We start from the raw sequence: 131,090 nt of genomic DNA, 5'->3' as shown, positions 1-131,090 counted from the left end.
ATGGCATCACCGACTTGATGGACATGAGTTTGAGTGAACTCCGGGAGTTGGTGATGGACAGGGAGGCCTGGCGTGCTGTGATTCATGGGGTTGCAAAGAGTCGGACACAACTGAGCGACTGAACTGAACTGAACTGAAGATATTATGAAAGTGACCCCATGACATTCACAGAACCAGGCAAGCGCAGGAGCAACCCAGAACGCCTGCTCCTCAGTCCAGAACTCACTATGTAGAAGAGTTGGTGCTCTGAGTAAATGAGAGTTGGACTGTGAAGAAAGCTGATCGCTGAAGAATTGATGCTTTTGAACTGTGGTGTTGGAGAAGACTCTTGAGAGTCCCTTGGACTGCAAGGAGATCCAACCAGACTATTCTAAAGGAGATCAATCCTGGGTGTTCATTGGAAGGACTGATGCTAAAGCTGAAACTGCAATACTTTGGCCACCTCATGTGACGAGTTGACTCACTGGAAAAGACTCTGATGCTGGGAGGGATTGGGGGTGGGAGGAGACGGGGACTAGAGAGAATGAGATGGCTGGATGGCATCACCGACTCAATGGACATGAGTTTGAGTGAACTCCGGGAGTTGGTGATGGACAGGGAGGCCTGGTGTGCTGTGATTCATGGGGTCGCAAAGAGTCGGACACGACTGAGCGACTGAACTGACTGACTGAAACACACATGCACAAATAATAACATCAAAACAGCTGACATTCAGGGAAACACGAATGAACGTTAATTACAAGCTTGAAAATTCCACCTTTCTAGCAATTGAAGAGATGCAAATTAAGGCAAATTTGGATACTTTTTTAGACTTATTAAGTCATCAGGGTTTTTTTTTTCCTCCTTTATAAAAACAACTTTGGTAAAGTCCAACCCCAAAGTTGTGGTGAAACCAGAATACACATTCATATTCTGCTAGTAAATGTTACAACTTCTTTCAGAAAGCAATATGGCAATGCTTTAACAAAAGCCACCGTCCCCAAAAAAAGTTTACAACTTTTGGCTCAGTAATTTAATTCTAGTAAAGAAAGACTAAGATAATAGTTGTACTATAAAAATAAAAAAGAAAACTATAAACACAGTCACTTTTCTTAAACCATTATTTGTAAATCTTGGAAATACCCTAATAATCACAACAACAGGGAATGGTTAAGGAAACTGTGGTCTACACATTTAATGGAATACTGCACACCCATCAAAAAAACCTGTAAGCCTGAGCAAAAAGACAAGTCCATCAAAAATGATAATTATAGTGATGCTGTGGAAACCTGTCTCTTCCTCCTGTCCTTCCCCTCCTTGGAGAGAAAGGGACCCTTAACCAAGTCTCCTCCTCAGAGTGGGAGGGGTACTTCTCAAATTGCATCATTTACTTATTGTAATAACAAGAGCTGTCTTTGAGCACTACTTTTTGCTAAGAGTTTTCAGACTGTTCCTTGGATCCTCAGGGAAACTTCATGAAGATTCAATGTTTGTGCCCATTCTGCAGGTGGGAAACTGAGACAAGAGCAGTGAATTCATGAAGCCAGGGATCCCCGGAGCCAGTGGTTCTCACGGCCCTGCCCCAACTGACTTGGTCCTAAGGCTTGGGACGCACCTCCATCCGACTCATGTCTGTCTTCAGAACCTGCTCCAGTGCCACCACCCTGTCTTTGAAGCTTTCCTGGCACTGATCCCTCCCCTCCCCCAGCCATCTTCCCAGTCACAAAGGCGGTTTCTGTCGTTTTTTTGGTATCTCAATTCTAGAACTGATCTCACTGTGTCATGATTGTAATGACTGATTCGAGTATCCATCTGACCCAGGAAACTGGGGGCTCCCAGAGCACCAGGATGTCCTGGGAAACCTAATACAGAACCAAGCCCAGGGCTGCCAGCCTATGACCAGACAGCCCAGGGAAGGGCACAATCTGTGGCCAGGTAATAGTCTGGGTCCCAGGAGGGGGTGGAGCAGGGGATTCAAGGGAGAAATTGCAGCCCCCTAGGAAAATGGCAGCTTGGGGGACTCTGGTGAGCAGGCATCGGCCAGACCTGAGTCCCTGTCCTCTGTAGGTTTCAGATGGTTCGTGAACCCATGAACGCGTGTGAAAGTGCTTTGAAGAGCAGGAGGGGAAGTCCCGAGGGCCCAGGCAAGGCATAGCAGCGGGTCCTGTTGTGGGATCGTGGAGGGGGTGGGGCGGCCCCACCAGATCGAGCTGTGGAAGCCAGGCCCCTAAGCCTGCAGGAGGCAGGAAGGTTCACAGCGCTGCCAGGACCATCTCATCTCAGAGGAAGGGGGTGGGAGGCAGGTGCAGCAGGAAGCTCTCTGCAAGGGACCGGGAACCTGTGTCACCAAAGGGATGCTGAGCAAGACACAAGGTTCCGACTCGGTTCAGGAAACGCAGGGACTTCCCCAACAGCTGGGAACCCCAGCCCCAAATGGCCCCAAAATACCCTCAGCAGATGAAGGGATTCTTTCTGTCGCAGGCAGCAGCAGGCAGGTAGCAGGCTGAAAGTTGGGGCGGAGGGAGGGGTAGAAAGCCTGGGCCTTTCTTCTCTGACTGGCACATGTACTTCTCTGAGTCCCTTTCTTGAGAGCAGTGGTGAAGGCGGGGCTTCACTCGGGGGCTTCTCTAGCAGGACCTTCGTGTCAAGCTGCCTTGCTTTAACTCAAGCCCCCAGAGCTCTGCCCTCCTAAAGACCCAGAACTAGCTAGACCCTGGTGGCTCAGCTCCGGCCCCTTAGAGGGTGGTAAGAAGTGGTGGAGTTCAGGCCTTGGCATTGGGAGAAAATAGTAGGGGCTCCCAGCTGGCTAGGGGAACCCCAGCAACACATACCCACAGGCAGGATACCCAGGCCCTTGGCCAGACATTTAAGCCTGGCAGCAAGATTTTATTCAAGTCAATATTGCTATCTCCACTTCACAGATGAACAAACACAGAGTCGTTCAGTAACTTGCCTGAGGTCACACAGCTTGAGATTGTCAGGGCTGAAAGTGGGCTCCAGTCCTCTAACTTTCAAGGCTTCTCTGCCCTCTCTTCTCTCTCTCTAGGCCCCTATTTCTCCAGGAGAAAAAGCACTGGTAATGGGAGTCCTGATCTGCCCGTGTGACTGTGGGCACCTTGTTTCTTTTCTCTACAGTTATCCATCTCTGTGTACCACAGACCTTAGGAGCTGAAAATAACAAGCATTGCATCCCACTCTTTCTGGGGCTCAGCAATTTGGGAAAAGACTGGACAGGCTGATCTTCTAACATCTAATGTCAGCTGGGACTGTAGTCATCTGAAAAGCTTGACAGAGGCTTCCAAGATGAGCCACTCACATGGCTGTGGCCAGGAGCCTCAGCTGCACAGGGCTGCTTGGGTGTCCTCCCAACATGGCGGCCAGCCTCCTCCAGAGCAAGTGGTTCCAAGGGAGCAAGATGGAAGCCACATTGTCTTTTATGATGGAGCCTCAGATATCACACTTCATCATCCCCATGGTGTTTTGTTGACTGCAAGCCTGGCTCTCCTCAAGGTGTGCAGGGTCTGCACAGGGGTGGGAGGACCTGTAGGCAGGTGGGGATTATCTAAGCAAGTTTCCTTCTCTGCCAAATGTGGATTTGAGTGCTACCAGGCAACCTTCTGAGGGTTGCAAGGAGCCATGAAAAAAACTGGACATTGAAAGCGCTTTGAATTAGAGGGGAGAAATGTAAGGCTTCACTGTCCTTTCGCTATACCCACCAGGTACCTAGGGCCTTGCTGAGGCCCCAGACCTCTCCATTCTGGATCACAGCTGAAAGGCCCATGGCCTGGTATTCCCCTTGCCGGGTGAGTTAACTCTGGCATTCACCATTCCAGCTAAGAGGTGACTCATGCAGAGGCCCACAGCAAGGACCTTAGGGGTCAGAGGTCTTTCCCACCTCTCAGGTGATGCCAGGTGGCTGCCTCAGAACAGGCCAGCCAGCTAGTCACACAGGCACCATGGGGATACTTCCCTAGGTCCCTGGCACCTGGGGATGGCCTCAGTCGTGGCTCCAGTTTGATAGGTATCAGCTCTGCTGAGGGAAGACTACACAGAGAGAGTCAAGAGCCCAAGTCTGACTCCAGCCTCAAGACTTCTCCTCCCTGGGTTTCTGCACTGTGATCTGTGAAGTGAGGGGCTGGGATGTGATGACCTGTTTTAAAGGCCCCTTGTTCTAAGGCTTCAGGGAGAGTGAGAGAAATAGGAGGTCTGGATCCCCGTCTGGCCTGAGGGCTCCTGGAGGATATTTCTAGGTCTGTTCTTCTAGGCTGGCCTCAAGCCTTGGAACCAGACAGCCCGGCCAAATTCCGCCTCTGCCACTTCAGTTCAGTTGTTCAGTCATGTCCGACTCTCTGTGACCCCATGAATCACAGCACACCAGGCCTTCCTGTCCATCACCAACTCCCAGAGTTCACTCAAACTCATGTCCATCGAGTCAGTGGTGTCATCCAGCCATCTCATTCTCTGTCGTCCCCTTCTCCTCTTGCCCCCAATCGCTCCCAGCATCAGAGTCTTTTCCAGTGAGTCAACTCGTCGCATGAGGTGGCCAAAGTATTGGAGTTTCAGCTTCAGCATCAGTCCTTCCAATGAACACCCAGGACTGATCTCCTTTAGAATGGTCTGGTTGGATCTCCTTGCAGTCCGAGGGACTTTCAAGAGTCTTCTCCAAGACCACAGTTCAAAAGCATCAATTCTTCAGCGATCAGCTTTCTTCACAGTCCAACTCTCACATCCATACATGACCACTGGAAACTGTATATTTGGCCAAATTTTTCATCCTCTCTGAACCTCAAATTCTTCATCAGTAATATGAGAATGACAATGTCTACTGTAAAGTGCTGTTTCAGCTGTTTAGTCACTACGTTTTGTCTGACTCTTTTGTGACTCCATGCACTGTAGCCCACCAGTCTCCTCTGTCCATGGAATTTTCCAGGCAAGAATACTGGAGTGGGTTGCCATTTCCTCCTCCAGGGGATCTTCATGATGGTGGGATCGAACCCATATCTCCTGCATTGGTAGCTGGATTCTCTACCACTGAGCCACCAGGGAAGCCCAGAAGTGCTGAAGTGAGGATTAAACAGGTTAAGGCGAATGGCACCAAGGGAATCTCTGCTCTTCCAGCCCAGGAGGGGCATCTGTCCTCAGTGACAGTCAGCCTCCAGGCTCAGGCACCTCTCATTCATCCGCAGGCTCGTGGCCATTACTTCTCATGAACTCCTGGGACTGGTAGATGGGGAGGACTTCCTGTTCTGTACCATCATTTCCTTCTAACTTCCAAAGAGATGGAGAAGGAAGCTAAGACCAGAGAGGGAAAGAGATTTGGCCAAGACCCACAGCATGTCCACACAGGATGACCTCATGGGTGGAGACTGTCCATCACAGAGTCCCCGTCTTCCCCAGACCTTCCTGCTCAGTGAGGCCGTTGTGAATGGGGGTGAGTCATTTAGCCTCTCAGGAAACCAAACCCAGTCCAATATTAATCACGGAATCAGAGACATCGGGTACAAGAAGGAAACAGAAGCAACGGATAGTAGCAGTGACTCAGGTGGAGGTGCAGGTGAAGAGTGTGTACTCATGAACACATACACGCATGGAGGTCCCCAGACCCGTACGCCCTGACCAGAGGCCCCAGGAGGAGAGGACCACTCCTCACAGGGCCATTCTTATCCCTTCAGAAGCACCGTCCCCACCCTACAGAAGGAAACATTGAGGCCAGGGTCTTTTGGCTTCTTGGGAGGAAAAGAATCTCCTGGGGCAGGGACTTTTGTCATCAAATTCAGTGCCTGTCATCAGCACACAAGGCAGACCAAATGAATCAAAGGTGATTACCAGATACTCAGCACAGCAGCCCTGCAAAATGACAATTTAAAAAAATTCCATGGGAAAAAAGATGCTCAGAGAAGTTGTTTACCCAAGTCAGCCAGTTAGTAAGTTCTAGAGCCATGATTCAAACCCCAGTCAGTGACTGCCCTCTCTGGGGTGGTGGTTTTCCTTATTGTAGCTTGTACCCCTACATCTTGTTGTCCTGGAGGCCGACGGTCAGCCTGCTCCCTGTCACCACCCTGGAACCTGCTCTTGGCTCCCAGGGGTGTTTACTGTAAAGGAATTTACTCTACAGGAACTGGCCTTCGGTTTCCTGTCACCCCACTCCTTCCCCACAGGGGCCAGGTCTCTGGCAGTCAGGCTGAGGAAGACTCTCCAGGGCCTGGACTTGAGGGGGCCAAGGGCTTCCCATCCTCAAATCGAGATTTACAACACAGAAGCTTCCAGAAGCCAGCTTCACTCTCCTGAAGGCTGAGAACATAGAGACTCAAGGAGGGAAGGCTCTATCCACTGCTGCCCCTCAGCCTGAAATTTTACCATTACTCACTCCTTTGGGCCAAGGTATCGAAGTCCCCAGTAAAAATGTAAATCATTCTTGGGGAAGCCATTTGGTAAGTCATTAACAGTGTCACCGCCCCACACGGGCTGGTTTCTCAGAAGAGCCTGGGAGGAGAACAGGGCCAGAGGGTCTGATGGACGAGTGTAATGTGTTGCTCACTCACCAGTCTGAGGAAGCTCCGATTCAGACTCCAGCTTAGCATGCTTAGCACAGCCAAAAAGGGCCCCCAAAAGGGCTCCTGCTCCCCTGACCTTATCCTCTGTCACGTTCCCTACTGGCCTTTCTGTTCCTGGGGCCACCAGGCTTATTCCTGCCACAGGACCTTTATACTTGCCAGTTCCTCTGCCTGAATCCCTCTTCCCCTAGCTCTTTGACCAGTCCAGGAAACTTTCAGGGTGATGGATATGTTCATATCTTGGTTGTAGTGATGGATGAATGAATACAGATGTCAAAATTTATCAAGGCTCCCCCAGTGGCTCACTGGTAAAGAATCCACTTGCAATTCAGGAGATGCGGGTTCAGTCCCTGGATCAGGAAGATCCTCTGCAGAAGGAAATGGGAATCCACTCCAGTATTCTTGCCTGGGAAATGCCATGGACAGAGGAGCCTGGCAGGACTACAGTTCATGGGGTCACAAAGCACTGGACGTGACTGGGCGACTAAACACCACCACCACCTTAAAGAGGTAAAGTTTATCATGTGTCAGTTACACTTTAATGAAGCTGTCAATAATTTTTTTATGCTGCCCCTTCTCACCCTTCAGGTCTTGGCTGAGATGAAGACACTACAAAAAAGACTTCCCTGATCACACAAGCTGATACTGCCGCTCTGAATCTCTTCACTCTGTTTATTCCCTTCCAGGGACGGATCACACCACCATCTGAAACGGCGTATTTGCCAGTGGCCTGACTTTCCGTCTAGGATGAGCGCTCATAGGCTCAGAGACTATCTGATGTGAAAGAAGGACTTGGTTTAATGAGTATTTTCCAGAGGACTCAGTGGCCAAGGCCAGGGGCTCTGGGAAGATGGCGGGCATCCACTCTGCCTCCCCAGGCTCCTGTGGCATGGAGGCTAAGGACAGACTCTGCTCTGAAAGTGAAACCCGGAACAGAGCCTCTGCCCTTGAGTCTGTATCATCATCCATGCGGTCACTGCAGGCGGGCGGTGGGCCACACTCCCTGAAAGGAGGGACCCTGTTCCCAGCAGGAGTGGCCCATGGGTATGCAGAGTTCATTCAGAAAACCCCTCTGGGGTTTTCCTCATGGTCCCTCCACACCACTGGGGGAGGGCTGGCCCCCCAGGCCCTTCTCTCTCTCCAAATAGGAGCCATGAGGCCTTAAGGCCTGGTGGGGCCTGGGGCTCACCAGCTCCGGAATCCCAGAGATCTGGGGAAACTAAGGCCTGGCCCTGACTCAGGCCTGTTAGGTCTAGAACTCATGGGGTTCCTGCTGGAGACTGGGGCATAGTCTGTGTTAGGGAAAACCAACAGTTGTCATCCACAACCCCCAGCTGCTCATCATTAACTAGTTTCTAGTTTGCATAAGAAGGTGGGCCAAGGTGTGAGAAACTGGAGCTCTGGAGAGTAAGAGCCCCTCCCCTAACTGATTTACACTGACCTTGAGGCAAAATCATGCAGCAAGTCAGTGCGGGGACAGCCCCTAGACCCAGCCGTCTAATCTCCCACCTTCACCATCACCTGCTTTGTCGTGTTTCTTTGCTGCTTTGCGTCATCTGCCTTCTCCAGGCCTGCCATCTGAGAGTAATGTCTTGACCCCAGAGTTTCAGCCCCCAGCAAAGGAGGCAGGCAGGGAGTCTGATGCCTGCAGAAACTGCTGGAGTGTCAGGGGTTGGGGAACTGTCAGCCTGTTAGAACGCTGCAGCCACAAATGCACACCCGACACACTGGTGCTGGATCACCCACCATCCCAGACACCCTGGAGGCTGAGCCATCTGCCATCCGGAAGTGTTCCTGGTGTCTGTCCAAAGAGGTGCTGGGGAAATAAGCCCGGTGCCGAGGATAAGAAACGGGAATGTTGCCTGCCCCATGCCCACTGCCCGGGGGCCTGTGTGTTGGTGAGCTGACCCTGCATTTCAAATGCCCACTGCTTGGCTGCGGTAGCCCCAAAGAGGCAGCCTGTCCTGTGTTCTTTGAGGCCTAAAGTCCAGCCACTTGCCAGCACCCACGCTCGTGCTTAGGAGCAGTGAGAGCAGCTACTGCCCTCGCCGGGAAGGACCCTGCTTGATGGTCTCAAGGCTTTCCTGAGCCACGGCCTTCCAGCTCTGTGGGAGCCACTGAACTGAGCCATGTGAAGAAACTGTCAGCACCTACAGGTACCAGTGGCCATCACTGTGTTCCCAGTCCCCTGAGGCTCCTTCCATGCTGTGCCCTAGGGGTCAGAGCTTGGCCATCCAGGCCTGTGGGGCATGTCAAGGAGAGCTGGGTGCCCACCAAGACCTGGAACTGCCCCAGGCCTACCTCCCATGGGACCGACCAGTGCCGCAGACCTAACACGCCTGCAGGAACAGGAATGTTTGGATGAAAGCAACACATTTCTGCTTGTTGGAGGGGGTGAGTGATGGGAACTGTCATTCATTCATTCAACAAACGCTCTAGGTGCGTGGGTAGTACGCCTCTAGGCTAGGTGCTGGGGATACAGCAGCGAACACAGTCAAAACGTCCTGCCTTTGAAGAGTTTCCATTCTAGTGAGGGGAAGGCAGACAACACATAAAATAAATCAGTAAAGCACATGGGATTTTTGAAGGGGAGACGTGCTCTAGAGAAAAGTAAGGGGAAAGGACAAAAAGCGGGTATGCTGGGGTGGAGAAGTACACATTCAAATCAAGCGATCAAGAAAGGCCTCATGGAGAAATTGACTTTTCAGCAAAGGCATGAATAAAGATTGAGAGGGAGGGAGCCAGGCAGATGGGGTGGGGGTAGGGGGTGGTTGGCACAGAGCAACCAGTGCAAAGGCCCTGAGGTATGGGTAAGAAAGCCCCAGCGGCTGGTGGGGTGTGGTCAGAGGCACAATACAGGGTTTTCAGGGCCTGTGGTCACCGTAAGGACTTTGGTTTGCACCCTTACTCAGACGGGGGCTACTCAGGAACTTTGAGCAGAGGAGAAGTATGACATTGACTTGGGTTCTTCTGGGGTCTCTCTCTGGCTGCCATTGTTGGAAATAGGGTCAGGGGGTGGGTGGAGGAACGGAAGCAGGAATACCAGGGAAGAGGCCAACCACAGCCTTCAGGGGAGAGGTGGTAGAGGCTTAGACCAGGAGGGAGCAGTGGGGGAGCTGGAAGCGGGCCAGTCTCAGAAGGGAGAATGGACAGGATTTGCTGATGGAGGCAATGAAGACAACGCAAGGGAACCTGGGAAACCAGAAGGATGGAATTGCCTTTCGCTGAGATGGGAGAATGGGAAAATTAATTAGTCACCCACTGGTGAGTCTTAGGAGGGAAGGTGAGTGCTGCAGGAGCATATGGCAAGGGCCACGTAACCAGACTGTGACGTGGTGGGCATGGTGGTCAGAGAGGGCTTCCTGGGGGAAGTGACATTTAAGCTATTACTTGAAGGAAGAACGAATAGGCTGGGGTGGACCGGCAGAGACTGGTGCTGCTGGGAAGGCTTCGATGAGGGCAGTTAGGGGGAACTTTCAGCAGCCCCAAGGGGCCTAAGTGTTGCCAAGGGTGAGGAGAGCAAGCTCCAGACGAGGCCAGAGGTGGGCAGGACTGGCCAGGCTGCTTACTCAGCACCCAAAAGAAAGGAGGCTTGGCCTTCGAGCAGCCCAATCAGACTGAGAAATGGAAATGGGTAATAAATAGCCGCAGATGAGTCATCTCAAGCCCCAGTTCTGAACTCGCTTTGCAGCTCTCCCCAGCCTGCATCCTTCCAGGGAGGGGCCCCTGATTTCAGAATGACCAGGTCAGGCAGAGCTGAGCCCCTAGGGCCCCCTTTGCCAGGAGCTCACCCTTGCAAAACCCCAGGCGGTGAGGCAGCTCTTCTTGCAAGAACTGGGTCCCCATCACCATCCTTGGGACTCAGATCAAAATGGACAGCACACAGAAAACCCTTCTTAGACCACCAGTGCTTCATATTAAAAAAAAAAAAAGATAGAAAGAAAATCCTTGTGCAAATAAAATGCAATCGAAAGTACTCAGATATTTGTCTGTTTGTTTTGCTTTTAAGTATTTCGAAAAGTCGGACAAGGCCAAGTTCCCATCCCACCTCTGTCACAGCCACAGCTGAGCGGCCTGGAACAAGTTGGTTAACCTCCTGAGGCCTCTGTTTCACCCACTTCATAGGGTTGTGCAAAGATTAAAGGAGATGATAAATCGTAGCACAGAGCTGGGCACACAGGAAGCTCTTGAATACTCATCGCCCAACTACTACAAAGACAGGGATCTCTTCTAAATATGTGGCCACCTAGTCAGGCCCCAACCACATGAACTGATGGGGCCATTGTTCTCCTCAAAGGCCCCCCAGTCCCCTGGGCCTCAACACTGGAGCACTGGTCCTGGCATCTCAGGACCTCGGCTGGAAGACACCATCTCTGTGCAAATGTCCTTAAGAAGATTGTCCGGGTCAGAAGATGACATGAAACATGCAGAAACACCAGGGAGAACTATTAATGTCTCCCAACAATAATACCGACTACCATCTACTGAGCAATCACTATGTGTATGTCAGAGCTCACCAGACTGGCCCTTGGATTCACTCCCTATTGCTGCTGCAACAAAATAGCACAGACTGGGTGACTTAAACAACAGGAATTTATTCCTCACAGTTCTGGAAGACTCAGATCAAAGTGTCGGCAACTTTGGCTGCTCCTGAGGCCTCTCTCCTTGGCTTGCAGTCAGCCACCTTCTCACCATGTCCTCATATGAACTTTTCTGTATGTGTGCACATCCCTGGAGTACATTCCTCTTTTTTTTGCCATGCTATAAGGCTGAGTGGCATTACAGACTCAATGGACATGAGTTTGAGCAAACTCTGGGAGATGGTGAAGGACAGGGAAACCTGGCATGCTGCAGTTCATGGTGTCACAAAGAGTCAAGCACAACTGAGCAACTGAACAACAAAGGCTTGCAGGATCTTAGTTCCCCAACCAGGGACTGAGCCTGAGTCTCGGCAGTAAGAGCCTGAATCCTAGCCAGTAGGCCACCAGGGAACTGCCTGTTTCCTCTTTTCAGGACACCAGTCCTACTGAATATGAGCCCCACCCGATGACCTCATTTAACCTTAATTTACCTCTTTAAAAGGCCTGTCTCCAAACAGAGAAACACTGGGGGTTAGGACTTCAATTTATGGATTTGAGGGGAACACAGCTCATGCATGTTTACCTGCATGAGCTCATTTATTCTCTCTTGTATCCACAAGATAGGTATTATAATAGTAAATTTATAGATAGGAAATTGATTTGAGGACTTCGCTCATGGTACAGTGGATAGGAATTCTACCTGCCAATGTAGGGGACACAGGTTTGAGCCCAAGTCCAGGAAGATTCCCGGACTAGGAATGGATGCCATATGGATGCCACAGAGCAACTGTAGCCCATGCGCCGTGACTACTGAAGCCCACATGCCTAGAGTCTGTGCTCTGCCACAGAAGAAGCCACCACAATGAGAAGTGCACACATCTCAACAAAGAACAACCCCCACTCACCACAACTAGAGAAAACCCAAGCACAGCAGTGAAGGCCCGTCACGGCCAAAAATAAATGATTTTAAAAAATAGAACAGAAATTTATTTTTAAAAAAGAGAAAGAAATTGAGAAGTGAGTGTCCAGCAACACATCAGGAAAACACAATTTCCTGTTGGTGGAGTGAATAACATTTCTCCATGCTCCTCCCTCCCCGCAAATTCAAATAACTCTGAAGAAAGCGTCAGGGAATTTGGGGTTTGAAAATCTCAAAGCAGGAAGAGGCCAACTTCTCCCAGGGACTGTTCTAGACTTCCTGTACTTGCCGGGTCCGAGGCAGTGGGGGCATGAGTGCCTGGCCCACAGTTTCTCTGCCAGCATTGGCAAAGGAGACTGGAATGCAGGAAGTGTGGGAGGCCAGCTCAGGGACCCCCAAGTGCGATGGCTGGGAGATGGGCAGCACACCTATGGCAGCAGGTGTCAGCACCCCCAGGAGAGCTCTGCGATCAGCTGGTGACCCCAGCCATATCAGCGACAACCTCGGAACTCTCTTTCCCCGAGAACTTCTCACAGAAACTCACAGCTGAGGAGGTGGGATGACGGGCCTGAGCTCTTGGGGTCCATCTGCACCCCAGGAATCCCATGACATCACCTCCTTCTTCCCCAGCCGACCCCTCCACTACCACCCCCCACTCCCTCCAATGGCTGGGCAGTGGTGGGGTAGTGACAGGGCAGTCCAGGGCCTGATCCCAGAGTGGACAAGTCGGAGAGGCCCAATGCCTCTGAGGAGGGGCCTGTCAAAACCATAAGAGAGGTTGAAAAAAACTCCTTCCCAGTCAGAGTGAAAAGTGAGACCGAGAGAAACTGAGTGAGAAGATCTCTGCAAATGAAAAGCCAAGCGTCGGCTTCCATGAAAGGAACTCAGCGCGGTGGGTTGTTAAATGACTAAGTACTGGGGCCACAGTGACATGCACAGGGCCTCCTGCAGCACGTGTGTGTGTGTGAGGGTGTGTGCGTGAGGCTGTGCGCCCACAAGATTATGTGTGTGCATAGGCACAGAGAACAAATTCGTGATTACCAGTGGGGGGAGGGATGCTATATGGGGGAGTTTAAGACAGACTTTTGGTGTTCAGTCCCTCAGTCGTGTCCGACTCTTTGCGACCCCATGAACTGCAGCACGCCAGGCTTCCCTGTCCATCACCAACTCCCGGAAATTGCTCAAACTCATGTCCATCGAGTCGCTGATGCCATCCAACCATCTCATCCTTTGTCTCCCTCTTCTCCTCCTGCCTTCAATCTTTGCCAGCATGAGGGTCTTTTTCAATGAGTTGGCTCTTCCCATCAGGCGGCCAGAATATTGGAGCTTCCGCTTCAGCATCACAGGGATATGTTATTGTACAACACAAGGAATAGAGCCAATAGTGCAAAGTAACTACAGATGGAAAGTAAAATTGTATAAGAATGAAAATTTTTAATTAAGAAAAAAAGGCAAGAGGTGACAAGTGTGGGGAGGATGTGGAGTGGAGTAAAGGAAACACATGTGCATTATTGGTGGGAGTGTGAATTGCTGCAGCCACTACAGAAACCAGTATAAAGGCTCCTCAAAAAAAAAAATAATAATATCATACAATCAAAAAATAAGATTATGTGTATGTACATGGATGTGTGGGGTGGGTGGACACAGAGTGTGGGGCAGGGCATGAGAGTGTGTGCTCGAGGCTAGGTGAGCAAATGTGTGTGAGGGACGTGCAGTCAGCAGAGCATTAAGGACCCTCTCCAGCTGCACAGCAGCCCCGGCAGAGATGTCCCCATCACCCAGGGAGGAAAGTGAAGCTCAGGGCAAGGAGGTCACTTGCCCATGTTCCCCGGCCTGGGGACCACACTAAGAAGCCAAGCTTAGACACTGCTCCCTACTGAGCTGCCTCTCAAGGAAAACTAGAGTCCATCCCAAAGCCAGCCCCCTGGAGGCAAGACACTCAGGATGATTTTCCCTGTGGGAGGCATGATACAGGTTAGATGCATGGACTCTGGAGTTCATGATTGTCTGAGTTCAAATCTTGACTTGGTCTTGTGTGACCTTAGGAATGTCACTTATCCTCTCTGTACCTCAATGTCTCCACCCATAAATGGGAACAATAACCTTACCTCATAAGGTGGTAAGAACTGAAAGGGTTAAGAGATGCAGAGCTCTTCAAATAGCACCTGGCACATAACAAATGCTACAGAAATCTTCCTTTTAATATCATAGCAATCAATTCAGTTCAGCTGCTCAGTCATGTCCGACTCTTTGCTACCCCATGGACTGCAACATGCCAGGCCCCCTTGTCCATCACTAACTCCCAGAGCTTACTCAAACTCATGTCCATCAAGTCAATGATGCCATCCAACTATCTCATCCTCTGTCTCCTTCTTCTCCTTCTGCCCTCGATCTTTACCAGCATCAGGGTCTTTTCCAATGAGTCAGTTCTTCACATCAAGTGGCTAAAGTATTGGAGCTTCAGCTTCAGCATCAGTCCTTTCAATGAATATTCAGGACTGATTCCCTTTAAGATTGACTGGTTTGATCTCCTTGCAGTCCAAGGGACTCTCAAGAGTCTTCTCCAACACCACAATTCAAAAGCATCAGTTCTTCAGTGCTCAGCTTTCTTTATGGTCCAACTCTCACATCCATACATGACTACTGGAAAAACCATAGCTTTGACTAGACAGACCTTTGTTGGCAAAGTAACGTCTCTGCTTTTTAATATGCTGTCTAGGTTAGTCATAGCTTTTCTTCCAAGAAGCAAGCGGCTTTTAATTTCACGGCTGCAGTCACCACATACAGTGATTTTGGAGCCTAAGAAAATAAAGTCTGCCACTGTGTCCATTGTTTCCCCATCTATTTCCCATGAAGTGATGGGACCGGATGCCATGATATTAGTTTTCTGAATGTTGAGCTTTAAGCCAACTTTTTCACTCTACTCTTTCACCTTCATCAAGAGGCTCTTTAGTTCTTCATTTTCTGCCATAAGGGTGGTGTCATCTGCGTATCTGAGGTTACTGATATTTCTCCCGACAATCTTGATTCCAGCTTGTATCATATCAATGAGCTCCTGCATTTAATAAGCTCCGCAGACAGGTGACTCTCAGGATTATAAAATCTGCAGATGTATCAGGGACTGGAATGACTGGAAACTAAGAGTGGCCAGGCTGGGTCTCAGTGTGGTGGTGACTGAGGCAGAGGTAGGTGGGGAGCCTTGGCTCCAGGGCTCTCTGCTTACTCACTCCCCAAGTCCCCATCTTTCCTCCTCTCCTCCACACATCACCCGAGAGAGGCCCTTTTGTCTGGGAAGGTGACCCGAATTTCCAGGCAAAAAAATGAGGTCAGGGTTGCAAAGAGTGGGACATGACTGAGAGACTGAACAGCAGACTTCCCTGGTGGTATAGTGGATAAGAATCCATCTGCCAATGTAGAGGATACGGGCTTGATCCCTGGTTCAAGAAGATTCCATATGTCTTGGGCCAACTAAGCCCGTGTGGCATGATTACTGAGCCTAAGTTCTAGAGCCCAGGAGCCACAACTACTGAAGCCCTCTTGCCCTAGAGCCTGTGCTCATCAACAAGAGCAGCCACCGCAATAAGCCAGCACATCGCAACAAAGAGTAGCCCCCACTCTCTGCAGCTACAGAAAACCCATGCAGCCATGAAGACCCAGCATAGACAAAAATAAATAAAATTTATTAAAAAAAAATGAAGCCCAAGCAAGAACAGCTCTGGGATGCAGAGCTCACAGGTGGGGGCTAGACAGTTTCCCCCAGCTCCTTTCCACCTCCCCAAGCCTGGCAAGGAGTTTCCTGGCACAAAGGGTATCTTGGTCTCCTTGGACCGTCATGACAAAGGCGTACAAACTAAGCAGCCTAAACAACAGAAACATATTGTCTCACAGTTCATGGGGCTGGAAGTCTGAGGTGTGTCAGCCAGGTTGGCTCCTTATCAGGCCTTTCTCCTGGGCTTGCAGATGGAGGATCCCTGCCCTTCATCAGGCCACCAGCCCAGCAAGGTGAGAAGATCCAATGAGCCCAGCAGGGCCTCATTGAGGGGCACAAGGTGCAGGCCGAAGCTGGCTCCCTGAAAGCTGGTTTCCAGGGGGTGATGAGGGTCAGAGAGAGCCCATGGCCATGCAGGGAGGCCAAGGACAAGTCAAGTTTGGGCCATAATCCCTGAAGGAGGAGGCAGATGGAGGCTTGTGTAAATCCCATGCCCACAGCCACTATCTTCCAGGCTGTGTCCTATGCCAGCCCACGCCCCCAGACTTTGAACCCCAGGATTCCTGGAAGCCTTAATGGTTTCTAGGCCTCTGAGTCTTCTGTAGAAGCATTCTAACCCACCACCCACCCAACTCTCCCAGACCTGCAGGCCTAGAGGAGCCCACACCAGCAGGGACACTCGGGCAGAGATCATCAGTCATTCACTGGAGGAAGTCCCTAGAATTTCCCCTCTCACCCTCTCTCAATTCTGTGTTTCAGGCCAGGTGAAACAGATTGTCCCCAAAACAGGACTCCTATTTTGCAACAAACAATGAGCCCTTGTTTTCATATAATACTTCAGTTCAGTCACTCAGTCGTGTCCGACTCTTTGCGACCCCATGAATCACGCACGCCAGGCCTCTCTGTCCATCACCAACTCCCGGAGTTCACTCAAACTCATGTCCATCGAGTCAGTGATGCCATCCAGCCATCTCATTCTCTGTTGTCCCCGTCTCCTCCCACCCCCAATCCTTCCTAGCATCAGACTCTTTTCCAGTGAGTCAACTCGTCGCATGAGGTGGCCAAAGTATTGGAGTTTCAGCTTGAGCATCAGTCCTTCCAATGAACACCCAGGACTGATCTCCTTTAGAATGGACTGGTTGGATCTCCTTGCAGTCCAAGGGACTCTCAAGAGTCTTCTCCAGCACCACAGTTCAAAAGCATCAATTCTTCAGCGATCAGCTTTCTTCACAGTCCAACTATCACATCCATACATGACCACGGGAAAAACCATAGCCTTGACTAGAAGGACCTTTGTTGGCAAAGTAATGTCTCTGCTTTTTAATACGCTAGCTAGGTTGGTCATAACTTCCCTTCCAAGGAGTAAGCGTCTTTTAATTTCATGGCTGCAATCAGCATCTGCAGTGATTTTGGAGCCCCCAAAAATAAAGTCTGACACTGTTTCCACTGTTTCCCATCTATTTCCCATGAAGTGATGGGACCAGATGCCATGATCTCCGTTTTCTGAATGTTGAGCTTCAAACCAACCTTTTCACTCTCTTCTTTCACTTTCATCAAGAGGCTTTTGAGTTCCTCTTCACTTTCTGCCATAAGGGTGGTGTCATCTGCCTATCTGAGGTTATTGATATTTCTCCCAGAAATCTTGATTCCAGCTTGTGCTTCTTCCAGCCCAGCATTCCTCACGATGTACTCTGCATATAAGTTAAATAAGCAGGGTGACAATATACAGCCTTGACGTACTCCCTTTCCTATTTGGAACCAGTCTGTTGTTCCATGTCCAGTTCTAACTGTTGCTTCCTGACCTGCATACAGGTTTCTCAAGAGGCAGGTCAGGTGGTCTGGTATTCCCATCTCTTTTAGAATGTTCCACAGTTTCTTGTGATCCACACAGTCAAAGGCTTTGGCATAGTCAATGAAGCAGAAATAGATGTTTTTCTGGAACTCTCTTGCTTTCTCCATGATCCAGCGGATGTTGGCAACTTGATCTATGGTTCCTCTTCCTTTTCTAAAACCTGCTTGAACATCTGGGAGTTCACGGTTCACATACTGTCTCATATTTATGAAGCACTTACTAAGTGCCAGTTACTGTGCTGAGCATTTCCTTACCCCACTATCTCATTTGCTCCTCTCCACTCCCCTGTAATGTAGGTAACGTCACAGCCATATATGTATTTTTTAAATTTCATTTATTTATTTTTGGCTGTGCTGGGTCTTCGTTGCTGCGAGGGCATCTCTCCATTTGCAGCAAGTAAGGGCTGCTCTTTGCTGCCGTGCATGGGCTTCCCATTGCCGTGGCATCTCTTGTTGCAGAACACATGCTCTATGGCACCCAGGCCTCAGTCGTTGCGGCATGTGGGCTCAGTAGTTGCTGCTTGTGGGCTCCAGAGCACAGGTTCAGTGGTTGCTGTGCACGGGCTTAGTTGCTCTGAGGTATGTGGGATCTTCCTGGGCCAGGAATCAAATCTGTGTCTCCTGCATCAGCCAGCAGATTCTTTACCACTGAGCCACCAGGGAAACCCAACAACTTCCATTGTACAGACGAGGCTCAGAGAGGCTCACTGGCTTGCCCTGAACTCCAGGCCTCAGCTTCAGGTCCAGAGATCTGTCCATGCAGCCAGCACTGACTCCACACAGACCCAGGAGGGTGCTCCTCCGCGCTGCAGGTAGACTTTGGTGAGAGGAGCCAGGGAAGTTTATCCGAGTTTGTTGGGAGTGGGAAGGATGGGCAGCTGGGTCTCCCTCTGGGCTGGGGACTTCCGATCCTTCTGGCGCAGGAAGGATCCCCCCAGCGCTGCACCAGATCTGGGACCTGGAAAATTCTCAAAGCTCCCTGCTTCCCTTTCCCTCCCACTGAGATGTCACGGCTCCAAGAACAGTCTTGTCACCTTGAGAGCTGGGTCCTTCCAGTGTCTTACCACACAGTGGGGCCTGGGGATCTCTTGAGTTTCAGGAGCTGTGTGAGGGGGTGCTTCTAGGGAGGGAGGGAGAAGCCTTGTGGCCTCTGGCCACAGACAATGAGGACCTGAGGGAGAATACCTTGTGGTAAAGGCTCAGCCTGGTGCCAGGACAGGGGGATGTCCCCAAAGACCACCTAAGCCACTGGCAGGCACGTATATTCATCACTGGGACCAACCTCATGCCACCCCCACCAGCCACAACATGGTCCCTTGGGGCCCAGTCTTCCCCTCCTGACTTCCTGCACAGTCACAGCCCACCACCGGCACACCCTGGGGTGTCAGCCATGGGCAGGGCGCTGGCCGCCACAGCCCCACGGCTGACTGAAGCCCTCCGCATCCCTGTGGGCAAAAGCCTCAACCTGGAGAGTGCCTGAGACCACTGGCACATTCGCTGCATGTGCTCTGAGCCCAGAAGGAAGAAGCAGAGGGAAGAGCCAGTCTGTCAACCAACTTGATACTTTATTCCTGGTTCCTTCTAACCTCCCAGGGGAAGGGGTGAGCCCGACAGAGTGAGTTCAGAGAGGGCAGGCCCCTGTGCCCGTTAGAGTGACGTTGGTCTCATGACAGGGTGGCGTGGGGGACAGGAAGAACTGATGACAATCATGAGTCTTATCACCCTCTTCCTGGGCCAGCCCATGGGCAGTCCTCTGCCTGTCTAGTCTCCTGTACCTCTCTCTCCCCGGGACTGTCACCCTGTACACATGCTGAAATGAACCAGAGATGAGGCGAAGCGCCTGGGCACATGCTTGCTGTTCAGTCACTCAGTCACGTCTGACTCTTGGTGACCCCATGGACTGCAGCACGCCAGGCTTCCCTGTCCATCACCAACTCCCAGAGCTTGCTCAAACTCATGTCCATTGAGTTGGTGATGCCATCCAATCATCTCATCCTCTGTCGTCCCCTTATCCTCCTGCCCCCAATCCCTCCCAGCATCAGGGTCTTTTCCAATGAGTCAGTTCTTCGCATCAGGTCGCCAAAGTATTGGAGCTTCAGCTTCAGCATCAGTCCTTCCAATGAATATTCAGGACTGATTTCCTTTAGGATTTACTGGTTTGATCTCCATGCAGTCCAAGGGACTCTCAAGAGCCTTCTCCAACACCACAGTTCAAAAGCATTAATTCTTTGGCATTCAGCTTTCTTTATGGTCCAACTCTCACATCTGCACATGACTACTGGAAACACCATAGCATTGACTAGATGGATCTTTGTTGCCAAAGTGACGTCTCTACTTTGTAATATGCTGTCTAGGTTTTTCACACAGTTGGGAAGCAGGATTTTCTATCCTGCAGCTTTACTGAATTTGTTCATAGTTCAAACAGCCTTTTTGTGGAGGCTTAAGGGTTTTCACCTCATGCAACGAGTTGACTCACTGGAAAAGACTCTGATGCTGGGAGCGATTGGGGGCGGCGGGAGGAGACGGGGACGACAGAGAATGAGATGGATGGATGGCATCACCAACTCGATGGACATGAGTTTGAGTGAACTCCGGGAGTTGGTGATGGACAGGGAGGCCTGGCGTGCTGTGATTCATGGGGTCTCAAAGAGTTGGACACGACTGAGAGACTGAACTGAACTGAACTGAAGGGTTTTCTATATATATTCTATAAATCTGCAAACAGAGACGGTTTTACTTTTTCCTTTCCAACTCAGATGCCCCAAATGGGAGTTGGAGGGGCTGTCTGAACCCGTCTCTTTGAAGTCATGCTCTGTGCCCCTCTCCAGGTCAGTCTTTCAATGCAGCTCCCCAGTTGGACCAGGTCTGACCCACAAGACTGGGGCAAGCCAAGTAGGAACTTTGGTTGCAATAAAATGTACATCCTCAGAACGTCAGGATGCTATGCTCAAAAGGCACCTGGAGTAATGATCCTGGAAAATCCTGGGCTCTGTGTTTCTTGGGCCATGAATGGTCCACCTCTATGAGGCTGGAGAAGCAGAAGTGGTCTCTCACCCCATCAAGGAAAACCACCTCCTACAAGGCAACCAGGGGATGTTTCTGTTCTTTGGGAAATTGGAAGGGTCCCTTGGGGAGTCAACTGGGGCTCGTTTGTCTCCACACAATCCCTAATCTTCTCACCAAGGGCCTGGGACCCACGGCTGCTGGTGGTTGAGGAATATGTCACAGTTGTTCCCAGTCTCTCCCTACCTCCCATTCAGGAGGCCAGATTCCCTACGGGGGTAGGGGGCGGTTGCTAAGCAAGACCTATGACAGTCTGCCTGGGACGTAGGACAACATGGTGTACAGAAAACCAGGAGCAGTTACAGAAGCTACGGAGCACCTCTGGTGCCACATTCCTGGGATGCTCTCCACGTCCCTGTGCTGCATGGCCTCCATCTTCCTAAGACCTGGGGACTCATTTACTCACTCATCAAATACCTATTTACTGCATGCCCTTCATATGCCACATACCAAGCCAGGAGAGAGCTGAAAACAAGGCAGGCCCTATTCCTGCCCTCGAGGAACTTTATAGTTGAGTGTAATGGGATAGGATGGGGACACAGAGGTGGGACCTGACTCAGGTGCCTCGGCCAATCCCGTTGGCTCAGGGAAGGGCTCTGAGGAGTGGACCTGGAAGTTGAGGCCTGAGTAGGAGTTTGGGGGATAGAGAGAACTTTGAGCAGAGGGAACAGAACAGGGTGGATGAAGGCGCAGGAGAAGCCAACAGGTTTAAGAGCCAGAAAAAAAGCTTCAGCAGGGCTGGAGCCTCACCTGGGAGGGATGTGAGCCAGAGAAGAGGGAAGCAGAGGTCAGGCCTTGCTCCAGCATTCTTCCTGGCACTTCTTCCATGTGCAGGCTCACTGCAGTCCCAGCACAGGGAGGGGGGCTCCGTGGGACGTGACCCTGTTGTCTGGTTCACCACTGTGTCCTCAGAGCCTGGCATAGCGCCTAGGACAGGAGCCCGATATATGTGTGGTGAATGAATTAATAAGAGAATGAATGAACCAATGGCCAGTGAGGGTCTGTGTCTCTGCTGTGACACAGCCAGACTCCCCTGTTCCTATTTCAAAATGAGTGACATCAATTTTGGAAGATGCAAGTGATCTTCAGACTTCCCAACCTGGAGATCCAGCGAAGGGACTGGGACTCAACAGGAATGTGACTTTGAAATCCAATGTGGGGCCTAGAACCTTCACAACAGCATCACCTACTCAATGGACGTTAGTCTGAGCAAAGTCCAAGAGACGGTGAAGGACAGGGAAGCCTGGCATGCTGTAGTCCATGGGGTCGCAAAGAGTTGGACATGACTGAGCAACTAAACAACAAAGAAGATGATCTTGCTTTTTTCTTTTGGGATTTATGCCAACAATGACACTATTATTAAGCATGCAAGGTGTCCAACCACAAGAGTCCTTTGGTTTGGAGAAATGAAAGCATCCTTCCCATTGACTTTAGGGACTTTCCATGTGGCTCAGTGGTAAAGAATCTGCCCGTCAATCCAGGACACCTGGGTTGGATCCCTAGGTTGGGAAGATCCCTTGGAGAAGGAAATGGCAACCCACTCCAGTATTCCTGCCTGGGAAATCTCATGGACAGAGGATCCTGGTGACTACAGTCCATAGGGTCACAAAGAATCAGACACAACTGAGTACACAACTCCTCTCCTCTCCCATCACCTTCATGATGCAAGTGGGAGATCAGGCTAGAGGGAAAAGCCAAATACTGAAATACAGTTTAGTCACTATTTTTGAGAAAACAGAAGGAAAAAAAAAGTTTCAACTTATAGAAAAATACCACCTCTGCTTAAATTATAGCAGGGGAGAGGGAGACACTAGAGCAATGAACCTCATGGGTAGTAATTTAATAACATATAAAGGGGACTTCCTTGGCAGTCCAGGGGTTAGGACTCCATGCTTCCATGGCAGGGGGCATGAGTTCGATCCCTAGTCAGGGAACTAAAATCCTGCATGCTATACAGCACGGCATGGCCAAAAAAACTTTAAAGGAAAACACACTCCGGCTGGGATGGAATACAGGGAAGTGCAGTGTGTGATGGGGTGGATGCGTCTGAGGTGTCCAGGGGTTAAGGGAAGGCCCTTGTGAAAGAAGGGACTCTCCAGCTGAGATGCACACTTGGAAGGGGTGGAGGAAGGGGACAAGATGAGACTGGACATCCCCTAGGGAGGGAGGGGCAGCCTGGGAGAGTCAGGAACGGCTTGCCTGTTCCTGGGAGGGCAGAAGTGACCGTGGCAGGGTGCAGGTGAGTGAGGCAGAGCTGGAGACGTGATGCTCTGTGCAGGGCCTCCCTCCCTGCCATATTCATCCTTGGGGTCCCTCAGGTTTGGAAAAGTCTGTTCCCCAGACTTCCCATTCAGAGTGGATCTGGAGTGGCTGCGTGGGCAAGACAGAAGCCAGAAACCTTCTAAATGTTCAAAGGAACTGTCCTTCCAGAGAAACCACTGGCCCTGATGACTTAACGGCCTAGCACTGCAGTCTGGACTTTTATGGGAGAGAAATATTTCTGTCTCATTCAAGCTGTTGCTCTTCTGGGTTGGCTAAACTTAGGAGGTGATCTCAGCTGTCTATGTTGTCATTTTGTTTGACAGAAGGTTTCCAGATTCTCTTCTCCATCCGGCCAAAGATTTTCTAACAAAGCCGCTGATTACCACAGGTTCTCTAGTCTTTTAAAATATGATTTTTTTTGATTACTGAATTTTCTTGCCCTTTAACTTTTGCACCAGATGAGTACCTTACTTACCTCACTCTAATGTCTAACTCTGGGTTTCACCAGGTGGCATAATGTCCAAGCTCGTGCTTAATTATGATGTGCGTGTGTATTTGGCTGTGTTGGGTCTTAGCTGTGGCAACAGGATCTTTATTGCATCATGCAGAATCTTTTCATTGCACCCTTCGGGCTCAGTAGTTGCAGCTGTTGGGCTTGGTTAGCCCTTGGCATGTGGGATCTTAGTTCCCTGACCGAAGCGGATTCTCTACCACCACGGAAGTCCCACAGGCTTTCGTGAATTAAAATCACATGTGGGAAAACAAGAACAACAACAAAAAAACCAATCCAACTCAAAACTGGGCAAAGGACTTGAATAGACATTTCTCCAAATAAGATAGACAAATGGCCTCTAAGCCCACCATTACTAACCATCCCCAGGGAAATGCAATCAAAACTACAATAAACAAAATACATCACACCCATTGGGATGGCTATTATTAAAAAAAAGGCAGAAAATAACTGTTAGTGAGGATGTGGAGAAATTGGAACACTTATGCACCACCAGTGGGAATGGAAAACAGTGTAGCGGCTCCTCTGAAAACAGTATTGAAGGTCCTCAAAAGATTAAACACAGAATAACCCTATGATCCGGCAATTCCTCTTATAGGCTTATACCCTAAGTACTGAAAGCAGGGATTCAAAGAGACATTTGTACACTCATGTTTACAACAGCATTATATACAATAACAAAAGGTGGAAGTGACTCAAAGGTACATCAGCAGATGGATGGATAAACAAGACGTGGTCCATCCATACAACGGAATACTTTGCAGTCTTAAAAAAGGCAGGAAATTCTGACACTTTACAACAGAAACCTCAAGGACATTATGCTAAATGAAAGAAGCCAAAAAAGGAACAGAAAGACAAATACTGCACGATTCCACTTGGATAAGGTAACCTAGTCAAATTCATAGAGATGCAAAAGAATGATGGTTGCCAGAAGCTGGGAGGTGGGGATGGAGAGTGAGTGTTTAATTGGAGCTCTGCTCAGATGGTAGAGAATCTGCCTGCAGTGCTGGAGACCTGGGTTCGATCTCTGGGTCAGGAAAATCCCCTGGAGAATGGCACCCCACTCCAGTATTCTTGCCTGGAGAATTCCATGTACAGAGGAGCCTGGTGGGCTACAGTCCATGGGGTCACAGAGTCAGACACAACTGAACGACTAACACTTTTACTTTCCGTTTCCAGTTTCTCAGGAAAAAAAAAATTCTGGGGATGGCTGGTGGTGAAAATTGCAAAAAGTGTAAATGGACTTTAGGGCCACTGAATTGCACCTATAAAAGTGGTAAACTTTGTGATTTTGGTTTTTTTGGCTGCAGTAGAGTTTTGTTGCTGCACGCAGGCTTTCCCTAGTTGTGGCCAGCGGGGCCTACTTCTTGTTGCAGTGCTCAGGCCCCTCCTTGCAATGGCTTCTCTTGTTGCAGGACATGGGCTCTATGGTGCGCCAGCTCCAGTAGTTGCAGCTCCCAGGCTCTAGAGTATAGGCACAGTAGTTGTGGTGCAAGGATTTAGTTGCTCCAAAGCATGTGGAATCTTCCAGGAGCAGGGATCGAACAATGACCCCTGTATTGGCAGGCAGATTCTTATCCACTAGACCACCAGAGGGGCTTCCCAGGTGGCGCTCGTGGAAAAGAACCTGTCTGCCAATGCAAGAGACGTAAGAGATGTGGGTTTGACCCCCAGGTCGGGAAGATCCCCTGGAGGAGGGCATGGCAACCCACTCCAGTATTCTTGCCTGGAGAATCCCATGGACAGAGGAGTCTGGCAGGCTACAGTCTGTGGGGTCACAAAGTCAGACATAACTGAAGTGACTTAGCACACACACACGTGGACCACCAGGGAAGTTCCTGTTATGTTACGTTTTATACAACTGAAAATAAATTTTTAAAAAGTTAATTAAAAAAAATTACGTGTGGAAGAGACTTCGTTTCTTCAGGTACTGGAATCAAGTGGCAAACCATGACCTGCTATTCAAAGTGCCCACAGACACGTATGCGTGATCACAGAGGCATTTGGACTTGAAAGTCTCTGGAAGGGATATGTGCTGGCCAGGTAGCCCTGTGCCCACCACTCCCAGTCACCTTACCTGCCTGTCTATGGAAGCATTGGAGGTTGGAACTCCAGAGAGAGTGAGGGAAGACTTAGGCGAGAGTTTGTATTGCCTGTTATTGTTGCCAATGGCCTGGGAGGTCTGTGTGTCCATCTTGCAGGGATAGAGCTGGTGAAGTCATGACGTGGAGGACAGTAACACTCAGCCAGTATACCATGCGCCCCTTCATGTCCCGACTCCACGTGACTAGTTCTGTCCAATGTACCACAAGCAGAAGTGACCTGTGTCATTTCTGGGCTGAAGCCACTGGTGAAGCTGCCATTGGTCTGGGTCCCCGAAAGACAATGTTGAAATAGAGGCCCCGCTGCGACCCATGGTAAACAGGCAGTGTGAGCAAGTCAGCGAGAATAAGTCTCTCTGTCAGACCGCCACAGTCTGGGGGCTAATCTGTCGTGGCAACCTCACTCATCCTAACACATGTGCTGTGACTGACGGGGAAAGGTTTTCTCAGCTTTACAAGCTCCAGGTGGGAGCCACAGACCACAGCCCTAGTTCCACCCCTCTAAGCTAGAAACCTCAGAAAAAGCACAAGCCTTCCCTGGGCTTAGGTTCCCCAGCTATTCCATTTTATCCTACAAATTAGAAAGTTCATATTATTCAACATATACGGGGAAAGACAGGTGCTGCTTACTAATTCAGGAGGGCAGAAGTGTGCATCTGACTTGAACCTTCCTGGCCTTTTGTTTCCCCAGGTGTCCCTGTTGGGGCTCTGAATCATCCATGGTTTCTAGGGTTGCGCTTGAGATGGAAATAAAGGAGCCACTGGACCCAGGAACGTTAAGGGCATTCCTTTGTCACTGGACCCCGGTGTCAGGGGTCAAGAGGGGAAGGGCTCATTCACTCCCCACTGTCACAGTTTCAGCCTCATCTACAGGGGCCGGCCTGAGACCCCAAGCCCCTTGCTGAGGGGGCCTTTGAATGCTGATCTTGACCCCAGCCTGCTTTGGGGACCCTCACCCTCAAAAGAGCCACACTCAGTGCTGGATCCACCCCACCCGGCGCACACTGTCAGCGCATCCTTCCCCAGATGAGGAGGGCCAGGCTGAGGCCAGAGTACCTCTGAGGCTCTGAGGGCATCGGCAGGACAGACCCAGCACATGTGGGAATCTGGGGCTGCAGGGAGCACTGAGCTTTACTTACAAACGTGTCACAGACTCCCCTCACCCCAACCCCAGGGTCCCCTTCTGTGTCCCCAGGAAGAAGACAGGCCGGGGCCCATCCACTGGCCCAGCCTAGGAAGGAAGGTGGGGCCTGAGTCCACCTCCAGCCAAGGCTGGGCAAGGCTCCCCTCTTGTGGGCACCCCTGCCAGAGGGGAGAAGCTGAAACGATGGCAGGAGCACCATTCACCTCCACGTGGCCAGTCCTCAGGGCTTCGGCCGGGGGGAGCGGGGCCGGGGCGTGGAGGAGGGTTCTGACCAGACTGGGGTGGGGGGTGGGACCCGCGCTGGCACAGCCTAGGGAATGAAGAGAAAGGTGTCAGAGGGGGCCTCTTTGGGATGGGTCTCCCTCATATCCAGCCTCATCCCCTTCTGGATCTCAGAGTTGGGGTCAGCTTCCAGGACATGGTGGGGTAGCCAGCGGGGAGCAGTGGAGACTGGAGAGGTGCCAGGGGTCAGGGCCAGGGAGATGGGAGCCCACAAAGAGAGGCTTCCGGGTTCTGCCCCCCCCCACCCCCAATCCCTCCCCCAGAGACTCTGCAGTCCCCAGGCTGCTCCAAGGTGTCTGCCCCTCCCAGGGCACCCTGGACGTACCAGGTGAGGCGAGCCGGTGGCTGACAGCTTCTGATGATGGGCCTCAGAGGAGACACTGGACCAGAGGTCCAGGCTCTTGGGGGCTGAGCTTTCCTCAGACTTCGGAGGGATAATGTCCCAGCCCAGAAGGCAGTGCTGTGGAGGGCAAGAGGTTAAGGCGCCTGGCTGGGGGCAGGGCTCCCCACTGACCAGGCAAACCCAGGGAGGGGCTGCACCTCTCCTCTGGGGGACTGACAGCCTCCTCTAGGACAGGGCTGTGTCCCCCATGAGGGCGGAGGGACCCCCCTCCAAACTATCACAGTGTTCCCCACAACTGAGGCTCCCCCAGGGCAGAGGTCTGTGTCCACCACTGTTCCCCCAGGCCTCCCTCTCCTAATCCTGCGGGTGCATACCACGGATGGGCGGAGGGAAGGCCGTGGATGCTGATGGAGCAGACCCCGTGTGACAGGCTCTGCTCCAGGCCCCTGACAAGTACTGACTCACTGACCTGGCCCCTGCCCACCCCATAAGCCTGAGGACAGTATACTGGACCCATTTTACAGACGAGCAAACTGACTTTCCTCAGTACTCCTTCTCCTCGCTTCCACCCCAGCATCCCCGGCCTCACTGGGAGTGAGTGGTGTCCCCACTGACCCCTGTCCTACCCAGGAGACACAAAGGGTGGCTCTATGGGGGAGGCATCATGGAAGTATAAGACCCCAAGTTCCACCTGGCTGACCATGGACAAGGCACCTCCCCTCTGCCTCAGTCTCCTCATCTGTAAATTGGAACAACAGCAGGACCTGTACTCTCTGGAGAAGGAAACGGCAACCCACTCCAGTATTCTTGCCTGGAGAATCCCATGGACAGAGGAGCCTGGCAGGCTATAGTCCAAGGGGTCGCAAGTGTCGGACACGACTTAGCGACTACATCACCACCACTGCACTCTCTCTTGCTTGACCCCAGAAGATAAACCCCCTGACGACTGTGGACACAGCACACAAAAGCATGAGAAATCAGACCCTTCTGCATTATGCCAGCTCATGGGCAGACAGGGGGTGGGTGGGGAGCAGCCTGGCCTCCCTCAGGGAACAGGTACAGCACAGGTGACGTGAGTGGCCCAGTCTGAACTCCAGAAACTGGTGTCCTTGAGCCCAGCCTTTCTGTGTGGCTCTGGGACAGTCCCTGGCCCTCTCTGGGCCTCAGGACACATCTGAGGGCCTGGGCCAGACAGGGGCAGCCCCATCCCCATCCTCACCCGGGGCAGCGCCAGCGTGTCAGAGGCGTCGAAGCTCTTCCGCCGGTGGATGCGGTGCCGGTGCGGGGGATCCAGGACGGACAGTGGGATGCTCACCCTGGGGGGTGGTGACAGTTGGGGCACTCCTGCAGGTTTCTCCAGGCTGCAATGACCCAACCTGCCCCCACTCAAGACCATGGGCCCCAGGCTCTACTCCCCTCTGCCGCTGCCCCTGCGACTCCCCTGGGTGTCCTGCCCACTTGGGCCACTCACCTGACCTGCGCTGGCTCCGCCAGGGTCCCCGCACCCCGCTGGTCCCGTGGCTTCCTGCACAGGCGGCAGGGGATGCCAGGATCCGTAGGCACCAGAAACAGGCGCCGGTTGACACGGTAACAGTACAGGCCTGTGAGACCAGAGAGGAGCAGAAGTCCCTCCTCAGCCGGGGAACCTAGGACCCCTGGACCCCAACCACACAGACCCGCCAGGCCCTGCACAGCCCCAGTGGCCACGTTCACAGGCCCGCCCAAGTGTACAAGGAGAGTGCACACATACACGTGCTCACACACAGCCACACCGAGCGCCACTTTCTACTCAAGCATGACACACTCGTGCACACGTGCTGGCATCTCCACACATTCAAATGTCATCTGTGCAAACACAGAGCCCTGCTTCATACAGTCACATTTGTGGACATATACAGTATGTTTATACTTGTGATCACACACACCCACTGTGCACACACATATATGTCCACGTGAACACGCCTCACACACACACATATACACATCTGGATACAAACACTGTACGCTGCATGTACAAACCCACAACACAGACTCATGCTCACGTGACTGAGCCGGAACACCCCCCACCTCAGATGGCCCACATGCAGAGAGGAGAGGAAGGGGGTGGGGGGCACGTGGGAAGCAAGGCAGCTGGGGAGGCTGGCAGTGAGCGCACAGGGCTGGCCCTACTCCCCATGAGGGCAGGCCTCAGTTCACCCCCACCCCCTACCCAGGGCTCACCATCCCCTGTTGGGACACCTCGCTCCCTCCCTGAGTCCTCAACACTCAGCTGTCTCCCCAGGCCCCCAGGCCTTGGCTGGGCTCTGGGGTAACCAAGTGTTTACACTCACATTCGTGGTCCCCCTCCACAGCATCACTCTCCTGTAGGCCTAGGAACCGGGGTCTGTGAGGGCGAGAGGGTGAGCAGGACAGGGCAAGAGGGCAAGCAGCCCTGAGCCTCCCTGCCCGCCCTGTGCCCGCCCCTGCTCACTCAGGGTCACTGCAAATACATTCCTCCTTGTGGGCTTCCCGGAACTTCTGCAGCTTCGAGAAGAAGGCCTCAGGCTTGCTGGTGACAGGATAGGTGTTGTCCAGGGACCCTGGGGGGACAACGCACAAAGGAGCTGCTGTGTGGCCAAGACTCAAGGTGCTCAGCACTGGCACTCCAGGCCACTGAGTCGCATACAGACCTGGAGGGGTCCCTCAACTCACATGACACATGCATACCCAATCATCTGTGCAAAAAGTATTTATAGAGCACCTGCTACAAGCCAGACACTGTTTCACATGCTGGGGAAAGAACAGCAACCTAGACACAGTCCCTGCCCTTTTGAGGCTCACACTCTAATGTGGCCACAAAGCAGTCACTAAAGAAACCTGAGACATAAAGCGGAAAGGTGACACCTATCAGGAAGTAAGAGAGAAAGAGAGTCAGGAAACTGAGCTTGGAGGGCAGAGGGGCCAGAGGGAGCTTCCCTGCGGACGTGACATGAGTAGAGACCTGATGAGGGAGGGAGGGAGCCATGGGGACATCCCAGGCAGACAGAAGAGCAAATGCAAAGGCCCTGGGCCAGGTGTGTGCCGGCATACTGGAGTTACTCTCAGGAGGTGAAATGGGCAGAGCAGTGAGAGTGGAGGAGATGTGACTGGGAAACCACTGGTGGGTTTGGGGACAAGGAGTGATATGATCACATCAGCCAGGTGCTTTTAGAGTACTCCTCTTCTGGTTGTAGCTCAGAGGTTAAAGCATCTGCCTGCAACGCAGGAGAGCTGGGTTCGATCCCTGGGTTGGGAAGATCCCCCGGAGAAGGAAATCGCAACCCACTCCAGTAGTCTTGTCTGGAAAATCCCATGGACAGAGGAGCCTGGTGGGCTATACTCCACAGGTAGCAAAGAGTCAGACACGACTGAGCAACTTCACTTTTTTTTTCACTTCTGGCTGCAGCAAGGTGAGAGGAAGCAGGCACACCAGTTAGGGGACTACTGCAGGCATCCATGGGGTCGCTAAGGGTCGGACACGACTGAGCGACTTCACTTTCACTTTTCACTTTCCACTTTCACACACTGGAGAAGGAAATGGCAACCCACTCCAGTGTTCTTGCCTGGAGAATCCCAGGGAAGGGGGAGTCTGGTGGGCTTCTGTCTATGGGGTCACACAGAGTCGGACACGACTGAAGTGACTTAGCAGCAGCAGGAGCAGCAGGCATCCTGGTGGAGACAAGACGGTGAATTCTAGAAATATGCTGAAGGCAGGGCTACCAGGATGTATGTATGAAAAGGAGAGGAAAAATCAAGGCTGATCTCCAGATTATGGCCATTAGCACCATGAACAGAGCTGCCGCCAACAGAGATAGGAAAGACTGCGGGAGGGTGGACCAAGAGCCATGGAAGTTAGGACCTTGATTTTGGACCTGAGATTAGTCTAGGACACCTAGTGAGCCAGGCAGAGAAGAAAGTCAGATACACAAGTCTGGAATTCAGAGAAGCAGCATGGGTTAATTGGGCGAGAAGAGGGCGAGGAGAGTCTTAACACTGATGGGGCCTAGGGAGTTTGGAGGTTGGAACAAGGAAGCAGATCCGGCAGAGGAAACTGGATGGAGCTACCAAGGAAGTGGGGTAGAGCCAGGGGGGTGCCCAGGTTTGGAAGCCAAGGGAAGAAAGAGTTTCGGGGAGGGAAGAGGAAGTGGCCGCGGTGTCCATGCTACTCAGGGGCCAAAAAGTGTGTGGACTGAGAACTCAGCTGGGAGCCGGCAACGCAGTGGTCACAGGTAACCTGGGGTGGTGTCAGGGACTAAAGCCTGATTTTAAGAAAAAGTCAGGGAGAGAAACTGGAGGTGGCGAATCAAGATGGCCTTTAGAGTTTCATGATAAAGAAAAGCAGAGAACAGGGGTATTAACTAGAAACAGGAGGGGAAGTCACAAACTTAATCAGTTCTCATTAATACTCCCAGCTTTACCCCAACCGGATGGGAGATTTTGCTAAGCTTTTCAGTCTCTTGGCCCTCAGCCTTCTCATCTGTCAAAGGGGACAGTAATAGTATCCACCTGATCAGATGATTGTGAAAAGTCAAGAAGTTAACGGTAGGAAAGCTCCTGGGACAGGGCCCAGCACAGGACAAGCGCTTGTGAAATCAGTTCTCATTAATACTTCCCAGTGTTCATATGCTGACGGAGCAGAATGATGGTGGAGGGAGGACAGGGGAGAATTACAGGAAGCAAGAGCTTTGGGAATCAAGAAGGAATGGGGCCAAGCACACAAATGCACAGACAGGCTGGAGACAGGAGCTCAGAAAGGAGGAGAGAGGTGCACACGGACACAAGGTAGGAACAGGGCAGATGCCTCCGCTTTCCCAGAGACAGGAAGCAAGGCGGTGAGCTGCCAGACTGGGACTGTGTCCCCTCCGCAGGGACCCAGCAGCCCCACAGAGCCCCCGCCTTGTGGCAGGAACTCAACTTCTCCGTGCATCAGTTTCCTCCATCATGAAAGTGAGGATCCAACAGCCCAAGCTCTGAAGGCTGTCTACTCACTCCAGAAACCAGTGTTGGCTGAGGACCTGTGATGTGCCGGCCCTGTTCGAGGCTCAAGGAACAAAGCAACAAAAAGACAGCCAGGCCCCTGCTCCAATGGAGTTCATGAGCCAGACAAGAAACAAGCAAACAAGATGATTTCTGAGAATGAATGAATGAAGAACACAAAAGTAGCTGATGCAACAGGCAAGGATACAGGGGCGATGGTCCTCTGACTTTGTGCTTGTGCAAGGAGCCTACCATTTGAGCTGAGTGCTCAGTGATGAAAAGGAACCAGCAGGTGTAAATCTGGGGAAGTGCATTCAAAGCAAAGGGAAGAGGGACTTGCATAGCAGTCCAGTGATTAAGGCTCCATGCTTCCAATGCATGGGTTCAATCCCTGGTCGGAAACTAAGATCCCACGTGCTGCACAACACCGCCAAAGCAAAGCAAACAGCAAGTGCAAAGGCAGGTGGCCATGAGCACACAGCTGGTTCAAGGACCAGCAAGGAGGCCAATGAGGCTGGAGCGAAGAGTCAGAAGATAGACAGTTAGAGGTTATGTCACCAGGCCAGCAGAGGCCAGATCATACCTCAGAAGTCTAGATAAGGATCTTGGATTTTACTCTAAGTGCAAGCTTCCTAGGTGGTGCTAGTGGTAAAGAATCCACCTGCCCAATGCAGGAGACGTAAAAGACCTGGATTTGATCACTGGGTTGGGATGATCCCCTGGAAGAGGGCATGGCGACCCATTCCAGTATTCTTGCCTGGCGAATCCCATGCACAGAGGAGCCTGGCGGGCTACATGGGGTCGCAAAGAGAGAGGCACAACGAAGGGACTTAGTGCACACACTAAGTGCTAAGTATTCTGAATGACGTGACCTGATTCCCGGGTTTCAAAATTCATTCTGGCTGTTGAGTCAAAAATGGATGATAATGGGGTTGGAAAGAGGCCAGAAGGCATTCAGCCAGGAGGCAACTGAGGTTGCTGCGGGAGTGGGGGGAAATGTAAAGAGATGATACACCTACAGTTTCCCAGGGCCTGGCACACAATAAGTGCCAAAAAAATATTCATTCAACAAACACTCGGCGAATACCGTCTCTGTGCTTTTCACTGTGCCAAGGGCTGAGGCAGGAGACGCGGTACTGAAGATGCTCCCGCCTGGTGGGGGCTCAGACAGGTGCATAAGCAAGCTAGGGCCCCCACCCCCAATCTCCAGGCCCCGGGGAGGGCCACACCTGCAATCCAGTCATAGCCCAGGTAGGGTCTCAGGCGCCAGCTCTTCTCAGGCACTGGAGACTCCTTGTTGGTCACTCTTGGCTGAGAAGGGAGGCAAAGAGGGGCAAGGTTGTGCCAGCAGGCCCGGCCCAAAGGAGGCCCCACCTTGAGGGGAGGAAAGGGACTATGTCTTAACTTACACCCTGATGTAGGCCCGAGGGCTCAGCTGAGGGCTTGGGGGCTAGAGGACAAGAGTTTGACCCCCACTGCCCCCACCATGTGTGACTGTGAACAAGTCTGTCCTCTGAACCTCGGTCTTCCCATCTGCACAATGGAGCTGGTCACCTTCTTCCCAAAGTGCTCTCTGAAAAACTACTGGCCACAACTTATCAAGCACTCAGGCTGAGCAGGACACGACTCACAGCACCTCCCAGGAGCCTCTCACCCTGGAAGGGAGACTGCCTGTAAGTGCATCTGTCAGAGGGGAAATTGAGGTTCAAGGAAGCCCCATCAATGGCTGCCCCACTCTCCCACATTACCTGGGACAACTTGCCCTGTCGAGCCAAGATGGACTTCACGGCCTGGGCCTCCTGGGTTCCTGGACTGTCCAGCTCTGCTGAAAGCTCTGGGTCACTTGAGTCTGAGATGGCCAGTAAGGGAGCTGAGCGGGGCCTCGATGGACCCAGGGACTCCTGCTGTAGGCATTTGGCAGGTGGGAGAGAGTTCAACCCAGAGCTGGCCTCGCCAGGCCAGTACCTATCACAGGGGTCACCAGGGTGGGCATCTTGTGGGCAGGAGGCTCTCGAGGCAACTGAGGACACCTCTTGGGACAATGGCATCTCCGAGTTGTAGCTGCTGCTCGAGTCTAGGCTTGCCTGGAACAGAGAGGCTTGGTCACCAGCCATCCACCCAGCTGGCCTGCATTAGGCATGAAGGCCAGCTCCTCATCCTTGCTCAGCCTCTGCAGTGTCCCAGGCCATATCTTCCCACGCTGGGCCTCATTCAGTTTTCTCATCATCAGTAAAATGGGCACACTGCATAAGAGGACCTGGAAGGCCTGGATTCTGGCCTGAGGGTTAGCCAGCCCCTCTCTCACCACTGGAACTTGGCCAAGGTGCTTACCTCTGAGGCTGCCTTGGCCACGGACCGCCGCACGGCATCCTGCCTCTCCCACAGTTGCCTCAGGAGCTCCAGGTTAAGCTGCCGCAGCTGCACTAAGTCCCTGGTCTCCACCATCCTGGGCTTTCCACGACAGATGTCACCGACTCCCGGACCACAGACTGCCCTCGGGGCTGGGTTCTCCTACCTGAAGCCAAAACAGAGAGCATGACAGCACTGAGGAGGCTGCCCTACGGAGCCAGAGAGTCAAATCCCCACTCTGATATTCCCTAACTGGGAAACCTTGGGCAAGTTAATTAACCTCTCTGTGCCTCAGTTTCCTCATCTGCCAAACAGATGATAACTGCATCAACCTTATAAAACTGTTGGAAGGACTAAAGGAGATAAAGAATATTATATCTGGTGGTCCAGTGGTTAAGATTCCACACTTCCAATGCATGGGGCACGGACAGGTTCGATCCCTGGTCAGAAAACTAAGATGCCACACTCAGACCCGCCAAAATATTTTTTAATTAAAAAAAAATCTTAGTACAATACCCGGCACACACAATCGCTCAATAAATGCTTATTATTGTTAAACTAGCCAGAACATGTTTCCTGACATGTCAAAAGAGATTAATCTCTCCCCTTTAACAACCTTAACTATGAAATTATGACTAGTTTAATTTGTAGAAATCAACCCTGAATATTCATTGGAAGGACTGATGCTGAAGCTCCAATATTTTGGCCACCTGATGCGAAGAGCCGACTCACTGGAAAAGACCCTGATGCTTGGAAAGATTGAAGGCAGGAGAAGGATGAGATGGTTGGATGGCATTACCAACTCAATGGACATGAGTTTGAGCAAACTCTGGGAGATGGTGAAGGACAAGAAAACCTGGCGTGCTGTAGTCCATGGGGTCACAAAGAGTCAGACAGGAATGAGCGACCAAAGAACACCACCTTAATTTGTAGTGGACAATTAGGGCAAGTCTACAAATGTAAAACATTATAACTTTCAAATTCAACACAAATCAAGATTTCTGAAGGGACTTGTCCTTCTCGCCTGCCCTCCCTTCTTCTTCTCTGTTTTTTTTTAACAAATGAAGAAGTTCAGAGAAATTAAAATACTAGCCCCAGTCACAGTGCTTGTAGTGGTATAGTCAGGATTTAAACCCAAATCTGGCTCCAGGGTCCATGTTTATGACAACTTTTCCCCAGTGTGGAGGGGGGCCTAGGAAGCCACCTCCTCATTCTGCAGCCTTTGGCCTCCCAGGGATCTGGGCTCAAGGACACACTGATGCCTCTGGAAGAGATTTCAGCCGATTAGGGGAAGAGGTTTCATCTTCTCTCTTGAGCTCCAAGCCCAGATTCGTCCAACTAGAAATTCAGTCTCCCCCAGTACACACGATCCCTTTCTAATACTGAGTCCAGTCAGACACCCTGCTCTCAGAAACCCTGCCCTGACCCCAGCCCTTCCACCCACACTCCTCACCTGTGGACCACCCGTATCGGGGCCCCCTCCTCCAGGCCAGGCTGCAAGGGCTAAAGGAGAGAGACCCACTCCCCACAAGACCCACGCAGGGAAGGGAGTACAGTGGAGATGCGAGTACAGTGGTGGGTGCAGACAAGTGGGGAAGACAGCCTGATCCCGGTCCCCGCCCTCATCTGACTGAACGACTTTGGGCCTCCATTTTCGCACGGCGTTAAAGAGAGAAAACCTCTGGCTCTGGAGGCTCTCTGTAAAGCTACAGCTGCACCAAGGCGACGGGAAGGCAACATTCAAGAGAGACACACTGGAGCAGCGGCAGTGCAGCGGCACGCAGGGGCGGGAGGTCCCCTCCCGGGAATGGGAGACTCGGCCTCCCTCTTCTTTCCCATCACGGGACCAGGACGCTCCGTGGAAGTGCACGTGAAGCAATCCGTCGAATCACTCCTCTCCAACCTCGGGGCCTGCCACTTCCGCACTCACCGCTGGGAAACCGGGGAATCAAGCTGCCAGCCGCAGCCGCGCAGCCGAGAGTTCCGCCTGGCCCACTCAACGCTTTGCCAGCTGGGGGCGGAGCCTGATCCAAGCGCCCTGATTGGCCAGACGTGGGGCGGAACCGAGACGCTCCTGGGAGCCGTTATTTCGCATCAGAAGAGGCAGTTTCAACATTGGGGCGGGGCTCAACGCTGATTGGCCAATTCCGAGACCTGCTACTACTGGGGCGGGCCCCCAGAAGGCGGGCTCCGATTGGTCCGGACGAGGTCTCCGTCTATTTCTCGTTTGGTTGCGGCAGTTTTAGCTTCTCGACCCGAGAGGGTAAGCGGCGGCCAGCGACTCATGCTTTTGTACTTTCTTTCATGTACTTATCTTGCCTGTTTTGTGCCAGTAGGCACTGTATTAATAAGCACTTCAGTTGAGTCACTCAGTCGTGCCCGACTCTTTGCGACCCAATGGACTGCAGCACGCCAGCTTCCCTGTGGATCACCAACTACCGGAGCTTGCTCAAACTCATGTCCATTGAGTTGGTGATGCCATCCAACCACCTCATCCTCTGTCGTCCCCTTCTCCTCCTGCCTTCAATCTTTCCCAGCATCAGGGTCTTTCCAGTGAGTCAGTTACTCGCATCAGGTGGCCAAAGTATTGGAGCTTCAGCATCAGTCCTTCCAATGAATTTCAGAAATAACTCCAGAAAGAATGAAGGGATGGAGCCAAAGCAAAAACAATAACCAGTTGTGGACGTGACTGGTGACAGAAGCAAGATCCGATGCTGTAAAGAGCAATATTGCATAGGAACCTGGAATGTTAGGTCCATGAATCAAGGCAAATTGGAAGTGGTCAAACAGGAGATGGCAAGCATGAACGTTGACATTCTAGGAATCAGTGAACTAAAATGGACTGGAATGGGTGAATTTAACTCAGATGACCGTTATATCTACTACTGTGGGCAGGAATCCCTTAGAAAAAATGGAGTAGCCATCATGGTCAACAAAAGAGTCCGAAATGCAGTTCAGTTCAGTTCAGTCGCTCAGTTGTGTCCGACTGTGCGCGACCCCATGAATCACAGCACGCCAGGCCTCCCTGTCCATCACCAACTCCCGGAGTTCACTCAAACTCATGTCCACAGAGTCGGTGATGCCATCCAGCCATCTCATTCTCAGTCGTCCCCTTCTCCTCCCGCCCCCAACCTTTCCCAGCATCAGAGTCTTTTCCAGTGAGTCAACTCGTCGCATGAGGTGGCCAAAGTATTGCAGTTTCAGCTTTAGCACAGTCCTTCCAATGAACACCCAGGATCGATTTCCCTTAGAATGGACTGGTTGGTGAAAAATAGATTTAAGGGACTAGATCTGATAGAGTGCCTGATGAACTATGGACGGAGGTTCGTGACATTGTACAGGAGACAGGGATCAAGACCATCCCCATGGAAAAGAAATGCAAAAAAGCAAAATGGCTGTTTGGGGAGGCCTTACAAATAGCCGTGAAAAGAAGAGATGCGAAAAGCAAAGTAGAAAAGGAAAGATATAAGTATCTGAATGCAGAGTTCCAAAGAATAGCAGGAGAGATAAGAAAGCCTTCCTCAGCGATCAATGCAAAGAAATAGAGGAAAACAACAGAATGGGAAAGACTAGAGATCTCGTCAAGAAAATTAGAGATACCAAGGGAACATTTCATGCAAAGGTGGGCTCGATAAAGGACAGAAATGGTATGGACCAAACAGAAACAGAAGATATTAAGAAGAGGTGGCAAGAATACACAGAAGAACTGTACAAGAAAGATCTTCACGACCCAGATAATCACGATGGTGTGATCACTGACCTAGAGCCAGACATCCTGGGATGTGAAGTCAAGTGGGCCTTAGAAAGCATCACTACAAACAAAGCTAGTGGAGGTGATGGAATTTCAGTTGAGCTATTTCAAATCCTGAAGGATGATGCTGTGAAAGTGCTGCACTCAATATGCCAGCAAATTTGGAAAACTCAGCAGTGGCCACAGGACTGGAAAAGGTCAGTTTTCATTCCAATCCCAAAGAAAAGCACTGCGATAGAATGCTCAAACTACCACACAATTGCACTCATCTCACACGCTAGTAAAGTCATGCTCAAAATTCTCCAAGCCAGGCTTCAGCAATACGTGAACTGTGAAATTCCAGATATTCAAGCTGGTTTTAGAAAAGGCAGAGGAACCAGAGATCAAATTGCCAACATCCGCTGGATCATGGAGAAATCAAGAGAGTTCCAGGAAAACATCTATTTCTGTTTTATTGACTATGCCAAAGCCTTTGACTGTGTGGATCACAACAAACTGTGGAAAATACTGAAAGAGATGGGAATACCAGACCACCTGACCTGCCTCTTGAGAAACCTATATGCAGGTCAGGAAGCAAAAATTAGAACTGGACATGGAACAACCGACTGGTTCCAAATAGGAAAAGGAGTACGTCAAGGCTGTATATTGTCACCCTGCTTATTTAACTTATATGCAGAGTACATCATGAGGAATGCTGGGCTGGAAGAAGCACAAGCTGGAATCAAGATTGCCGGGAGAAATATCAATAACCTCAGATATGCAGATGACACCACCCTTATGGCAGAAAGTGAAGAGGAACTCAAAAGCCTCTTGATGAAAGTGAAAGAGGAGAGTGAAAAGGTTGGCTTGAAGCTCAACATTCAGAAAACGAAGATCATGGCATCCGGTCCCATCACTTCATGAGAAATAGATGGGGAAACAGTGGAAACAGTGTCAGATTTTATTTTTGGGGGCTCCAAAATCACTGCAGATGGTGATTGCAGCCATCAAATTAAAAGACGCTTACTCCTTGGAAGGAAAGTTATGACCAACCTAGACAGCGTATTAAAAAGCAGAGACGTTACTTTGCCAACAAAGGACCATCTAGTCAAGGCTATGGTTTTTCCAGTGGTCATGTGTGGATGTGAGAGTTGGACTGTGAAGAAAGCTGAGTGCCGAAGAATTGATGCTTTTGAACTGTGGTGCTGGAGAAGACTCCTGAGAGCCCCTTAGACTGCAAGGAGATCCAAGCAGTCCATTCTAAAGGAGATCAGTCCTGGGTGTTCATTGGAAGGACTGATGCTAAAGCTGAAACTCCAATACTTTGGCCACCTCATGCGAAGACTTGACTCATTGGAAAAGACTCTGATGCTGGGAGGTATTGGGGGCAGGAGGAGAAGGGGGCGACAGAGGATGAGATGGCTGGGTAGCATCACTGACTCGATGGACATGGATTTGAGTGAGCTCCGGGAGTTGGTGTTGGACAGGGAGGCCTGGCATGCTATGATTCATACACGACTGAGTGACTGAACTGAACTGAACTGAACTTCCTTTAGGATTGACTGGTTTGATCTCCTTGCAGTCCAAGGGACTCCCTCCAACACTACAGTTCAAAAGCATTAATTCTTCAGTGCTCAGTCTTATTTATGGTCCAACTCTCACATCCATACGTGACTACTGGAAAAACCATAGTTTGACTAGATGAACTTTGTCGATATAGTAATATGCTACTTTTTAATATGCTGTCTAGGTTGGTCATCGGAGAAGGCAATGGCAAGCCACTCCAGTACTCTTGCCTAGAAAATCCCATGGATGGAGGAGCCTGGTAGGCTGCAGTCCGTGGGGTCGCTAAGGGTCGGACACAACTGAGCGACTTCACTTTCACTTTTCACTTTCACACATTGGAGAAGGAAATGGCAACCCACTCCAGTGTTCTTGCCTGGAGAATCCCAGGGACGGGGGAGCCTGGTGGGCTTCCGTCTATGGGGTCACACAGAGTTGGACATGACTGAAGTGACTTAGCAGCAGCAGCAGCAGCAGGTTGGTCATAGCTTTTCTCCCAAGGAGCAAGCATCTTTTAATTTAATGGCTGCGGTCACCATCTGAAGTGATTTTGGAGCCCAAGAAAATAAAGTCTGTCACTGTTTCCATTGTTTCCCCATCTATGTGCCATAAAGTGATGGGACTGGATGCCATGGTCTTAGCTTTCTGAATGTTGAGTTTTAAGCCAGCTTTTTCACTCTCCTCTTTCACTTTCATCAAGAGGCTCTTTAGTTCCTCTTCGCTTTCTGCCATAAGGGTGGTGTCATCTGCATATCTGAAGTTATTGATATTTCTCCCTGCAATCTGATTCTAGTTTGTGCTTCATTCAGTCCAGCATTTTGCGTGATGTACTCTGCATATAAGTTAAATAAGCAGGGTGACAACATACAGCCTCTTACTCCTTTTGCAATTTGGAACCGGTCTGTTGTTCCATGTCCAGTTCTAACTGTTGCTTCTTGACCTGCATACAGATTTCTCGGGAGGCAGGTCAGGTGGTCTGGTATTCCCATCTCTTGAAGAATTTTCCAGTTTATTGTGATCCACACAGTCAAAGGTGTTAAGAATAATCAATGCAGCAGAAGTAGATGTTCTTCTGGAATTCTGTTGCTTTTTCTGTGATACAACAGATGTTGGCAGTTTGATCTCTGGTTCCTCTGCCTTTTCTAAATCCAGCTTGAACATCTGGAAGTTCTCACGTCACATACTGTTGAAGCCTCACTTGGGGAATTTTGAGCATTACTTTGCTAGCATGTGAATTGAGTGCAATTGTGCAGTAGTTTGAACATTCTTTGGCATTGCCTTTCTTTGGAATTGGAATGAAAACTGACCTTCTCCAGTCCTGTGATCATTGATGAGTTATCCAGATTTGCTGGCATATTGAGTGCGGCACTTTCACAGCGTCATCTTTTAGGATTTGAAATCGCTCATCTGGAAGTAGGAAAGAATTATGAGATGTCTTTGCCTGGAGGAGGGTGAGATAGCCCGTGGGTAAGATATGAACACAGATAGCTATGATCTAGTCTGTAAAATATGGGCAAGTTTATATGGCGTGCCTACTTTATGACAGGTATTTTCCATATACCAATGTGTGCCAACCAACCTCATAAATGTGCTTTAAGATGAGTATTATTGTCCCATTTTACAGGCAAAAAGAAAAAAAAAAAAAAACAAGGCCGTGAAAGATGAAGTGACTTGCCCAGAACTTTTAAAAGCAATCAGTGTGCTATATTCGAAACGGATAACCAATAAAGACCTACTATATAGCAGAGGACCCTGACGGGCTACGGTCCATGGGGTTGCAAAGAGTCAGACACAACTGAGCGACTGCCACTTTCACCTCACTTCATATAGCACAGGAACTCTGCTCAATGTTATGTGGCAGCCTGGATGAGAGAAGAGTTTGGGGTAGAATGGATACATGTATATGTATGGCTGAGTCCCTTTGCTGTTCGCTTAAAACTATCAAAACATTGTTAATCGGCTATATCCTAATACAAAATAAAAAGTTTTTTAAAAAAAAGCAATCAGTGTGATTCCCCAATTAACAGAGGAAAGGAAAGAAAGAAGAGCCATCTCATTAGATTCAGAAAAGTCCACCAAGTGCTGTCCCTTTTTCTTAGTAGTTGGAAGTGGAGTGCCACAATATTTTAACTTAAAGCTGTGTTTCAGCATTTGACAAAAGCTAACATTCATGTCTGATTAAAAAAAAAAAATCTTCCAAATCAATTTAAAACTGGGCAGAGGATCTGAATAGACATTTTCCCAAAGACATACAGATGGCCAACAGGTACATGGGAGGATGCTCAATATCAATAATCATCAGGAAAATGAAAATCAAAAGCACAGTGAGTTATTGCCTCACATGTGTTAGATTGGCTGTTATCAGCAAGACAAGAAATAATAAGTGTTTGCAAGGATGTGGAGAAAAGGGAACCCTTATGCACTGTTGGTGGAAAATCGATGCAACCACTGTGGAAAATAGTATGGAGGCTCCTCAAAAAATTAAAAATAGGAACTTCCCTGGCATTCCAGTGGTTAGAACTCCACCCTTCAAATGGAGGGGCCACAGGTTCGATCCCACTAGTATCCCACATGCTGCATGGCATGTGGCCAAAAAAATTATTTTAATTAAAAAAATAAAATTACCAATTTTTCAGCAATTCCACTTCTGGGTATTCATCTGAGGAAAACAAGAACACTGATTTATGCACCTCCATATTCATTGACGCATTTTTTACAGTAGCCAAGATATGGAAACAATTAAGTGTCCAGTAGTGGGTGAATGGATACAGAAAGTGTGTTGTATATGTTACTAAATGCAAATCATGTGTCTGACATACAAGCAGGCCAAACATTACCAAAGCACTGGAGTTTAGAGTCATCACCACTTCAATTCAATATTACACTAGAGTTCTAGCCAGTCCAATAAGAAAAATAAAAGACATCTAGAATGGGAAGGAAGAAGAAAACCTGTCTTTATTCACAGACAGCATAATAGAAAATCTCATCTACTAGAAATCTCATCTCAAAACCTACTAGAATTCTTAGCTTTGCAAAGTGTCAAAATACAAGATGAATATACACAAATCAGTTCTATTTCTACAAGAAATCAGAAATTTGAAAAATTTTAAATATCATTTAAAATACCATCTATAAAAATAAAATATTTAAGAATAAATATGACCCAAAAAGTACACATATACTTTAAAAATTATAGAACAGTGTTGAGAAAAACTAAAGACTAAACAGTTAGAGAAACTGTGTTCATGGCTTGAAAGATTCTTGCAATCCCAATCAATATCCCGATAAATTTGTTTGTTGAAATCGATAATTTCTAAAGTTCATGCAGAAATGCGAAGGACCAACATATCCAGACAAGAAAGTCAGATGACTTAAACTACCTGCTTCAAGACTTATGATAAAAGCTACAGAAAACAATAAAGAGCAGTATTGGCCATCAGAGTAGACAAATAGATCAATGGAACAGAATAGAAAGTCAAGAAGTTGTCCCACACATAAATGATGAGTTAATTTTTGATAATGATGCAAAGGCAATTCAGTGGAGAAATGACAGGTGTTACAGCAAATGGTACAAGAACAACTGGATACTCAGATGCCAAAGACACACACACCACAAAACAAAACTAATTTCTGAAAACCCTCTTTGTACCACATTTGTACCATATGTAAAAATTAACAACTCAAATGAATCATAGATCTGTTTGTAAAACCTGTAAAACTTCTAGAAGAAACCCTCAAAGAAAATCTTTGTGATACTGGATTAAGCAGAAATTTCTTTAGATATGACACCAAAAGTATAACCCCTAAAAGAAAGAATGGATAAATTGGATTTTGTCAAAATTAATAACTTCTGTACTTTGAAAGACATTGTTAAGACGATGGAAATGCAAGCCATAAGACTGGAGAAAATATTTGCAGATCACATTTCTAATAAAGATTTGTATCCAGATTATATAAAGAATTCTCAGGATTTCCCTGGTGGTCCAGTGGTTAAGAATCCACCTTGGAATGCAGGGGAATTGTTGGGGAGGAGAGTTAGATCCCTGGTTGGTCAAAGAAGATCCCACATGCCATGGGGCAATTTAGCCCACACAGCACAGTTGCTGAACCTATACGCCACAACATGAGTGTCTGTGTGCCACCACAAAAGATCCGGTATGTTGCAACTAAGACCTGATATAGCCAAATAAATAAATATTAGTTAAAACTCTTACAACTCATAAGAAAAAACCCAGTACTTTGAAGTATATTTTATTTACCATACTGTGTTACTTTTGTACAGTGATTCAGTTATATATGTATATATATTTTTTCAGATTCTTTTCCATTATAAATATAAGATATTGAATGCAGTCCCCTGTGCTATACAGTAAATCCTTGTTGTTTATCTACTTTATATATAGTCATGTGTATCTACTTTATATATAGTCATGTGTATCTATTAATCCCATACTCCTAACTTATCCCTCCCCCATCCCAACATTTCCCTTTGGTAACCGTAAGTTTTTCTATGAGTCTGTTCCTGTCTTATAAATAAATTCATTTGTATTAGTTTTCATTTAAAAATATTTATTAACTTGTTTGTTTATTTGGCTGCACTGGGTCTTAGTGTGGCATGTGGGATCTAGTTCCCTGACCAGGGATCAAACCCAGGCCCCCTGTGTTGGTAGCATGGAGTCTTAGCCACTGGACCACCAGGGAAGTCCATTTGTATTGCTTTTTAGATTGCACATATAAATGATATCACTTCACTTAGTATGATATTCTTTAGGTCCATCCATATTGCTGCAAATGGCAATTCTTTTTATGGCTGAGTAATATAGCTCTATATATAGGAGCCTGGTGGTTGCAAAGAGTCAGACACAACTGAGCGACTCACTTTTTCATATATATATGAAATGGACATTTTTGTGCATTCATCTGTTGATGGATTCTTAGTTTGCTTCCATTTCAGGGCCAAAAAAAAAAACCCAATTTTTAAAACGAGTATAAGAACTGAATAGACATTTCACTAAAGAAGAAATGCATACAGATGGTAACTAAGCACATAAAATATGCTCCACATCACAGAACTCTGCTATTGAGGCTAGTCAGAGACTCCACACAGCATCCTTACCCACCATGAATACCTGTAGCACCAGCTTTCATCACAGGTCTGGCTTTCTAGAGTCTTCTATTGTTCTAGGCTCCACAGATGTATTGCTGCTGCTGCTAAGTCGCTTCAGTCATGTCTGACTCTGTGCGACCCCATAGACGGCAGCCCATCAGGCTCCCCCATCCCTGGGATTCTCCAGGCAAGAACACTAGAGTGGGTTGCCATTTCCTTCTCCAATGCATAAAAGTGAAAAGTGAAAGTGAAGTCGCTCAGTCGTGTCTGACTCTTAGCGACCCCATGGACTTCAGCCTACCAGGCTCCTCCATCCATGGGATTTTCCAAGCAAGAGTACTGGAGTGGGGTGCCATTGCCTTCTCTGCCACAGATGTATTGGGTTGGCCCAAAAGTTCATTCAAGTTTTTCTGTTATATCTTATGGAAAAACTCAAACTTTTTGACCAAACCAATAAAATAAAACCACAATGAGACATTACTGCATAACTCTTTCTGTGTCTAAAATGATGGCATGTGAAATCGAAGACTCTTTATGCCAGTGTTGGCAAAGATGGGGAATAGACCCTACAGGCTCTGCTAGTGGGAATGTAAAATGGTACAACCACTTTAGAAAACAGTTTGGCAGTATCTTAAACAGTTAGATATAAATTGACTGTAAGACCCAGCAATTCCAGTGCTAAGTATCTATCCAAGAGAAATGAAAACATATGTTCACGCAAAGCCTTGTGTAAGAATGTTCCTGGCAGCATTATTCATCATAGTCACAAAAAAAGGGGAAATAATCCAAATGTCCATCAGCTCACAAATGGACAAACTAAATGTGGTATCCATACAATGGAAGTGCTTCTCCAGTGGCTCAGCAGTAAAGAACCCACCTGCTAATGCAGGAGACACAGGAGACACTGATTCAATGCCTGGGTCGGGATGATCCCCTGGAGGAGGGCATGGCAACCCACTCAGGTAATCTTGCCTGGAGAATCCCATGGACAGAGGAGCCTGGCAGGCTACAGTCAGTGGGGTCGCAAAGAGTCAGACACAACTGAGCCTGCACACGTGCTATGCAGCAACGAAATTCGACGATCTCGCACACTGCAACTAAGATCTGGCACAGCTGAATAAATAAATTTAAAAAAAATTTTAATGGAAGATGTGTCAATGATGGCCAGTATGTGGGGGCACAAAGGATTAAATCTTTGTGTCTCACATTTCAGGTCCATCAGAGAATGTCCACTGCTGACGAGATGGTCCACAACCAACTGGCAGGGACAAGGTGGCTGGTAAATGTCAGCCAGCCTCTCTGCTCAGCCTCCCCAATAAGGATACGAAAGCCCAGGGACAGAGCAGGCAACATGAAGGTGTGAAGTCACCTGGGCTCCTTTTCCTAAAGGTTGGGTCCTGCTGCTCCTGGATACCTGGTCTGCAGGACCAAACCTGAGCCTTCAATACTGCATCTCCAAGAGACCAGCCAGCCACTGATCTGGTGGCAGATCAAGTACATCAGAATCCTTTGACTCTGAAGGAAGTACTTACTGAAATCGATGCTGTTCCAGATATGGGCTTGCTTGACCTGCCTTTGGGGCCATCACCAGCACCACCATCTGAGTGTTTCAGGCTGCCTGATAGAGTGACATGGTCCCCCACACCACATTGTCTCACCAAGGGACCCATTTCTTGGCAAAACAGGTGGGACAATGGGCATCTGACAAAAGGATCCACTGGTCTTACCAGGTACCCCTACACCCAAGTGGCATGAGATATCATTCAAGGTCCATACCCTGCAGCTCTGTTCTCCAGGAAGTTGACATATGCTGCTGTATCTCCTGAAGCTAGATCACATGGGGACAGGAATCAAATTTACTACTACTCATAGTGACTCCCTGGTAAAATTTGTGTTTCCTATCCCTGCAAACATTGACTCTGACAGGTTGAAGGTCCCAGTGCCCAGGGCTGGGAAACTTCCACCAGGGGATACAGTTGAGTACCCGGGTATCCAATGAACTTGAAGACATGACCATCATCTGGTCTTCAGGCCTCCCTGCTGGTGGACCAGGAGGCAAAGAGAGTTTCTATACTGCCAGGGGTGATAGATTTCGATCACCATGAGGAGTCAAAGGTTTCCCAGGTTGCACTAGTGGTAAAGACCCCACCTACCTATGCAGGAGACATAAAAGATGTAGGTTCTATCCCTGGGTCGGGATTCCTGGGAGGAGGGCATGGCAACCCACTCCAGTATTCTTGCCTGGAGAATCCTGTGGACAGAGGAACCTAGTGGGCTACAGTCACAAAGAGATATGACTGAAGCCACGCAGCATGGCACGGGATGGGGAGTCAGGAGTGCGTGTACCAAATGAGGCAGAGGGTTTGTTCAGAATCTCCTTGCGTGTCTCTTGGTGTCTCCACACTTACTTATGACAGTAAGTTGCAATTGTGGCATTCACAGCCCTCTCAGGGCAAGACAGTCAAAGGTTCAGACCCCTTGGGGATGAAGGTCTGGATGACCCCACCAGGAAATAACCAGACCAGCTGCAGCTTTGGCCAAGGTAAAGGATAATGGAATGGGGGCGGATGAGGGACTGGCTGTATCACCTTGAAGCGGCTCTGTCCGGTGGGACTTAAACCACCCTCTCAGGGAAGGGTAGGATGGCAAGAGCAGATCTGAGTGGTTGGAGGGGTAACCTATTCAGACCTCTTTGGCCTTGCTTATCTTTTATTCTGACTCTGCCTGGGCTGAGTGATCTGAAGCAAACACAACTTGCCAGACCATACTCCCTGCCTGAGCCCTGCCCCTCTCACCTTCACCACTCCCGTGGGCCCAGCTTGGTGCCCAGGATTTCATATGCAACCCAGAAATGCACAAAGTCAGTCTCCCATGGGGCAAATCTTCAACCAACTGGAAGAGGGAGATGGCAGATAAATTCTGCCCCTTCCTCCCCACCAAGAAATGGTGCTGAGACTCATTACATGGTTCCTCAGGGTCACATTTGGTGGTGGCCAAGGGCTTCCCTGGTGGCTCGGATTGTAAAGAATCTGCCTGCAGTGCAGGAGTCCAGGTTTTGATCCCTGGGAAGATATCCTGAAGAAGGGAATGGTTACCCACTCCAGTGTTCTTGCCTGAAGAATTCCATGAACAGAGAAGCCTGGTGGGCTACAGTCCATGGGATCGCAAAGAGTTGGACACAACTGAGTGCTTAACACACACACACACACAACCCCACCATGCACACTTCTGCTGGCTCTCCCTCCTTCCAACTCCCCCCCAACCCGCATCTCTCTGGGGTCATTCTGTACATTAGGATGAAGGTACACAGATCCTCTGCATTAGGCTCTGCATCCTGGGGACCCCAGCCAAGGGACCATCACACGCTGACTCCCCAGTGTGCATCTCCAGGCCAGACTTGCCTTGAACTCTGAGTTCACATATGCAACTATGGAAGAGGGACCCAAGTTCAACAAAATGAAATTCCTGATCTTCTCCCCCAAGCCTGCTCCACTGAAGCTTCCCCATCCTACCACATATCTAGGACAAAACTTGAGTCAGCCATGACTCATCCAGCACATCTCATCGTTTCTGTCTTCAAAAGGTCTCCAGAACTTCCCTTGGGCTGCCGTGATTAAGAATCTGCCTGCCAGCACAGGGAACACAGATCTGATCCCTGGTCAGGGAAGATTCCACATGCAGTGGAGCAACTAAGCCCATGCGCCACAATTGCTGAGCCTGTGTTCTAGAGCCCGGTAGCCACAACTGAAGCCCTCGCACCTAGAGCTTGTGTTCTGCAGCAAGAGAAGACACCGCAACGAGAAAGCCTCGCACTGCAATTGAGAATGGCCCCTGCTTGTCACAAGGAGAGAAAGCCCTAAGCAGCAGTGAAGACCCAATACCGCCAAAAAGAAAGAAAGAAAAAAAAAATTTTTTTTTAAGATTTTTAAAAAGGTCTCCAAAAACGACCACTTTTCACAGCCTCCATCACAACGGTCAGGTCCAAGACAGTGTCCTCTCTTCCCTGGAACACTGCAGTTTCCTCCTGACCGGTCCCCCTGCTTCCATCCTCACTCTCTGCCGTCTGCTCTCCCCATAGCTGCCCAGAACCTTGGCTCAGGACACTCCATGGCATCTTCCTTACTCGCAGGTAAGCCAAGGTCCTCACAATGGCTGGCAAGACCCCACGCTCCCCTGGGTGCTTTTCCCAATTTGACTCCCACTACGCGCCACCTTCGTCACTCTGCTCCAGTCACACTAGTCTCTTCTTGTTCCTTGAAGATACTGGGCATATTTGCGCCCCAGGGCCTTTACACATGTGGCTCCATCTGCCTTGAATCCCGTCCCAGGTATCCCCAGGGCTTCACTCCCCAAATTCATTCAGGTCTTTCTTCAAATATCATCTCAGAGAGGCCTACCCCAGCCACACTCTTGTTACACCCTCCCTGATCTTCCCTGCCCCATTTCCCCTGTAACTCTTATCTTCTGATACACTATGTCTTTTACACAATAGTTTTGCCTGCTGTCTGCCTTCCCCTACTGGCATATGAACTCCACCAAGGCAGGGCTTTTTTATCCACCTTATTCACTTGGAGAAGGAAATGGCAATCCACTCCAGTATTCTTGCCTGGGAAATCGATGGACAGAGGAGCCTGGCAGTCTACAGTCCATGGGGCCACAAAAGTCGGACCGATTTAGCAACTAAACAACAACAAAATTCACTACTGTATCTCCAGTGCCCAGAACCACGCTCAGCACAGAGCGGGCACTCAAATATTTTGCTGAATAAACTTCATTTGTACAAAGGGGAAAACCGATCACTAGGTTTTTGAGAGGATTGGATGCTATGCATAAACATGTCTGACATGCCAGGCCCTCCATAAAAGTCGGCTGTTCCTATCTCAACCTTGAGTCTGACTCAGAGACAGGAAACCGTGTCCTGGAGGTCAGAGTGAACTTGGCTGACATCTGTGAGCAGGGCTCAGTGCTTGGAACAGAGAGGTACATTCTGTGATTAAACGGGAACATTGTTACTGAAGCGCCAAAAATCTCAGGCTTTTGATTCCCCAGAACCCTCAGTGGGCAGATGAGGTAGTCTGAGAAAAAACACAGGAATGAGTCTGGCCTTTGGGAATAAAGAACTGGGAGATGCTGACTGAGGCGAAGTGGGCGAACACCTTTTTTTCAAACTACCGGTCTTGACCCAAGAGTGGCTGATAAGCAATTTAGTGGGTTAGCACTTCTCCGTGAGAAAATACCTGTGTATTGCAAAAAAAAAAAAAAAGGGGGGGAGCGTAACGACCGACTTTAAGTTTTTTGGTTTCGCTTGCACATGTGTGTACTCAGTTGCAATGAATTTCTAATAGCGTGCATCAGGGTAAAAATGTTTAAAAGCCATCAGGCTCTGAGGAATCAGGACTTGGGCTCCAACCATCTCTATCACCCTCTAGCTGCTGAGGCCTGAGCTAGTCCCTGCCTCTCTGAGACTCAGTTCCCACACTGGAGCTGAAAATGCTCATCGCTAAATACACAACACACATGAAAGCCCCTAGCGCTAGTGCTTACCTATAGGAAGTTTTCAGTGGCGTTAGTTCTGTCCACCAGTGCTGAAGGTTGATAAATGTGTGAGACTGTGTTATCAGGACAGGATTTGCTAGAATTCAGCAAGTATTTACTGAGTTCTGATTCTGTGCCACGTACTGGTCTCGATGCTGGGCACTTATCAATAAACACAACAGATAAAAATCTCGTCATTTGCTTATGTTTTTAGGGCTTCTCCTCTAGCAGGTGCAGACACAAACAGTATTACTCAGATAATGACTGGGGAGAGGGGTACTCAGAAGTGCCAGAGAAGAGCCCGGGGGACAGGGATCTTAACGGGGGGCGGGGGTCTGGATGAAGGTCGGCCCCAGTGAAGGCCTTATGGAGGAATATGCACGGCAGTTTCAAGGAAGAGCAAGCACCAGTGTGGCCGAAGCAGAGGGAGCAGAGGAGGGAGGGGCAGTCGGAGCATGGGTCCCGAAAGGCCACCGCAAGGACTTGGGCCTCGATTCTGGGTGGCACAGGGAGCCAGAGTTGTATTTTGAGCAAAGAAGAAACACGAGCTAAGTTCTATTTCCAGCCTCCATCAAGGTCAACTGGCCTGCTGCTTTGAAGCAAGTGTGAGAAAGCAAGGGGAGTGAGAGGCAGTAACGTGGCTCAGAGCCGTGATGGAGCAGACGTCAGGGGCAAGGTTCAGGACAGAGAGTGACAGGTTGGAGGCAGCATGTGTGACCAGCGATCCAGGGTCATGCCCCAAGTTGGTGAGCCAGGAATCTGGAAGGACGAGGATGCCATCCACTGCCATGTGGAGGTCTTTGACATGGATGAGCTGTGCAGGCAGCGGGTGGAACAAAGCCCAGGGGACAGGTGTGCAGGGTCAGCAAAACTGACTAATCATGCCTGAGAGCCCTTCCAAAAAAAAAAGAATAAAAAAAAAAAAAAGAAAAGGTCACAACCAAATTCTCAGAAGGCAAACTAGGGTGGACCAGTCTGAGTCATTACTTTTTAAGTGAAAAATGAATGGTTTAGAGTTATGGTGAAATCTGTAGAGAAATCACTCTAGATTTCCTGGTTCTTAAAGATCAGTTACGCCTTTTGTTCTTCTGAGAGCATCAGATTCCTTCCAAGAGTCAGGAGGAACCCACAGGCAGGTTATGGTGGGAACTTCCCCTAAGTTAAGGTCATTTCAAAATACAGCCTGAAGACTTTCTCATGTCAGAGAGAGTTTGAATAAGAATAAACTGAGGAGACACACAAACACAAAGGGTTTCCAACTAGGTTTTATTTTAGGGTCCAATATTATCAGCACTGATACAGGAGTAATTCAGGCAAATTTATCACCTTAAATATATCAGAGAAAAAACTCACTGTGTCAAGCATGTCTCGCACTCCAGCAGATGAACATAAAGACAGAGAACAAAGTTAGCAGCATTAAATTAAAGTGCTTTTTGCCACAATTCTTTCAGAGTCTCGTCCTCAGTGGTATAAACTCAATTTTATTAGTTGTGTAAGAAGCTCAAAATCCCAGGGGATACATTCAAAAAAAAATTCATGTTTAGTTATTTTAAATAATTGTCCCCCCCAAAGCACAGAATTCATTGGAATTGAGCAACACTGATTTCTCCGGACATACTGTGAGGTGACCACCGCCCGGGTCCAGCAAAAAGCTTGGCCATCCTCTGCTGCACAACAAGCTTGGCTAAGTCCATCACTTTGTTCCACGCGCCAGAGTAGACTGAGAGTTTGAAGGACCAGTGGGCACCTGGAGAGCATGCCAACTGCATGATACCCGCCAGTGAGCAGAGGCCACTGAGCCGTTTCCCCAAAGTTAGCGGGCGGGTGGACTCAGAAGGGCAGGACAGGCCCCACCTCTCTGCCTGAGCTCGCCTCTTTCTGGAACAGCGGTGCTGCTGGCTTCTAGGAAACTCTCTGACCTGCCTGGCAAAGGCTGTCACCTGAAGGCTGCCTGCCCCAGACGGTTAACACCCTGGAGACAGGAACCTGTCCCCACTGTGACCAGTAACAATCCCCACACTCAATACAGGAAACGCTTCTCGAGATCAACGCGAGGCCCCGTGTGTCATCTGGAGGCTCTGGGATCAGGAAGGGTGGGAGGCTGGGTGCTGGGTTCCCGGCACTGTCTCCTGGCCCGGTGCAGCGTGGCTGCCACAAGAGGCTTCATCCAGAGGTCTGCTGGCCAAGGGCGGCTCGAGCCAAGGAGGGGTGAGGGGTGGGATCATGTTCTTGTGGAACCTCAAGCTGGTAGGGTGGGCTCTCAGACCCCATGAGCCCCTCCCAGAGTGAGGTCAAACAGAAGGCCCTGTTTTGTGCCAACTACTGATCCCTCAGCCGTCCTGGGTGGGGTCCACTCCCCTCAGCCTGCCACCGAGGTCCCCATCTTCCGCCATCTTTCCTTCTACGACATCCGTTAACGATCTGGACCAAACCATCTTTCACCAATAAGAAGCCAGACTACGAGGCAAAGGACCGAAAGCAGAACAAGGGACACAACGAGAAGGGAGGCAAGTCTCTCCCCATCATGGCACTGGCCACCCAAGACAGCACAGGCAGAAGGGCACAGCTTCCACACACCACCTCCCTCCCAGCCACGCGCTCCAGCTGCCTCTGCCATCTTCCTGCCCCTCAATGCAGAAAGCCTGCCTCCGCCTAAAACCCAAGCCACACTCAGCCCACTGCCAACGCGGAAAGGCTGGTCTGGAAGGCTCTGCAAACAGACTTAAGCATGAAAACCAAAGAACCACACTGACACAAAAGCCACAAGCCTCCTGGGACTCTTGGAATCATTCCCACTGCAAACTGGGAAGAAAATGCAGCCTCCCCACAAAGGCGGCCTTTCTCTGCAGGGGTGCTGGGATGCGTGGTGGGCAGGTGTGCGGGAGCCGGTGTGCAGGAGCCGGGGTGCGTGGCGGGCAAGTGTGCGGGGGTCGGTGTTAAACGCTGGCCAGAGGAGGGGTGGGTATCTGCCTGATACCCTTAAAGGGCCAACCAGGCCTTCTGCAACACTGGCTGATCCCAAGAGCTCATCAAGCAATCAATCAGCAGCTTCTCAATCAACAGAGCATGACAAAGCAAAGACAAGACTGAACTCCCCAGTACCGTGCTGTCCAGACTCATTAAAAAAAAAAAAGACTCCTTTAGGGGCACAAGTTGGAAGGTCTTCCTGCAATAGCAGGCAAAAGAGGGGAAAATAACTAGTGCTTCGGGGTTCAAGATGGTGGGAGACAGCAGGTGCTTTCGTTCTCATGGTGGCGGCAGTGGACAGGAGCTGCACGCAGGCCTGCTGCTGGGAGGCCCCACGTGCTGGCAGCACTGTCCTCCCCACGGGGGCTCCAGCTCTGGGTGCCCACTATCTGCTGGGCTGCAGGTACTGGTGGGTAAACATGTTGAGTTCGCTGTCCAACCAGCCAGCTTTATTCCTGCAGAGAAAAGGTTACCTTGTAGCGGCAAGAGCTGATAACTAGCCATGGTGTCACCTGCCAAGCGTTGTTCTACCAGACACCTGACTTGTACAGCCTCTTTTATTCCTCTAGTAACCTCTGCTTCACAGATGAGGAAAATGAGACCCAGAGAGGTTAAATAACTTCCCACAGTCACACGACTCATTGGTGGTGGAAATAAACTTGGGCTTTTCTGACCCTTAAGCCTTGTGTTGGCTTCAGGCTGGGCCCACCGGCAAGTCCCCGAACTGTTGGGAACACCGTGTTCTGTCAGCAAGGGCCTGGGCTGCTGTTATGCAGTCCTTGTTGGGTTTGCCCTGTCCCTGCAGGTGACGCACAGCAGAGACGCCCACCCCCAAGACCCACACCTGGTGAGATTTCCCCTGGGGATGAGCGGTGTATCTCTAGAAAATAGGTGTCCCTGGGCAGAGGGCGGGAGCACACGTCTGCACCGCAGGGAGGGGAAGGCCCACGGACGCCCTTGGATGCAGCCCCCCTCTGTGCTGACGTCAGGGCAGGGCAGGAAGCCCCGAGTCCCCATGTGCTGATGTTATCTGGGCTTGAGCGGCCAAGGACTCTACAGAGCACTTGTGCACGCAGCTCTGTGGTTGTGTCATGAAATCTCACTCCATTTTACAGATAAAAGCAATGAGACTTGGGGAAGCTCAGAGATTTGCCTGAATGTGAGGGCCGGAACCAGAAGCCAGCACTCCTGACTCCAGGGACCCATCTTCTCTCCAGCAACCCGCTGCCTGAAGCTCTGACTTTCGATGGAGACTCTATGCAGACCTGGGTTCTGAGCCAGGCTCAGCCAACCACCGGCTACCTGGCTGGCTTCCCTGTGGGCACGGGTTTCGATAGGCCACCATTCCTGGGCTCACAGAGAAATGGTGGAAATGAGGGGAGGGTCTAGCCCAGTGTTCCTGCTGACAACAGAGGACAAGCAATGTGAGGAGGTTCAGAGTGTGCTGGTGCCCAGCAGGCCGGATCCTTCTACTCCCAGCTTAACCACCTACTGTGGGATCCCAGGTAAGTTACTCAACACCTCTCCAGGCCTCAGTTTTTCTTTTTATAAAGTGAAAGTGATGACAGGCCCCTGCAGGGATGCTGAAGATTGGGACAGCACACATCAGGTGGCCGAGACACCACGGTTAAGGGCCTCCGGTGAGCTGTAACCTCATAGGACAGGTTTCCTCTGCTGCCACCTCACCTGAGCAGTTTGGCTTTGCTCTGAAGTGAATCAAGAACCTCGATTTTCTTGTTCATGGCGGCGATTTCCTGCTCCAGGTTCTCCCGGGTGACGTCAACTTGCTGGCACAGATGAGCAAATGTCCCGGACAGCTCCCTGGATGGGGAGAGAGTCAGGATCGACCAGGCTGTGCTGAGGGTAACCAGACTCAGGGCAGGACAGCCACTAGCCTGCTGGTCACCTGCGCTGGCCACCACCTGTCCTGGTTTGGCAGCATCTGCCCCACCTCCTGCTGAGACCGTGGACATCACAACCACCACAAATACCAGCATTACCATAATGTGAGAACCAGGAACAAGGGCGGGACACCCCGACCTGGACACAAGAGACCAGGATTCAGATCCCAGTTCTGCTGCTGATGAGTCGAGTCCAAGAGACAGGTCTGTGTGTGTCCAGCTGCTCAGTTGTCTCCGACTCTGCAACCCCACAGACTGTAGCCTGCCAGGCTCCTCTATCCACGGGATTTCCCAGGCAAGAATACTGGAGTGGGTTGCCATGCCCTCCTCCAGGGTATCTTCCCGACCTAGGGATCGAACCCACGTCTCTTGCATCTCCTGTATTGGCAGATGGGTTCTTTATCACTAGTGCCATCTGGGAAGCCCGTAGGAGACACATGACTCCTCTTAAATCTCTATTTCCTCATTTGGAAAAAGAAAGTGTCAATAAGAACAACTACTTCAAAGTGTTGGGGGGAAAATGACGTATTAGGTGCAAAATGCCTAGCAGAGGGCCTGCCACATAGCAATAAAAGGTAGGCAACCAGCATCTTCGTCACCAACACCTAGGTCAAGCAACCACTCCCACCTGCCCGAAGATACGCCATGAAGACTGGGCTGTGGCTTAGAATAAAAGCTACACCCACAACGCAAGTCCTTCGAGGTAACCTGCCAAAGATGCTACAAGTAACGCCCTTCGTATTGCTGTCTTCCTTCCTGGGGGACCAGAGGCCTACTTGGTCCCAGCCCTGGACATATGGTGTCCCCAGAGACTCCTTTCCCACTCTCAACCTCCATGTTGTCACTGCACAGCTGACGGCCAGAGTCGGACAGCGCTCGGGGCCCAGTGGTCTCCAGGTCAGGGTAGGAGAGCACCACAGGAGCCAGTGCTGGCCCCTTGGGCTCACAGGGACACTCACTGCTGGACCTGGTGGCTGCAGTTGGAGCCGGTGTAGCTGATGATGAGTTGCAGCTTCTCGCTGGCATACTCCACGAACTGGCGCTTGAAGGCCCTCTCTTTGGCCTTGGTGGTCCAGGTCAGACGCTCGTAGACGTAGAGGAGGCCATAGAGGCCAAGGGAGAGGGCAATGAGTCGCCAGCCCACGGCCTTCCACACCTGCAGAGGCACAGCAGTCAGCAGGTGCAGCCTTCTGCCATCCCACCACCCAGCTTCTTAGCCTGTTGCTGCCAGGACTTTCCCAGGAGCATCAAAAGGCCTTTGTGCCTCTACTCAGAACACTCCTCTCAATATCTTCTTGGGCCCCACTGAGACCAGAAGGGCAGGGATTGTCTCTAGCTGGAAAATGAGGGAAATGGAGTGTGGCCCACACAACATGACTAGTGCAAAGATGGTGGGGCCACCACTATGGTTGTGAGCACAAGAGGCACAGATCCAGGCACACAGACATCTTAAACATAAATGCTAGAGTCTTCAGAAGGGACATTCCATTCTGGTGACACTGATGACAAGTGGAATTCTGAGTACCGGTCCTCAGCAGATAGCTTCTTTTGAGCTGCTTTGTAACATTTCGGCGCAAGGCAGCGCAGTTAGAGTCAAAGAGCAGTGGACTTGGAGCCAGAAACAGAGGCTCCAGTGCTGCCTGCCATCCTGGCAGGCATCCTTGTGTGACCCACGGCAAGTCTATTTACACCCGTTTCCTCTCAAAATAGGAATGATGGCTTCCACCCAATTCCCAGGGTGGTTTGGGTAAAATGAGACACTGATTGTAAAAGGGTTACAAAGCTGTCAAGTGTCAGCTTCTAAGCTAATGACCCTCTGCCAGGTTACCATCTACCAAAACAAGAACCAGAGTAGGTACTATCTACAGGCCGGGAGGGCGGGGCCTCAACTCCAGCCTGCCCTGGCCTTCCAGGCTGAGAAGCCAACTCCTGGCAGCTTTATCAGTTACATTCTGCCACTACTCTACAACTCAAATGACCACTGCAGAGAGCACGTGCCCACATCATCAAGAAAATTCAAGGCACAAGTCACTCTGCCTGCAGCGTGTCTTGGGTCAAGACATGGAGAGTACCCCAGTTATCAAGAAGGAAGCATGTGACCTCAGGCCTCGGGGCAGAAGAGAAGGGCCATAAAACCACAGCTGGTAAGATGTGGGTTCACAGCCCAGCCTGGCCTCTTTCTGGCTCAAGTCCTTGTGAGTTCTGCTGTTTCCTCACTTACAAATGAGAAACTCCTGGTCATGCCCACCTCTCTAGAACCCAGGTTTGTCAATTTCTCAGGTCACTTCCCTACCCACAGGACTGGCCCTACAGGGGAAAGAACATGGTGTTGGAGTCAGATGGGGCCAGAGCTCAAATCCAAGCTGTGTATCCTTGGCAAGCCAACTGCAGATTTTTTTCTGTAAAATGGGAACCTCAATGTCACCTTATGTTGAATGAGACTTCCATCCAGAAATGTACGTTTCAGGGCTAAGGTTGCATGGCTCCTGAGATCACATCAAGAAGTCATCATGGATGTAAAGTGCCGGGCTGACGCAGGGACCACCACCAGATTGCCCCTCGGTCCCACCCACCTGCCCCCACCCTTCCCGTGCTGTGCTTGTCACTGACCACTCCTCCAACAACGAGAATGCCCATGGAGGTCCTGGACGTCAGAGAGGCCAGGCCAGTGACCATGGAAACCATGAGCTCCTCTTGGGTGAGGGAGCCCTGGGGCAGTGGGGGCATGCTGGGGTTGGCCGGGGTCAGGGGCATGGGCCGCTGCACCTGTGGAAAGAAACGGGGGTGCTAAGAAGAAGAAGGCAGCAAATCTCTCATTCCGTGAAACCCTTGGGAACCCTCAGGGCCAAGAGTCCAGAACAGGGACATGGGCCATGACTTCAACTTCCAAAATAGAAAACGAGCTCCACGTGTAGTAGACAAGGATTTTGGCTTCCTAACAGACCTGCCAGCCCAAAGGTAAACACCATGAATACCACAGATCATGAGCTGTGGCCACCCTGGAAGGCCTCAGCTTAGGTCCCCAAGCCTAGGACGTGGCCCAGGAGCAGCCCAGGTGATACCTCCAGAGGTACAGAGATGGGGGTTAACATCTCAATGTGAAAACGGTGGTATCTGGACAGATAGGTCATCTAGATTTAATAATTACATACTTATAAGCTTAATAAAAAAAATACAGCTTGCTTTTGTAATTTCACAAATATTAGCGCCTACGATAAAACTAGGTTGATTTGTGGCAGAAACCTGACTGTGGTGGTGGCCCACATGCCACAGCCATGACCTCCAGGAGCCCCATTCAGAACGGCTTGGGTGCCCAGGGCGCAGACTCGCCTCCCTCAATGCCCAAGGGCGAGGGACTCTGCTTGCCTGGTCGCTGTAGCCCATCAAGGCGCGGCGGCTGTTCTTGGGGCCCAGGAACCGGTTCACCAGCATGGTCCACCCGAGGGAAAAGTGAAATTCAATGTCCTCCTGAAAGTCGGCACACAGCTTGTCACAGTTGAGGTCGTAGCTGAGGGAGAAACACTGCCGAGGGACCAGCATGTCCATCTGACTCCGCACAGACACAGGAAGGAGGGGTTTCAAGCCGTCTGTCAGGAACAGAAGTGGGGAGAAAGCAGAGCGGCTCAGCCCCGTGCCTCGCCAGTGCTGAGCCTCACCACACCTGCCGCTGGCAAGGATGCTGGCAGTGCGACCCAGAAACCAGGCCTGGACGAGCCGGCCTGTGAGTGGGGTACGCAGACTAGGCTCCATACCCAATAATATGTAGATTTGAGGAGTAGCCCACGTTCTCAGCCTCTGCTAGTCCCATGTGGTAACACAAGACACCCCCTCTCCTGCTCACCCCTAGTCTATGCGTGGAATGAACTCACAACACATGCCCAGAACCTCAAGGTATGGAGCTGACTCATCGCAAAAGAGGACAGATAGGGAAAGGTCGTTAGTTCTGCAGGCTGGCCTGAAACAGATCTTGGGCAGCCCAGAGCCCCGTCCTGAGCCCCCGCTGCACTGACCCATCATCTCCTGCTGCATGGTTTGCAGGGAGCTGGTGATGGCTGTGGAGCAGCGGTCCGACATGTTTCGGCCCAGTCCTTCCTCTATGTGGCGGTGCAGTTCCTACAGCCAGAAGAGAGGGAAAAGGAAGTGGCACCTTCCGCCAGTGGCTCCCTCCAGGGAGCCCAGGGCGAGGCAGACAGAGGCTGGTCAGCCCAGGCCCACGCAGGTGGAGTGAAGCCTGGGGCTCAAGTTCCTAGCTGAGGGGCCCTGATCCAGACCAGCAGGGGCTGAATCCCTATCTCTTGGTGACTCCATCCACAGCCACCAGGAAAAAGGGAAGCCCCTGCCCAGAGCACCTGCCACTTAACGACTCACATTCTTGTAAACCTTGAGGACCACGGGGGAAGGGTGGAAGTCCATCTGGTACTCGTCCACCAACACGGAGAGGCGCCGGATCTCCTCGGCCATCGCAGTTGACACCTGCAGCAAAGGAGGCGTGCTGGTGAGTGACCCGAGGGAACACGGTTCAACTCCATAGCACCAGGAGGGTATAATAGGCTCCAGGAGACTGGCTCTGCCTCCCTGCAAACCTGCAGTGGCCACAGACGGTCTACTTTTGAATTCAGGGGTATTAGAGACCGAAACTCATCTAAGCTGTGGAGGAGGCGGTCCAGAGGAGGAGGACTTGCCCAGGGTCACAAGATGGAACAGCAAACCCCAGGAGGCACCACGTTCTTGAATCAGGGCTGTGGCTTCCTCCTGGAAGGCTGAGAAGCCCCCAAGGAATAGGATGTCTATGTTTTCACTTTTCAAGTGCTTGGCCTCTACGCGGAGTCCAAATCTCCCCAGTGTCCTTCCTCCTCTTCTCACCTGCCTCTCGACTTCCTCTGTAATCTGCTTAATCCTCAATTTGTAGTCTTGCGCCAAGAGCTCCAGCTGCTTGTCAATAAACCTCAGCCGCTCCTGCCGCTCTTCACGCGTTTCCAGGCAGTAGACTCTGAGAAAAAGAGCCCTGGTTACCCAACTAAGCCGAGGAACAAGAGGGGGCGCCGGGGAGTCTGTGTGGGCCCTGGCCGTGATCCTGGCATTCCGTGCACACCCCTGAAGGCCTGCTCTTCCCCTTCCCAGGCAGGAGCGAGAGACGGTGCCAACAACTCGCTCTTAAGTTTTCTGAATTTGGAGGATGTGGTGGTGACAGACAGGGGAGGGTGCTTTTTCAGGAACTTTAGAACAAGTTCTGCCATTCATATAGAAAAAATTCCACTAGTAAACAGAGAAAAGAGAAAAAGAGGTACACCACCGCCCAGAAGCCTGGCCCAAATCACCAAGTCTGAAGTATGGATCAGGGTCGGGGAACGGGAGCTCCAGCATATACTGCTAGCAGGAACACACATGGGGCCAGATGCTTCAGAAAGCCACAGGTAAAACTGGATAAAGCTGAAATGCATACACCCCAAGACGGAACACTTCACCTCCAGGAATTAATGCTAGTCTCTAGCAGATGCACACCAGGGGACACAAAAACTGGTGTCCACAACAGCAGGGTCTACAACAGTAAAATAATGAAATCTAAAGATCAATCTACGGGAAACTGAGAACTGCTCTATCTCAACGAAAACACCTAACCTCCAACTATAGGCATCAAAAAGGACAGAGGATAAAAACACTGCTGAATGAAAAGCGAAGCCAGGTGTTGCATGCTCCCGTACCTGTACGTCTGAAACACATGCAGAGCAACACGGTGTATTCTTCAGGATTTACATAAAAAGTACTTTTTAATGAATGACAGGACTACACACCAAATTCATGATGGCAGTTACTTCTGAGGAACAGGTAAAGGGACACTAGGGCAGCGACTGAAGAATCAAAGGGTATTCAACAGTCTTTTTCTGTGTTTTATTTGTTATATTCTGACAATAAAACAAATATTGTCAATTGTGGGCAATGGGAACAAGGTATATTATTCTCTGTACTTTCTCATATATTTTAATCTCTCAAAAAGAGTATCTTTTAATTCTCTTTTTAAGGTTTTTTTTGGCCATGCTGCACAGAACGTGGGATCTGAATTCCCTGCCCAAGGATCGAACCTGCGTCTCCTGCAGTGGAAGCTCAGCATCCTAACCAGTGGACCACCAGGGCAGTCCCCAGAGAAGGTATTCTGAAGAAGTGCTTTCTGTTTCTAGCCCTGAGAATGGCTGCAGTGCTCGGCGTAGCACTGGACCAAGGCTGTCAGCTCAGACTTTCGGGGAAGCTCACTGCACAGACCCGGTAGGACAGACAGACGCCCCACAACCTCCTCACTGGCTGCTCCTCGTGGCTCAAACCTGGTCTGGTGGAAACCGTGAAACCTTGCTCTGCCGGCTGAGCTCTGGCCCTGGGCCTGGCCTCAGACAAGGGTGAGGCAGTCATGACTGTGCTCCCTGGCTCTTACCGCTGCTCCTGCGCTGCGATGTGCAGAGAGTCCATGATGAGGCGGACGGCCTCCGCGATCTGCTTGGCCCGGACCGTGTGCTGCTCAAACTTGGTCTTCACGGCCGACTGGGAGATGCACTCCTGGAACAGACAAGAGGTGCCAAGGGAGGCAGAGGCCACCAGCCAAGAGCCAGGCTCCGGCATTCAACTGCCAGGGACGTGGCCGGGCAGAATCCCCAGACAACAGGATCAAAGGCTCATGCTCACCTCAAATCTCCTCTCAAAATTCTGAAACTCAAACATCCTCACTTGAGAGCCTTCTGCAAGAGCGCCCCCTAGGAGAAATGCACCACATTAGTCCAGAGGTAACTCAGGCAGCCAAGAGCTTCTCACCCAGGGTTCCGCTCAAACAACTCATTCCTACAACTATTTCTACCGGCTGACTTAGCACAAGACCCAGTGTCTCAAGCGTCAGGGAAAAGCAAGAAGCTGGTTCCATCGTCACCTCCTTCGGGCATGCCCTGGGCCTTCTGGATCCTGGCGTTGAGCACCTCCTTGGCGGACACGAAGAAGATGCGGTCTCCGGCCTGGCCCCGATCCACCACGCCCAGCTCATCCACCAGGAAGCTGGTGCAGCGCTCCATGTGCTGCCGCCGCACCTGGAGCCCAAGCAAACAGGTATTATATGACCAGGTAGGGTGCGAGGGGGCCCTCCTGAGGGAGCCCATGGTCCCCGGTGGCCTCTTTTCTAAGAGTATAGGTAATCTAGTCACACGGCTCAGGATTCAGAAGGTATCAACACACATGCACTGATTATTTCCCACCATCTGTCCTCCAGCCACTGGGCTCCCCAGATCCCAAGTCACAGGGTTCCTTGGGGTGCAGCCTGTCCAAGACACCTGAGGCATCAACAAGCAGAAATGTTTACACATGCCCCAAACTGCCTTGTTAAGAGCCTACAAAAGTCTCCCTTTGGTGCCCCAGAAGGAAAGGAAGCTGGGGGTCAAGAAACCCACACCTGTGGGGGGGCAGGGAGGAAGGTTCAAGAGGGAGTTGATATATGTATGCTTATGGCTGACTTTGTTGTTGTACAGCAGAAACCAACACAACATTTTAAAACAATTTCCCCCTAATTAGAAATATATTAAAAACAAAAAACACAGAAACCCACACCTGGACTCTGTACTGACAAGCTGAGTCCTCCCTGGTCTTGTTTATTGAATGAAAGGGCGCCACCCAAAAATCCCTCCTCGCTCTGAAGCCCTAGGGCTCCAGTGCTGGAACTTCAAATGACAACGGCCTCTGGTGGACACCTTCCACATGCCTTTTCTCAAGGTGAACAGATCTCATCTTCTGCACAACTCCATCTATTACACCCAGCTCACAGGTTAGGATTTACCTGGGTTAGTTAGGGTAGGTTAGGGAGTTTATCAGTCACACTGCCCAGCATCTGCTGACTACATACTCGATCATCACCCCATAGAACCGGTGACTCCTTTTTCTTTCATGTTACCCATAAAAAGTAAAGCATTCTGAGCTGTCAGTAAGAACCAATTATTCTTTGTTCTTCTTTTAAGCTTCTTTCCTGGATATCTTTCAAAGCTACACCTCTGACTCATTCTTCAAGAACTAAGAAGAGCCCTGGTCCCAAGCAAGGGCTCAGCTAATGTTGTGTGGAGGCCTCTCAGCACGGAGAAAAGCCTTCTGAAGATTAGAGGGGAAGGGGATACACATATACGTACAGCTGAGCCACTCTGTTATACAGCAGAAACTAACACAACATTGTAAAGCAGTTACACTCCAAAAAAAAAAGAGGCGAGGGGGCCGGGGAAGTGAATGAGAGAAGTGAAGCGGTCCCACAATGACCCCAAACACCTCATGGGACAACTTTGGTGATGAAATTCATTCAGGGATGCAGCCAGGGAGAGCACGCAGTGAGTCTCAGTAGACGCACGGGGTGGCATTCCCCAAGTTGTCAAGTAAAAGAGGCGCCCACCTCCTCCATGTACTCAGGCTCCGAGGCAGACGCGTCCCAGCGGTTGTTCAGGATGAAGATGTTTGGGCGGGACAGGCGCTCGCTCACCTTGTGGAAGAACTGCTTTTCCTGGAGGAGGGGAAAGACCTCAGTGAAGGAGGGGCTGTGCCAGCCAAGGTGGGCCTGCCCGCTCGGCTGGATCTTGGGAGTGTAGGGAAAGGCGGAGGATGGGTTACCGTCTGCATCAGGGTGGACTCTGAGTTAGCCACCAGCACGAACACGTCCGCGTCCAGGCAAAACTTGTCAATCCAGCTGTCCAGCTCTGTGGTGACATCGATGCCAGGGCTGGAGGTGACAGGGGTAAACCATCATCAGACCCGGGGCCCTATTCTTCCTGCTCTGAACAGACCTGAGGCAGCAGGCAAAGGAAGAGAAAGCTACAGAGGAGAGGGAAATCGCTCTTATTGGAGGGATTCTTACTTTTCATCTCATTTCCTTCCAGACTGTCTGAAAATGTGTTTTTTGTCATATGCATCTATCACTCATATAAAAACCTAAAGATTTGAATTTTACTTTGTGCATGCACGTGTGCATGCACGTGTGCATGCGAAGTCGCTTCAGTTGTGTCCAACTCTTTGTGACCCCATGGACTAACTGTAGCCTGCCAGGCTCCTCTGTCCACAAGATTCCATAGGCAAGAATACCAGAGTAGGTTTCCAGGCCCTCCTCCAGGCGATCTTCCCAACCCAGGGATCAAACCTGCATCTCCTACACTGGCAGGCAAGTTCTTTACCCATGGGAAGCCCCTGCATTTTACTTTGCGGGTATATAATTAAGGTGAAGTGCGACATTTATCTGAGTCCAGCAAGCACCCTCATACCAAATTTCTTGGTATAGTTACAGCCTGTCCACAAAGCAGGAGCAAAGTGTTGCCTTGAGAAAAATAAAACACAACAGGGACCTCCAAGAACAAGCTCCACCCCCTCCTCCAATAAACATACTAACATTGGGTTGAGGCCGAGAACCTTCCCCACTTTCGAGCATCCTTCCTATCCCTCTTTACAGACCATCACTGGGAGATCTTCGGGGCCCTGATGCCTGCCAAGATGACACAATAACCAGACCCTGAAGGAAATCCACGAGGCTGGAAGATGTGGTTAAGCCACATCTAGTTTTAAAAAGTAATATACTTCAGCAGAGAAACAACATGACCTTGGGGACACTGGCCTGGAGGACCCAGAAATGGAAACCTGGGGCTCTCCCCATCTGCACCTCCCGGGGAGGCACCTGCCCTCTTACCTGTCCATCAGCACCAGGTCATCCTTGAGAAGCGGGCACTTGGAGTTGGGCCACATCACACTCACCAGGCTGCCGGCATGCAGCTGTTCGTCCTGGTGAAGGGCGTGTGCCAGCTGGTTCACCGTCTGAGGGGGGTGGAGGCAGAAGATAATCAGGGTCAAGGAAGAGCCTCCAGGCTGGAGACCAGTGCAGCCTAGCCCCAGGGCAGTGGCCTGGACCATAGGCCAATCTGCTACCCCTCTTTCATTTCATGCATACAAAGTCAAGAGTTGGGAGCTGCTAGCAAGAACCAACTATCCTTAACTCCTCAGTTAAGTTTCTTTCTTGGACGTTGATCAGGATTAATTAATTCTCTGTGAACCAAAACGAGCCTCTGGTCCTAACCCAAAGTGCAGCTGGCTCTCAGAAAAATGAAAGCATGCGAGCCCTGAGCTGAAACATTGGAATCACAGAGCAAATGCAGGGATCACTCTCTGGCAACACCCCCAAGAACAAGGCATACACACTCTGCATCGCAAAGAGAAAAGGCTTGCCCAGCAATTCACAAGGACTGTGAATTCCAGGCTCCAGAACCTCTCTGAAGCTCTCACACGCCCTAAACAGCCAGGCTAGGACAGGGCTTCCCAAACTCCACTACAGGACACTTCCCCCTCCTTAGAGGCACTGTGGGTCCTGGCACAACAGACCCACTGGTTGGTTTCAGCCCAGACTCGACCCACCAGTATGACTAGGGCCAAAAGCCACGCCTGACCTTGACGCTCCTCTTCTCCTCTGAGCCCTCCGTGAGGAGGAAGGCCTCATGGCCATCTGTGCCCTCCACCCGCAGGAAGCAGTTGGTGGTGTGGCCAATCCCGGAAGGCAGCACTTTGTCCCAGAGCATGGCATTGATCACGGTGCTCTTCCCGTTGCTCGTCCTGCAGGGAAACCCAGTGAAGCTACCGTCATCTCAGGTTGAGCATCTCAGGTTGTCACTAAGAAGGGACAGCCTGGAAGTCCAAAGCCTTGTCCTCTATAGTGACATCAGTGCCCACACAGGCAGAGTGGGTGCCCTGTGCTTATGAAAATGGATGGATAACCCTGGTGGCCTGTGCATGTGACGTGCCCCAGTTCATCATGTCAAACCAACTACAAGGGGCTCCCGCAGTGTGATGCCAGCATTCAGACACTACCTGCCCTGGAGTGAGCCCCCTCCAACATGAGGCTCTCAGCATCATGCAGGAGACCACCTGTCTGACTCGGAAGACTAACCCACTTCTCTTCTACCAGAAGCCACTGACTTACCCCAGGGTGTCTTCCTCCGTCTAAGTGACCTCAGCTGAATGACCCTGAAGTTTTTCTACAGAAGGCCAATTTTGCTGCTTTTCTTGCACCAGGTTCCTCTCAAACATGAAGCCCCACCTGTCACTCCCAGCTGAAAAGGGCCTGCTCCAGGGTAGATTATGGTAGCATTCTGTCTGGCATCCCCTTTTCTACCTTCTTTTTCTTTAAAACAGCTCCACTCTGCAAATTCATCAGCTCCAGCTCACCAAAGCCAGGGCCACAGTTCTGAGGCGAGGATGCAAAATGATAGCCCAGAAGGTTGAAGGACACCCCAAGGTGATGAGGGGCAGAGGGGCAGAGTGCCTATTCCTCAGGCTACCACTATGTGCAGCTGTTCATCCAACCTATCTGAGGCCTTTTCTTCCCCCTGTGCTGTGCTTAGTTGCTCCATCATGTCCAACTCTTTGCAACCTATATTGGGCTTTAAATTTTTAAAGGTGCTGTGGTTCAAGAAGAAATATATTTGGTCTTTGTCTCCAGTTCCTGGCAATTCCTTGATATTTCCTGAGTGACAGGAGCATCCCTAGTTACTCATAAGGAGCCCCTACTGAGCATACCTGTTTACACTCAAGAGGTGACTAAAGTGGGGCCCCCACACAGCCTCAGGATGGGCTGATCACCATAAAGACCAAGTGATAAAAGGGTTGGGACTTTCAGTCCCACCCACTAAACTTCCAGGAAAAGGAAGGAGGGGGCCTGCAGATTAAGCCCCATCAATCTCTTGAACAGTGAGATCTGATGAGCTTCACAGGGACAGAGCTCCCCTGCTCAGGACCCTCCCAGACCTCGCCCTGTGCACCTCTTCATCTGTATCCCTCACAATATCCTTCATAACAAGCCAGTAAACCTAAGTGAATGCTGCTCAGACAGATTAAACTCGAGGAGGAGGTTGTGGGAACCTCTGATTTATAGCCAGCCGATCAGAAGCACAGGTATCTGAACATCTGAAGTGGGCTATCTATACACCGAGTTCTTAACCTGTAGGCTCTGCCACCTCCTGGTAGAATGTCAGAACCAAGTTCACTGTGCAGGACACCAGTCAGTGCCCAGTGAGAACTGGAGAAGAATTCCCTGGCACTGTAGGAAACATTCCAGAGGTGCCTACTTGACCTCAGAGCATAACAAAGAGATGAGGGCTAAAAGTATAAAACGTTTAGAAGAAAACACGGGGGGAAAGCCTAATGACACTGGAATTGGCAGTTTCTTAGATATGATGTCAAAAGTATAAACAAAGAAAAGTATAAATAAATTGGACTATATCAAAATAAAAAACTGTGCATCATAGGACACAGTCAACAGAGTGGAAAGGTAACCGACAAAATAGGAGAAAACATTTGCAAATCATATATCTGATAAGGAAATTCAGGATTCCTACAACCCGAAAAATACACAAAAAAAATCACAAAACAACTCCCAAACGACCCGATTTAAAAGTAGACAAAGGACCTGAACAGACATTTCTCCAAGAAAGATATACAAGTGGCCAACAAACACATGAAAAGATGCTCAATATCACTAAGCATTAGGGAATGCAAATCAAAACTGTAAAAGCTACTAACTCACACCCATTAGGATGGCTGCTGTCAAAAAAAAAACAGTAAATAAGTACTGGAAGGATGCAGAAAAACTGGAACCCTTGTGCACTGCTGGTGGGAATTAAAATGGTACAGTCGCTGTGGAAAACCATATGGTGGGCAGCTTCTCAAAAACGGAATGATCATATGGTCCAGCAATTCCACTTCTGGGTATGTATCCAAAAGAAGTGAAAGCAGATATTTGTTCATAGCAGCATTGCTCACAGTAATCAGAAAGGGAAAGCAACAAGTGTCCATCGGGGATAAATGGATAAACAAGATATGGAATATACATGCAATGAAATATTGTTCGGCCTTAAAAAGGAAGGGAATTCTGACAAATGCAATGACATGGATGATTCTGGAGGATATTACACTGACTGAAATAAGCCAGTCACAAAAAGACGTGATTTCACTCATATGAGGTTCCCAGAGTCAGCAAATTCATAGAGATAAAGCAGAGGGGTGGTTAACAGCCGATGGGGGAGAAGGGAACAGGAGATGTTACTTAACGGGTAAGTTTCTGTTTTCCAGGGGAAGAAGTTTTGGAGACTGGTGGTGGTGACAGCTGCGTAACAATATGAATGTATTTAACAAAACGGAACTGTATACTTAAGAAAGGTTACAATGGGAAATTTTGTTATGTTTATTTTACCACTGCTATCATTGGAAGGACTGATGCTAAAGCTGAAACTCCAATACTTTGGCCACCTCATGTGGAGAGTTGACTCACTGGAAAAGACTCTGATGCTGGGAAGGATTGGGGGCAGGAGGAGAAGGGGATGAAGAGAATGAGATGGCTGGATGGCATCACCGACTCGATGGACATGAGTTTCAGTGAACTCCGGGAGCTGGTGATAGACAGGGAGGCCTGGCGTGCTGTGATTCATGGGGTCACAAAGAGTCGGATACGACTGAGCGAATGAACTGAACTGAAATATAAAAAAATAAAAGGGAGAGCGCCGAATTCTGTGGTGTGCTGCCTGCTTCCCTGCCTTGGGTGGTCGGATCCAGCAAAAAGAGCATGCCTCCCTCCCTCCCAGCTGGGAAGAAAGAAGGCATGAGGACTTTGAGACTCACCGGCCGAAAAAAGCCACCTTCATGTGCCGCCGGGCAAGCACCTCGCTGATGCCCCTCACTTTGGACAGGTAACCTTTGACATCCAGAACCTGTTCTTCTGTCGTAACCGGGTCCAGTTCTGCATTCCTGTAGGTTTCTGCAGGTGCAGATTGAAAACAGTTCAGCCCACCATCAGAGTTCCAGAGTTCCAGAGTCCCAGTCTGGATGGTGGAACCCACCCCCACGGCACCCTGTTCCCCAGCTGGAGGTCCAGACTCCTGTGAGCCTCAGTGCAATAAAGAACTCGGCTTAGGAGCAAGACTGCTGAGTTCCAGTGCAAGTGTTGGTTCTTACCTCTTCCTGGGTTTGTGACCTCAGGCAAATCAACCTTCCTGGGTCTTAATTTCCTTAGCCTTAAAACAGAGATAACAACAGCACCTACTTCATGTGGCTGGAGAAAGGACTGACTGAATTAAAATACAGAAATGCCAAGAATGGGGCAGGTATCTGATGAAGATGCAAATGTTGACTGCCGTTATTTACTTATATATTTGTACTTAATGTACACTTACCAAGTTCTCAGTATATGCCAGGCATTGTTCTGGTCAAACACAGCCTCATTTAATCTGCCTCATGTACCCATCAGAGCTAGTAGATGGTGGGGCCAGGGCTAAGTCCAGGTCACCGTGCACCTTCCTGAGGCCCTGCCTGACCTGGCCCCACTCACCGCTCCAGCTGGGTCTTGAGCACCTCTGCCTTGCATGCTGCCTTGCCACATTCCCACACTCACCCCCGCTCCAGGCTTTGCTTAGTGCTTCCTCACTCCACCCCTCAGAAGAACTAACTCACCACCTCGGGGTGCTCTGGCTCATTCTCACTTAGCCTGCCCTGATTCCACCAACCCGAGTCAGGTCCTCCTGGCTTGTGTCCCCGCGGCACCCTGGACTTCTAGCATCTTAGCCCTTGTCTCAGCATAGGGTAACTGCCTCACTCACCTGTGTGCATCACCTACCACGTGAGGGCCCACCTGTTTGAGCCCCGCACCCCGCGTTCAACAGGTGCACAGTGTTTGCTAAGTGAATGGATCCTGGGATCGCTGCACTGCTTTTCCCCAGGGCCCTCACCACACGGCTGGATAACATGTTATGACAGATGGGAGCAACTGAGAAAGACCCTGTACCGTTCCCATCCAGCACTTGTGCCAGGAAGGTCCTGAGCTGGCTGGACTGCAGACGGGTGTCCGCCCCTCAGCACACCCTGGCTGCAATGGACTGAATGTTTATGTGCACCCGTGTGATGACAGTGTGATGGTACAGCTGACCCTTGAACAACCCAGGGGTTGGGGGTGCCAATCCTCCGAACAAAAATCAGCACGTAATTTAGTCAGCTTCTGTATGCAATGCCCTTCTGTATCCACAGTCTATATCCACAGATTCAACCATGGATTATGCACTACTGCAGTACTTACTATGGGAAGAAAACCATGTATACATGGATCTGTGCAATTGAAACTCACATTATTTGAGGGTCAACTGTACATAGAGATGAAGCCTCATGCCTGGGATCAGTGTCCTTATAAAGAAAAACATGAGAAGTAGCCAGCCCCTTCTGCTATGTGATTACATGAGCTGCTACAGAGAAAAGATAGCAGTCTAGGAAGCCAGCCCTCACCAGACACCAAATCTGCTGCTGCCTTGGTCTTGGGCTTTCTAGCCTCCCAAAACTGTTAGAAATAAATATGTGTTGTTTACAAGCCACCCAGTCTATGGTATTTCTGTTATAGCTGCCCAAACAGACTAAGTGGTTCACAGACCCACTTGTGAACCACTGGGCTGACAGGTCCCAGCCCTGAGAACAGTCCCATAGCACCCAGAGCATGACAGGTGAATTTCAGAGCTGCCCAGTGAGTTTCCCCTACAGCTGGTGCCAATGAGGCCTCCCCACGTCCACTGGTCACCCGTTCTCAGACCATCGACGTTCTTCCCTTAAGTGGGCACATGGGTGTGGCCTTCGGAAGGTGCCCCGGAGGAAGCCGGCTCTCAAGCCTGTGACTACATTTAAATAAAAAAGCCATCAGGCTGACAAACTCTTGCTATTGCCCTTTAGAGAACAGTCCCAGGCAGTAGCCTTCCCCTCCCCTGGCCAGGACAATCCCAAATACATCTCAGGGTCACCCCAATGCTATTCCCTCCCTGGAGGCCCATCAGTACGAGAGGCCTCCTGTTTTCACAAAAAGAGAAATCAAAATACCCACTCCTGATGCCATCGCAGAAACATCTTCATTATGAACCACGTGTTCCTCCACAGAACCATGGGAGTGAGTCAGAGCATCACAGAGGGTTAGTCTGCACTCTGGAGGGGAGAGCGGCCTGGTCTGCCCCATCTCTGCACGCCAGAACTACTGCTAAACAGATACTAGACTGGAATCATTTCAACTACCAATCCTACACCCTTGAAATTCAGATCTTTAAACTGGAGAAATTCTCTGGGAATACCTTTCTTGCATTAAGCACCATGCTGAGGGAAGGGCAAGAAGAGTCCATGCTCAGTTTGTTCATGTTGCTCTTACAAAACACCACGGCTGGGAGGCTTAGACACAGCAGAAGCATGCTGCTAGCAGTGCTGGTGGCTGGAAGTCTTGGATCAGGGTGCCAGCCTGGTGAGGCCCTCTTCCAGGTGGGAGACTTCTAGTCATATCCTCATGTGGCAGAAGAGGCGAGGGAGCTTTATGGGGTCTTGCTGATAAGAGCACTAATCTCACTCACGAGGGCTCCACCCTCATGATGTAACCCCTCTCCAAGGCCCCGCCTCCTAACACCGTCACACTGGGCCTGAGGATTCCAACACGTGAACACGGAGGGACGAACGCTCAGACCCCAGTACTGGGACTACTTCCTTTCTTTAGACGGAGCCTAAAGGAGCAGCCTGACATGTCACCCAACCAAAAGCCAAGCTGCTCCAGGGGAAGGCACCAAGTAGAGAGCAGCGTGTCCCTGAGGCATTCCCACTAAACTTCTAGGGTTCTATAGACTAGAATTAGGAAACCCCTGGTCTCCCCCAAGCTCCTCTTTCACAAATGAGGAAACCAAGGCCAAGTAAGATTCAGCTACTGGCTGTTCACTGATAACCCCAGGGCCTGGAGCCAAGGTGTGCCCTCGAGACAGGGAGTCTGAGAAGACAGTAGCTGGAGTTGGTGCTCAGACTGAGTGGGGCCTTGGGAACCAGTCCTTCTCTGCTGACAGGGTGAGGATTAAGGTTGGGCTCAAATTAGTAACTAGAGGAAAAGGTGCTGGTGATGCAAGTTTCTTATTCAAAATCCTGGTATCTAAAAATATCAGACAGAGAACACCCTGGTCAGGAACAACCGACACCCAGACACAGGGTGGGGGACTGGCGGCAGCCAGGCTGGACCAAGGAAAACACTTGGACTTTGGAGTTAAGAGCCGCCAGGGTACAGTCCACTGTGTCACTTACATGGTATCAACGACTCTCAGAACCTCAGTCTGCTTGTCCCTCAGGTGAGGATACGATTCACCCATGCCTTATGATTAAGGGGAACAGAATCTGTAGAATTCTCAAGGTCCTGTGTTTCCCTGGCCCAGTCTCCCTGGAGCCCAGTTTCAGATTCCAGGAGCAGAGTACCACTGAAAGTGACAACCCACCTGGGCGTGAGCTTGTCAAGGGCAGGGCTGTACCTCCCTGTCCCCAGTTCTGCCCCCTAAATACTGAGGCTGACAGGAGCAGGCTTGGCTGAGCAGAGTGCCTATCTCACCTTCCAGGAAGGTGGCGCTCTCCTGAATGTAGGCCCCCAGCTGCTCGAAAATGCCATTGATCTTCTTCTTGGCAGTGACAAAGTGCTTGAGTGGGGAAGCATTCACTTCAGCCATGTGTCTCTTATCCTTCTTGACTGTGACGATTGAGTTGCATCGAGAGAAGAGCAGGGACATCGCGCTGCGAGAAAGAAGACATGTGAGCAAACCCAGGGACCTTTTGCTGGGGGGCAGAAGAGTGCGAGCGGCAGGGGCACTAGGCCCGGCTCACAGACCCATCCAGAACATGGGCCCTCCAGGACCAGATTGCAGATGTGAGACCAGAGCCAGCATCTCAAAACTAGGAAGGGACCGCCTGGGTCCATCTTCCTGTCACACAGTGTGGGCCCCTAGGGCCCTGACCTCGGGTCCAGTTCTGGTTGTTCCCTGTGGGGTGGACAAGGACAGGCCTGCCTCACCCACCTCAGAGAAAGATGGGGGAACCACAAGGTAACACACAGAGATGTCCTCCTCTGAGTATTAGCCAGAAAAGAATGACAGAAATCGCACTTATTTCCTATACATCACCCCCTAAGAAAAGGCACTGAACACTCAGAGCAGTGAAGGCAAAGTGATGCTCAAGGTCAGGCACTTCCACTACCCTCCTTGGCCACTCTGCTGCCCAGCGCTGACGGCCCTAAATCCTATCAGGTTTTGTTTCTTTGTTTTTATTTTTATCTTTGGTTGCCAGTGGGGAGGATGGCAAGGAGAACTGATCCTCAAATGAACGCGGTCTACTTCTACAATTTATACTTATAAACGTTTACCGTTGTCTTTTCACTATAAATGTGTCTACTGTAGAAAATGTGGGAACTAAAGGGAGAAAAGTCCACAATCTCGCAGTTCTGCAACAGGCACTATTAACAGCTGCTTATCACCCCAGTCTGTTTTTGCTCTTACTCAACCTAAATCACATGCACATCGTTGTGGCCTGTCTTCTTTTGTTTTTTTCACATGGCAATTACAAGTTAGGGGCCGTGAGGCTTAACTCCAGAGTCCTAGAGATCTTTACTCAAAGTCAAAAGAGGCAGACAGACTAGAAAAGCTGGTCCCCAGATGCAGCTGGCAGTCCCTGAACCAAAGTTCCTCAGAGTCCCCACCACACACAGCACCATTTCTTCAGCAGAGCCCTCAAAACCCCAGCAAGTCCCAGGAAAAAGGCCTTTCCAAGGATAAAGGTCGGTGTGCACAGCTGTGTACGCCTCGATATGCCCTCCTCAACACTCAGCACTTGCCTGTCAGTCCCTCCCTCCCCTGCTACCCTAATCACAGCACCACCCACTTTCCACCCGACCTGGCACGCGCTTTATCTGGGAGATGACAGGGTACTGCCCAGGAGTGAACCTACAGAGAGACTGCCAAGGCGTGCTGAACCAGCTCCTGAGAAGCAGAAAAAAAAAAAAAAAAAAAACATCCTAATAACTGGAAACTGGCTCTTAGGAACTAACCATCCCAAAGAGTGAGAAGAAAGAGAGACCCACCCACAAGGAAATGGGAACCCACAAGTTTTATCTAAACCTACAAGTTATTTTTCAATGTTCAAGATTTCTGGAGAGATGAGAGAGAGAAGTGACTGTGTGTCCATTTCTGCCTTCCTCCTTAGGAATATACCACAGCTGTGAGATTTTCTTAGCATGGCGCCTACTATCAACGGCATGAGTAAAAAAGACAGGGACTTCCCTGGTGGTCCAGTGGTTAAGAATCTGTCTTGTAATGCAGGGGACACAGGTTCAATTCTGGTTGGGGAACTTCGATCCCACGTGCCACAGAGCAACTCAGCCCACGGGCCGCAACTAGAGAGTCCCAGCACTGCAACAAAGAATCCTACATGACACACCCAAGATCCCACTGCTGCTACCAAGACCTGACACAGCCAAATAAGCAAATAATTAAGAAAAAAAAAAAAAGGAAGAAAGACAGCAGATGGAGCTTCCTTGGTGGCTCAGCAGTAAAGAATCCACCGGCCAATGCAGGAGACAGGGTTCTATCCCTGGTTCTGGAAGATCCAACATGCTGAGAAACAACTAAGCCGGTGCTCCACAACTACTGAGCCAGAGCCCAGGAACTGCAACAGCTGAAGCCCTTGAGCCCTAGAGCCTGTGCTCTGCGACAAGAGAAGCCACGGTAATGAGAAGCCCAAGCACCACAACTAGAGAGTAGTCCCTGCTCGCTGCAACTAGAGAAAAGCCGTTACACAGCAAAGAAGGTCCAGCACAACCAAAAATAAATAAATAAATAAACAGAATTAAGAAATAAAAGAAAGACAGCATCACTCAGAGAAGGGGAAGAAAATACCACTGGCTCCTCCAAAACAGAAAAGGAGTACACTGATATCAGGCTTCCTGTGGTCCAGCAGGAAAGACTCTTAGAGACATAGGAATACACGTAAGCAGAAGAGGAAAGTCACTGGAAGTAGAACAGGGTTTCACAAGGTAGCTGGTGCTGCAAATGAGATTCTGGAATCAGACAGCTGGGTTCAAATCGTGATTGTGCTGTTTCTGGGCTGTTTAAACCTCAGAGCCTTGGTGTTGTCATGTGTACAAATGAGATATCAGGCAGAATCCATGAAAAGATTAAAGATGACATGGCACAAGCTCAAAGGTAGTTTTACATACTATCAAACAACAACAGTAATAAACTCTACCAGCAAGATCACAGGACTCCCCCTGGAACAGGCAGCCTTCGGGGGTGAGCAGACGCAATTCCACCACCAGCACACCCACAGCCACCCCATGGCTGCCACAGGGATTGAGGCACAAGTCTGTTCAGGGGTGAGGCTCAGCAGTGTCCCGCCCCAGAAGTGACTTGCTTGCAGGCAGCAAGTTCCCAGATACCAGCGGGGCTTTCAGGAGCAGGCGCTTTCAAGTTCTGCTTGTTCTTTGCAAGCCCAAAGGATATGACACCAGAGGTGTTAGTGTTCAGTAAGTGCAAGATTCAATAGCATGCACGTGAGTTAAAGCCGAGTGCTCCAAGGTCACCTGGTCTGCTCAGACGGCAGCCTGTCCAGGGACTGCCCTGCTTTCACGTTCCCCAGCCTGTAGCTGCACGCCTGAACCTCCCAGGTGCACCCTACCATCAACCCCTCCAAACTAATTTCTCTGCCCTTATTCATGCCTGAGTTGAGAGTCTATGTTTGTGTTACACATGCTGCTTTCAGCCGGGAATCCTCTGCTCTTATTCACCCATTTGGCCTACAACTCCTGTCCTTCTAGACCCAACTCTAGAGTCACCTCCTCCATGAAGCCTTCCTTGACATCTGCATGGAGCCCACGCAACCTTACCAGACTTTCAGGATTTTTTTAATCACACTTTCTCACCATCTAATTTGTGAGCTTCTAGAAAGCCAGCCTCTGATACAGAGCAGTGACCTATTTCCATTTCTACTTTCCTCCTCCACAACTGTGAGAGACATGGTTTGAGTTAGTGAGTGCCCCTAAAGGGAACTACCTTCCTACCCTTCTAAACCTGGGATACATGCATTTACTTTTCTCTTAAAAAGCAGCCTCTGGCCAAGCATCTGTTTCTTAGTATTTGGAGTTCAATGAGTCAAGAGAGTTGATCAAGTCTGTCAGATTCCAGGATGCAATCCTTCCGAAGAGTGAGCTGGGCATACATATGTGCAGAAATAGACCACAGCTGCAAATACACATACACTCCCAGACTGGGGCCCGCTATCTTGGGGCTCCACCAGCTGGCTTCCTAGGCTTTCAGAGTCGGGGGAAGCAGCTGGCTCCTGATACTCCTCTGGAAAGCCCCGACAGCCCCTACTTCACCACAGGGCTCACAGCAGACATGTGGAGCCGGTCCCCCAGGCGTAGCTGGGCCAGAGTCAAGCTCCAGTGTCAGGTCTCCACCAAGTGGCACGCATCAAGCTGTTGCAACCGCCTCAAAGCACTTCCTGAGGTCACGGTTTCAGAGAGTTAACACTAGCATTTTCCAAAGTGCGGTCCACAGAACTCTAATGCAGCCAGTGTTCCACACACACAGGGCTCTGTAGTAGAATCAATTTGTAAAACACTACGTTCTACAGTCTCCCCCTGCACTGCAGCACACGAGCACAACACAGACTTTGGGAAAGAAGGCCTGCTGCAACGACTCTCATTTAACTGTATTTAATGCTGTATTTCACAAACTTATCTGAAGGAAACCTTCTTCTACATAACAGGAGAAGGATCATACTTTGGGAAAAGCCTCATTCATCCTAATAGTCTCCTTCTCCCATGACAAAAATAGTAGTAACAGATACTAAACTAAAACCAATTCTAAAATGCTGCTAGCACTCGCAGGTACTGAAAAGCTCAGCCTCAACCTAGGCTATTAGTGGAGGAGGATTAGGTGCCGTGGGTGCAGGGACAGCAGCCACAAAATTCACTCCAAGGTGTGTTGGGACCCCAAGCACAGTCCCTGAGTCCACACCACCTCCTTACCCAGTTTCATGCACAGCGACTCCTAGCAGGGAAAATAAAATGGATCCACAGATCGTCTGCTGGTACAACTGAAACAGAGGAAAAGCTGAGAAATTGAAACAAAAGCGTATACACAGTAAAAAGGCAGAGGAGACTCTGAGAAGAACTGTGATAAGGAGCCAGTGACCCAGCTTCCGACGGGCAGAGAAGGGGACAGAGAAGCCAGCACAGCGGAGAACAAATGAGGGAGACAGAGCCTCGTTCTTCAGGCAGCCCAGAGATCCCAGCCATTTTCTTAACTGTCAACCTTTAAACGGGCTTTCTCAGCAGCCAGTATAATCATGTCAAAGGAGACAGTTTTTTCCAACACAGGTTGGAAAAATCTAGCTCTGTTCAAGAGATCCCTGTCCAAGAGACTTGGCGTTAGATGGCCAGCAGGATACACCCTTTTCCACTCCACACAATTCCAGGGTGCCAGATGTCTCGGCCACCACTTACTTTTCCGATGGTGAGAGACTTTCACAGGGTAGGCATCATGAACACGGGCTGGGTCAAAAAGAGGAAAAGAATTTGAGTTCTCTTCCCTCCTGTTTCAGGTTGAAGATGGCTACTGAATGACTCCGCCAATTCTGAGTTACTAGAAAAGCAAAGGGACAGGTCAGCAGGTGGGGGGGAACGGTGCCAAACAAGTCTAATTACGTTTAAAAAGCCAAACAAACGCATCCCCGAGGGAAGTTTACTCACTGAGGTACTGGGGTGGTAGGTGAGGAAGTGCCCTGGGGAAAAACAATCCACGGGTGCGGGGCCAAGCCTGGGTGTGCACAAACATGTGTTCAGCCATGTGCTGGTGACAAGCAGGGACTCTGGTAAAAGCACATCCAGAGAGATCACAGGAGAGGGCAGAACCAGTTCAAGGACTAGGCTTGAGGGCTGTGGCACTGAGGACTAGAGATGGGAAGGTGGAGTTGAGACAGAGAAGTGGAACTTAATGAAGGCCTCCATCTGTCAGATTCTGTAAAATGTCTTACTTAACTCTCAGTTCCACAGAGCAAAGACAGGCTTGGAATATTTAAAGATTTATGAATTGAGAGTTAAGAGGCCAAGCTTGGAACTGAGATATGGCCTCCCTCCCACTGACTGCAAGCCTCACTTGTTTTCAGTTATGTGCAGGGGCCTCTCCTGACTCTTGGGGATGGCAAAGGTGACAGAGCCCTTTCTGGGAGGAGAGAAAGAGAACAGATAGAGAAATTAAAGAAATAGGGCAATCAAGGCTCACAACAGATGGAAATGGGAATGGGCAGTTTTGGCTTCAAGTGTCCAAGCAGCTAATTATGTACATTTTCTGTCTGCCTTGTGTGATGTGTGCACGTGTGTGCACGCGTGTGTGTGCACATACGTGTGTGTGCGTGCTAGGCGCTAGAGTTAGCGATGGATATAAAAAACAGCCCCTGCCCTCAACGGAGCTTACCGTCCATCCATAAGCCAAACAAGTAAAGCGACAACTGTGCCAGGGCAGTAAGTGCCCAAATTGGGGCGCCTACGATGATGAATATGGGTACCTATCATGTGCTGAATAAGTGCTGTCAAATAGAACTGGACAAGAAATAGAGAAAGGGCAAGAATAGAATCTGGCGGGGAAGGGTGAGAAAGCGGGAAGGCGGGGGAATGACAAGAAGCCTCAGGAGACCCCACCCCCAAACCCCGAACCCCCGAGTCCCGCCCCCTCCTCCAAGGGCCGCGGAGGGCCCGGCGGCGAGGCGGGAGCGTGGGGACGCCCGCCGGCCCGGATCCTGAGCCTTCGGGAATCCGGCGTCCCACCGGCCCACACTGAGGTACCCAGGACTCGCCTAGTTGGGCCGGGTCGGGACCCACCACCCGACACACTCGCCCTCTCACCTTCACCTTCCTAGCCTCCCAGCGGCCATCATACCCCGACGTCACCAACGAGCGCCACTCCCGGCAGAGGCGAAAGGAGGAGGGAGGACAAGCGCGTCACCAGCCGTCGCAGGTTCGCCGTTCTGGTCCCAGTGAGTCGGTGGACTCCGAGCTCAGTGGGTTCCACCCTACTAACCCTTATGGGTCAGGGGTCAGCTGGCTCAGCTCCAGGAGAGGCGCCTCGGCGCCCTTATTCACCGCCAGGGCGTCCCAAACCAATGACGTACTTTCGGGACTCCCGCTGCATCATGGGGGCTGTAGTTCCGCCAGGCGCCAGTCAGGGCTGGGGTGGGCGGGGCCACGAGCTGTCAAGGGAAAAAGAAACCTAGGGCTTAGGTTAGAGGTTCCCGCTCTTCTCTTTCGTTTGTTGCCCTAGAGAGACCGACAGCAAGAGCCAGAGCCTGTCTGCTTTGCAATCCACGTTTTGCGTTTGGTAACTGTAGAGAAGAACTCTCAAGAGAAATTCAGGAAGCGCACCTGAGCCTGCCGCCCTTCAGTTGACTTTGAGAAAGTTAAGAATAGCAATAGTCACTGAGCAGGGTACCCAGGGTATATCGTTCTAACCTTCACAGCAGCCCAAACTGGCTCAGGGGGGAGATTACCCCAGCTCACATATGGCAGCTCATTAGGCCTCATTATGTGCCAGGCATTGGGACACAGCAGTAAACAGGCTCCTGGTGGCCTCAGCGACGGCAGAGAAGGCCCCAAGGCTGTGCTCTCCAGTATGGTAGCGCCTAGCCATGTGCCGGAGAAGGCAATGGCAAGCCACTCCAGTACTCTTGCCTAGAAAATCCCATGGATGGAGGAGCCTGGTAGGCTGTAGTCCGTGGGGTCGCTAAGGGTCGGACACGACTGAGCGACTTCACTTTCACTTTTCACTTTCACACATTGGAGAAGGAAATAGCAACCCACTCCAGTGTTCTTGCCTGGAGAATCCCAGGGACGGGGGAGCCTGGTGGGCTTCCGCCTATGGGGTAACACAGAGTCAGACACGACTGAAGTGACTTAGCAGCAGCAGCAGCAACCATGTGCCACAAGCAAGCTCCTGAAATGTGGCCAGTGCAAACTGAGATGTGTAAGACTCGGTCGGAAAAGGAATGTCAACAACCTCATATTTTTATGTTGATTGTGTGTAATGATATAGTATTTTTGGATAAATTGGGTTAAATGAAATATACTACTAAAATGAAGTTCACCTGCTCCCTTCTACTGTTTAAAATGGGGCTACTGAAAAATCTAAAATTACACAACTGGCTCGCTGTGATATTGTGGTTTATAATAGTAACTATTTATTTGGTCTTCATTCACTGTTCCTGCCACAGAGCTCCTAAATACCTGGTAATTACCTATATAAGAGCCACAGGTGCATCATTTGTTATATTTAGTTTTGTCCTCTGTTTCTGAAATACCTTCAGAGCTATTCAGATAAAGGTGAAATGACTGTCTTTTATGAATCATACCTTTCAGCCACAACTGAATTTATGTTAATGAGACAACTTTTGGAATGCTCCTAAGGATGGGGGCTGGTTGCCAAGGAAACCCAATCACTTGATTAGAGAGTTGGAACTTTCAGCCCTACCATCCTGCTCCACCTCCTGAGAGAGGAGTTGGAGATTGACTTGATCACTAATGGTCAATGATTTAATCAACTGTGTCTATATTCCTAGTAAAAGAAAAATTGTCTTTTCACAGGAAGAATTCAGACACAGGGAATTTAAGAAAGAAAAGCAAGAATTTATTTAAGCAAAAGTACGCTTTCAAGAAGGCAATGGCAACCCGCTCCAGTATTCTTGCCTGGAGAATCCCATGGACAGAGGAACCTGGTGGGCTACAGTCCATGGGGTCACAAAGAGTCGGACATGAGTGAGCGACTATCGCTCATCAATCACGCTCTCAAAGGGAGAGCAGACACAGGCAAGTAGCTGCCCTGAGTTTTCTTAGCAAGCCGGTTATGTGGTACATACAAATGAAAGGGTGGATCTGCAGGCTTGGGGGTTGTATTCCCTGATTTTCATCCCAGCTTCACCTTCCGGAGAGTAGGAGGGACTTTTGTCCTTATTTAGCCTTGATTGAAAGTGTTGTGGCATCAGTGTGTAATGGCTACTTCTTGTCTGCAAGGCTGATTTTATTGTAATGAGAACATAATGAGCAAAAGGTTAGGTTTAGACACCAGAGATTCCCGCCTTTCTCACCTTTCTTTATCTGCCTCCAGTACACTTATCACCCCAAAATGTGTGGTTTCCTGTTGGTCTGGAGGTTCCTGCTTTTCTTTGTCTGCCCATTACAGAAGTGTGGTTTTCTGCCACCTGACCCCTGCTTTCTCTGCTGATATCTAGCTACCTACATGCTTTAATACCTACATAATGAGGTCTTCATAAAAAGCCCTGAACTACAGCCCAGAGAGCTTCCAGGTTAGTGAACACATGGAGGTGCTGGGAGGCGGGTGCACCCAGCAAAAGCATGGAAACTCATCACTCCTTCCCACATACCTTGTCCTATGTATATTTCATCTAGCTATCCTTTTTATTAAAATTTTTTATTCATTGATTTAATTTTGGCTGTGCTGGGTCTTCGTTGCTGCACAGGCTTTTTCTCTAGTTGCAGCAAGTGGGAGCTACTCTCTAGTTGCAGCGTGCAGACTTCTCATTGTGGTGGCTTCTCTTGTGGCAGAGCACAGGCTCTAGGCACGAGGACTTAAGTTCTTGCAGCTCTTGGCCTCAGTAGTTGTGGCACACAGGCTTAGTTGCTCCTCTGCATGTGGAATCTTCCTGGACTAGGGATCGAACCTGTGTCCCATGAACTGGCAGGCAGATTCTCATCCACTGTGACACCAGGAAAGTCCTGTGCTATGCTGTGCTCAGTCACTTTAGTCATATCCAACTCTTTGCAACCCCATAGACCCTGGGCTCCTCTGTCCATGGGATTCTCCAGGCAAAATACTAGAGTGGATTGCCATGTCCTCACCCAGGGGATCTTCCCGACCCAGGGATCAAACCCACATCTCTTGTGTCTCCTGCATTGCAGGCAGATTTTTTACCCACTGAGCCACTTGGGAAACCCATGGACAGTCCAAGCTCTTCTTAAGTGATATATTTTTATAATAAACCAGTAATCTAGTAGGTAAACTATTTTCCTGAATTCTGTGAGCCAATGTAGTAAATTTAGTCAAACTTGATAGGGGAGGGATCATGGGAATCTCTAGTTTATAAATGGTTAGTCAGAAGCACAGGTGACAACCTGGACTTGCTATTGGCATTTGAAGTGGGGACAGTCTGGTGGGACTGAGCCCTTAATCTATGGGATCTGATGCTTTGTTGTTCAGCTATTCAGTCATGTCTGACTCTTTGCGACCCCATGGACTGTAGCACACCAGGCTTCCCTGTCCTTCACCATCTCCTGGAGCTTGCTCAAACTTATATCCATTGAGTTGGTGATGCCATCCAACCATCTTGTTCTCTGTTGTCCCCTTCTCCTCCTGCCTTCAATCTTTCCACAGCATCAGGGTCTTTTCTAATGAATCGGCTCTTTGCATCAGGTGGCCGAAGATTGGAGCTTCAGCCTCAGCATCATTCCTTCCAGTGAATATTCAGGGTTGATTTCCTTTAGGATTGACTAGTTTGATCTCTTTATAGCCCAAGGGATTCTCAAGAGTCTTCTCAAAGACTACAGTCCAAAAGCATCAATTCTTCAGCACTCAGCCTTCTTTATAGTGTCAAAATTGAGTTAAAATTGTAGGACATCCTTTCTGTGGATACTCAGAATTGGAGGATTGCTTGGTGTGGGAAAAACCCAGACACATTTGATGACCGGAAGTGTCATAAGTGGAGTACTGTGTGGAGTTGAAGGAAAAACACTCAGATTTATGGTTCATATTATACAGTTATTCCTCGGTATCAGCAGGGGATTGGTTCCAGGATCTCCCTCAGGTAACACAATCCTCAGATGCTCAAGTCCCTTGTATAAAATGGCATAGAACAGCTCCCTCCATGTGCAAATAGGTATTTGGGTATGGAAAGCCAACACTGTCTCTACTGAACTGCACTGCTCTAGGGTATAATCTTGCCACAGATACCTCAATAGACAAATTGTTTGCCTCTGGACCAACATTTTTCATACTTTTCACGGGATTGAAATTAAAAGACACTTGCTCCTTGGAAGAAAAGCCATGACAAACCTAGACAGCACATTAAAAAGCAGAGACATCGCCTTGCCGACAAAGGTCCATATAGTCAAAGCTGTGGCTTTTCTAGTAATCATGTATGGATGTGAGAATTGGACCATTAAGAAGGCCAAGCAACAAAGAAATGATACATTCAAACTGTGGTGCTGGAGAAGACTCTTGAGAGTCCCTTGGACAGCAAGGAGATCCAACCAGTCAATCCTAAAGGCAGTCCACCCTGAATATTCATTGGGAGGACTGATGCTGAAGCTGAAGCTCCAATACTTTGGCCACATGATGTGAACAGCCAGCTCATTAGAAAAGACCCTGATGCTGGGAAAGATTGAGGGCAGGAGGAGAAGGGAGTGACAGAGGATGAGATGGTGGGCATCATCAACTCAATGGATACGAATTTGAGCAAACTCCAGGAGATAGTGAAGGACAGGAAAGCCTGGTGTGCTGCAGTCCATAGGGTTGCAAAGAGTCGGACATGACTTAGCAATTGAATAACAACTGGACCAGCTCATCAGCTCCCAGTGAGGTCAGAAGGAGCTGTTCCGCCCTTTCTGTCCTAACTGAACTAGTAGTAGACTCCCCTCCTGAGTGTCAGACTTTGGACTGTGAGGCCACACCCAGACCCTGCCTCCAAACCTGTACTCCTGCCTCATAGACCAGCTGTCTGATTGCTTCCTCCTCCAAATCCCCTGCCTAAGGGAAGTGTCCGTTCTCCAAGGGCATGAAATAAATTCCACTTCCCTTCTCTGAGGAGGCCTGAAGGTTCTCCCTCCTAAGCATCTGTCCTGTCCATTCCTTCCTGTGAGCTCTGGCCGAGGTGCTGGTCCCTTGCTTGAGCAAGGCTTCTAGCATGAGCCTCCAACCAGCACCCCACTTTTTCTCTGAAGCATTGCATCAAGCTCTGAGGCCTCCAATGACCAGACCCCCTCAACTTGGCTGATGGTGTGATTTTGGGGGCGCAGGGCAGGGGTGGGGTACAATTGCAGGACATCTCTTCCACATTACCTATTTCTATTTTGACGGACATTTCCACGGTGGACATGAATTGCATTTGGCATCAGAAAAAGATTAACACTTAAAACCAACCCTAAGACACACACTCGTATAGAACAGACCAGTTCAGAAAGGACACCCAAAAAACTGAATAGACATGTCACTTCTGGGGAGAACTAGAAAGCTGGGGGTCAGAGGTGGGAAAGAGATTAAGATTTGCACTGTTTGAATTCACAGTGCATGAACTGCATGCATGCTCCGTTGCTTCAGTCATGTCTGACTCTTTGCAACCCTATAAACTGTAGCCTGCCAGACTCCTCTGTCCATGGGATTCTCCAGGCAAGAATACTGGAGTGGGCTGCCATTCCCTTCTCCAGTGTGATCTTCCCAACCCAGGGATTGTACTCCCGTCTCTTAGGTCTCCTGCATTGACAGGCGGGTTCTTTACCACTAGCACCACCTGGGTAGCCCCTTCACCATGGGTTATTTTAAAAACAAAAACTTATTTTTGGAGAGAAGGGATAAATTAGGGATTTGGGATTAACAGATAACACAACTATTGCTGTATACAAGGACTGACTGTAAAGCACAGGGAACTATATTCAATATCTTGTAATAATCTGTTGTTGTTCAGTCACTAAGTCATGTCTGACTCTTTTGTGACCCTACGCTCATTTGTCCGTGGGATTTCCCAGGCAGGAATACTGGAGTGGTTGCCATTCCTTCTCCAGAGGATCTTCCCAACCCAGGGATCAAACCTATATCTCCTGCTTGGTAGGCAGATTCTTTACCACTGAGCCACCAGGGAAGCCCAATAGCCTATAGTGGAAAAGTATATATAATGGAATCACTTTGCTGTATACCTGAAACATGTAAATGAATTATACTTCAACTTTTTTAATTAAAAAAAAAAAAACTATCTCCTCAGGACACATATGAAAAACCCCTGAATGACTGCAACTAAATAAAGTCCAACTCTCCTTAGCCACAGAAAATGGGTTTTGCGATCTGATCCCCTCTACATCACCCATACCAGCCAACCTGCTTCTCGGTCCCGCGTATGCCTTGACAGCTCCATCTCCTGACCTGGAGAATGTCTCTACCTGTTGGAAACCTCCTCCCCCTCCAAGGCCCAACTTAAATGGCATCTGCTAGCAGCAGGCTTCTCAGCTTTCCCATGGCTCAGTTGGGAAGGAATCTGCCTGCAATGCAAGGTTCGATCCGTGGGTTGGGAAGATACCTTGGAGAAGGAAATGGCAACCCATTCCTGTATTCTTGCCTGGAGAATCCCATGGACAGAGGAGCCTGGCAGGCTACAGTCCATGGGGTCTCAAGAGTCGGACACGACTTAATGACTAAAGCACCACCAGCAGGCTTCTGTCTCAGCACCACTGGTATTGGGTCAAGTCTTTGTTGGCAGCCAGGATGTCTTGTAGGATGTCTAGGATCATTCCTGGCCCCAACTGGAATACTGCCAGCAGCATTCCAACCCCCTTCCCAGGTTGTGACCACCTCAAATCCCTTTAGACATTGCCAAATGGCCCTTGGGGGGCAAAAATCACCTAGAAAAACTAAGCTCCCCACAGATCTTACAGCCATTGTGACATTTATCGCCCTAGGTTCACAGTGAACTGCATTTGGTTTTTTTTCTGTCCCCATCCATGACTACAGGATACCTAGGAGGTGGGGGTGGGGGGCAGGGACCAGATTTTCTACTGAAATCATATTCAAATCCCCATCCTTACTACTTATTTCTGTGACTTTAGGTCAATTACTTGGCCTCTCCAAGCCTACATTTCCTCACCTATAAAAAGGTAATGCTAGTACCCACCCCAGAAGACTGCAAGCTGAGTGCCTGACATGCATGATGGCCAGCCCACAGCAGGGGTGGACAGAGGCTGGCACTTATTATTAATAAATGGGCTTCCCTGGTGGCTCAGGCAGTAAAGAATCTGCCTGCAATGCGGGAGACCCAGATTCAACCCCTGGGTCAAGAAGATCCCCTGGAGAAGGGAATGGCTACCCACTCCAGCGTTTGTGCCTGGGGAATCCCATGGACAGAGGCTCCAGTCCGTGGGGTCACAGAGTCAGACACAACCAAGCAACTCACACTTCATAACATTTGTAAATGCCTTGATGTGTTACGGATGCTACAAACCTGCCCAGGGTGTGGCAGGAACACCAGAAGTTCTCTCTTCCCTGATGTTCATGTGCGCAGGAAGGGTGGTCAACAAAGGCTTCGGAGGAGAGTGAAGCCTGGTTTGGATCTTGGGAGATGACACCATGCACCCCAGGTAGCAGAGCCTGGCTCACATGGTTTATGAAATATACAAATGAGACAGAGACCACAAGTGACTCGGTGTGAGACACAAGTCACCCAATCTGCTGACACAGCCAGCCTTCCTCGCTATTAAAACCTCTCCCTGAAGACACCCGCCCTGACATGCGCACACCCGCCTGCCCCAGCGTCTCCCACTCAGTGGTTTGAATGACCTTTAATAGGAACGCGGTTTCTGTCTGTCCCTCTCTCCGGAGGCATCCAGGACAGGATGACACAGTGCAGATACACCACTTCCTGCTCTGCCCCACCCCCAGCAAAGGTCAAGCAGAGGATGGAGCTGTGATATCCATGCACTTCCTGTCTCCAGGAGGTTTTCTGAGTCACCATCTCCAAGGGACAGCATTCTGCTCCCATGATAGGAGCCAGGGAGGATGGGGCTGCTGCAGTCCCAAGGTCGTGTGGGGACTTGAGTCTGACCCAGGTCTCACTGTCAGCCCTGAAGCAGAAGGCCCCGAGGCTGCAGCTCTGCTGGGGAGAAGCTCCGGGGTATGACTTCTCACCCCTAGAGTCTCTCTGGGCAGCTGGGTCAGCCCCTGTTGTGCTCAAGCACTGCCCGCTGGAAGAAGCAGAGGAAGTGGGACTGGGTTTTTCAGGAAGATGGGTGAGAAAAGACCAGTTGCTACAAAGCAGTGAAAGTGAACAGTTTTTCCCGGGAAGACATCCAGCGCACCAGGAAGGTCCCAGCCAAGGAGCTGTGCTCTGCCTCTGGCCTGCGGCCCCGTCCCTCCGAAGGTGGCTCAAAGGCAGTAAGAGGTCAAGAGTCTGGAAGCTGGATCCCGTTTCCTGGGCCCCGAGGTGCCGGAGGCTGCTGGGCAGTGGTTGTTGACCAAGAGGAAAAGGTCTGTGGTGGCTGGTCCCGGCCAGTTAGGGATCGACGAAGGAGACTGCGATGTAGCGGGTGCCTTTGGTGGTGGGGAGCCCCTCGTGGTAGTGCGTGAGTCGCCCGGGGTGCATCAAGGTCCAGCCCTTCCGTGGGGCTCGGATGGAGCAGTTGTAGCGCAGGAACCGACAGCCCCCGCCCTGCGAGACAGGAAGTGTCGATTCCCCAACAGGAAGTGCCAGTTCCCCAAAGGGACACCAGGCCCTCCCCCCACCCCCACCCCCATTCTCCCATCTGAGCCATCACAGCCAAGAGGCCCCTCAGTACAGCCTGCCTGGGGATGCCCTGTGGAGCGACAGCCATGAGCTGCCTAAGGAAGACACTCAGCAAAGAACAGGGAATCAGAAGCACTGGCCTTGGAGGCAGGCAGCACTGGGCAGTGACTCTGTGACCAAACTGAACCTCAGTTTCCCCTTCTGGAAAATGGGCATTAAACTGTACAGGGTTGTGAGAAATGAGATGATACAAGTAAGAGCTAGCTTAGGGCTGGGTTTCTCAACCTTAGCACTATGGACATTCTGGGTCAGATAATTATTTTTTAATTGTGGCAAATACACATAACATAAACTTTACCATCATAATCATTTTCAAGTATACAATGATAATAAGTACATTTACACTGCTGTACAGTTATCACCACATGGGCCAGATAATTCTTTCTTACGGGAGAGCTGTCCTGGGTACCCCTGGCCTCTACCCAAGAGATGCCAATAGTACCCTCATAGTTGTGACAACTGAAAATGTCTCCAGTTATTGCCAATGTCTGCTGAGAGGGCAACACTGTCCCCTGTGAAAACCCCTGATATATTGTAAACTCTCAAAAAAATGATAGGTGTTTTATGGGTGTCCTTCACAATGCCTGCCCAGGGCTGAGTCCCCAGAAGCTTTTATAAATAGTAGCTTGGGACTTCCCCTGCGGTCTATCAGTTAAGACTTTGGTATCCAACACAGAGGATGTGAGTTAGATTCCTGGTTAGGAAACTAAGATTCCACATACCTCATGACCAAAAAAACCAAAAACATAAGCAAAAACAATATTGTGACAAATTCCACAAAGACTTTTAAAAGGAAATAACAGCTTAAGGAGTAAATGGTGAATAAACGGCTGTCTCCCTAGCTGATCACACCTAGAGGCCCTTTCTTGGGGCCCTGAGGCCCCCAACTACTCCCTCCGCGCTCTCACGTCTTCCTGGTTTCCCCATCCTCCCCTCTGGTCACAAGCCTGTGCCCCACACCTGCTTTAATCTCATCCTGCCATTCCCAAAGCTGCCCTTGTATTTCAAGAGTGATGAAAACCCTAGACTTTTTATTACTAATAGCTATTATTTTCCTTGATTACTTATTATGGATTCACGTAAGCAATTACCTGGATGAGCTCATTTAATTCTCACAATTCTACAGGGCTATCCTCTAGGTTTTCCCATCTAAGATATGAGGGAAATGCTAAGAAACGTGCCTGGTTACACGTTACACAGAGCTGGTGAGCGGGAGGCAGGATCCAAGCCCAGTCAGTCTGGCCCCCAGACATCCCGAATCCTTGCTCTGTTGTATCTAAAGCCTTCTCCTCCCAACCAAATTGTGCTCTGAGCCCACTTCTTCCAAGAAGCCATCTCCACGCACCAGGCACCCTCTCTAGGGTTCTCTAGCACTGGCATACCCTGACTGGCCACCCTGTGAGCTGCTTACTCCCCAGTCAGCCCTGCCCCTAGACCACCCCTGGCCCAAGGTGCCCTCTGCTCACCTCATAATCCACTCCAACCCGGTTCAGGGCGATGTTGATGGTGAAGGTGGAGGCGTCGTGGTGTGGCACCAGCGAGGGCTGCTCATCAGGCTTGTAGCGGACGACAAAGGCCAGGTCGAACTGGGCCTGGCCAAGGAAGCGAGACAAGAGAACTGGAGTTAGAGAGAGGCCCCCAGATGCTGGGAAAGGCAGGGGTGCACGGAAGGGACCCCTCATCCAATCGCTGGAAAGTCAACCAAGACGGCAGATCTGCTTATACGGTGTTCTCCAGTGTCTGGCACAGACAAGGTTCTCAATTAAAACATGGGATGGAAGGGAAGGAAGAGAAGGAAAAGTAAAGAAAGGGAGGACGCGGAGGGAGGAAGGGAAGAGCAGGAGGAGATGATGGAGAGCAGGGGCGGGAGGAGGAGAGAGGAGATGAACGTAACCCTCACGACTCTTTCTGGCTGGTGACTCCTTGGGGGCAAGGCCCTGGCACACTCAGAGCAGATGTCTGGAGAAAACCAGGAAAACAAGGAGGAGGTGATGTATGAAGGAAGGCAAAAGTCAAAAGAGGCAGCCAGACACACAAGGGAGGGAGCTGAAGGAATGCGCATGCCAGCCAGCTAACAGGGCCTTGTTCGGTGGACTAGCTAGCATAGGAGCCTCTGGAGCAGGATTTAAGTACACAGAGAAGGATGCAAAGAAGTGAGTAAAGGCTGGAGGCAGAGTGGCCTCCCCCTGCCAACTAGATGACTGCCGAGGCCCCGCCCACAGAATCCGCCTCCCGGGACCCTGCCTCCTGAGGCCCCGCCTTCCAGGGGCCTAGCCTCACCCCTGACGGGAGGAGACACCACTCCTGGAGACTAAATATTCAGTAAACTCTACCCCCAAGCCTGGAACACTTTCCTCCCCCGCAAGCCCCAACCACTCTACCCCACGCCCTCATCTCGGCTGCACCCCAGGTGTGCCCACCCTGGTGTAGTAGCCCGGGTAGAGTTTCTCCGTCATGGGGGCGATGTACTCCACCAGGAACTTGTGCCACTCCCGCTCAAACTTGATCTGGTTCATGTGGATGTCGATGGTTGGCACGTTTTCGTAGCCACCCTGGATGCGGTTGTCCTGGACGTGACCAAGGAGAATTCGGTAAGCAGAATTCTAAGATCCAACCCCCCAACACACACCATGAAATTCCAGCTCCCTGGTGTAGTGCGTGTTCAGTCGTGTCGGACTCTGTGCGACCCCATGGACTGTAGCCTGCCAGGCTCCTCTGTCCATGGGATTTTCCAGGCAAGAATACTGAAGTGGGTTGCATGCCCTCCTCCAAGGGATCTTCCTGACCCAGGAATAGAACCCTTGACATCTCCTGTGTCTTCAGCATGGCAGGTGGATTCTTGACCCCTGAGCCACCCAGGAAGCACCCCCTGGTGTACATGATCTGTCTAAATCCCCTCCCTTTGACCTGTGGACCTGATGGGATAAGGTTAGGTTACAGGACAAAAGTGAAGGGATTCAGAAGATGTAATTAATGTAACGTCTGCTGCCTTTGGGTTCATCCAAAGGGAGATCATCTCAGGTGGGCCTTCAAGGAGGGTCTGGAAGACAGAGATTTTGTGTCCTGCTGGCCCAGATAAAGTTGCCAGAAATGATGCAGCTGCAAGGATGTGAGTTCTGTCACATGAGCTTGGAAAAGAACCCCAAGCTTCAGATGGGATCCCAGTCCCGGCTGACACCAGGACTGCAGCCTTGTGAGACGCTGAGCCGGACTCCCACCCACAGAGACTGGGAGATAATAAATGGGTATTGTTTTAAGCTAATAAGCTTTGTGGTAATTTGTTACACAGCACAGAAAACCAGTGCAGAGGCCACAGGTTAGTTGGGGTACTAGAGCCCCAGTGCTGGCAGGGTCGCTGGAGCACGAGGGTTCACCAGACCCCACATGTGGGTTATTTGAGTTACTGGGTTCTGGAGATGAGCTCTGGCACCAAGTATGTCAACTGGGCAGAACTATGAACCATGCTTAGTCCAGCTGCTAGCCCAGATGTTAGCTGGTCCCAGTGGCACATAGGCCCAGAGGTTCCTGTGCCTTTAAAAGTGGTTCCTGAACTTTCTAAGAGGCTTGCAGGTATGAATTCCTCCTGCAGGGAATGCACAGCTTGTCACATGCACCATGCCCCTTGCTTCTTAACACTGGTGTCTGGTGATCTTAACGCTGCTGTCGCTTCCAAATCCTTCTGCATCCCACATTATCTCATTCCTCCCCCATCTCCATGCCCAATCTGGGGAAGGAAGTGAAATCATTCTAACGACAAACTAGGATCTGGAAACCTAGCAATTCAAGACGAAGGCAGCTCTAAGTCACCCAGCAGCAATGGCAACTTGAAGACCAACACTCCATCCCATTTCTCACTCCCTCTACTCCTAAGTGTCTTCAGGCACCCCTGCCAATGCCCCCATCTCCAGGAATCCCAGAAAGGTTGGCTAGCTTGTCAAGAAAAGAGCCCCGAGGGCAGGCATGGGGGAGGGGCAGCACCCCGCCATCGCAGTCCAGGCATCTGGACCCCCACCTTGTTATCTCCCAGGGACCACTGGCCATAGTGCTCCATCTCCTCCACCAGCTCATCACAGGCCGTCTCCGTGAAGATGGGGAACCAGTAGACATCTGGGCAAGGCTGAGGAGGGCGGGGATTCGGTCACAGGGTCCAGAGATACATCACTTCGTCCTCCCACTGCCCCCATGGCCCTCTGCAGACCCCGCTGCAGGCAAGGCCCTTCATGTGGCCTATGTCCAGTCCCACACCCCAGTCTGTGAGCCCTCCGTGTCCTCACAAGTATCCCCAGGGAGCAGGAGCTCAGCAGGCTGCTGAAGGGAGGAGGAACCAGAGCTCAGAGCTGGCCTTTCTCAGCCAAGGTCACAGAGCTGCTGAAGCCTGGAAAGGCATATGCAAATCCAGGGAGCAGAGGCCCACAGGCTTCAGGAGAAGCAGAGAAGGAAGCATCTGTTGCTCACTCTAGGCCCACAGTCCACAGCTGAGACCACAGCTAGGGACATTTTCTTCTTTCCTGCTCTGGCCAGGGAAGAAGCCTCAGGCCCCTCCACCCCCGAAGACTCCAGCTTCAAAGTGCCAGCAAGATGCAGGGGCACCCCACTGCCCGTTCCCGTGCCCCAGGCAGCACCAGAGCACAGGAAGGTGGCTCCTGCTCCTCCCCCAGGTCAGCTGGCCTTGTTGCTCTGCTGCCTGTCCCCCGCAGCCGCTGCAGGGTGTAAATCCAGCAGCTTTGTTCGCAGAGGGCGCTGGGGCCTTACCATCTCCACCATCTTCCCCGCCAAGGCCTTGGTGTAGTTCTCGTGGATGTACTTCTCCTTCCAGTCCTGTGGGGAGGAGGGGAGCTGGGGTCCTCGGGCCCAGCCTGGGCCAGCTGGGACTCACCTGCACGGGTTGCTCCAAGAGGGAGTTCTGCCCCCCAGGCCCGGTGGGGTGTGGGGACGGTGGGGGTGGGAGTGGGGGAGCTTGTATGCGCCTATGCCCACTGGGTCATGTGAGCTGTTTGGGAGCACAAGTATGTCCATGGGAGTCCATGTTTGCATGTGTGTGTACATGTGTGTGCTGTGTGTATAGGTCTGCCTGCAGGTATGTGCCTGTGCCCACATCAGCCACAGACTTGTAACATCGAGTGATGCTGTCAGAACTTCCTTCTCCTCTGATCAGCACAGCACCCTCAGAGGTGAGGCAGGCTGGGATAGCACACCCATTTTAGAGCTGAGATAACCGAGGCCCCACAGATTCTGGACAAAAGATAACGGAAGGACCAAACAACCTCCACTGCCACTTCTCAAAGAGCCGAGAGCAAAATCAGGGTGCTGGGAGCAAAAGCAGGGTACTGAGCATGCCCCCGGCACTCAACACCACCAGAAGGCAAAACACCTAAGCTACTGCTCTGGCTGGACCCCTGGACACAACCCAACTCTCATCCCATATAAGGAACAAGCTGACCCCACCTCAGGGAGAGAGTGAGCAATGGAACCTCTTGTTAGTTCTCACTCCCCACTGCTGCAGCAGGGGCCCCAATAAAGCCTAGCCTTGAAAAAAAAGATAACCGAGGCCCCAAAGGTGGACAGGCTTAACTGGGTCTCAGCTGATGGACCACAAACCTCCACCTCTAACTCCTGGTCTCTCCTCCACTAGATGGCGCTGCCTCTAGAGATACTCTCCTCTCCACACTGGAATCCTGCCTGACAAGCCCTCTGGAATGGAGGGAGCCAGGGGGGCCCACGGGGTCCCAGCCCAGCCAAGGTCAGGCTCTGGGAGGGAGGTGCCTCAGATCACTGAGGTCCCTTTTGTTCCCATGCCTGCCCACCCACCCGGGGCCTCACCTCGGGGTTGCTGAACACCTCCCAGAGGTCGTTGTGGAGGTGGGTGGTCTGGTAGCTGTCCAGGGAGAGCAGGTGGCCGAAGGAGTGCCGGTTGGTCAGGAACATGAACACATCCTGGGAAGAAGAGGCTGGATGGAAGAGAACCTCCCTTCTCCTGCACACCTCACCCCTGAGGTGGGCAAAACTGAAGCCTCCTCTACCCACCAAATTTAAATTCACAACCCAGTGTGGGTCACGCCATTTCCCAAGTGCCCAAGGCCTGAGGCAATCAAGGAAGACTTCCTGGAGGACTGAACAGGAGTGAAAGAATGAACGTGCAAAAGAAAAGGACGGAGTTCTGATCCTGGAGTGAGTTGTGGGCACAAGGAAAACATCATCCGGCTGTCACATTAAAAAAAACACCACAAAATAGTATCGGGTGGGGCACAGGGAAAAGGTAAGGGCGTCTCTTGGGCACATTACTTGGAGTAAAGGTGGAAAGTTCAGTTTTCTTTAGGCTCTGTTGAAATGTATATAAAAGAGATCGTGTGGGGCTTCCCTGGTGGCTCAGTGGTAAAGAATCCACCTGCCCATGCAGGAGATGTGGGTTCAATACCTGGTCTGGGAAAATCCCACAGGCCATGGAGCAATGAAGCCTGTGCACCACGATAAAGCCTGTGCTCTAGAGCCTGGGAGCCAAAACAAGAGAAGCCATTGCAATGAGAAGACCAGGCACTGTGACTTGAGAGTGGCCCCTGTTCTCTGCATCTAGAGGAAAGCCTGCACAGCAATGAAGACCCAGCACAGCCATAAATAAATAAACAGAAATTTTAAAAAAGACAAAGTGTAATAACTGGGTCTACTAAAATGATCCTACAGACCCCGAGGGGCAGCCGTCATGCCTGGGGCCCCAAGTGCCCCCACCAGGGCCTGGCAGCCTATAAGCAGTGATCTCAGAAGCTGGGATCTCAGAAGCCACAGGCCCCATGGGAACAAGGTAACTCGTCTTCCCCATCAACAGGGCCTCTTCTGACTGCCCAGCCCAGCTAACCTGCTGCCGGATGTTGGCACAGAAGGCCATGTCGGGGTCCAGCTTGCTGTGATGGAACAGGTCTGTCTCCTGCAGCTCAGCCCGCAGGGTGCTTCCCTTGATAAGGTAGATGTTTGAGATGTAGGGTACATTCCAGACACCCCTAAGGCAGAGAGGGGAAGATGGAGGGGGTCACAGGCCATGATGTGGAGTCATAGGCTGGGAGTCAGGGGTCAGACAAGGGGGAAGTCACAGGCTGGGAGGGCAGGATGGTGCTGATTTGATTCCCCTACTCTGGGCACATGGCCCCAGGATAATTGTCAGGAAGTCCTTCTGTGTGTCTGACTGCAGTCTTCCTTGCTTCAGTTCAGCAGGAATTTGAGCACAACAAGGACAGGAATACTAGGGGAGGTGAGGCCAGGAGGAAGACAGAGGAGGGTGTCCCCCCATCCTGCAGGTACTCACACACGCCGTCCCTGCACGATGTCCACGTAGTCCTCAGAGCGGGCATAGTAGCCATCTGCACTCAGTGCCCCCCAGAAGTTCGACCACAGCCTCCCATGGCGGGTCATCAATGGGGTGATAACGTTCCTGGGGAAGGGAGCATCTCAGAGGGAGTCCCTCTGCCCAAGGGGAGGTTGGGGCAGATCCAGGTGTGGGTAAGGGAAGGGAGAGCACCTTCAACCTGCAAGGACCTCCCTGAAGTAGGGCCTGGGGTGGGGTCTGGCCCACCTGGTGCCAGCTCCCCCCACCCTTCACAGAACAGCCAGGAAAGGCATAGAGGAGGAGGGCTGCAAGTAGGGGGTGGGACACCTTGGAGCTTGGAGCCAGGAGGTGGAGACCACCCCAGACTAAGGCAAGGCAGCCAGGACTTCCCTGGCAGTACAGTGGATAAGAAATCCACCTGCCAATGCAGGAGACACAGGTTCGATCCCTGGTCCAGGAAGGTCCCATGTGCCGCAGAGCAACTAAGCCCAAGCACCACAACTACTGAGCCTGTGTCTAGAGCCCATGAGTCACAACTACTGAGGCTGCGGAGTGCAACTACTGAAGCCCTTGCACCTAGAGCCTGTGCTCTGCAACAAGAGAGGCCACTGCAATGAGAAGCCTGTGCACTGCAGAAAGAGCAGCCCTCACTCGCCGCAACTAGGGAAAGCCCACATGCACCAATGAAGACCCAGAACGGTCAAAAGTAAATAAATAAATTATATATGTGTGTGTGTGTGTGTGTCTGTATAAAGACAAGATAGCCAGGCTGGGAAAAGCCCAGGGTCACAGGTGAGGCCAATGTGGAGGAGGAGATAGGCAGGAGAGGGGCCCCTACCCCCCTCCCAAGCCCAGACTCAGGTCCAGGGCCATCGTGAGCCTCGGCTCTGAGGGCCTGCCTGCCAGCCGGCTGCAGCCAACCCACAGCCTCACTTGTTCTGCTCGATCAGCAGTCGCAGGGTTTTGGGCTCGGTCAGGGCCACATCGGCATCCACGCTGAAGTAGTAGGTGCAGCCACGGTCCTGCCGGCACAAGTCCCTGTGGGGAGGGAACACAGGGTCATCGGGGTCAGGGTGCTGGTGCCAGCCTCCCCACCACCCAGGATCCCTGCACCTGCAGTCTCCACCACTGCCCACAACTGTTATCACCAGGTACCAGCCAAGGGTCTTTAGGGAGCTCAGGTCAGCCCTGCTGCAGGCTGGCACCAGCTGCCTCGAGGTCCCTCCCGACTCTGAGACCCAACCCCTGGACTACAGAGCTATCAAGACAAGGCCCAGAGCCTGGCATCTGGCACCCAGTGCCCTGAAAACCTGGGCACCAGGGAGAGAAGACCCACAGACAGGTCTCTACACTGCTCTGTGCTATGGGTAAACTGGCTCTGCCTTTCCAGAGGACAGTTTGGCAACCTATACCAAAATCTTTAAAAATCTCACACTAAGTAAAATCAGTCAGACAAAGACGAATATCATATGATATCACTTGTATGTGGAATCTAAAAAAAAAATACAAACCAACATATTTACAAGACAGAAATAGACTCACGGACATAGGAAATAAACACACAGTTACTAAAGTGGAAAAGGGAGAAGGGGAGAGATAAATTAGGAGTATGGGATTAAGAGATATACACCAATATACAAAAAAATAAATAACAAGGATTTACTGTCCAGCACAGTAAATAGCACCATAGCACCGAGCAGTGTAGGAACCTGCCTGTGGGCCTGCTCTCCCCAGTGCCAAGGTTTTCAGGGCACTGGCTGCCAGATGCCGGCAAGATAATGATATTCAATACCTTGTAATAACCTTTAATGGAAAAGAATCCGAAGTTGTACACCTGAAACTAGCACAATATTATAAATCAATAATAGTTAAAATTTTCTTAAAAATCTATGGTCTTTTTGTTTACTGGTGCCAGGCCCAGCAAACCATGGAGCACAGTGAAAATCTAGCCCACTGCCTGGAGTTTTGACCCTTTTCTTGACTGTGCTATGCGCCATGTGGGATCTTAGTTCTCTGACCAGGGATCGAACTTGTGCCCCTCTGCAGTGGAAGCATGGAGTCTTAACCACTGGACCACTAAGAGAATCCCCAAGAACTTTTTTCAAATTTACTTTATTGATGTACAGTTGGTTCACAATGCTAATTTATGCTATACAGCCAAGTGATTCAGTTGTACATATATATATATATATATGCACACACACACTTTTTCATATTCTTTTCCATCATGCTTCATCACAGGATATTGACTATAGTTCCCTGTGCTACACAGTAGGACCTTGTTTTTCCATTCTCTATATAACAGTTTGCATTTGCTAATCCCAAACTCCCAGTCCAGCCCTCTCCCACCCCGTGGCAATCACAAATCTACAAGAACAGTTTCACATTTCTAACTGGGTGAGGAAAACAAAAATCAGAAGAAGTCATGTGAAAATCATATGAACTTCAAATTTCAGCGTTCATAAAGAAAATGTTATTGGAGCACAGCCATGCTCATTCATGCCCTAATAGCCGGGCTGAGTGGTCACGGCAGAGCCCTCAAAGCCTAAATTGGCTTTGTAAATTCTATGTAAATTCATAGATTTACTAGCTGTCCTTTATAAGGAGTTTGCCAATCTCAGATCTGCACTTTCTCTTTTATAGTCAACACAAATTAAACTTGTTTATTTCCATGATAAAGGAAAAAAATCAGAGGCTGTTTCTCCAATTGTCAGCATTTATCTCCTCTGGCCCTCCAGTCCTTCCTCTGTCTCTCCTTTGCTTCCGGAACCCAAATGACAGCGCTCAGCCCTCCCCAGGAGCATTGAGGCTGATGCAACGATTTCCCCGTTTGAGAGATGAGAACACCGAGGTCAAGGGAGGGGCAGGACTTGCTGGAGACCACATAGCCTTCTGAACCTCTGTCTCCCCACCTGGGGCTCCTGATAACACGGCCCCTCTGCCACGACCCTCAACTCACGCGCCCATGTTCCTGGCATCTGCGTTGGCCACCCGCACCTCAGGGCCCACCAGTTTCACAGACTGGTACTCGTCGCCATGTTCTGCCAGGAACTGCTCCACCTGAGCCTTGTGGTGCTGCTCCTGGGGGCAAAGGGAGGGAGGCTGAGGATGAGGCTCCACCCCTGGGACCACAACATCTTCTGCTGCCCCAGGCTGCTCCCTATCATTGCTGGCACATCCCCGGCCACTTGCTGGAACTTGCTCCCTGGAACTCTGCCATCGCCAGACCTTCTACCTGGAGTGCCCTTTCTGGCCAGCCTCTGACGGTGCATGCATGCTTAGTCACTCCAGTCGTGTCTGACTCTTTGTGACCCCTGGACTATAGCCCAAGCTCCTCTACCCATGGGATTCTCCAAGTAAGAATACTGGAGTGGGCTGCCAATTCCTCCTCCAGGGGATACTGTCAAACCAGAGATCGAACCCACATTCCTTATGTCTCCTGCATTGGCAGGTAGGTTCTTTACCACTAGTGCCACCTTGGAAGCCAGCCTCTGACCATCCTCCCCTGACTAGACCAGGTCTACAGGCCTCTTAAAAGCCTCTGTCACCAGGACAGCGCCCCTCACCCCACAGGCCCCATATCCAGTCACTGATGACCAACCAGTTCTGCTGGTCCAAGGTATGGCCCAGGGTTCTGCTTTGCTATAAAATGCTCCAGGAGATGTTCAAACGGCACTTGGAAACAAGTTTATACCTGGAGCCCCTTGTATGGGGAAAAAGGAAGAGCAGGGATGAATTGACATGCCTCTTGCTCCTGTTTACAGCACTGAATTTCCTGCTATAGCATGGGAGAAGGCAATGGCAACCCACTCCAGTACTCTTGCCTGGAAAATCCCATGGACGGAGGAGCCTGTTAGGCTGCAGTCCATGGGGTCGCTAAGAGTCGGACATGACTGAGCGACTTAACTTTCACTTTTCCCTGTCATGCACTGGAGAAGGAAATGGCAACCCACTCCAGTGTTCTTGCCTGGTGAATCCCAGGGACGGGGGAGCCTGGTGGGCTGCCGTCTATGGGGTCGCGCAGAGTCGGACAAGACTGAAGCGACTTAGCAGCAGCAGCAGGGTGTTTAAAAACAAACCCAGGGTTCGGAGCAAAGCCTGGATCTGTTCCAGGGAGCTGCATGACCTTGGACAAGTCACTTCACCTGTTTCAGCTTCAGTTTCCTCCCTTGTAAAATGGGAGGGCAATCATGTCTCCCCACGGGGTCACTGCAAGGTGCTAACAAGTCAGACAAGAGCACACAGTAGGTCCTCAAAGACCATCTGGGACAATTCTCTTTTTCTACTCAAATTCACAGTTTATGCGTGTGAGGTTTGATGACTCCAGGGAAGCTGGAGTCTACAAGGGCAGGGTCTACATTCTCCTCCTGTTTTCAGGCCTGACAGTTGAATGTCTGTGAGACAGACACGCTGAGCTGAGTCGGGGCCCACAGGTTCCTGGAGGTGGGGTGCAGACAGGGACGAGAGGTCTCGGAAGAGGGTGACCGTAGACAGGGCAGCTAAGACTCTATGGAAGACAAAAAGCCTTGACAGCAGGAAGGACTGAAGAGCGTGTTTGGCTTCTTTCAGCAAAAGCTGAGATGTGGGACTTTATCCTGCTGGAATGGAGAGGCTGGCAAGGCACGGAGTTCAGAATACTTATTCCAGGCCTGGATTCACAAAGCAGCAGGCCTTCAGGTGCCCCTTGACTCCTCAGAATGGATTATACTCAAGGAATGAAAACCAATTTAACTATCACCAGATCAAATCAGGAAAGACTGGGACTCCCCTGGTGGTCCAGTGGTTAAGATTCAGCACTTCCACTGCAGGGGACACAGGTTTGACCCCTGGTCGGGGAACTAAGATCTCACATGCCCTGCAGCTTGGCCAAAAAAAAGGGGTGGGAAATGAAAGACTGGCTGGAGCAGGAAGGGAAATAGTGATAATGACGTCAGCAAAGAGCACCTACTATGTATTTCCTATTCATCAGGCGCTTGTCTTCAGGCTTCAGAGGTCAACTTGTTTAACCCTTGCAGCAATCCCATGTGGCCAGCACTAATAGTATCCCTGTTGAATAGATCTAATAGATGAGAAAACTGAAGCCCAGAGAGGTTAAATAAGATGCCCAAGGTCACACAGCTAATATAGCAGCGTTATTTGGGTTCAAACACAGCCAGTCTGACTCCAGAGTCAACCCAGTGATTGGGAATACAGCCTACTGCCCACTTCCATCTGGCCCAGATAACCCTGGTTTGGTCACTTCCTCAGAGGTCTCAGGGCATCTTGCAAGGGTGGACCCTTGACCCAAACCAACGTGGTGACCCCACCGAGAGCCTGCTACTCACGTGGTTATGAATGAAAAGTCTCAACCGTTTTCGGGGGTAGTGGAGGCGCAGGAGCCGCTGGAAAAACAGGGACAGGAACGGGGTGGGCTGTTCGATGAACACGCCGACCAGGACGGTGGGCAGAGCTTCATCCTGCAGGGAGAGAGGGCGGCACAAGAGTCCAGCCATGTCCAGCCACTGAGTCCTGAGGATGGCCAGAGGGACTCTAAGTCAGAGGCTTTGCAGAACTTAGCAGGAAAGGGGCCTGGGCAGGAGCTCTGAGCTGGGTGTGCCGGTGGCAGGGGAGGGGACCAGCAGGGACGCAGCAGGAGGCTGTCCCTGCAGGGGACAGGTGCAATGTGAGTCCAGACTCTAGCCAGGACGGGTTGACCACATGTTGTCAGAAAGCTTGGCTGGCACGGGGTCTGAGATGGGCCATGAATGAGGAGTAAGGTTCACGGGATGGGGAGAGGGCTACAAGGGCGCCTGAAGGACCAGGCAGAAGAAACCAGAACTTAGGCTTCCTAGGAAGCCAGAGCCATGTGCGATCTGAGAAGGCTTCCAGGAGGAGGTGCCTGGGTGAGGAGGAGGAAGGAGGTGACTGCTTTACAGTCCACCAAAGATGACAGTCTCTTCCAGAACCCCTCCCCCTCTCCCACCCCAAGGACAGAGCCCTGGGGCCCAGCAGCCTCACCCCGATGCCCTTGAGGCTGCGCAGGCCCTCGTCACACACAGCACACCCTGTCTCGAAGGTCCAGAAGCGAGGGATGTAGTTGCCCAAGTAGTTCAGCTGCAGCTGTCGGGAGACAAGGGATATGAGCAAAACCAGGCCAGCCCCACTCCTGCCCTGGCTACCACCAAGGAGGGGGGGCCTGCACCTCAGCCCTCTGCCATCCCAAAGCGGGCAGGAATGTGGCTTTGTCGGGGGCGGGTCGGAGACGAGCAAAGCTGCTCTGAGGGGGCGGAGGGAGGACACAGGCCCTGCTGCTTCGTGTGTGGGCCGCCTGTGTGTGCTAAGTCGTTGCAGTCGTGTCCGACTCTGCAGCCCCAGGGACTGTAGCCCGCCAGGCTTCTCTGTCCATAGGATTCTCCAGGCAACAATACTGGAGTGGGTTGCCATGCCCTCCCTCCAGGGGATCTTCCCAACCCTGCCACGTTTCTTATGTCTTCTGCATTGGCAGACGGGTTCCTTACCACTAGTGCCACCTGGAAAGCCCTGTGGACCTCCTGGGAGCATGTACAATGCAGATTCCTGGGCCCCACCCCTGCAGACATTTCAAAACCGCAGCTCTTGGGTGGGTGGCGCTAGTGGTAAAGAACCCACCTGCCAATGCAGGAGACACAGGAGATGCAGGTTTAATTCCTGGGGGTTGGGAAGATCCCCTGGAGGAGGGCACTGCAACCCACTCTGGTATTCTTTCCTGGAAAATCCCATGGACAGAGGAGCCTGGCAGGCTACAGTCCATGGGGCCACAATGAGTGGGACACACCTGAGCACTAAGCACACATGCACTTGGGTGGCATCAGGAAATCTGCATTTAAACACACTCCCTTCCCCTCCCATCCGCGTGATTTTGAATGAGTGGTTGAGGACCACACTCCTAGAAACCAGTTGTGATCCAGGGGCCTGTCCCTCAAGGGCCAGGGGAGGCTGGCCTGCACCCCTGCCCCTCCTGCAGCTCTGGGAGAACAGGGAACATTCTGTCCTGTTCAGGGCTGGCGAGGCCTCACGCCCTGGTGCAAACATGCCATGTTTGTTGAATGTAGGAACAAGTCTGCCCTGGGGTGGCTGAGCACAGATGACTCAAGGCAGCCCCGCCTGGGCCTGGATGGGGACAGTGCCTCCTCTGTGGTCCAGCACAGACGGACAGGGCATCACTGACCATCCCGGTACGGAGAGGAGGCACCACCCTAAACTCAGACGTGAGGTCAGAGGCAGTGAGCGGGCCCCAGGTAGGTGGCCCCAAACCCAAGGGGAAGCTCTGGGGTCACAATGAGAGCACAACCCCGGATTCTGGACCTCTCCCCCCACGACTCTCCCCTGGGGCTGGGCCCCTCCCTACCTTGGTGGGCCCATTGCCATGAATCAGGACTGGGAGGGTGTCGTAGGCCAGGTTCCTCGCTCTCACTTGGCCCATTTCAAACTTGAGCACGACCTCATCTGTTGGTGAGAAAGCAGAGACCTGTCCAGCATCAGGCCCAGAGGCCAAGTTCTGGGCTCTGATCCAGACAGTCTGCACAGAGACAGCAGGTAGGACTGCTCTGTCTGACAGTTATAAAAATGCAGACAGACCTTTTCCCAGAGGTCTGAGAAGATGCTTGGCAGGGAGGCCTTTGGTGGTGAATGATCATGTGAGGGAAGCCCCTCTGTGCAAGCCCCTGACCTACCTAAGAAGCGGTCTGGACCCAGCTTCTTAACCGAGGCTCATGAACTCCCAGAACCCACAGACCAAAGGGTGTGATATCTCTGCACCTCGCTGGGATGGGACCCAGAGCTCTCCTCAGACTCTCAAAGGGGTCCATTTACCTCATTAAATCACCAGTCATAGATCTGGTCCAACTTCTTTTTTCTAAGGATGGGAAAACAGATGCCCAAGGGTATGTGTATGTGTCTTGCCTGAGGTCACCCAGCAAAATAGTGGCAAAGCAACGTCATCAACCAGCCACTGACTTGGGACCAGGCCAAGAGCATTTGCGGTTTCAAGGGTCAAGTGGCCTCTCTGCTTCCCATGTCATCCATCAACTCCCTGCCCCCAGCTCAGGAAATCTTCACCTGGGAGGTGGGAGAGCAGGAGAAGGAGGTGAAGTAGGCTCACCTCGAAGGACCAGGGACGCAGGGCAGGAATGGGGTACCCACCGAGTGCATCACCCAGCTCCTCCCAGTCTGAGCCCTGGTGTCCAGCAGGCTCTCTGGACTGACCTTCTGGCCCTCCTTTCTTCATCCCCAGAGAGACACAGCTCTGCCCCCAGAGAACATCCAGGTGGTCTCTGGGGACCTGGGGATGAGATAGGCAAAATCCCAGCACAACAGTTGAGAGGAACCTCCTTGGCTAGAATTCTCATCTCCTTACCACTCCTCTCAGGATCCCCCTCCCTGTCGGGGCTACTCACCCAAGGCTCCATCCAGATTCTGGAAGATTCGGCAACGGTGGTCCAGGGTGATATTGATCTGCTCCTGTAGGAAAGAGGGCATTGGACTGCAGCAGGAACAAGCCCTGGTGGTGGACAGGGCTCCATCAACCAGTGTGGGGAGCCAGCCCTCCCACTTCTGCCACTTCCTCTCCCTCCATCCACTTTGCCGTCACATCAGGGAGCCCTGGGAAGGCCAGTCAGTGGCCAAGCCCCTGGGATTTACTGCTCGAGCAGCTTTATTCACAGAGAACCAGGGATTCTCTGAACTCGAAGGAATCTAAGGGGACAGCTGGTTCAACAACAGCCATTGTGATAACAGATGCTTGTTTAGCGCTCAACTGTGTGTCCATCACCATTCTAAGTATTACATGCACACTCATTTAATCCACAGAACATCCTTGTGAGGAAGGATCATCATCACTGCATTTCACAGATTTAAAAACAAGGCGCAGAGAGGTTGGATAACTTGCTCAAGGTCTCGCAGCTAGTAACTGGCTAAGCTGGCATTGGAAATGGGCAGCCTGGCCCCGAGGTCCATGTTCACTGCATAACGCTACCTCTTGCAGATGCGACTATGTCTCAAGGACCCCTAGGTCAAGTCAAGTGACGCTCTAGGCTCAGCCTTCATCCCACAGAGAGCAGCTCTGCCATTTTAGACCACAGGCTTCCACTAGCAATGTCACTGGAGGCAGAGGGGAAGGGGGAGGAAGGACTGAGCCGACAAAGATCAAGTTCCTAGTTTCCACCGCACAAGTCCAACTGCTTCACTTCATTATTTCATGGGTAATAAAAGTCGAGGCCCAGAGAGGGAAAGTGACTTACCCTTTGTCACGCAACACAGCATAAATAGGGGTTACGGGGGTGTACAGGGCAGAATCCAGGAATACTGACCCTCACCCCGAGAGTTCCCCAACTTTCCTGCCTGCCCAGAGGACACTGGCTGGCTTCGGGGCTACACCTGCTCAGTTCTCCCACCTCCACTGCCCGCAAGGATCGCTGCCTTGAGACAGGCTCAGAGGCCTGGCTTGTGGGGCCCAGGTCCAATCAAGATCTCATCAGTCCCTGAGAACTCCCCCAGTTGGGTGGGACAGGGGCATCTCAGGCTGTCATGACCATCCTCACCACCTGACACGAGGCTGTAAATTCCTCCTCTCCCCGGTTTGAGGGTTCAGGAGGGCAGCAACCCCAACTGTCTCGTTCATTACCTACACCTGACAGTGTCTCACACACAACTCAGTAAATATCTGCTGGGGCTTCCCTGGGAGCTCAGTGGTTAAGAATCTGCCAACCAATGCAGGAGACACAGGTTCGATCCCTGATCCAGGAAGATCCCACAGACCGCGGAGCAAGTAAGCCAGTGCACAACTGCTGAGCCTGTGTTCTAGAGCCCGGGAGCTGCAACTACTGAAGCCTGAGTGCCCTAGAGCCCATGCTCTGCAACAAGAGAAGCCACTGCAATGAGAAGCCCGAGCACCATAGCTAGAGAGTAGCCCCCACTCTCTGCAACTAGAGAAAAGCCAGTGCAGCAACAAAGACCCAGGACAGCCAAAAATAAGAAAGTAAATACTATAAATAATTTTTTTAAAAAATACCTGCTGAATAAACAAGTGAATCGCAGAATAGGTAAGTGGGGTGTCAATGCCCAACCCAAGGGGTCAGGTCTGGGGGCAGGGGCTGCTCCCAGTGCAGCCCAATCTGCGGGATCCAGCGTCAAGATCCCACAGCCCTACCCATTGCCGCTTACCCTCTTCTCTGGGTCCAAGAAGATCTTGGTGTAAAAGAGCTGGTCGCTGTCGCTGTCCTGGCCTTCCCACTCTGCCACCAGTTTGCTGAGGTTGGGGGCATAACCGATGAAGCCTGGGGGTGGGGGACACTCAGCTTCTGGCCTCTGAGTCAGGGGCCTCCTCCCAGCCTTCCCTCTCACCCACCTTTCACTTCTTTATTCATAAGCCCTGCCTCCTCTCAGAAGCCCTCCTGGATTGAGGGGAGGTGCTGTCTATAGGCTGGAAACAGCCTATCTGTTAAATGCCACTTGGTGACAAGTTTCCGCTGAGCCCAGAGAGAAAAATCACTGCTGTCCATTAAGCTGCACCAGCTCAGGTCCTGGGCAGCACACAGGTGGGGAATGAATGAGTTAGACTGAAGCCCAGGAGTCCAGGGCTGGTGGGGCATAGATTTGGAGCCCCTTTCGACAGTTAGCCAGGAAACTTGACCCAGAGAAGGGCAGAGGCTGAGCCAAGGTCACACAGTGCAGGAGGCGTTAGAGGGAAAAGCCCACATAGCTCCTTAGCTACTGTGCAGACTGGTGGGAGGGAAAGAGAAAAAGGTGGGCAGCCAGGAATGGGCCCCGCCCCTGAAGACACCTCTATCCCTGGGCCAGGGCCAGGCCATCTGGGCTGCGCTATCTCAGCCAGTAAGGAAACAAGGTTGCTGGGGCAGATCCCCGCTTCGTGGCTGGACAGAGGAATCCAGAATAAAATATGGGTTTTATTCTCCGTGCAACGGGAAGTCACTGAGCGATGTGTGTGGACTCGCATCTGTGCTAGGTGGAGAATGGACTGAAAGGGACGAGGCTGGAGGCTGACAGAGCAGTCAGGAGACTACTGCCCACGCCAGCGGCCCTGAGAGGCGGTGGCCAGGGTTGTGGACGTGAGCGGGCAGACTTCGGAGATCTCTCGGAGTGGGAGTGGTGTGACCTGCTGAAGGACTAAGGTGGGGGAGGGGAGGGAGGAATCAGAGGTGACCCCTGTTTTGCCCTGTGCAGACCAGAGGGCTACTGAATGAGCTAAGGACTGCAGGGGAGCTGATTTAAACGTTAAAAACTCAGGAGTTCTTCCCAGGACACTCTGCATTCAGCAGCTTGCAATAGCCGTGTGGGATGTCGAGCCGGGGGTCCTCCCCAAGGGAGCGGATATGGACCTCTCTGGAGCCTGCCCTGTCCGCCACACACTGCGTACCCAGCGTCCTCACCTCCAGAGCCCAGGAACCTCTTGCCGTCGGACACCACCGGGTACTTGGCTTCCAGCCTGCGGTCCGGGTAGATGAGCTCCTCGGCCGAGAAGACCACCTGGCTCCTGGCCTGCCGGAACTTCTTCAGGAGCTCTCGGGGCCCCGAGGCAAACACCACATCGTAGCTGTGGCCAGAGCCGGGAGAAGATGGAGCAGGGCGGGGAGGAGATGGGGTTGGTGGGGGAGCAGGGGCTCAGGAGGGCACAGGCAGGAGAAGACGAGGCTTCCCTGGTGGCTCAGATGGTAAAGAATCTGCCTGCAGTGCAGGAGTCCCAGATTCGATCCCTGGGTCAGGAAGATCCCCTGAAGAAGGGAATGGCTACCCACTCCAGTATTTTTGCCTGGAGAATCCCATGGACAGAGAAGCCTGGTGGGCTACAGGCCATGGAGTCGCAAAGAGTTGGACACAACTGAGCGACTAACACTTTCCTCCTCCCACGCCTGCCCTGGGCCACATCTGGCAAATAGATCAGCTCTGTTACCTTTGACTCTGCCCACCAAGTTTCCACCCCCTCCCTGGGCAGAGACACGGTCCCCATAATCTGTGCCCATTTCACACTCAAAGCATAGCTCAGCGGGCTTTCTTGGTGGCTCAGTGGTAAAGAATCCACCTGCCAATGCAGGAGACACAGGTTCAATCCCTGGTCTGGGAAGATCCCACATGCCACAGAGCAACTGAGTCCACTTGCCACAACTATTGAGCCTGTGCTCTAGAGCCCAGGAGCCGAAACTACTGAGCCCAAAGAGAAAACTGAGCCCCATACACCACAACGACTGAAGCCCGAGAGCCCTAGAACCCGTGCTCAGCAACAAGAGAAGCCACATAACGAGAAGCCCCATGAAATGCAACTAGGGAGAAGGACCTGCTCACCACAACTAGAGAAATGCCTGCATACGGCATGAAGACCCAGGGCAACCAAAACCAAATATACAAAATGATATATATTATATATACATCAAAAGAAGCAGAGCTCACCATACCTGGGCAGGTCCCCCACCCATCTTTTCACCAAGAGTGGAAATGGGTCTTTTCTGGGGCATATAGACCCCTTAGAACTGCAGGCAACCCCAGCTAGAGTAATCCCCACCTCATCCCTGATGTCCCGGCAGGGCCTCATTCTAGAATATTCTTCTACCTCTCAGCTGCCTACCTGTCTGTGAAGAGAATGACCAGGTTCTCCTTGTCAGCGTGCTTCTCCAGGGCTTTCTTCAGCAGCCGGACCTTCAGCCCTCCACCTGCCAACATCACCTCCCCAGGCCAGTCCTCCCCAAGCCCCAGCGCCTGCAGAGAAAGGCCCCTTAACATGGGCTTTTGCTAAAGAGAAACCTAGCCAGCTCAATTTCCAGCCCCAACTGGGCATCTGACAGAACATCTTGACTTCTATCTGTCCAGCACCTCCCCTCGGCTGTCTCTGCCCCCACCCAGGGAATACCTGGATCTTGTAGTTGAAGAACTGAGCTGAGCGCTTAAAGCGTCGGAACCCCTCGGTCTCCTTCGTGGCCACGGTGAGGACCAAAAGGTTGTCTAGGGACAGAGAAGGGAACGAAGGATGAAGAGAGGTGACGTCAGGAGTGGGTAACTGTGCCCAAAGGGATGTGTGAAATCCCATGGGATGTATCTTCATGTCAACCCATCACAGACAAGGGCCCAGGACCCAGGGAGGAAGGGGCACACTGAAGATCACTCAGCAGGTTAATGTCAGAGCTGGGATGTGACCTGGGTCTCCATCCATCTGGTAACTGACCAACGTGGCAGGAAGCACCCAGGGCAGAGGCATCTGTACCTTGCATTGTGGGACTGGGTCTCTGGATTTAGGGGCAGAGGAAAGGATTCGCTCTGAATGTTGAACACCAGTAGGACCTTTCTGGCCAATGTCAGACATCAGCCTGGGAACAACCTCCACTCTCCATGCCTGCACTCAGGGCAGACATTGCTAATAGATCTCAACACATTTTTGTGTTGAGCCTCACTTAGCCTTGGATTCTCCCAACACCATGAGAACCAAGAAGAGTTGGCCTGCAGAGAAATTCACTTGAAATCCTGGTCTTTGGCCAAGAGTGGCTACACTACCTTTTTAAAAAAAAAAAAAAAAACTTAAAAAAAATTTTGTATTGGAGTATAACCAATTATCCTGGAATAGGAAATGGCACCCCATTCCAGTATTCTTGCCTGGAAAATTCCATGGGCAGAGGAGCCTGGCAAGCTACAGGCCATGGGGCTGCAAACAGTCAGGCGTGACTGAGCACACAATTGATTAACCATGTTGTGATAGTTTCAGGTGGACAGCAAAGGGACTCAGCCATACATATCCATTCTCCTCCAGACTCCTCTCCCATCCAGGCTGCCACAGAACACTGAACAGAGTTCCCTGTGCTATACAGTAGGTGCTTGTTTGTCATCTGTTTTAAATAGAGTAGTGGGTGTATGTCCATCCCAAACTCCCTATCCCTTCCTCCCCTCCTTACCCCCAGCAACTATAAGTTCGTTTTCTAAGTCTGTGAGTCTCTTTCTGAAGTAAGTCAGACAGAGAAGGAAAAATATTCTATGGCATTCCTTATATGTGGAATCTAAAAAGTGATATAAATGAGCTCACTTATGCTACCTTTTTAACAAGGAACCACTCTGGACTCTGCAGGGTGGCTTTATCTCAACAACAGAACCTGCTGGAAAGTCTCTCACAGGTCTCTGGGAGCCCTGGACAAACCGTTCCCAGACCATACTTTGAGACTGCATTCTCTGCGAAGTAAAGGCTCTGGGAGTTCCCTGGTGTACTAGTGGTTAGGAGTCTGGGCTTTCACTGCTGAGGCCCAGGATGAATCTCTGGTTGGGAAAAAAAAACCAACCAACTTTGTAGCTGGCTTGGATAGGCTCCTGGCTCTTTTCCTTACCAACTGTGTGACCCTGGGCAAGTCCTTTGCCTTCTGAGCTGCAGTTTCCCCCTTGTAAAACAGGGGTAATAACAGTACCTGCTTCCCAGGGATGCTAGACTAATTAAATGAGATCAGGCTCTGGTGGTTCAGACAGTAAAGAATCCGCCTGCAATACAGGAGACCTGGGTTCAATCCCTGGAGATTCCTTGGGGTCTCCAAGATTCCCTGGAGAAGGGAATGGCTACCCACTCCAGTATTCTTGACTGAAGAATTCTTCATGGACGGAGGAGGGCCACAGTTCATGGGGACCCAAAGAGTCAGACATGACTGAGCGACCAATGCTTTCACTTTTTTCACTTTCTGTGCTCAATCATGAGCACTTTTTTCACTTTCACATGCTCAGTCATGCCTGACTGTTTGCGACCCCATGGACTGTAGCCCAGGCCCCTCTGTCCATAGGGATTCTCCAGGCAAGAATACTAGAGTGGGTTACCATGCCCTCCTCCAGGGAATCTTCCCAACCCAGGGATCAAACCCAGGTCTCCCACATTGCAGGCGGATTCTTTACCGCCTGAGCCACCAGGGAAGCGCTTTTCACTTTCAGGCCTGGAAAATCCTTGTTGTAATGGTGGCACACATTAAGAGCTATTTTTGGTGCTGATCACTGAGAGGCAAATGCCTTGCTCTGGCATTCAGGGACCTGTCCATTGGCCTTTGACATCCTCATTCCCTCATTCCCTCCACCAAGCAGGCCCCGCTCCTCACCTTGCTGGACACCTCCCTCCTGCCAGGGCTTTCTCTCTCTGCCCTTTCTCTAACCTTCCTCCCGGTCTCAGGGCCAGTGACACTTCTTCCCTACCTCCACCTCTATGAAGCCTCCTTGGATTTCTCTTGACCTCTCTCCTGCCCTCAGAGGCAGGACTCCATCATTTGCAGCACTCATCATTGATTCACCGGGTGAGTCTTGTTCCCTGGGGTCCAGGACTTAGCCCTTTTATGGCCACTGCAAGTGACCAGGCCAGCACAGGTAGGTCAAGCCCTCCCACCCTGACCTCCCCAAGAAGTCAGGAGGAGCCTGGGCTAAAAGAACAAAGGGGTCCAAGCTGGCAAAGCTGGCTGAGCCATCTGCTCTGGGACCAGGCTGCTGGTCCCAGAGCAGGGGGTTGGCGCCAGGCAGCCGGGCCAGGATTGGCAAGAATCCACTGAGGGTGGGTCCGCAGACCTGGGGCAGAAAAGGGTGGATTCACTAGGCAGGTGTGGAGAGGGGAGGCCTCACCATCTGATGCTGGGGTCCAGGGAAGAGGGGTGTGGCTCACACTCAGGGGAAGGACTCCCCTCAACTCCTGCCTGGATGGTTAATTCTGCCCCCAGGCAAGGAGAGCCAAAGCCTCAGCTCTGAGGCCTTCTGGTCGACAGCAGGGGCTGCTGGGGACAGGAAGAGTGTCACATTTCATGGATGGAAAAAGCCAGTGTGTGCATCTATGTGAGATTCTGGATTCTCTACTGGCAAGGGCTCCTGAAGTCAGGCGGCAGGGGGCGGGGCGGGGGGAAGACTCAGACACAGTAACCTGCCCAAGGCAGCACGATGATGTGGACACAGACATCTGGCTCTAAAGGCCCCGCTCTTAACTCTGCATGCCCCGCTCAGGCCTGGATTGTGATCAGGCATCCGTCTCCATCTAAAGAGACGGTCCAAAAAATAAAAAAATAAAAAAAAATAAAGAGACGGTCCAGCCAGGCCCTCCCCATATGTCCCCTTCCACCTGCCCAGCCTGTCTTTGCTCAGTTTTCCTTGCCAGGGTCTTGCAAGGGGACCTTACAAATCCTATATTCCTTGGACAACACAGTGTCCACTCTCCTGGCCACAATCGCCCATTACAGGGGGTCCCAAACCTGCCGGCATATTAGCATCACAAAGGAGGTTGTGAATCCACACTCCTGGGTCCCAGGACAGCAATCTGAAATGGAGCCAGGAGGCTGGATTGGATTCTTCCTCCACTTCCCTGGTGATTTCTGATGTCAGCCACGTTTAGAAACCTCTGGTCCCACCCATCCCTTGGTCCTCTGACTCTAGGCTCCAATCCAGGGCCTGGAGGCTGATGTTGTTCAGTCACTCAGTTGTGTCCGACTCTCTGTGACCCCATGGACTGCAGCACGCCAGGATTCTGTCTCCTTTACCATTTCCCAGAGTTTGCTCAAACTTGTCCATTGAATCAGTGATGCCATCCAACCATCTCATCCTCTGTCGTCCCCTTCTCCTCTTGCCTTCAATCTTTCCCAGCATCAAGGTCTTTTCTAATGAGTCAGCTCTTCACATCAGGTAGCCAAGTATAGGAGTTTTAACCTCAGCATCAGTCCTTCCAATGAATATTTAGGGTTGATTTCCTTTAGGATTGACTGGATAGGACCACCCATCCCCTGGTCTTCTGACTCTAGGCTCCCGTGCAGGGACTGGGGAGGTGGTTCACAGCAAGAGAACTCAAGGCAGGCCCCTACCCTAAGGGACCCTGGCACCAGCTCTCAACATCCCCATGAAACTGCCTTGATGAATCCAACCGGCACCCTATTCTTTTGTTCTGCCTGCAAAACTTGCTCCTTCCCCAGACCACCTCCAGGAAGCCCTCCTCAGTCTCATCCCCTTATCCATCAGTCCTCAGTTCCAGCAGTCTCAGTTTGCCCAGCAGGTGCAGTACCAGTATAAACCTGCTTGTTCTCCCTTTGTCATGCTGAGCCCAGTGTGTCTATTTCCTTGGTGCCCCTCCCCCTCCCCAAGGCTGGGACTGAGTGTGACTTGGGCCTGGTGTGCAGAGCGTGGCCTTCGGGGCCCTGTGGGGAGTGACTAGTAGGCACCAGCACCAGCCGAGCCTTGAATCAGTGCCATGCACTGCCTGAAGCGTGTCACACCTGTTATCGAATTTAACCACCAACAACTTAAGCAGGGACTTTTCTGGTGGTCCAGTGGTTAAGAATCCTTCTGCCAATGCTGGGGACACAGGTTTGATCCCGGCCTGGGACGATCTCACATGCCGCAAGGTAACTAAGCCCGTGCGCCAGAACTACTGAGCCTGCACTCTGGGGCCTGTGCTCCATGACAAGAGAAGCCACCGCAAGGAGAAGCCCACTCGCCGCAACTAGAGAAACGCCTACAGGCAGCCGTGAAGGCCTAGCACAGCCAATTAAATAATTTTTTAAAACACCATCCTATGTGATAGGTGATATTTCTACTCTCCTTCTACAGATGAGGAAACTGAGGCACAGGGAGGCTACATAACCTGTCCAAGGTCACAGAACCTTGAAGTATAGGACAGGAATGAGCTGGAATCCCACACGTCCATGCCCTTCACCTCCCTGTCCAAGATCCTGGAATGCTGGGAATCCCAGCTGCCAGCTGAATCCAGCCTTTCCGGCCGCCTTCTCTCAGGCCTCCCCAGCGTGGGCACCCAGCTCCAGTCATGTGGTAAGGTCTCTTCCCAACTCACCGTGCAGCCACAGCTCTGGGCAGCCCACAGGGTGACAACGTGGAGGATTCGCCTTCCACGAACACCACGGACCCGCCCACCTGCTTGCTGTCTGGTCCAGCCAGCCGCCACAGGCTGAGGCCAAGGCCCATGTGAGGCCAGCCATCCAGGGCTCTTGGTCCCCTTGACCTGCTACTCCAAGTTCAGCGGTGGTTCCCCTGGAGAGATGATGACCCACGATCCAGGGTCAGCAGAGATAAACCAGACAGCAGAGCGGAGTGGCAAACTGCAAGAGACAGATTGCTGGGAGAGTAACTTAGCCTCTCTGCGGCTCTGTTTTCCTATCTGCAAAATGGGAGTAGTAACAACAGTATCAGGGAATTCCTTGGCAGTCCAGCAATGGTTAGAATTCTTTGCTTTCACTGCTGAAGGTCCAAGTTCAATCCCTGGTCACAGAACTAAGATCTTCCAAGCTGTACAGTGCAGCCAGAAAAAGAAAAATCACCTTCCTAGAGAGACACTTGTGAGGATTGAATGAGCTTGGCTGGGGAGTCCCAGGAGTTTTTGTCATAGGGAACCTCCCCTAACAGAAGGAGCTGTGCTGGGGGGACCAGGATGGAGGGGAGTTGCCTTCCTGAGAGCAAGAATGACCGGAAAGGCTGAGCCAGGGGCTTGCAGGAATGCAGACATCTGTCTAGGATCCCAAGAGAAGGCTGAGGATTCAGGCCAGTTCAGCTGGGCTCCGTGGTATGCCAACTCCTCGCCCCAAGCAATGCCAGCCCAGGCAAGGGGGCCGATGGTCTGTGTGTCTTGGATTTCAAGGCGTGGTCAGGACACACCCGGTCTGCTCCCTAGGGAGGTGGAAATGAATGAAAACTCCTCCCCTATCCCCAACGCCCACCTGGGGCTGGAAGGATGCAGAGCTGGGAGATGGGGATTCCCAGGGCCAGAGCCAACCCTGCCTCTCTCCAGGGGTCTGGCCTCCCACTCACACCCTTAGGTCTCCTCAGACTCACCCCTCCCAACACACACACACACCAACCAGCTGGGTCTGCCTGCTTCTCCATTTCCCACTGTTCCACAGCAGGGCTTGAAGCTCCCACCCAAGCCTAGCTGGTAATCCTGGAGCCTCAGATCTCAACGACATCGCGGCTGGTCCTCCCCTCTCTGTGGCCAGATGAAGGCCTGCAGGGAAAGGCGTGAGCCAGGGAAGAAGGGAAAGGGAAGAAAGGCAGAAAGGACAGGGCTGCCTTTGGGGACTCTCCCACGCCCTCAGCTCTGTACAAATTTGTTTGTTTGGATCCTGCTTTATTGAAGGCCTTTTTTGGTCCCTCCCTATCAGTCTGGGGGCTCCCCCAGGAGGGGCCAAAGTCTCTTCCCTCAGGCACAGAAGGTCGCAAAGGGTTCTGTCTCCCCCAGATTGGGCATCCACTGTGGTGAGGAACTCTGTGTCTTCCCCCCTCAGACTGGGAGCACCCTGAAAGTGAGAACCATCCATCTTTCTTTCCCTGTGTCGAATCCTTGAGTGTTCGAAGGGTGGACAAGCTCTTGAGAGAATCTCCATCCTACCGCCCAAGCCCCAAACAGCAAGTTCCTGGCCCCACTTCATGCCTCGCTGGGCCCCCGAGGGACATCTGGCCTAGTCCCTGCGCCTGCCCCATGGAACTTTGCTCTGCAGCTGCACCATCCTGGCCACCTGGTGTTGGGCTGGGTGTCCCCGCCCAGCCAGGGGAAGGAAGGAGCTGGCCCCAACGGGAGGCCAGTAGGCAACTTGAGCAAGGCCTAGAGAAAAAACTTCCATTCTCCGCTGTCTTCCTAGCCAGCAAACTGAGGGGTTCCAACCAGCTGGGTCTGGGAGAGCTGGAGAGACTCCTCCAAGCAGCATCTCCCGACAAGGACACCCCTCTAGCCAAAGGTAAGGGTCAGCAGGAATGAGCAGAAGGTCTGAGTTGCAGACAATGACGCCACCTCCAACCAGCTGTGGCAATCTGAAACCAGGGGTCTAACCTTTTAGGAAACTCAGTCTTCCCAACTGCAAAATGGGCCCAATGATTACGTATGCTATCAAAACGGATAGCTGAATGGAGCAAGGGAAGCACAGGGCGGCCACTTGAGAGCGGCCTCATATTAGTCACATGTCTGGGGACCTGCTTATCTACCAGGTGCTTGACCTGGATTATCTCAGCAGCACCCGGAATCCTGCACACTCTGGAGGCTGCCTTGTACCTACTCTGCCCCCTCTCATCTCCTGCTGGGGATCAAGGCACCTGCAGCCTTGTCCTCAATTTGGTCTCTCCAACTCACCCACCCTGGGCTTCATCATAGGTGGTTGGGGTTTCTTTCCTGGGATGGTCTGAAGTGAGCCTATATCAGTAGAAGCAGAAGGAAGAGAGACTCAGGGGGAAAAAAGGCCAGCAACTAGACCCCGGCCACAGGCCCTTTGCACATATCACCAGCCCAGCCCTGTGCTTAGCACCACCCTCACCAGATTTTTTGACAGGTCTTACTGTCCTGCTGGATACTCCGGAAAGTAGCACTGGGCCCAAGAAAGAAAATGCCTCAATGGCCTGGGCATTGAGCTGAACTCTCACCAACAGGGCTCAACCCATGGAATCCCTGTTCGAGCTCTGGGACTGAGGTATGTTCGCTCCTGTTTTGCAGGCTAGAACACCAAGCCTCATGGAGATGAAGAAACACTGCTTCACCATGGGAGACATGTGGCCTTGGGTAGAACCTGACACAAAGGAAGTATTTAAGAAATGGTGGTGCCCACCCCTTCTCCTGGCCCAAGTCTGCTAAACTACCATCCTTTGTTCCCAGGTTCTTTAGGAGGATGGACCAAGGAGAACAGGGATGATGGAGGCTGTGGCCAGTCTGGCTCTGCTTCGCTGGGCTTGCCCGCCTTCAGTGTCCTCCTGGGGGCTCTCAGATGCTCATTGGGCAGGTGGTCCAGGTAGAGCTGAGGAGGAGTGTAGCACCCACTTGGGATGGTGGGACACCTTGAAATCCAATCTGCCTTGGGGATGTAGAAGGAGCACTAGACCCAGAATCCAGCAGATCTGAGACCAACCACTCCAAGGTTGGACCTCCCTGGGCAGTCACTGCACCTGCCTGGGCCCCAGTTTCCTCATGTGCAACCCAGAGAGAGTTAAGACTCACCTGGCAGGGGCAGAACAGACCACAGTGGACACAGGCAAGTACCAACGGTTCTGGCATTTGAGCCACCCCTTCCACCCCCAACTCTGCCCAGGGGCCCCTCACTCCATTGTTGTGAGGCCCAGGTGTGAATCCAGGTTCCAAAGTCCACAAGCAGAATGACCTTGGGCAAGTGAGTCAACTCTAGAGAGCCTCAGTTTGCCCAGCTGGAAAATGGGAATAATAGAAGGATGGGCTTCAGCTTGGGATCGCCTTAATTGATGTCTGATCCGTGGCCAGTGTTCCATATATGGTAGCTACTGTTCTTATTATTATGAATGCTATTATTATTTGACTCTTCGGGTAGTGAACAGGACTTCGGCCATTCCTCCCCTCCAGCGGCATGAAAGTGGGAACCGCAACCCTAAGAGGGGAAGTGATTTGTCCAAGTCACCAGCTAGTCAGGGGACCAGCAGCCTGAATCCAGAAACCCTCGGAAGCCCAGGACTTCCCTACAGACCACTCCTAACGAAGGTAGCCCCTAGACTAGCCCTCCTGCCCCCATCCTCCCGCTCCAGCCCCTAATGTCTCCCTCCCGCACCCCCACTTCCCCGCCCGGAGCCCTCACCCTCCGGCTTGGCGTCACCCTTCGTTTCGGCTAGGAGCAGCCAGCCCAGCGGGGCCAGGAGCAGCAGGAGCCGCATGGCTGGGGCCTGGGAACGTCCGGCCGGTCCAGCGGCGCTCGCAGGCTGGAAACTTCGCGATGGGGTGGGCGATCCCGCTGCCACGCACTGGGCCCGCCCCGGGGGCGGTGTCGCGCCGCGCGGCCTGGGGGCAGGGTTTCCTGCAGGCTCGCCCGTACCCGCTGCCTCTCCGAGTCCAGGCAGCTCCCTACCGCCTGTTCCCGCGGCTCCCGGGTCCTTCCGCCGCCGCCCTGCTCCCTCTCTTCTCCCGGGGCTTCACTCCGACCGGGAAGAGGAGGCGAGACGGGGCGAGGCAAGTTTCTATACCCAGGACCCTGAGTCAAGCCTTGATGGTAACGATCAATGTGAGCCTCGGTTTCCACGCTTGAAAAGTGGGGTTTACGATGGCCGCTATGCATTGGATCCTGCACGGGTTAGTGACATTGTTATCAGCGGGGCACTTAGTACAGCCCCGTGATAAGCTCTCAGTACATCTCAGCCCTTCAGATTTCATTAGTCCTCGTTCAAAGCGAAAGTGGGCGTGAGGGTCTGGGCCTGGAGTGGGCGAGGCCGGCAGGAATGCGTTCAGAGGCATCCACACCGTTGCGGACCCTCCTGGCTGCTGGACATGTAAAAGCGCATCACCGAGCCACAATAAGGGCTCACTTCCTCTGCCTGTTTGTCCCTGGGAGGTAAAGGGAACCTCTGAGCCTAGAAAGGTCTTGTCCCTGAGGTCATTGTTGAATGAATGAATGAATGAAATTGTTTAGGGTCTTTCACAGAAGTGAGTACTTCAAGCATGTGGGACTGCTTCAGCATGAGGAATACACCACGGATAGGATGTCATGACGGGAAAGCAGTATATATACTATGACCCCACTCAGCAAAATTATATCCTTACAGATACGATGCTAAAAGAAAATGGCGGTCAAACGTTTACAGTCGTAATTTCCAGCTTGTGGGAACATGTCTATGTTATTCCCAGGTAGTTTTTATTTTCTTTTTTATATTTTTCATTGTTTTTAGACTCATTTTACAATGAATATATATTATTGATACAATCCAAAGTCAACACATTATTTATGTATGTATTTATTTGACCGTGCCAGGTCTTACTTGCAGCACGTGGGATCTTCAACGATCATCCTTGCAGCACGCACTCTAGTTTCAGCATGTACACTCTATTTGTGACCTGTGGGATCTAGTTCCCCAACCAGGAATTGAACCTGGGCCCCTTCATTGGGAGCTCTGTCTTAGCGACTGGACTACCAGGGAATCCCACATGTTCTTTTAGAAAGTAGGTACAGTCCCTGAGAACCTGGGAGATTATCTCATTGTACAGAGATTCACTCGTGGTAAAGATGATAAAAGTGAGGCCCAGGGGACCCGGCAGCAAGCTCAAGGTCAAAAGGCAAGTGAAGGGAGGCATGCATGCCAACCAGGGCTTCTGCCAGCCAAATGGGACCTGGGACCCATGGCAGGGCATTTCTGCAGCTGGGGACAGGACTTGATGCCAGGATCCGCCGGATGTTTTTTGAATTCAGGAGGATGCAGGCTGAAATTACAGCTCCTTCGAGGAGGAAATGGAAGGATAAGCAGAGGGGAAGAGAAGGAGCATGTGTCGACTGGCTCAGTTTTCAAAGCTCTGGCTCATGCCCCGTTCCCCAGAGCCCTGCCGCTTGGGCAGTATTGCCCCTGTTCGTGAAATGAGGAAACCGAAGCTCAGAGAAGTGGAGCAACTTGCTCAAAGTCACACAGCTGACGTGGGATCACAGAAAGGGAGGCAACTTTTCTCTAACTTCCCTTTTGCTTGGGCCCAAGAAGAATCTCGATGATGTTGATGTACTCTGGACAGAAAAAAATCCTAGGGCAGTGGGGTTCCCAGAGTCATTGCAAATCAGTAGGGGAAATCAGTCTTGGAGGCTGGTGGCCTCCCTTGGAGAAAGCATCACCCTGGTGAAGCCTGCCCCACCTCCCCAATTTCGATATCCATTCTTCTCTCCCATCAACCCCCTTCACTAAATTTCTGAAACTTGCACTCGGTCCAAGCTTCATCGGAAAGGAAGGCCTGTCTCTTTAAGCAGCCAGGGGTGGCAGCCGCCCAGATGTTACTCCCGGTACGTGCTGCACGTGTTGTGCACATTTAAAGGAACAGGACTCTGCTTTTCTGGGAAAGTACAGAAAGGATAGCTGGGCTAAAGGGCAGTAGTCTGGTGCCACAAGAGGCTTTTCTCCCTTTCATTCTCTGCTTTTATCCATTTTTATCATTTCTTTTGTTGACCCAAGGAAGTGTGATAGTCTCAGTGAACAGCTGCATTCTCTGTGTTACCGGCCAATTCTCAACCTCCGCCTCCTTTACAGCCAGCCATCAGCTAGTCCCACTGGTACCTACTCCTTTTAATAATATTAATAGAATTTCCAAGCGGTTTCCTTAAATGAAAAAAGTAACATGCAAGTAATATGCTAAGTCCCACTGGCTTCCACTCCCTTTAATAATAATAACAATAATAGAATTTCCAAGATGTTCTCTTAAATGAAAAAAGTAATATGCAAGTGTGACGGTAAAGCATCTGTCTACAATGCGGGAGACCCGGGTTCGAGCCCTGGGTTGGGAAGATCACTTGGAGAAGGAAATGACAATCCACTCCAGTACTATTGCCTGGAAAATCCCATGGACAGAGGAGCCTGGTAGGCTCCAGGCTATGGGGTCGCAAAGAGTCAGACAGGACTGAGTGACTTCACTTTCACATCATATAATTTCTGAGAAGGAAAAAATATAGATCTCTGTCTATACACTTGTTGCTGCTGCTAAGTCACTTCAGTCGTGTCCGACTCTGTGTGACCCCATAGACGGAAGCCCACCAGGCTCCCCCGTCCCTGGGATTCTCCAGGCAAGAACACTGGAGTGGGTTGCCATTTCCTTCTCCAATGTGTGAAAAGTGGAAGTGAACTCGCTCAGTCGTGTCTGACCCTTAGCGACCCCACAGACTGCAGCCTACCAGGCTCCTCCATCCATGGGATTTTCTAGGCAAGAGTACTGGAGTGGCTTGCCAGTGCCTTCTCCGATACACTTGTTAGTGAATAGAATTTCTGGAAAAGTATCCAAAGAACAAGAAGCAGTGGTTCCACGTAGGAAGAGGAACTAACTAACTGGAGCTCCCGGAAAGAGGAAGACTTAATGTCCACGCTTCACCCTTTTGTATATTTTGAATTTTATATCATGTACGTGTCCTGTTTCCTAGCCAAAAAAAAATTAAATAATGAGTGTTATTTTTTAAGCCAGTGTGCGTGTGTGTGTTAGTCCATCAGTCGTGTCTGACTCTTTGCGACCCCATGAACTGTATAAAGCCCTTCCAGCCTCCTCTGTCCATGGGATTCTCCAGGCAAGAATACTGGAGTGGGTTGCCATGCCATTCTCAAGGGGATCCTCCCAGATCCAGGGATCATACCTGCGTCTCCTGTATCACAGGCAGATTCTTTACTGCTGAGCCACTGGGGAACATATTTTAAGCCAGGCAATATGCTAAATGTTTAACTTATTTGTCCAGCTTAAGTCTCAGGCCAATCCAGTGCTGTCTTATGATCCCGATTTTATGGATGGAGAAACCGAGGCCCAAGGAAGTTAGTTGACTTGCTAGCAAGGGGCAAGGCCAAGATTCAAAACCCAGGTAGCCTCATGCCAGGGTCCTCACTCTTTTTTGTTTTTAATTTACTTTTGACTGCGCTGGGTCTTTGCTGCTGCACGCTGGCTTTCTCTAGTTGAGGCAAGAGGGGGCTACTCTCTGTTGTGGTCCATGGGCTTCTCGTTGCAATGACTTTTGTTGTGGAGCACGGGCTCCAGAGCCTCGGGCTTCAGCAGTTGTGACTCACTGGCTTCATTGCTCGGAAGTATGTAGGATCTTCTGGGCCAGGGACTGAACCCATGTTTCCTTCACTGGCCAGCAGATTCTTAACCACTGGACCATCAGGGAAGTCCAAGGTCCTTTCTCCTGAACTTCTGACTTTGTTGTGGCTATATTGCTGACCCTGTGATTCCTTCCCCTGGGGTGTTTGAGAGTGGTAAAAAGTTAAGAGAGAGAGGGGGCTTTCCTGGTGGCTCAATGGTAAAGAATTCACCTGCCAATGCAGGAGATGGGGATTCCATCCCTGAGTGGGGAAGATTCCCAGGAGGAAATAGCAACCCACTCCAGTGCTCTTGCCTGGGAAACCACATGGACAAAGAAGCCTGGTGGGCTATAATCCACAGGGTCGCAAAGAGTCGAGTTGGATACAACTTAGTGACTAAACAATAATGACAACAACAAGGGAGTTAAGAGCACCAACAATGACCCTTCTCTTTGACGTAGAAATCTACTTCCAGAAATTGCTCCCCCAGAAACAATCTTAAAAGTAGACCAAACTATATGTCTATCACACAGGTGTTTGTAATAGCAAAAACAATTACATGGGTTTACATGTACTGCACCTTGCTTGCTTTGCTTGTATTAATTTATTTATTCCTCAGAAATCTGAGAGGCAGGTTCTCTGGTCATCCCCATTTTACAGGTGGGAATCTAGCCTGGTTTAGTCCTCTGCTCTCATTTCACTGTTCCTCCCAAGTACTTCTGCCTTGCTGAGTTGGTTGAATGGATCCTATCTTGCTGACTGTAGGTTACGGATTCCTGCACATTCATGAAGCTGTACTGTGGGGCTTGTGAAATCCTTGTGGGAGTTAAGAATTCTGTGTGGATGTTTTGATAATGATCTTAAAAAAATAAAAAGGTGAGCATACTGAAGGATCACCTGGAGAGTTGCCTTCTCTTAGGGTGCTGGCCCTAGAACTCAGCAAACACATGCGTCTGCACACAGCTCACAAAAAGCCACCTCAAATGACTGTATAATTTTCAACAACTGGGAAGCACATTGTCTGACTTTGGAATGTCCTGAAACTAAAACGGAAACAATCGTTCCATTGTCTGCTCCTGTGCTCGGATTGAATTTTTTCCCCCAGAAACAAAATTTCTCTTCTGCATTGATAATTCACAATTGAAAAGCATTTTCAAAGCATGCAGCTTTAGTGTTTTACATTATTTAACAAGTTAAAACTCACAGCTGACATCAAGAAGATGACTTAGGGGCCTTCCCTGGTGGTCCAATGGTTAAGAATTCCCTGGTGGCTCAGACAGTAATGCAATGCAGGAGACCAAGGGTTCCATCCTTGGGTCGGGAAGATCCCGTGGAGAAGAGAATGGCAACCCACTCCAGTATTCTTGCCTGAAGAATTTCACGGACAGAGGGGCCTGGTGGGCTACAGTTCATGGACTCGCAAAGAATCATACAGGACTGAGCCACTATCACTTTCATTTTCTTTTCCAATGCAGGGGACGTGGGTTCGATCCCTGGTCTGGGAAAATTCCACATGCCTTGGGGCAGTTAAGCCCTCTAGAGAGGCCGCATGCTGACACATGCCAAATAAATAATTAAAAGTTACTTATCTAAAAGAAAAAGAAGAAGATGACTTGGTATGGTAGAGAAACTGAGCGTCCTGGAACTGGTTTGTGTCCCATATACTGTACATGCAGCCAGACTGTTCTGGAAAAGTGTCAACAAAATATATCCTAGGAAATCTGACTGACAATGGTTACTTTCTTTTCTTTTTCTTTCTTTTTTTTGGGGGGGGAGGGTACTATTCTGCTCTGTTGTTATTTTTGCAGTGAGGATCATTTATAGAGAAAAAAGTTTTTAAATTATTTTTTAAAAATCTTAGGGCTGTTGAATCCATCAGTAGCAGATGGGGCCCAACACGTGTTAGGTTTGGCTAGCGCGGTGGCTTTTTTTTTTTTTCCCATGAGCTGGAAGCTTCCAGTCTTCCACACACCCCTATCGGACTCTTTCGGACTTGGCAGAACTGAAGAACGGGTGGCCCAGCCCCCGGCGGCGCCCTCCCCTTCTTCGCTGTGGCCTCGCCTCCTGTAGGGCCCGGTCTCTCCCCTTCCTCCACCCGCCTCTTTTCCAACTGTCGCAAAAGACTCGGCGGCGCTTGACGGCTGGTGTTGTTTTACGGCCGGAGGGAACCGAGAAGGAGGAGGAAGCCACTGTGGTGGCTGCCGCGGCGCCTGCGACTGGACCCGGGGTGGGCGCTGCGGTCCGGGCCCGGGAGTGAGGCGCGGGCGGCCGGGCCGGTGGGCTGGGCGGCGGGCCCGGCGGCCGCCCCCGCGCCGCGCCCGCGCCTGGCGGCTCGATGTGGCTGCAGCAGCGGCTTAAGGGGCTGCCGGGACTGCTGTCGAGCAGCTGGGCCCGCCGCCTACTCTGCCTGCTCGGCCTGCTGGTGCTGCTTCTCTGGTTCGCGGGCTCCGGGGCGCGGCGGGCGGCGGGCGGCCTGCAGCTACTGCCCTGGCCCCACGGCGAGCCGGGCGCTGCCCAGCCCTCTGCCTGTCTGGAGGCGGCCACCCACGCCTGGCGCAGCCTGCGGGAGCGGGGCGAGGCTGTGCCCCTGGGCCCTGGGGTGCCGTCTCTGGTGGCCAACGGCTTTCTGGCCCTGGACGTGGTCGCCAACCGGCTGTGGGTGACCCCTGGGGAGCGGGAGCCCGCCGTGGCGCCGGACTTCGTGCCCTTCGTGCAGCTGCGCCCTCTGAGTGCGCTCCCTGAAGCTGGGGAGGCAGTGTTGCTTCTGCGGGAAGGGCTGCTGCGGCGAGTACGTTGCTTGCAGCTGGGGACCTCGGGTCCCGGCCCTGCGGCCGCCGGCCCGGGCCCCGCCTCGGCCTCCGGCCTGCTCACGGGGTCCGGCCGAGACTGCGTGCTGCTGCAGGAGGACTTTCTCGCTCACCGTGGCCGACCCCACGTCTACCTGCAGCGCATCCAGCTCAACAACCCCACGGAACGCGTGGCCGCGCTGCAGACTGTGGGGCCCACTGCCGGCCCGGCCCCCAGGGCCTTCACCAGCACCCTGGAGAAGGTCGGAGACCATCAGTTCCTCCTCTACTCTGGCCGGTCCCCGCCTGTTCCCACGGGGCTGGTGCATCTGGTGGTGGTGGCCGCCAAGAAGTTAGTGGACCGTCTCCAGGTGGCTCCCAAGACGCAGCTGGACGAGACTGTGCTGTGGGTGGTGCACGTTTCAGGCCCTCTTAACCCCCAGGTGCTCAAAAGCAAAGCAGCCAAGGAGCTCAAGGTGCTCCAGGACTTGGCCCGGAAGGAAATGCTGGAGCTCTTGGAGATGCCAGCAGCTGAGCTGCTCCAGGATCACCAGCGCCTCTGGGCTCAGCTCTTCAGTCCAGGTGAGGTCTGGCTTTGTTCGGTGTCCACACCTTGCAGCAGGGTGAGCACAGCCCACCCTGGGGATTCCCCTGCAAAGTCAGCAGAGTTGACACTGAAGGGGGGTCCTGGGGTGGCTCATACTTGGGCTTGGCATTGGGTCTGGGGCTGACTGTTTTGCTCCACCACTTAGTATGAGCATGACCTTGAACCAGTCGCTGACTCTTTGCCTGTATTCAATAATAATAGTAACGCCTACCTCAGAAGACATTTAGCAGAGTCTTATGAGAGAAGTGCGTAAAGGGCAGGTGTTATTGTTATTTGTTCTTGTAAATGAAGGCTGGTTTGAGCAGGGTGGTTTGGGGGGGTCGGGGGAGGGTCAGTTGGTAAAGGATAAACGAAGGGCCTGGCCTGTTCCGGGATTCTTTCCTCAGTTCCCCACAGTTTCAGCTGGTGACAGGCTTGGACTTCTTTTAAAAAAAAAAAATTACTTATTTTTTGGCTGAGCCGGGTGGTTGTTGCAGCATGCGGTTTTCTCTGGTTGTGGCTTGTGGGCTCCAGAGCCCACGGGCTTAGTTGCTCCGTGGCATGTGGAATCTTAGTTCCTCAACCAGGGATCAGACTCTTGTACCCTGCATTGGAAGGTGGATTCTTAACTGCCCGACCACCAGGGAAGTCCCTGGTGCACATTTTTAAGGGTCCACTGGCTGCTGTCTCAGCGTATAGACAATAAGCGAGGGTGGAGGGCAGCAGAGTGTGGAGACCAGATAGAAGGTTTTGGCAGGAGCCCAGGTGAGAGGAGGGTGGCTGGGACCAGAGTTGTGACTGTGGAGGCCGAGGTGGATGACTCTGATATTTTCAGAGCTGGAGTCACCGGCACTTTTAGTGGACTGGCCATGGAGAGTAAGAACGAGAAGGTGACTCCTGAGTTCGTGGGGAGCGTTCCAGCAGGTGTCTGGAGATGACTTAAGGAAGGATTAGTGGGGGGCTGGAATAATCAAACCTTGTCAGGTTCAAAATGCCTGTCAGACATCCAGGTAGAGACACCACATGTGCGGTTAGCTGTTTGAGGCTAGCGTTCATACAAATATGGAGCTCCTCTGATCAGATGTTGCTTGAGGCTATGAGCCCAGGAAAGAGAAGCAGCCCACAACCGGCCAGGGCATAGGTGACTGTTCTGGAGACGGGAGTGGCCTTTCGACCTGGCGTCATAGGCTCGGCTAAGTCTGTGTTCTTCTGGGCTCTGGCAGGAGCCCCACTGGCAGGTTTCAGGCTCTTGGGGCTCCACGTGGTCATGTGAGGAAGCCAGGCAGGATAGTGTTCTCCCGAGCTCTAGAGAGACTGGAACTGCTGTTTTTATCCCTAAGGACAAAAACTTTGTGTCTCTGCTGCTCTTTTTGTTGTTGCTGTTAATATTTATTTGTCTACACCAGGTCTTAGTTGTGGTACTCAGAATCTTTGATCTTTGTTGTAGCATGCGGGTTCTTTATTTGCAGCACACACTTTGAGTTGCAGCACACACTTTGAGTTGCAGCATGTGGGAGCTAGTTCCCCAACCAGGGATCAAACCCTTGTTCCCTGCATTGGGAGCTCGCAGTCTTAGCCACTGGACTAGCAGGGAAGGCCCCGGCTCTGCTGCTCTTGATCTCTGTTTCGTAACCTCAGCCTCCCAGCTGTGGTGGTCCTCCTTAACGTGCATCCTCTATGGCATGACAGGTGTGGAAATGAAGAAGATCACTGATGCCCACACTCCGTCTGGCCTGACCGTGAACCTGACGCTGTACTACATGCTGTCCTGCTCCCCAGCCCCACTGCTCAGCCCCGACCTGAGCCATAGGGAGCGGGACCAGATGGAGTCAACGCTCAACTATGAAGATCACTGCTTCAGCGGCCACGCCACCATGCACGCTGAGAACCTCTGGCCAGGTCGCCTGTCCTCCGTCCAGCAGATCCTGCAGCTCTGGGACCTGTGGAGGCTGACCCTGCAGAAGCGTGGCTGCAAGGGGCTGGTGCGGGCAGGCGCCCCCGGCATCCTTCAGGGCATGGTGCTCAGCTTCGGCGGCCTGCAGTTCACCGAGAACCACCTCCAGTTCCAAGCCGACCCTGATGTGCTGCACAACAGCTACGCCCTGCACGGCATCCGCTACAAGAACGACCACATCAACCTGGCTGTGCTCGCAGACGCCGAGGGCAAGCCGTACCTGCACGTGTCTGTAGAGTCCCGAGGCCAGCTCGTCAAGATCTACGCCTGTGAAGCGGGCTGCCTGGACGAGCCTGTGGAGCTGACCTCGGCACCCCAGGGCCACACCTTCTCGGTCATGGTGACCCAGCCCATCACGCCGCTGCTGTACATCTCCACCGACCTCACGCACCTGCAGGACTTGCGGCACACGCTGCACCTCAAGGCCATCCTGGCCCACGACGAGCACATGGCCCAGCAGGACCCGGGGCTGCCCTTCCTCTTCTGGTTCAGCGTGGCCTCCCTCATCACCCTCTTCCACCTTTTCCTCTTCAAGCTCATCTACAACGAGTACTGTGGGCCTGGCGCCAAGCCCTTCTTCAGGAATAAGGTAGAAAGTCTCCAGCACCCAGGGCCCCAGCCTTGTATTCTGTCCCAAGTCTAGGACAGGGTGAGGTTGGGGGAGTGGTGGTATATCCTTTTTTTTTTTTAATTTATTTTTAATTGCTTTACAACATTGGGTTGGTTTCTGCTATACATCAATATAAATCAGCCATAGGTATATATATGTCCCCTCCCTCTTGAACCTCCCTCCCGTGAAGTGTCCTTTTAAGCTAGTATCCTTTGTCCTCATCACAGAGGGGAGCAGGTATGCTTTGAGAGGACATTTAAAAGTACCTTCTTAGAGGAGCCCAGTGGCAGGGCAGCTGTGAAATCCAGGCATGAGTAGATATGTCTGTTGGCCTCCGAGGGACGTGGGCAGTCCTGTCACCACATCCTAAATCTCAACAGTTAAAAATACCTGCCACAAACCCCTAGATGGACTTGAAGCCTCTACCTAAACCGCTGATGAGACCCGCATCCCCACCCCTGAGAGCCTGTCTACCAAGTTCAGAGGTCAGTCCCTTGCGGTGAGCCAGCCTCAGGCAGTAGTCTCGTCAGCCAGGACAAGATCATTTCCTTCCTGTTTCCTGAATTATCTTTGCTCCCAGGAAACCATGGTTTGGGCCATGGAGGCTGTGGGACTCTTGTCGAAACATATCTTGGAGTTCAGGATGGGTGTCCTGGGGGGAGGCCGCCTGCCATTCCTCTCATTGGATTGTGGTGGGGTGGAGGGTACGTTTAATTCCAGGTCTGTGCTCCCAGTGGCTTCTGGTTCAGAGAAGGAAGTAGCACTTGACCTAAAGGGGTGGGAGAAGGGTCGGAGGCAGGTCTGAACTTGTCAAGCGTGAGGAACATAGAAGTCAGATCAAAGAGAAATGTGCAGATGGCCTTCCCGGGTGGCTGTCACAGGCTGCATTGGGTTGAGTGGGTCTGGCAGCCTCAGTGAAGCAGGTGGGCGGGCTGCTTCTCCCTACTGGGTGGTGGACTTCTCTGCTATTAATCTGGCCTAGCCCCATCCACCCATGGTTCCCACCTGATCAGGGGGACAGGCCAAGCTGTCTTCTCGGATCTTGCCCAGTGACCTCCCACCCCTGAACCCAGGCCTGGCCAGAGCAGAGCCTGTGAACTTGCTGCACGCGCCTAAGGAGACACCCAGGCCCCAAGTCCACGATGGCTGTAGCCTTTCTCTGGGCTGGGTGCCGTCATCCCAGCCGGCTGCGAGCCAGGGTGAGATGCCAGCAGGGTGTTCCCATCACCTGCTTCCCTCGAGATTGCTGTAGCTGTCCACTGGGGTTGGCGTGCGCAGTAACGTCCTGTCTTGTTGATTGAACAGGAAGATCCCAGTGTCTGAATGACATCAGTCCTGCTTTCAGTCGCCACTTGCACAAGATGCCCAGCACTGAAAGTCCTGCTGCTGCGAACAAGGGATCCTGTGAAAGCACCCAGCCTTTTGTGCCTTGTTGGGGGACACCAGTGACTCAGAAGTGCGTGTGGATGTTCAGGAGTTTGCATCGGGGAGGGGAGGGGAGGGGCCGATGGACTTTTTGTAAGCTTTTGATTCAATAAAATGAACCTGTACGGAAAATACTTGAAATTGAACTCACTCCTTCCACTTTCCCCCTTTCTTCTACCCCAGGAAATAGACCCTCTTTTGAAAAGACTTGTCTGGGAAAAAATGTGTTCTTTTCCTAATTTAATGTGTTCTTTTCTTGAATGAATTTTTATTAATAATTTATTGTTGAGATTTTGCCGGATGGCTTTTGCATCCACTCTTCGGTAGTGAATCTTGGCGGTGATTTCTGGGAGGTTTGGAGCCCCGTAGGCTGCCTGCGTGGAGGGGGTGGGTCTCCGTCACCCTCAGGTTTGCACATCGTGTCCTTCTTACCATGAGCCTGCGGAGACCATGATTTTGTACCTCTGGGCCTTAGGGGAGGTGTTTAACTTTCCAGTGACTGTTGATTGTTGGGTTTTGGAATACCAAAGCTTTTTTTTGTCGTTCTGTTTTTAAATAAATCTCTTTCAAACTTCCATGAGCGGTTTGTGTGTGGTTAAAACCTCTGGAGACGTCAGACCTTCCTCAGTCACCAGACTTGGGGAGAATCCGAAGCACAGGGCCCCACCGTGGTGACGGTGTTCTTTTCCCACGTCCTCTCCCCTTCAGAAGAGCCCACTCAGAGCGTGTGGATGTGGCCCCTGCCACCCTCCTCAGGGTTTGCTGCATGTCCTGGCCAAGGGGGCTGCTCGAGGAGTGTCACCGAGGTCCCTTGCTGTGGTGCCTCACTCGCAGCCTGCCCTGAAGTGCCTGGAGTTGCCTGCCCTGGTCTTGCTGCCCATAGGACTGCTGCTGCTATTCATTCAGTCGTGTCCGACTCTGCAGCTCCATGGACTGCAGCCCACCAGGCTCCTCTGGGATTTCCTAGGCAAGAATACTGGCGCAGGTTACCATTTTCTGCTCCAGGGGATCTTTCCGACCCAGGGATCAAACCCAAGTCTCTTGCATTGGCAGGTGGGTTCTTTACTGCTGAGCCACCTGGGAAGCAGTCCTCCTGCCAGTTCTGGAAGCTAATGTCTGAATCCTTTGTGGGGAGAATGGAGCAAAGGGGCCATGCTGAGCAGGGCAGTCCACCTTGGGGACCGTCACCGTTTCCTAGGTGTGTGTTTTGAGCAGCTTAACTCACCTGGTTTTGGTGCCAAGGTCCCAAGGGTCTGGCCCCCAGCAGGCAGCTGGGAGAGAAAACAAGTGCCTCAGGTTCTTCTGCAAGTAGCCCTGGTTTTCCAGGTGCTTCAGTCCTGAGTACCATCCTCTCCCGCTCTCAGGGTGCAGAGCATTGAATGCCTCCCGATTCCAGCCAGGGGACCCTTGGCTGGCAGGGGGCGAGGTAGATTGCGGTTCACAGTGTGACATGGCCTCTAGTCACTGCATTCAGCTGGAAGCTACTTGGCCACAGGAGCAGTGCTTCATGGCTCCCATTCCTCCTGTTTAATTTGCAGCAAGGCATGGTGTGGGCTCCTGTACATGTGAAAATGAGCCTACGTACCTGTGCCTGGAAAAACTGACCTAGCAAGTTTAATTTCAGTAGATGAGTATGTGTGATTTATAGGTCTCATTGAAGTGAGCGTGTGTGTTAGGTATTTTATATCAACACAGCCTCATGTGGGGAGGAGGTTGCTGAGGGTTAAGGTGCCAGTTTAAGAGATAAGGAAATGACCGGTGAATAGTTTGCTCAGGACGTCCTTGGTGGTTCAGTGGTTAAGAATCCACCTGCCAGGGCTTCTCTGATGACTCAGTGGTAAAGAATGTGCCGGCCAATGAAGGAGCCAGGGGTTTGATTCCTGGTCCAGGAAGATCTCACATGCTATGAAGCAGCTAAGCCTGTGTGCCCTAGAGCCCGTGTTCTGCAACAAGAGAAGCCACCGTGATGAGAAACCCCCTCTTGCTGCAACTAGAGGAAAGCCCACGCAGCATCAAAGACCCAGAGCGCCAAAAATAGTAAAATTTAAAAAGAATCTACCTGCCAACGTAAGGGACATGGGTTCTATCCCTGTCCAGGAAGTTTCCACATGCCACGGGGCAACTAAGCCCTTGTGCCACAACTACTGAGTCTGCGCTCTAGAGCCCAAGCTCCACAACAAAAGACCGCAATGAGAAGTCTGAACACCACAGCTGGAGAGTAGGCCCCATCACCGCAACTAGGAAAAGACCCAGTACAGCAATGAAGACCTAGCCCAGCGCAACCAAAAATAAATAAAATTTTAAAAATAATTTGCTCAAGGCCGCACAGCTCAAACAGGGATGTAAGCTGGGGCTCACTGTTGGCCCAGCCTCTCTCAGCCCCTACATTCCATCTCTCCCTTTGAATTCCTCTGATGGCTCCTGTGGGATGGGGTGGGGTAATGCATTTTTTGCCATGAGCCTCTGCAGTGCCTCCAGTTTGGCCTCAGTTGAGAGCAGGCCATCTATAACCCTAGTGGGTCTTCCTCCCATGGTCTGGTAATGCACCAGAGCTTTCTTCTTGGACTGGACACACAAAGTTCAGTTCAGTCACTCAGTCATGTCCGACTCTTTGCGACTTCATGGACTGCAGCATGCCAGGCTTCCCTGTCCATCACCAACTCCGGAGCTTGCTCAAACTCATGTCAATTGAATCGGTGATGCCATCCAAAGAGGCTAGGTCAAGTTGCTTTTCAGGGGAAGACACTTGGTATGGAAAATGTAATCGCATACTATCCAGCACTTCCCAACAGCTAAAACTTTGGCTTGGAAATGTATTAGCTCCCTGAAGACTAAGCATCTCATGCCATAGCTCACACCCTCGTAGGCTACTTTTCACTCCTGCCATGGTTGCAACCACCAGCTCTTTCCCAGGGTGGGTTCCTGGCAACATCTGGCCTCAGCTTCTCTCTGACCTCAGGAAGCTGTTCTGCACTCAGCACGTGTGTAGCCTCGAAGCAGGTCAAGGATAACACTGCTCAGGGCAGCCCTTCTCCCATGGGTGTTGG

General features: G+C 51.3%; 4 protein-coding genes across 19 annotated transcripts; 1 reads left to right on the top strand and 3 right to left on the bottom strand.

Moving 5' to 3' along the window:
* Positions 1-26,762: 26,762 nt before the first annotated feature.
* On the bottom strand, positions 26,763-36,654 carry MIIP (migration and invasion inhibitory protein). Of its 6 annotated transcripts, none has more exons than XM_088845445.1 (11): positions 36,574-36,654; positions 34,626-34,809; positions 34,325-34,378; positions 34,043-34,198; positions 33,524-33,605; positions 29,770-29,878; positions 29,630-29,682; positions 28,771-28,900; positions 28,519-28,615; positions 27,282-27,416; positions 26,763-26,984 (listed from the first exon to the last, which is right to left on the bottom strand). In XM_088845445.1, the coding sequence occupies exons 2-11, from the start codon at positions 34,737-34,739 to the stop codon at positions 26,895-26,897; spliced, it is 1,020 nt and encodes a 339-aa protein (XP_088701571.1). In that variant the 5' UTR covers positions 34,740-34,809; positions 36,574-36,654; the 3' UTR covers positions 26,763-26,894. The 6 variants fall into 6 exon arrangements, with proteins under 6 accessions (XP_088701571.1, XP_088701572.1, XP_055275579.2 ...); XM_088845446.1 differs by having other exon boundaries at positions 34,043-34,195; XM_055419604.2 differs by having other exon boundaries at positions 34,043-34,378.
* A 15,172-nt stretch (positions 36,655-51,826) lies between these two features.
* MFN2 (mitofusin 2) lies at positions 51,827-79,408 on the bottom strand. 7 transcript variants are annotated; one of them, XM_055419593.2, is made up of 21 exons: positions 79,190-79,407; positions 78,038-78,238; positions 77,792-77,930; positions 77,315-77,382; positions 72,851-73,029; positions 69,100-69,235; positions 65,877-66,039; positions 65,126-65,250; positions 64,063-64,171; positions 63,848-63,955; positions 62,357-62,510; positions 62,119-62,186; positions 61,871-61,992; positions 60,310-60,436; positions 59,815-59,919; positions 59,457-59,559; positions 58,813-59,033; positions 58,057-58,212; positions 56,406-56,602; positions 55,232-55,366; positions 51,827-54,000 (listed from the first exon to the last, which is right to left on the bottom strand). In XM_055419593.2, exons 5-21 carry the CDS (start codon positions 73,023-73,025, stop codon positions 53,931-53,933), a joined length of 2,274 nt encoding a protein of 757 aa, XP_055275568.2. In that variant the 5' UTR covers positions 73,026-73,029; positions 77,315-77,382; positions 77,792-77,930; positions 78,038-78,238; positions 79,190-79,407; the 3' UTR covers positions 51,827-53,930. The 7 variants fall into 7 exon arrangements, with proteins under 7 accessions (XP_055275568.2, XP_055275570.2, XP_055275571.2 ...); XM_055419595.2 differs by having other exon boundaries at positions 78,038-78,156; XM_055419596.2 differs by having other exon boundaries at positions 78,038-78,104.
* Positions 79,409-86,874: 7,466 nt separating this feature from the next.
* On the bottom strand, positions 86,875-116,907 carry PLOD1 (procollagen-lysine,2-oxoglutarate 5-dioxygenase 1). 2 transcript variants are annotated; one of them, XM_055419592.2, is made up of 19 exons: positions 116,743-116,907; positions 108,084-108,175; positions 107,802-107,932; positions 106,612-106,775; positions 105,386-105,498; positions 103,621-103,684; positions 102,573-102,670; positions 101,204-101,305; positions 100,531-100,662; positions 98,166-98,287; positions 96,140-96,244; positions 95,186-95,311; positions 94,742-94,883; positions 93,712-93,825; positions 92,644-92,709; positions 91,904-92,008; positions 90,312-90,458; positions 89,358-89,483; positions 86,875-87,756 (listed from the first exon to the last, which is right to left on the bottom strand). In XM_055419592.2, exons 1-19 carry the CDS (start codon positions 116,816-116,818, stop codon positions 87,601-87,603), a joined length of 2,181 nt encoding a protein of 726 aa, XP_055275567.2. In that variant the 5' UTR covers positions 116,819-116,907; the 3' UTR covers positions 86,875-87,600. The 2 variants fall into 2 exon arrangements, with proteins under 2 accessions (XP_055275567.2, XP_055275566.2); XM_055419591.2 differs by lacking the exon at positions 116,743-116,907 and adding an exon at positions 113,001-113,233.
* A 5,931-nt stretch (positions 116,908-122,838) lies between these two features.
* On the top strand, positions 122,839-128,618 carry KIAA2013 (KIAA2013 ortholog). Of its 4 annotated transcripts, XR_016039626.1 has the most exons (5): positions 122,839-124,050; positions 125,744-126,597; positions 127,026-127,103; positions 127,692-127,817; positions 127,924-128,618. XR_016039626.1 is itself a non-coding variant. In XM_055419590.2 (3 exons), the coding sequence occupies exons 1-3, from the start codon at positions 123,018-123,020 to the stop codon at positions 127,943-127,945; spliced, it is 1,905 nt and encodes a 634-aa protein (XP_055275565.1). In that variant the 5' UTR covers positions 122,840-123,017; the 3' UTR covers positions 127,946-128,618. The 4 variants fall into 4 exon arrangements, 3 of the variants coding, with proteins under 3 accessions (XP_055275565.1, XP_055275563.1, XP_055275564.1); XM_055419590.2 differs by lacking the exons at positions 127,026-127,103; positions 127,692-127,817 and having other exon boundaries at positions 122,840-124,050; positions 127,928-128,618; XM_055419588.2 differs by lacking the exons at positions 127,026-127,103; positions 127,692-127,817 and having other exon boundaries at positions 122,840-124,050; positions 125,744-126,604; positions 127,928-128,618.
* The last annotated feature ends 2,472 nt before the right edge of the window (positions 128,619-131,090 follow it).

Source organism: Moschus berezovskii, chromosome 17 (genome assembly GCF_049115385.1).
Source record: "Moschus berezovskii isolate FMDL1 chromosome 17, NW_MosBer_1.0, whole genome shotgun sequence".
NCBI lineage: Eukaryota > Metazoa > Chordata > Mammalia > Artiodactyla > Moschidae > Moschus > Moschus berezovskii.
This window is presented reverse-complemented; position numbering and strand designations above follow the sequence as displayed.

What these genes read in the sequence shown, in the direction of transcription:
- MIIP (XM_055419604.2), bottom strand. Translation starts at nt 34,739, where the DNA reads ATGGTGGAGACCAGGGACTTAGTGCAGCTGCGGCAGCTTAACCTGGAG. An exon ending in TGTATTTGCAGTGACCCTGA is followed by an intron (nt 29,683 to 29,769) that starts GTGAGCAGGGGC and finishes TCGCCCTCACAG; the next exon opens with ACCCCGGTTCCTAGGCCTAC. An exon ending in ACACGCTGGCGCTGCCCCGG is followed by an intron (nt 27,417 to 28,518) that starts GTGAGGATGGGG and finishes TGCCCTCCACAG; the next exon opens with CACTGCCTTCTGGGCTGGGA.
- PLOD1 (XM_055419591.2), bottom strand. Translation starts at nt 113,145, where the DNA reads ATGGCTGGCCTCACATGGGCCTTGGCCTCAGCCTGTGGCGGCTGGCTG. An exon ending in ACCCGGGCTACTACACCAGG is followed by an intron (nt 89,484 to 90,311) that starts GTGGGCACACCT and finishes TTCCTTGGCCAG; the next exon opens with GCCCAGTTCGACCTGGCCTT. An exon ending in GGGTTGGAGTGGATTATGAG is followed by an intron (nt 87,757 to 89,357) that starts GTGAGCAGAGGG and finishes CCTGTCTCGCAG; the next exon opens with GGCGGGGGCTGTCGGTTCCT.
- KIAA2013 (XM_055419588.2), top strand. Translation starts at nt 123,018, where the DNA reads ATGTGGCTGCAGCAGCGGCTTAAGGGGCTGCCGGGACTGCTGTCGAGC. An exon ending in GGCTCAGCTCTTCAGTCCAG is followed by an intron (nt 124,051 to 125,743) that starts GTGAGGTCTGGC and finishes ATGGCATGACAG; the next exon opens with GTGTGGAAATGAAGAAGATC.
- MFN2 (XM_055419600.2), bottom strand. Translation starts at nt 73,025, where the DNA reads ATGTCCCTGCTCTTCTCTCGATGCAACTCAATCGTCACAGTCAAGAAG. An exon ending in AGTCCACCCTGATGCAGACG is followed by an intron (nt 63,956 to 64,062) that starts GTAACCCATCCT and finishes CCCCTCCTCCAG; the next exon opens with GAAAAGCAGTTCTTCCACAA. An exon ending in CATGCAGCAGGAGATGATGG is followed by an intron (nt 59,034 to 59,456) that starts GTCAGTGCAGCG and finishes TGTTCCTGACAG; the next exon opens with ACGGCTTGAAACCCCTCCTT.